This window comes from Mesocricetus auratus, unplaced genomic scaffold, assembly GCF_017639785.1.
Source record: "Mesocricetus auratus isolate SY011 unplaced genomic scaffold, BCM_Maur_2.0 Super-Scaffold_100691, whole genome shotgun sequence".
Lineage (NCBI taxonomy): Eukaryota > Metazoa > Chordata > Mammalia > Rodentia > Cricetidae > Mesocricetus > Mesocricetus auratus.
This window is the reverse complement of record NW_024429267.1, coordinates 6,839,179-6,983,357: the sequence shown is the minus strand read 5'-3', so window position 1 is coordinate 6,983,357 and position 144,179 is coordinate 6,839,179. Positions and strand designations below refer to the sequence as shown.

General features: G+C 41.9%; 4 protein-coding genes, 2 non-coding genes and 1 pseudogene across 9 annotated transcripts in view; 4 read left to right on the top strand and 3 right to left on the bottom strand.

Moving 5' to 3' along the window:
- The first annotated feature begins 8,310 nt into the window (after nt 1-8,310).
- Nucleotides 8,311-8,417, top strand: LOC121137721. Its single transcript, XR_005875028.1, has one exon. It is a non-coding gene; the product is annotated as a U6 spliceosomal RNA (small nuclear RNA).
- A 4,239-nt stretch (nt 8,418-12,656) lies between these two features.
- Nucleotides 12,657-29,632, top strand: Lactb (lactamase beta). 2 transcript variants are annotated; one of them, XM_040739917.1, is made up of 7 exons: nt 12,657-13,077; nt 13,410-13,476; nt 17,171-17,361; nt 17,824-18,175; nt 21,064-21,229; nt 26,365-26,430; nt 28,854-28,982. In XM_040739917.1, coding segments are annotated over exons 1-7 (1,191 nt in total). In that variant the 5' UTR covers nt 12,657-12,729; the 3' UTR covers nt 28,855-28,982. The 2 variants fall into 2 exon arrangements, with proteins under 2 accessions (XP_040595851.1, XP_005075564.1); XM_005075507.4 differs by lacking the exon at nt 26,365-26,430 and having other exon boundaries at nt 12,665-13,077; nt 28,854-29,632.
- Nucleotides 29,633-33,713: 4,081 nt separating this feature from the next.
- Rps27l (ribosomal protein S27 like) lies at nt 33,714-36,731 on the bottom strand. Its single transcript, XM_040740075.1, has 4 exons — nt 36,583-36,731; nt 35,827-35,935; nt 35,111-35,221; nt 33,714-33,898 (listed from the first exon to the last, which is right to left on the bottom strand). Exons 1-4 carry the CDS (start codon nt 36,586-36,588, stop codon nt 33,870-33,872), a joined length of 255 nt encoding a protein of 84 aa, XP_040596009.1. The 5' UTR covers nt 36,589-36,731; the 3' UTR covers nt 33,714-33,869.
- Nucleotides 36,732-64,394: 27,663 nt separating this feature from the next.
- On the top strand, nt 64,395-135,474 carry Rab8b (RAB8B, member RAS oncogene family). Its single transcript, XM_040739643.1, has 8 exons — nt 64,395-64,602; nt 118,575-118,635; nt 121,344-121,404; nt 125,709-125,786; nt 126,929-127,018; nt 128,075-128,140; nt 130,538-130,588; nt 131,386-135,474. Exons 1-8 carry the CDS (start codon nt 64,479-64,481, stop codon nt 131,476-131,478), a joined length of 624 nt encoding a protein of 207 aa, XP_040595577.1. The 5' UTR covers nt 64,395-64,478; the 3' UTR covers nt 131,479-135,474.
- On the bottom strand, nt 92,938-93,700 carry LOC101843296 (annotated as a pseudogene).
- Nucleotides 112,150-112,252, bottom strand: LOC121137728. Its single transcript, XR_005875034.1, has one exon. It is a non-coding gene; the product is annotated as a U6 spliceosomal RNA (small nuclear RNA).
- Nucleotides 135,475-143,080: 7,606 nt separating the features above from the next.
- Nucleotides 143,081-144,179, top strand: part of Aph1b (aph-1 homolog B, gamma-secretase subunit) — a 17,251-nt gene continuing 16,152 nt past the window's right edge. The window contains exon 1 of one of the 3 annotated variants that reach the window (XM_040739822.1): nt 143,081-143,412. In XM_040739822.1, coding sequence (XP_040595756.1) covers nt 143,300-143,412 — 113 coding nt within the window. In that variant the 5' untranslated portion in view covers nt 143,081-143,299. The remainder of the gene's footprint in view (nt 143,413-144,179) is intronic. The other 2 variants (XM_040739823.1, XM_040739821.1) reach the window with 2 other exon arrangements.

The window sequence follows — 144,179 nt, the reverse complement described above, 5'->3', positions numbered from 1 at the left end:
ACAGTGGCACACACATGTAATCCCAGCACTCAGGAGCCTAAGGCAGAAAGACTTTGAGTCTGGGGCTAACCTGAGCTGCATTGGAAGATCCTGTCTCAAAAAGTAATCGGAGCCAAATAAACAAAACAAAAAAATCATAACATGTAATGCATGAGGCAACATGTACAAAAAAATGCAGGTACTAGGAAAAAAAGAAAGAATCCAGAGGGGAAGTCCTCACAGATTATCAACAGCAGAGAGAAAGGGAGAGCATGTTTGGAACCTAGAGTGTGTGGCCAAAGGATGGAGAGCTAGGAGAGAAGGTGTGAAGGTTAGACCTTAGCTGCCATCATGCCACAGCCCAGCCTCACCTGAGAAGAGAGCCTCAACTGAGGGATTGTCTGTGTCAGGTTGGCTATGACTTGTCTGTGTACGTCGTCTTGTGCCCGCTTGTTCCTCTCCTCTCTTGGCTGTGGATATCACGTGATCGGCTGCTTGGGTTTCTGCCCTGACTTTCCACAGATGACGAACCATATCCGGAGCACTCAGTCACATGAACCCTTTTCTTCACCATGCTGCTTTTTGTCAGGATAGTTTATCACATCCATAGACATGGAACTAGGACAGAGGAACAGGGAACAGTGACATCCTATGCAAGCACCTGCGCCACATCTGCCCCAAGGACAGCTTTGTAGTATGGCCTGTCAGAGGGGCAGATGTGCATAAATCAAGGGGGGCCCAGAATGGGACCGTTTCTGTGGCTCCATCATAACAGATTACTCATATGTGAGGGAGAGTGGGAGTCAAGTGTGTGACACCCCCAAAGAAGAGAGGAAAGCCTGAGCGCCAGGAGTGTCTTGCCCCCATTGTTTGGAGGCAATTAGTACCCACTCTCTGATGGTTGGTGAATGACCATGTCCACCATGATCACAAAGGTCATCTGCATTCCTGTGCTCCAGGTTCCGTTTCCCCCAGACAGCTTTAATCATTAAAGAGTTTAGCTGTAGCCATTCATGCAGTGAGAGGGAGAGACAAAGACAGAGACAGAGACAGACAGAGGGACAGAGACAGAGAGACAGAGAGCAAAATATGGATTACCATATTTGCTTGAAGAATGACCTCAAAGTGTCCTCATCTTAGTCCACTTGGGACATGTGAAGTGAATATGCTACTTTGGGGAAGAAAACAAATTTTGCAGGTGTAACCAAGATAAGAATCTTGAAGAGATTATACTGGATCATTCAGATAACTCAATGTAGGGGGGGGAATGATTCTGTAAAGATCAAAGAACCCTCTAGGAGTACTCTATGGACTCAGAGTGTCCCCAGGTTCCGGTGAGGTCTAATCCCCAGCATGACTGTGTATAGAAAGAAACCTATAAGGAGGAAGATCAAACAAGGCTCTGATGTCACAGGCCTGATCAAAGACGGCACAAGGAGAGCATTCTAAAGAGACTACTTCTGCTGGGCGGTGGTGGCGTACGTCTTTAATCCCAGCACTTGGAAAGCAGAAGCAAGCAGATCTCTGTGAGTTCGAAACCAGCCTGGTCTACAAGAGCTAGTGCCAGGACAGCCTCCAAAGCCACAGAGTTGAAAAACAAAACAAACAAACAAAAAAAGAAAACAGCTCTATAGTTAGTAGAAAATAATCACTGTGTTCTACAATGATTTCTCCCAGGTCTAACTAAGTACCTCCAACAAATAACATATTTCATTCTGTTTACTCTAGATACAATGTAAAACAACAATCTCACTCTGTTGTTTATCCTAGACACAATGATCCTACTAAATTTCTACTACACTTTAGTATTATCTTCATAATGAACATTGAGCCCCTTGCTGGAACGTTTAGAAGGTTTGCATGGTATGACTGAAAGTGTCCTCAGAGTGTTTGCCAACTTTCAGGCATAGACTGCAATTTGGAAGGAAAATGATAACCCCAGAATGATCCACCATCTTGGTGGGAGAGCTGAGCCTCTGGCTTCTACTGTCTGCTTTCTTTACCCTTAACACTGTTATTAGAAATGCTTACTTAGAGTGGATTAGTGGGTTGGGTTTGAAGGTTACTTACCATGCACTGGGCACATGTAAATTTTCTACCAGCTACCTTTCACCCTCTCCCTTGCAGCTGGTGATCTTTGCTCCATGACCCCCCTAGATGCTCTACTGACCACTATATCAAAGCATTGTGGGAAAATCCTTGAAGATGCTTATTCTTGGTCTGTTCCCAGACCTACTGACTCAGAACCCACTCCTGGGGCTTAAGCTAAGGAAACTGCATTAAGAACAAGCCCTCTCTGCTTGGAGAATCAGCAACTACAAGCTAAAGCCCAGAGTTTTCAATGGACCTTGTATGGCCAAAGCGTCTGCTCCCTCCACTTTCCTGCCTCACATCCAGCAGCAGAACGACTCTCTGTCCTAGAAAACTCTTGGTGACAGTTGCTCTGCGCTCTGCATTTTCAGGCACCTTGTTTGTCTTTCTTGGACTAGTTTCATTGGGTGGATTTCTGTCCCCCTTCCAAAACCCTTCTGAAATGTCCCTTCTCTCTGTCACTCTTTAAGTCCTTCCTCAAGACAGACTTACTTGCCGGCTCCTCTGTTTAGTATACTAAGTCCTAAGTCTGGACATTTGTCCTGGCCAGCTGGGAGTGCACATTGTTCAGTGTGTGCTAGGAAAAGGTGTCCTTCCTCTGGAGCCAGCCCATGGCTTCGTAAATAGGAGCCTTAGAAAATTGCAGCCACTTGTGTTTGCCCAGCCCCCTTACAGGGTACACAAGGTTCAGCCATGCTCAGGGCCTCTCCCTCTGTCTACTCTGCAGACTCAGCCTTTTGATGACCTGCTGGCCTTGTGAATGAATGGGAGGCAGAGTGGCTCCTCCCAGGAGTGGTGTATCCAATGCTGTTGTTACAAAGAAGGCCCTTGAGGCTAGAGAGATGGCTCAGAGGTTAAGAGTACTGACTGCTCTTCCAGAGGTCTTGAGTTCAATTCCCAGCAACCACATGGTGGCTCACAACCATCTATAATGAGTTTTGGTGTCCTGATATGCAGGCAGAACACTGTATACATAATAAATAAGTAAAATATTAAAAAAAACAAAGAAGGCCCTTGGAGTGGTATGGACAATGTGAAGGCTCATTCACCATGGCTCCATGGGCTCTGGCTTTTCAATATCTACACTTGGAAATTCATTTATAGTTGTAATGGGTAAAATAAATATAGGCTACTTCGTGTGTGTGTATGGGTGTGTGTGTTCTTGTGCCACCACACCTGGCTCTACTGTATTTTGAGACAGGGTCTCTCACTGAACCTGGAGCTCACAGTTTTGGCTTAGCTGGCTGGACACTGAGCTCTAGAGATGCACCTGTCTTCACCTCCACAGCACTGGGGCTGCTGGTACATCCTACCATGCCCAGCTTTTTATGTGACTGAGCTTTCTCCTCAACCCCATTCTTTGTTTTTGACCCCAAACAAAAATCCTTTCCATCCTCCCAGGAGGTAAATATGTCTGAGACCATAGGAGAAATGGCCTGACTGAAAGACCACCGGTTACCCTGCTCACTTGTCACTGAAATCACGACACCCACCCGGCCTGCTGCCCAGGCAGAAAGCACAGGCAGCTGTAGAAACATTGCAGTCTCTTGGTCTATAGGGAGAGGGCCTAGAGCTTAGAGAGGTTATCAGAGTTCAGTTCAGTTTAAAGAGTTTCAAGATTCCCATGATGGCAAAGGGGCTGCTGTCACCGAACATGATTAATTTCTTTTGAAAGGTCATTATGACACTTCAAGAAGACTAGTAATTAACTTCCCACCTGCTTCTGTCCAAGAGCAGAACAAGGCTGGCTCCTCAGGTAATTGAAATTGAATTCCTAGTTGGTCTTTAACCACCGCACAGTGACCAAGCGATTAACTGAGAGGTTGGTAGAGAGAAATCCGGGGAGGAAAACAGCCTGCTTGAGCTTGTTTAGCTGGAGGACTGGTTCCTGTGTGGCAGCAAAGGAATGAAGGAATGTCAGTGCTTGTCAAACCTTTTCTTTTGTCTTGTTTCATTTTGTTTTGTCTTGAGACAGAGCTGTGCTGGTATGTTTTTTTTTTCCTGGTAGCACAAGCCTAAACATATCTGGGAAGAGGGAATCTCAGTTGAAGAATTACCTCCATTGGATTTTCCCGTAGAGAAGTCTGTGGGGGCATTTTCTCAATTGATGGGTGATGTGGAGAATGGGTGGGCGTTCTGGGTGGTATAAGAAAGCAAGATAAGCAAACATAAGGAGAAATCCAGCAAGTAGCATTCCTCTGTGATCCATGCTTCAGTTCCTGCCTCCAGATCCAGCCTTGGCTTCCCTCAATGATGTACTATAAGCCAAATAATCCCTTTCCTCCCTAAGTCATCTTTGACCAGTGGTTTTTTTTTTATCACACAGCCACAGAAACTGAATTAGTGCAGTAACCCAGGCTGCCCTTGAATTCGAAATACCCCTGCCTTATCCTCCTAAGTATACCACTTAGCATCTTGTTGCTGGTTTTTCGTGTGTGTGTGTGTGTGTGTGTGTGTGTGTGTGTATCTTGAGTGTGGGTTTATGCATGTGAGTGCAATGCCCATGGAGACCAGAAGATCCCTGGAAGTGGAGTTATAGGAGGTTGTCAGCTGACTGGGTATGTGTACTGGGAATTGAACTTGGAGCCTCTTTGAGAGCAGTTATACAGTCTTTTTCTTTTCCTTCCTTCCTTTCCTTTCCTTTTTCTTTCTTTCCCCTGAGACTGGGTTTCTTTGTGCAGCACTGGCTGTTTGGAACTTGCTCTGTAGACCAGGCTGGCCTCAATCTCACAGAGATCCGCCTGCCTCTGCCTCCTGAGCGCTGAGATTAAAGATGTGCACCACCACTGCCCAGCACATTTATACAATCTTAATTGCTGATCCATCTTTTCAGCTCATTGTTTTTATTTTCAGTAAAATAAAAAAATTGAAACAGTTCCAATCATTCCTGCTACTTAGTCTACTCATTTGTTTCTTGTTTTTGGTTTTTTTCCTGTTGAAGCACATTTTATCTTCACATCAACCCTGCAATGTAGTTATGATTAGTTTATAGATGAATAGAGAACTCAGACCCACCAAACAAAGTGATCCAGTGCTTTGTATGGGGGAAGGTGTGGAGGCAAAGCTGTGCCTTCAGTGCATTACCATCGAAATCAGAACAGCTGGCACACACAGAGGTACATAAGATCAAGGTAGAAGAGCAAGCCATGGGGCTGATACCAGTAAGTGAAGTCTATGGGAGGAGACAGGACCTGAGCTGACCTTTGAAACATGTGTATTAGTCTCATTAAGGACATCATGAGGTTGATAAGGGCTTGTTTTTTAATTACATTTTAAAACTTAACCTTATTTGGAAATAATTGTATATCCATGTGCCCTGGTAAGTAATATAACTTATTGCTTATAGATCCCATAACTCTTCTAAAAGGACAAATTCTTGCATTGGTAACATTTAATAAAACTACAGTAAAATACCATGGATAAGATAGTAACATAAATATAATCTATCAATGTAATTCAGGTTGCCCTGGTTTTCCTCCTATTCTGTGTGTATGTGTGTTTCTATGACAATTAATGACATATAAAACATGCCTCCTACTCCACAGCCAAGCTGAACAGGCCTATCACCACCAGGACCATTCAGATCAATCTTTTAAACTATACTCCATACCCTTCTGTTGGTGGGATGTTTTGGTCACACTCTGACAATAAAGTTTACATAAAAACTTAAATAATTTATCTAAGAAAATGTTTTGAGGTCTAAAAAGATAGTTTTGGGTTGGTAATTACAAGTTAGGATAGAAAGTGAAGTAAGTACAAAACTTTGGACCAAGACAGGATAGATAATGGAATATTTCCTCTGAATTTGCCAAATGCAAATGGATTGGACATTGTGAATGGAATTCTTACCTGGTAAGTGTTCTTATTGTATATAGTTTTACTGTGTTAGAGTTAAAACCTTCCCTTTTTTAGACAAAAAGGGGGAAATGTTGTAGGATATTTTGGTCACACTCTGACACTCCCAAGACTGACACTAAAGTTTGCTTTAAATCAGAGGGTAGAGCTAGCTACTAGCTGACCAAAATTAGCCATTGAAGTTTTGTAGGACTGGGTACATAAATCAAGACACGAGAAGTTCTAAGTAGGGGTTTAGAAAGGTTCTTGACCCTTTTGGATTGAGGAAGAAGAAAGAGAGAAGATCATTGGTTGCTTCTCTGACATTTCTCTGATCAATCTTCTTCTTACCCCAATATCTGACTCCCAAGTTTTTTATTGATAAAGAATAGTTTCTCTTCTTCCCTTCTCTCACCCCAGTCCCTAACCTAATTGCAACCTACTAGTTGCTTCTTTATTTTATCACTCAGGACTGTTATAGAAATGGGTAGATGGGGATGGAGAGATGGCCCAGTGGTTCACAGCACTTGCTACTCTTGCAGAGGTCCTGGGTTCAATTCCACACGGTAGCTCACAACTATCTGTAGCTCCAGTTCCAGGGGATCTGAGCCCCTCTTCTAACTAGGCACACACAAGGTTCACAAACATACATCTCCATGTTCTAGCATGCCACGCAATGGTTGGCAAATGTATTATGACTTTCTTCTGTTCTGTGACCAGAAACACTGTGTCATCTATCTGGATGGAATATGTCATTCAGGGCAACTTGAATTCTAATTTCTGGGCCATGGTCATCCTTGTTTGACTCAGCATTAAGTGTCTTCTTTAAAGTAGTCATTACTTTTGATTGACAGTTTTGGCACCCAACATGGTACCCAGCGACGACCACTGGAATTTTCTCCATTGGCTGGGGTACCACCACAGGCCTTTTCTCCTATCATCTCAGCATCACACCTTTTTGCATGAGTACCAGATCATAAAGATGCTGAAAGGCACACATTCCCTCCAACCCAACAGGTTAGGGGTGCCAGGGGGACTCCCCACAGGGAAGTTCTGAAATAACAGACTCAATTCTTGGATGAGAAGCAACTGTATTGTGGCTCTTCTGGTAAGACATGTGTGTAGGAGAGCTCTCACGTACCAGCAACCCTGACCATGCACGTTTGGGGGTAGGAAAGATAAAGGGAAGGAGGAAGGGGCGCTCGCTCTCTTGGGGCTGCGATCGAGGTGGGAGATAAGCAGAGTCCTGATCTCAGTTCTCGGCTTCTCATGTAAGTGACATCTCTCTCTCTAATAAAGTATCATTCGACTCCCCCCCCACCCCCAAAAAAGAATACTGTTCTCTCAGAGGACCCAAGTTTTGGTTCCTGATCAAGAAGAGCACAATTACCTGTAACTCCAGTTCTAGGGGATTTGAAATCCTCTTCTGGCCCCATGGTACTGCATGCATGTACCTACATACACTTAGGCATGCATATACACATAAAATCATCTTTTTTTAACAAAATAAGGTAGAAAATTTGAATGGACATTATTCCACAAAAGATGTATGTGCTACTTCAAACTCAAAAAAGTTGACTCCATAATGGTTCTTTTTTTATAACTTTTTTTTTGAGACAGAGTTTCTCTGAGTAGTTCTGTCTTGGAACTCACTCTGTAAATCAACTTGGTCTTGAACCCAAGAGATTCATCTGCCTCTGCCTCCTGACCGGTGGGCTTAGAGGCGTGTGCCAGCATCACCACTTAATATTCTTTTATAATTCTACTGACCATCAGTGCAATAAGAATTAGACAAAATTAACCACTGAATATATTTTTGCATTGACCCACTTAGAAGAAGTAACTTTTTGTTTTGGGGATGGGGCTCTCTAACCTCCTTGCCCTCCTTTTCTGTTAAAACTGTATCAAATCATTTTACTATATAGTTTTATTTCATGTGTAACTATATTGCTATACATAAAGTATGGCTTAATTTTTTAAAAGAGCTCTTATAGTTAAGGAAAAGATGTGTAAATAGCTACTGGACTCAACAGCATCAGCCCTCAAAGGAAGTGCAAAGCAGAACCACAGTGAGATCCAGTTCCTATCTGCTGGGGTGACTGTCAACAGAAAGCCAGTGTTGGCTGCTACATGGAGGAATTGAAACTGCCACGCAATGCTGATGGGCAGGAGAAATGCCGCCCTTTGGAGCACAATTAAATAAGTTATGAAATGACTCTGCAACTCCAACTTCCAGCTATAATTTCTAAGAGAAGTAAAAACCTGCATTTAGACAAGAAATTGTGAGTATAGCAGCTTCATGTGCAATGGTTGAAATTAGAATAGCTCAGTCCACTGGTAAGTGCATAAGTGAATTGTGCTTTAGACATACATGCAATACTACTGCTTGTTGAAAAGCAGCAAGCTGTGCTCACTTTGGCAGCACATTTACTAAAGTTGGAATAATACAGAGAAGATTAGCATGGCCCCTGGGCAAGTATTTCACTCAAATTCATGAAATGATCCATAGGTTTTTGAAAAGTGTGCTGATATATATCACACAGACACCCAACATGGCCTGAAGCAGATACCCATGCACCTATATTGGCAAAACACCAACATTTTGGAAAGAACATTGATTGCATACTAGTTCATTCATTTGCAGTGTATCTTCGCTCCTTTTCCTCAAGTTTGGAATCGGATCTGCTAAATTGGGGTTTAGCTGCTTGCATGCTACTCTGGGCCCTCAAACAAATCCATGTGAATGCAGTCCTTCCCCCTGTGTGAAGGAGCAGTCACACCCCTGTAACAGAATAGGAAGGAATATCTAGAACAATTTCAAGTTTTATCTTTTTGTATATGAACATAAATAAATAATAAAGAAGAGTGAGCTGCAGCATGCACTGATGCCAGAATAATTACACTGGGTAAATTTAAAAAGGACATATCTGACCCAGACTTCACAGGTGGAAATTCTTTTTTTCCCCACAGCCTCCTCCTTCCTTGTGCTGGAATTCTAGGCATGTGCCACCACACCTAGTTTATGTGGTGCGTGGGATGGAACCTAGCACACTAGGCAAGCACTCTACCAACTGATCTCCCACATCCACAAATAGTCTTTCAAAAAGAGAAGTCTGTAATATTAGCACCTGTAATCACACCACATTTCAGTTCCTCTGTGTTCCCAGTCCTCATGTGTGTTTGTGCGTTTGTCACTGCATGTTGGGGTATGCAGCCTTTTCTGCTTGCAACTCCTAAATTATCCTTCATCAGGATTTTATTTTGTTATAAGATTTTACGTTAAAGATTAAAATGCAGACAGGAAAATCACACATCCCTTAAATGCACAGCTCCACGAACCTCAAAGTGAATGCGCATAAGAAGAGCTTGCTTTGAAAGCAAGGATTCATTTCTCAGGGGTCACAGGTTGGATTGATGCGTGTGACACAGGCAGACCCAGCTGGGCATGAGTTAAAGCACCAAGGCAGACTCTTCTGTAACTGCCAAGTGCAGAGACAGAGTTAAGTGCCATAGGATGTGGGCAGAGGTGATGGAATGGGAGAAGAGAGAGGGGGTGGGCTGAGTCAGGAGTGTGGAAAATCATTAGAAGTGGAAGACTTTTGCCCCATGTGAATTCCATCCAGTTTGCTAACTGGCACTTATGCCCCCATCCGCCAAGACTAGGAGACAGGGATTCTATCTTCAGGTGGTGTCTGGAACAAACGGTAACCTTTCTCTGGAAACTGAATTTTTTCAGCCAGGTATTTTGAAGAAAAATAGGGCCAATCCAGCAATTCAGCCTTGAGCTGTGAGAAAACATGTTTGAGGGCCAAGGCTGAGGCCTAGTAACAAAGACTAAGAAGAGCTTGACTAGAGTTTGGTCAATGACAGAGCCTTTGTTGGCACAAGTAACCCACAGACTGTAAAACTTTCAGAATTGCTCCTGAAGCAGGTAGAGGTCAAAGGACAACTTGTAGAAGTAAATTCTCTCCTTTGACCATGTTGGTCTGGAGGTTGTGGTTGCCATATTGTTTAGCCTTGGTGGCAGGCATCTCCATCCTCTGAACCGTTTATTTCACCAGTCCTCCAATGTAAGTCTTAACACACAACATAGACTCGCTTGCTTGGTCATTTTGCAAGTTCTCAGGGGAGCTGAACAAGAAGACTGGCTGGATCCTGGTTCTTCCATTTAGCATTATTTTTCTGACTTGCAAGGGAGACTGATAAACCTTGATTAAACCTCTCCACTGATGCAGCAATCCAAATCAGACCAAATCAAACGGAATTAAATAAAGTCCATGTTTAATGGATATAGTGCGGCCGGATGGCCTTCCAGTCCCCCAGAGAGGAGTTGGGAAAGAACAGGAGGCAGTTTAAATACCCAGTGGGAGTGGTCTTGAGCACCTCTGGGGGGGAGGGGCATCATTTGGCGGGCTTTCTGAGATGTAGCAGGATTTGGAGGGAGATAGGGGAGGAGGGCTTGGGTGGAACTTTAACCATAACAGAGATGATGTCTGCTGTTAAATCAAGAATGAGTAGAAGTCACCCAGTGCACATTAACAGTCTAAGGATGGTGAGGTCTCACCAAAGGTATGAATAGCCCAGTGCTGCTTAAGGTCCCCTCCTGACTTAAATTCTATTATCCAGATCCCTAAAAGGATCCGTTCAAGTTAAAAGTCAAAATCTGAAAATGGAAATCTTCAGAGAATTAAACAGCAGCAGCAATTCTATAAAAAGTGCATTTATGGGGGGGCAGGGTCTCATGTATCCCAGGCTAGCCTTAAATTCACTATGTGTCTAAGAATAGCCTGGAACTTCTGATCTACCCACTCCCACTTCCCCAGTGCTAGCCTTGCAGGCTTGTGCCACCACACCCAGCTTATGTGATGCTGGACATCAAGCTTGGGTCTTCATGCATGCTACACCAGCATGCTGCCACCTGAGCTATACCCCAGTCCTTAAAAGTACATTCTAAAACTCATTCATACAGAGTTTTCTTTGTGCATGTGTATATACCTGTTTGTGTGTACATGCATGCATGTATGCATATATACATGGGGAGGCTGGAGGACAACCTCAGGTGACATCCTCAGCAACAACATCCACCTCCTTTGAAACAGCTTCTCTCATTGGCCTGCAGCAGGTCACCCAAGATAGGCTGTCCAAGGAGCCCCAGGGATCCTCCTGTCTCTGTTTTTCTTGAACTGGAATGTAATTGGGGGTTGCTGAGGTTGGAGAGATAAGTCAGCAGCTAAGAGCACTGGCTACTCTTCCAGAGGACCTGGTTTCAATTCCCATTACCCACATGATGGCTCACAACTGTCTGTAACTCTAGTTGCAGGAGATCTGATATCCTTGTTTGGCCTTTGAAGGCACTGCACACATGTAGTGAATAGCCATACATATAGGGAAAACATTCGTCCACATAAAATAAGTAAATCTTAACAAAATAATAATCTCAGTGTCACACAAAGACACACAAAGCAAAAAGTATCTTGGCTAGGCATTTCACTTTGCGAAAACGGTGTGCCTGAACCCAAGCTGGCTAGGAACACACCAGGGCCAACATGGATCCTGTCTTTTATCCCTGACATAGGTGATAACTGCATCTAATCCACACAAAGGGGGAGGGGAGGGTTTAGGAAACATGAGTCCTTGTTTGATTAATTTCCTTTGACAAACAAAACAAAACAAAACTCATTTCTCACACTAGCATACACTATCCAGCCAAGCTTATGTGAGTGCTAGGAACTGAACTTAGGTCTTCCAGCTGTGCCAAGCTATCTCCCACGACCCTCACACAGACTTTTCAATAATATTGTTGAAGTTTACCATGTGCCAGTCACTGAAACTAATCCTTAGCTGGGAAGGAACTCACAAATCATTGCCAGACAGATCTCAAAGTCAAAGCCAAAAAGTTAAGAGAAACCGTAACCGGGGCGGGGCCGAGGGCGAATGGGGCATGATATCCCACGTGAGAGGGAAAGGGGGGCGTTGTTTTGTTTTTAACTACATAGATGGGAAAGAGACATGCATTAGGACTTTACTATTTAGACTACCCCAGAAGCTGGTAAGTGCTGCAGGGAACAGGCCTGGGCATGGAATGGCAGCCGAGCCATCCCAGTGGACCCAGGTCGTGTTATACTTGCTGCAGCTGCCTCCATTGGCACTACAGGGAAACCACAGGTCTTAGCTAACACACTTCCCAGCTTCCCAAAGCCCATGCCTCTGCTAGGAGATGCCTACTTCAAATATCTCAGCGATGCCCAGAGGTTAGTATTATTAAGGTGTGCATCCGGTGGCAAGAAGGTATTGATGGGATTTTGGACAGGAAACTTGTCTAAGGATGTCACATGTGTTTAAGAAAGAAGGGAGAGTGGGAAGGAGGAGAGAAAAAGGAAAGGAAAGAGAGGCTAGAGGGAGAGAGAAGATAAAGTGGGAAGGAAGAAGAGAGAGAAGGAAATAACTAAAGTAAGTGAAGGCAATAAAGAAAAGAAAGGATAGAGGGAGGAAAGAAGGGAGAGCGAAAGCAGACAAAGAGAATAGAGGAGGGGAGAGATGAAGGAAGGAAAGAGTAGGGAGGAGAGAGAGAAGATCAAAGAAGGGACAAAGACATGAAAGGGAGGCGGCGAGAAGAAAGCGATAAAGGGAGGGGAGGAACCAGTGAGGATTAGTAGCCAGAAGGCCTAAAGAAGGCCAGGACTAGACGCTCGATACGCTCGTCGCTCACACGTAGGGACTCAACTGCACCGGACTGCAAGGCCCCGCCCCCTCCCCGCCTCTCGTCCTGCCAGCCGCAGGCCGGGCCTGCGCGAGCATTGAGGCAGTGGGCTCAGCGGCGGCGACATGTACCGGCTCCTGTCAAGTGTGACAGCTCGGGCTGCGGCCACCACGGGCCCGTCCTGGAGCAGAGGACGGCGCGGGGCGCACGGGCGACCGGGCCTGCCTGTGACGAGCCTTGGCTGGGCTGGGGGCCTGGGGCTCGGGCTGGGGCTGGCTCTCGGGGCGAAGCTGGCGGTGGGCCTGCGGGGCGCCGTCCCCACTCAGTCCCCCGCGGACCCCGAGGCTGCAAGTGCCGAGCAGCCGCAGGAGCAGACCCTGGGCCCCGGGAGCCCGCACACGCCTGCGCCGCCCGCAGCCAGGGGCTTCTCCAGAGCCATCGAGAGCAGCCGCGATTTGCTGCATCGGATCAAGGTGCGGGCCCAGCGGACGCCAGGGCGGCAGCTTCCGAGAAAGACTTCCCGTTTCCCGACCGCCGGGCCGCGGGTTGACGCTCTCGGGGTTGCTCGAGTCGCAGCTGAGGTCACCGACCGCGGAAGGGACCGCCCCTTCCCCTTTAAAGAGCGAGCCCTGGTTACCCCTCGCGGGCCATCGCTAGCTGAGCGAAACCCCTGCTCCGGTGGGCGGGGCCGGAGAGTGGGCGGGGTCTGAGAGGGCGGGGTCAGTAGGCCCAGCCTGAGAGCGCTTCCCTGTGTATAGAAACATTGCACTTTTGATACACCTAGATCTTTATTCTTTTCTCTTAGGATGAGGTTGGCGCCCCCGGCATAGTGATTGGAGTTTCTGTAGATGGAAAGGAAGTCTGGTCAGAAGGTGGGTTGCGCAAGTATTGTTTAGTGGCTCATTTTGTTTTTTGTTTTTTTTTTTTGTTTTTCGAGACTGGGCTGCACAAGTATTGTTTAGTGGCTCATTTTGTTTTTCGGTTTTTGTTTGTTTGTTTTTGTTTTTGTTTTTTCGAGACAGGGTTTCTCTGTATTGTTTTGGAGCCTGTCTTGGAACTCACTCTGTAGACCAGGCTGGTCTCGAAATCACAGAGATCCCCCTGCCTCTGCCTCCCAAGTGCTAGGATTAAAGGCATGCGCCACCAACGCCCGGCTCTAGTGGCTCATTTTGTAACTTGCTGAAATAAATACTGATATTTTATTGGTTGGAGTTGCAAAAAGTGGCACATATTGTAGAGACAATGTATCTGTAGAATAATCAGGCCGTTTTATCTTTCACTGCAAAGTTTAAAATGTAACTAACCAGGTTAGGTGTGTGGCTCACTGGAAATCACTTGGGTAACCTTACTGTGTAAAGCCTGGCTTCAAATCCAAAAGTAAGCAAATAATTAAAATGTGACTCAAGTTCAAAATGGCTTGTTTCTTCTCCCAGGTTACTCTTAAGAGTGGATTTATTGGCCTGAAAGTGTAATGTAGAACAATCCATTAAACATCCACCATCACATATAGCCCTTGTAGATAGACCTGATGAGTAAATAAAACTTCAGCTCTATATAATTTTATTCTTTAGTTCAGAAAGTTTTTTTATTCCCCATTTCTTTAAAAGGCACTATTCCAAATACTAGGGATACACAATATCACTTGCCCTTAATGAGTTACAATCTATTATTATTTTATTAGGCAGAAGTATTAATTGTTGGATTATTTTTTATCAACAGAAAGCTTGAAGTGGTTTGGAGTGTAGCACAGTTGGTAGGGAGCTCTCGGTATGATCCCTTGTACCACATAGATTAAAGTGGTGTTGCCCTGTGGTCCTATTGCTCAGGAGGTGGAAACTGGAGAATTAGAAGTTCAAGGTCACATGGTGTGTCCAGGCTAGCCTGAGTAACGTGAGACCCTAGTCCCCTCTCCTTCCCCCCAAAGTTAGAAGCTTTGAGAGAGGCATTTATATTTGTTTTATGATGTTTATCAAAGCACTGTTTTGTAATATAACTTCACTGTTGCAGACAAACTGCTCCAGTTGTCACCTCAGTTTTTATTAAATGATATTTCAGGTATTATTTAAGGAAAGTAGTAGTTTTAGAAGACGTTGCTAGCAGCAGTGGGATTTTGAAAAATTATACTTCCCCTGAGTATATGTGTATTCTAATCAATATAACTAGTTGGTGAAAAATCTTGTAGCAAAAAAATTTAATAAGACAGGCATGGTAACAGGCACCTATAACCCTAGCACTGAAGAGCTGAGACAGAAAGATCACCTTGAGTTTGAAGCCAACCTGGGGTGCAAACAGCAAGATCTTAACTCAGGGGCAGAGCTAAAGAGATGAGCTGTTGGTTTAAAAACACTTGCTGTTTCTGCAGAGCTCCTGCAGGGCTCCCAGATTAGGGTGGTGAATCATAATTGTCTGTAACTCCAGTCCCAGAGGCTCTGACATTCACTTCTACCCTCTATAAGATGTATGGGCACACATCCTACATGTATGAGTGTTTTGCCTGCATGTATGTCTGTGCACCATGTGCATGTTTGGTGCCCAAAGAGTCCAGACTTGACAATCCTCGAGTTCAATCCTAGGGACTCATATGGTGGAAGGAGAGAATCAACTCTTGCAAGTTGTCCTCTGGCTTTTATGTACACACACACACACACACACACACACACACACACACACCAGGGAGAAAGAATAAAAATAATAAATAGAATGTAATTAAGTGCCAGCTTTTAAGTGGGAGATTTATAGAAATATTTTCACTTACCACTTTATTTTTTTCAGACTTCAGTTCTTTAGATTTCTTACATCTAATTGCATACTTTCACCCTGTATATAAGATGAAATCAAACTGTTTTTCTAGAAGAAACTTTTAAAAATTAGCAGTATATTGTTTTTTCCCTGGTCAAGCTGGATTTGGTAGGTGTCTAGGGAGTTTGGCATGTTTTTACATTCATTTTGTGTCTGGCTATTTTTTTTATAAGGGTATCTGTATATTCATATATCTTCTATTTTTGTACACAAAATTAGCATACTATAAACTGTTCTGTATTTTGCATCTTCCCTTAACTATTTTTTTATTTTATTTTCCAGTTTAAATTTAGATAAGAATCAAGGTTGCTTCACAAGTCAGTTCCAGGTCCCTCTCCCATTCCCTCCCTTCCTCCCGTGCCCTCTCCCCCTGTGTCTGGCTATTTTAAAGAATTCAGTGAAGATACTCAAAAATGGAGAAGGCAATAATAATAATAAATAAGTTATTTAAAATGTGGAGTAGCAAGCATGATGATATAGATCTGGCTGCAACACTTGTCACTTCGTCTGGTACTAAAATCTGTACTAGTCAGGGTTTTCTAGAGTAACATAATCTATAGAATAAATCTCTCTCTCTCTCTCTCTATATATATATATATATATGTCTGTATGTGTGTATGTGTGTATAAAGTATGTTACACAATTTATACTGGAATTATATTTTAAATAATTGAATTATTTGGTTTCTGATTTTGTTTCATATATTTCTTTTTCAATCTATATGATATATATATATTATCTGTGTATATATGTACATATATATACCCACTGAAAGAGGGGGCGAGAGAAAGACATACACACACACACACACACACACATATATGGAATTTATTAGATTATGGTCTAACTACTCCAACAATGCCTGAGTATGAATGGAAAGTTCAAGATCCAGTGGTCTCTCAGTCCATGAGGCTATATATCTCAACTGGTCTTCAGTATATGCTGGAACCCCAAAGAAGCAGGCTTCAATGCCAGTAGTAGGAATAGACTTGCTAACAAGGTGAGGGCAAGCAGGCAGAGAGAGAAAGCTTCCTTCTGCCATGTCCTTATATAGGTTCCTAGCAGAAGGCTTGACCCAGATTAGATCTGGATTAAAGGTATATCTTCCTGCCTCAAAGATCTGGATTAGAAAGTATATCTTTCCATTTCAAATTAAGCAGAACAAGTGTGCTCTCTATTTGGGGGTTTTAGTTAATTCCAGATGTAGTCAAGTTGACAGTCAAGAATAGCTAAATTCCTGTAATCCCAGATGGAGGCAGGAGTATCTTGAGTTCAGTGCTAACCTGGGCTATGTAGCAAGATCCTGTCAGAAAAACACAAAAAAAGGGTAATCATCATATTGTTAAGATAAGAACAATTAATATCTGAGCATATCAGATGGGAAAGTGTTGGGTGCTAGGTAAAATTCCAGTTCAGCTATAAACTTAAATCATTAGGCTTCCTTTTGTTTTGTTTTTTGTTTTTTGTGGGTTTTTTTTGGTTTTTCGAGACAGGGTTCCTCTGTATTGTTTTGGAGGCTGTCCCGGAACTCGCTCTGTAGCCCAGGCTGGCCTCGAACTCACAGAGATCTGCCTGCCTCTGCCTCCGGAGTGCTGGGATTAAAGGCGTACACCACCAATGCCTGGCTGTCATTAGGCTTCCTATTGTCAGTATCAGCAAGACTCTCATCCCTCTAAGTCCAGTTTAAATATCTCATAAAATTGATACATAGCGTGTTTTAATTGATGCAGTTTCAGTGTCAGACTTACCACTTTATTTCCTTTGAAGGTCTAGGCTATGCAGATGTGGAGAACCGGGTACCCTGCAAACCTGAAACAGTCATGAGAATTGCAAGCATCAGCAAAAGTCTTACCATGGTGGCTCTGGCCAAACTGTGGGAAGCAGGGAAACTGGATCTGGACCTCCCCGTGCAGCACTATGTTCCGGAGTTCCCAGAAAAAGAATACGAGGGTGAAAAGGTAGTGACACCCCCAGTTCGTTCTCCCACTGGTATGTCACATGGTTTACACTGGAATTATAGTTTTAAATATCTAATGGAACTCTTTGGTTTCTTCTTTGGTTTCATAGATTTCATTTTCAATGTAAATGATACTTTGTTGACTACATTTCTGTAACTTAAAGCAAGGATCTGTGCATGGCATTTTCCCAACAACGTTTCTGTGTGGAGACTGTTAGTCTTCCATTCCAAGGCAGTTGGCTTGTTATTTGCAGGTTAACACTGTAATTGAATTTTTTTAAATTTTGATTTTTCGAGACAGGGGTTCTCTGTGTAACAGCCCTGGCTGTCTTGGGGAACTCACTTTGTAAAACAAGCTGGCCTCAAACTCATTGCGATTTACCAGCCTCTGCCTGCTGAGTGCTGGGATTAAAAGTGGGCACCGCCATGCCCAGCTGTAATTGAATTTTATGTTTTTTTTTAGGTTTCTGTCACAACAAGATTATTGATTTCCCACTTAAGTGGAATTCGTCATTATGAAAAGGACATGAGAAAAGTGAAAGAGGAGAAAGCTTATAAAGCCATGAAGATGATGAAAGGGTTAATGCCATCTGACCAAGAGAAAGAACTGAAAGAAAAGGGAGGCAAAGATCATGAAAAGAGCGACTCCCCTAAAGCAAAAGCCGAGCAGGAGAATGAAGCCAGGTGCCGGCACTCAAAGCCGGGCAAGAAAAAGAATGATTTTGATCAAGGCGAATTATACTTGAAAGAAAAATTTGAAAACTCAATTGAATCCCTAAGATTATTTAAAAATGATCCTTTATTCTTTAAACCTGGTGAGTGCTAACTCCTCTCCTAACAAAGTTGTTATTGAAGTCCTCTTTCTTCAGAAAACCCAAGGTGGTACCATCATAACTGCTGTCAGTAAAGTTAATGATTGTAATGGGCCAGAACAGTGCCTGCGTTGTGTGTGTGTGTGTGTGGTACACAACACATGCTTGTGGAGGCCAGAGGACAACCTTGGATATCATTCCTCAGGAAGAGTTCACCTTGGTTTGTTTTTTACATATCTATCTACCTGTCTATCTATCTATCTATCTATCTATCTATCTATCTATCTATCTATCTATCTATCTATCGCTCTGTGTGTGGAGGTTGAAGAACAACTTCCAGGATTCAGTTCTCCTTCCTCCATGTGGATCTCAGGGGTTGAACTCAGGGCATCAGTCTTGGCAACAGATACTTTTACCTCTGCAGCCATCTTGCCAACTCTGCCTTATTTTTTAAACCAGTTTTCATTGACTGGTGCCCACCAATAAGTCTAGTCTGGCTGGCTGACCCTAACCTGTCTTTGCCTTCCTAGACCTAGGATTGCAAGTGCATCATAACTTTTTTTTTTTAAAATGTGGGTTCTGGGGATTGAACTGAGATCCTCCTACTTGCTTTACAAGCTCTTTACCAACTGACTTATCTCCCCTAACAGCCAGGCAGGTAGCTGTTTAGCTTTCGTGTCATGAAAGGCTTCCCAGTCATAGAAGATGCTCAGTACCAAGATGCACAGTTCATGGGAACTGTGGTGACTGTTGAGACAAAACCTGGTCACAGGTGGAGAGGCAAAGGTGTTGCTGCTACACGTGTATGTGATTAGCAGGTAAAGGCTTAGCAGCCTGTTTTATACCTTTGTTCCTTAAGAAGCTAGTGTCCATCAACTCACCTTTACTTCCCCTAAAAACTGAACTATAAAAATAATTGTTTTTTCTTTGGGGTAGTGGCTCACTGTGAAGCTCAGGCGGCCTCAAATGTGGTCCCCCTGCCTCAGTCTCGCAAGTGCTGAGATTATAGGTGTGTAGCATCATGCTTGGCTTTATCTTTATTTTTTATATAATTTTTTTCTTAAATTCACCATAGATTGATGTACTGTTTTCAGTTTGAAAGTCATTTTATGGGACTGGAGAGATGGCTCAGTGGTTAAATGTAAGCATGTATTGCTTTCACAGAGAGTCTGAGCTCAGTTCCCAGCACCCATATAGCCACTCATAACTCCAGCTCCATCCTGGAATCTCATGCCCTCTTCAGGCCTGGGAGGTCAACTACCCTAAGTAGGTACTCAATTTCCCCATGCACTTAATTTTTTTAAAATACATAAATAAAAGAATTTACTATGAATCAACATTTTATATAAATATAACTAAGAAGATCAATGAAAATATAGTTATGGATTTTGTTTTTAAAAATAAGGTTTCTACCCATTTTTAGTATGGATCATAAAATCTTAAGAAATAAAAACCCAAAATAAACCATATGTGTATATATATTTATATTTAAACATGTATTTGAAACCAAATTTTTTATGTTTACATATATTTTATTAAAATAAGTCATAACTGGGCAGTGATGGTGCATACCTTTAATCCTAGCACTCAAGAGGCAGAGGCAGGTGGATCTAAATAAATAAATAAACTCACATGCCTACTTATACCTTAAACAGTGGGATGTGTTGAGGAGAACACGGCATTTATTTGATTAAGGGCTAGCTAATTGTGTGGTCCAATGGTTGGGCACTGGCCTACCATGCACAATGATGTTTGTGTTGCTATGCAGATGGCCTGTAAAGGTTTTTCAAGGGCAAATCTAAATTTGAGGGCAACCTGTGACTCAGTTTATCCTCCCCTTGGCATCCAAAACTTGTGGGCAATCAGATAGCCAGAAGGAAAATGCCTTCAGGTGCACATTTTGGAAAAGTAGCTCTGAGTCCTAATGACCTCTAAAGCTCTAGTTAAGGACTGACACCCTAGAGACCCAGCAACTCCACTCTTGCCCTTAAGTGTACCAAAATGTAAAATAAAGTTGTTCTGCCTTGTATCTGTAAAAAGAAAGTCGAGAGGCTGTGCATCTCTCTGTTATATCATTGCTCTTCTAGGAACTCCAGGGTTTTTTTTGTTTGTTTGTTTGTTTGGTTTGTTGGGGGTTTTTTTTGTTTTTGTTTTTGTGGTTTTGGTTTCTCTGTATTGTTTTGGAGGCTGTCCTGGAACTCACTCTGTAGACCAGTCCGGCCTTGAACTCACAGAGATCCACCTGCCTCTGCCTCCAGAGTGCTGGGATTAAAGGCATGCGCCACCAACGCCCTGCTGGAACTCAGGGTTTTAGCTTGTGCTGTGCTAGGATTCAATTCTAGCACTTGTCTGGGGTTCAATTCTAGCACTTTCTATTTGCCCCCAAAAAGACAATGGGGAAATCAAATTTGTTTTTCTTCCACCTTTCTATTTGATTGCCAGTTTGAAGGATTTTGTTTTGTTTTGAGGTGGGATATATTTGCTTATTTCATTTTCAGATAAAAGAGGAGATTCATGCAACTTTAAAGTCCCTGTATTGATCATTATGCCACTCTGTGTTCTGGAGCAGGCTCAATTAAGCGTGGACATTACAAAGTTAACTCAGGGGAGGGCACGGGAGAAGGGGAGGGAAAGGGAGAGGGACCTGGAACTGACTTGTGAAGCAACCTTGTTTCTTATCTAAATTTAAACTGAAAAATAAATAAATTAATTAAAAAAAAAACAAAGTTAACTCAGTGTGTTGGCACGTCATCCACAACCTACTTTTAGATGTTGAAGTAAAATATTACAACTTTAAAAGTATGTCTGTTTTTAATGGGAATGTATTTTGCATATATTTAAATAATAATCAAGCATTTTCTTCCCTTCTCCCCATGCAATGATGTCTCAAGGTAGTCAGTTTTTGTATTCAACATTTGGCTATTCCCTGCTGGCAGCCATAGTAGAGAGAGCATCGGGACATAAATATTTGGACTATATGCAGAAGATTTTCCATGACTTGGACATGCTGACAACTGTACAGGAGGAAAATGAGCCCGTGATTTACAACAGAGCAAGGTAAAGTACCATCTGCTGTGTCCAGCTGTGTCACATCTTAACACTGCGCCGTCAGTTTGAAACACAGGCTGCCCTTGTTTCCTTTCCAGAATCAGCTTGCCACATGCTGGGAGCCTTTCCACATGCTTGTTCTTCATGAGTAAAGTGAAAGAAATGCATATGCTTGTGGTACCCCAAGATGTTTAGTAAATCAAGCATGGTGTCTCACACCTGTAATCCCAGTACAAAGAAGATGAGGTACAGGGATTACTGTGAGTTCAAGACCAATCTAGACTTCATAGTGAGTGCCAAGCTAGAGCAAGACTAACACAAAGGGGAAGGGGGAAAATGAGAACTATAAAGAAAGTAGCAGTCAAGACTTAAGCATCTGAGTAAGTAAGCCAAAATTCTACCTATTATGTGCTTACATAATTTGGTCTTTAAACATCTTTTCTTATTTTTAATGTTGTGTTTACCTCTTATTTTTCATTACTTAAAGTTTATTTTGAAGTAATTCTACTTAGAAAAAGTTGCAATAGTATAACAAATTCATATAGACCTGTCATCCAGAGTCCCCAGATGTTATAGTTATTCCATATTTATATTATCTGATTATACAATGATGTTTCCTGAGCTATTTGGAAATAAGCTGCAGACATGGTATTCATAACTCATAAATGCTTAAATGTGTATCTTCTAAAAATGAGGACATTCATGCAGTGGTTTAATCAAATCTGCAAACTTCATTTCCAGTGATGTCCTTTGTAACATACACTCACAGATGTACATATGCACATGCGCATGGCTTCTGGTCCAAGGACTGACCTGGTAATCCGCATCTCATTTACTTGCTCTGTGTCTCAGAAGTAACAGTGTTTTAGTGGCTTTGTTAAAGTGGTACCAGGTTTCTCTTCTATTTTTTAAAGATTCTTTTTTCAAGACAGGGTTTTTCTGTATTGTTTTGGAGACTGTCCTGGAACTCACAGAGATCCACCTGCCTCTGCCTCCCAAGTGCTGGGATTAAAGGTGTGTGCCACCAATGCCCGGCTTAAAGATTAATTTTTATTTGTGTGTGAATGTGTACGTGTGTATTTGTGTGTATGAGTATGCAATTGACCTAAGATTCCAGAAGAGGGCATTGGATCCCTGGAATTGGAGTTGTGAGCTGGGTGCTGGGAATCAAACCTAAGTTTTCTAGAAGAGTAACCAGTGCTTTTAATCACTGAACCATCTTCTCCAGCCCTTCTCTGCTTCTACATTTGTTGGTTGGAATTCTATTAGAAGAAAACTATTTTCCTCCCTTATTATCTATGTGTTTATTCATACTACTATGCATTTGTGGGTTACTTTGATCAATGAGTCAGACTCTGTCATTGCTATTATATGGGCAAATGGTTATTAAGTTGCATATATTTTGTTTGCTTGTTTGTTTTTTGAGACAGTTTCTCTGTGTAACAGCCTTGGCTGTCTTGGAATTTGCTCTGTAGACCAGGCTGGCCTCAAAACTCTGCCTCTGTCTTCTAAGTGTTCACCACCCACACCACCACCCAGCATATATATGTGTGTGTGCATGTATATATCTCTATATCTAAATATCTAGATATTTAGATATATTAGTTATCTGTATGTGTTTGCATGAATTTATGTGATATGTGTTGCAGGTGCTCATGGAGGCTAAAAAAGGGGTGTCAGATCCCCTGAAACTGGAGTTTCAAGCAGCTGTGAGTCTCTTAGTTTGAGTGCTGGGAACTGAACTCATGTCTTCTGCAAGGGCAGTAAGTGCTCTTAACTGCTGAGCTATCTCTCCAACCTCCTATATGTATATATTTTTATTTTTTGAGTTTTGAGACAACTTCATTATGTAGCCCAGACTGGCCATGAACTCAAAATCCCCCTATCTCAACCTTCTGAGATCGAGGATCAGAAGCATGTAATACCGTGCCCAGTGCATATTTTTAATCAGTGTTTTATAGCTGATATTCTGTATATTAACAGTGAACATTAAGATGCTCATTTTTGTGTGTTCATTGTGTTGGAATGAGGAATGTTGTAATACGAATTAATAAATGACCCAAAGACTGATATTGGGGTTCAAACTTCAAGCTGAATATCAGAAAAGCAAAGCAGCTGGTCACTAGTTCTCACCTCTACCTCAGGCTGAAGGAGCTGATCCTGTCTCCACGAGCTCTCACCAAGCCTCAGACTGTAACCTCTCCTCAGAATGGCTGGAGAATGAATGCCTCATGCTGAATCCTTGCTCCTGTCTTTTATACCCCTCTAGTGTTGAGATTAAAGGCATGAATTATAATTCTCTTTTAGACTGATTTTTTTTATGAGACAGGGTTTCTCTGTATTGTTTTGGAGGCTGTCGGTCCAGCTTGGCCTCAAACTCACAGAGATCCGCCTGCCTCTGCCTCCCGAGTGCTGGGATTAAAGGCGTGCACCACCACGGCCCGGCTCTCTTTTAGACTGATTCAATCTTGTATAGATCTGGGTGGCTCTGGATTCAGAGATCTGTCTACCTCTTAATCCTGAGTCCTAGGATGTGTTCCCCTACCTCCTAGCTTCTGGCTGCTGGGATTAAAGGTGTGTGCCTGGCTTCTATGACTTGTGGCTGACTTTGTTTCTGAATCTTCAAGCAAGTCTTAATAAATCATAAATAATATATCACCACAGAATGTTCTCCTTACTATGAGTTCAGTTTTTAAGAATTGGAATAGTAATATGCTTCAAAGGGCCTTATTGGTACTTTCAAAAGAAACAAATGAAATGGTGGTACTTTGGGAGTTTTAAGCTTTATTTTCCCATCTCCACATTAGTTTTGTTCAGTCTTACATTGTTTTTGCTCAGTTATCATTTTAAGTTGCCACCTTATTTTAAAGAATTAAGTATGCATTACAAATCAGTCTGTGACCTAAAAGACACAGAAGAAATTAGGTTAACACAAGTAATGAATTTTAAGTTTTGAAAAGGCCTGTGGCTCTTGAGCACTTGAGACTCTCACTGTTTGGGATCACATCGTCCGGTGTTATCTGTAGGTCTAGCATCATACTCTACTGGGAATGTAAGAAGAGGACAAATGCAAATGCCAGGGTTTGTCAGTGGAATAGAAAGAAAGACTCTCTAGTGCCAACAGCATACTTATATGAGCTTATTGTGAATTAGACCTAAAATTTAAGATGAGTAAGTCTGTGTGAGAGGGGGAGAAGGACATTGTGTGTACTGGCTGAGCTTTGCTTTTATGATCTCTCTCTCTCTCTCCTGTGTGTGTGTGTGTGTGTGTGTGTGTGTGTGTGTGTGTGTGTGTGTGTAAACCCATGAGTGTACATTCAGAAGCCAGGGAGTCAGGTGTCCTTCTCCGTCTCTCTTTGCCTTACTCTCTTGAGATAAGTTCTCTTACTGAACCTTGGCTAGACTGCCAGCAAGCTCCTGGGCTCCACCTGCCTCCGGCCCCAGCACTGGAGCTCCAGACATGTGTGGGCATATTGGACTTTTATGTGGGTGGTAAGGATTCTAACTCAGGTCCTTATTCTTGCACAGCAAGCACTCTTACCCATTGACTATCTCCCTAGCCCAAGCCTGTTTCTCATCTGAAAGCCAAGGCTCTGTAATTGTGCAGATTGTTGATCAGCTATCATTTGCTATTTCATAACTTGCAAAAAATCAAAATATAGCATGTGATGGTGAGTTAGTCTTTTTTTAGCTCTCATTCTTTGAAAAGCTACAATAGATATTTAGTGGAAGGGAAGGGTCCTATCAGTTCAAATATAAAAGGTTTGCTTATTTGTTTGGTTTTTTTAAAAAAAGATTTATTTGCCGGGCCGTGGTAACACAGACTTTAATCCCAGCACTCGGGAGGCAGAGGCAGGCGGATCTCTGTGAGTTCGAGGCCAGGCTGGACTGACAGCCTGCAAAACAATACAGAGAAACCCTGTCTCGTAAAAACCAAAAATAAAAAAACAGATTTATTTATAAAAATTATGTATGTATATGATTGGGTATATGTTTGTTCATATGAGTCAGGTGCCAGTAGAGGCCAAGGAAGCTGCAGATCCCTAGATCTGGAGATATAGGAGGTTGTGAGCTTCCAGACATAAGTGCTGCAACTGAACTCTGGTCCTCTGCAAGAGCAGTGTGTGCTCTTAACTGCTGAGCCCTCTTTCCAGCCCTGATTTGCTTGGATTTTGATAGGACCTTAATGATCCCACCTGAAAGTGGTAGTTGATTCATTGTACTTATAAGTACTGCTGATATAAATAAGGCCCTAAGGCTGAGGATGTAGCTCAGTTACTAGAGCGGTTGCATAGCCTGCGGGAAGCTCTATGCATATATGCCTCCTTAGCATTTCATAAAATCAGATATGGTAGCACAGCTTACCAGAATACCTGACTACAGAGAAAGTCTGAGAACAGCCTTGGCCACTAGAGACTTTGTCTCAAACAAACAAAAAACAAACACAAAATAAGACAACTAAAAAAAATATCACCTCTACCTTATTTTGATATGATTTGATACATTATTTCTTTAGGCCTTTAAACTCAACTCTGATTCTTTTTTGTGGGTTTTCTTTTTTGTTATTTGTTTGTTTGTTTTGAGACAGAGTCTATCTCTGTGTAGCCTTGGCTATCCCAGAACTGGCTATGTAGACCAGGTTGGCCTTCTGCTCACAGAGATCCTTTACCTCCTGATTGCTGGGACCAAAGGGGTGTGTCACTATATCTGTCGTTCTTTGTAATTTTTTTTAAAGATTAAAGGCATAGTTTTTTAGAGCTGTTCGTGGAGTAAAGGTAATATTTTCAAAAATATGTATCCAGGCCAGGAGTAGTGGCACACACCTTTCATCAAAGCACTAGAGAGGCAGAGGCAGGAAGATCTCTGTGAGATCAAGGCCAGCATGATCTACAAAGTGAGACCCTGTCTCCAAAACAAACAACAATGAATCCACAAAAATATGTACCCAGAAAAACTTTAAAATTAGTAATCACATTCCTTCCAATAGTTTTCTATACTATTTTATAGAAAATGAGATGTTTACAGCTTTGTTAGTCTACTGGCTGTTGGCATAATCACACTTGTTATATCATATTTGTTGTAATACCTTGACCAATACTCTTTAGAGTTACTGAAGAATATTTGTCTCTTTTGTCACTTCTTAGTGTATGTGTACATTCGTTTAATGTATCACCATTGAGGCAGAACATGATGATACACAACTGCACTTGGTAAGCTGAAGCAAGAGGATGAAGAGAGAGAGGTCAGCTTGGGCTACAGAACAAGTTGTATACTAACCTGGGCTACAGCGAGACCCTGTCAAACAGAAAAACAACATAGTGAAACCTGAGTGCATCACTATTTCCTCCAGCGTCTTTTTTTGTTTTTGTTTTTGTTTTTGTTTTTTTCCCAGACAGGGTTTCTCTGTATTGTTTTGGAGGCTGTCCTGGAACTTGCTTTGTAGACCAGGCCTGCCTCTGCTTCCCAAGTGCTGGGATTAAAGACGTGTGCCACCAACGGTCTGCTCATCCAGCATCTTATACCTCAAAATATTCATTTATTTTTTATCAGAACTGTAGCACAAAGCCAGTTTGATATAAGGGAGGGGTGGACTTCATGCCTAGCTGATTCCATTATTGTCCTGAATAAAACTGAGGCTTTCCTAGATGCAAGAATAGGAACCGAAGATTGTTCAGCAGTTAAGAGCACTGGCTACTTTCCCAGAGGTCCTGAGTTCAATTCCACGCAACCACATAGTAGCTCACAACTATCCATAGTGATATCTGGTATCCTCTTCTGACATGCTGGAAGAACACTGTATACATTCTCAAACTAAAAGGATAGGAACAGTGATTCTGTATAGGTAATATACAATATTAAGTCTGTAGAGAAAAATACACTAATAGTAAATAAAATAAGTCTAAGCTAACATCCACAAGAGCAAATGTATGATTTTGCCTTTGAAGGGAACTTGGTTTGTTGGTGTAGAAATCCTTAAGTTGATCCATTGCTTTATTAGGTCTCACTTTCTGTTGGTGTAATACTTGCAATAAAAATCTTATTTTGAGGCTGGGTAAGCTCAGTGATAGAGTGCAGTACCGTATGAAACAAAGGAGAACCTTCTGGCTTGCTAAATTGATGGATTAAAACAAAACAAAGGAGTCCTCTGGACTGTTATACTTGATATTATAGGTATGGCTTCACCTTCTGTTTGTTTCCTGGTCTTTTAGAACTAAGCATTGTTCTTGGTTTAAGCTCTTTCATGCCTTTGGCTGACAGACTAGCAGGCTCATCTTAAATGTGGCTGTTTTGGTTTTATTTTATTTGGTTTTATTTTTCAATGAGTTTTTATTAGCAATTTCACCATGATCTAGGGCCCCCTCACTACTCAGATATAGTGACAGAGGAGATGCAGGGTAGAGCCAGGTCAGCTCTTCCCAGGAAGTATGTCTTCTGCTTGGAAGTCATCCTAGGCTGAGACCCAGGATGTAGCATGTACACATGATACTGCCACTTGCACAGAGATGTTGCCCCTTTGTGGTCATTGCCTTCTTAGCATCAGGGAAAGTCCTGGCAGTTCTTCTTGGAAAGGGGCTGTCAAGAGGGGCAGTCTTGTAGTTCCTCCTCCTCCTCTTCTTCTGAGACAGGGTTTCTCTGTGTAACAGCCCTGGCTGTCCTTGAACTCACTCTGTAGACTAGGCTGGCCTCGAACTCAGAGATCTGCCTGCGTTTGCTTTCCAAGTGCTAGGATTAAAGGCATGTGCCACCAACGCCTAGCAAGTCTTGTAGTTCTTAATTTCAGTTTCCTGCCCTCAGTCATGGTGCTGACTCTAAAAGCTGCCCATTAAGAGCTAAGTGCAACCATTAGCAACGATAGCAATGTCAGACAGGATGCTTCACTCGAAGTGTTAATGCCATGTTAAGTGAGGTTGCTATTTGTAGTTGATTCTGTGCTGTACCAGGTTGTGTTTTGCTGTACCACAGATGGAACCCAGGGCCTCACCCATGCTAGGCAAGAGCGTCACCACAGAGCTACACCCCCAGATCCTTATCATGTGCATTTTTAAATTTAGCTGGCTTCTAAGCCTCTTATACTAAAAAAAAAAAAAAAAAAGAAGAAGTAATACGTAAGTGCTTTGAAAACATTTTCAAGCCAGGAGGTGGTGGTACACGCCTTTAATCCCAACCCAGCAAATACCAGCAACTTTCAAGAATTTGTGTTCCATTTTTAAAGAAGAAAGCCCCTAAGAATAGTTCTGTTTACCATTCTACTGAACAAAATTTTCACAAAAAGCTAATTTGAGCCAGGTGTTGGTGGCACACGCCTTTAATCCCAGCACTCGGGAGGCAGAGGCAGGCGGATCTCTGTGAGTTCGAGACCAGGCTGGTCTACAAGAGCCAGTTCCAGGACATCCTCCAAAGCCACAGAGAAACCCTGTCTAGAAAAAAAAAAATTAGTAGTTCAGGTTTACAAGCTTAGAGTTATTATTATCATTTGAATCATACTGAAAGTTTATGGTTAGTTTGTACTTGTATGTGTGCTTACTACACTGAAATAGAGCCCACCTCATTTTTACACAGTCCTATTCATTGCCATATGTAAAGTTAATAATAATATACTAAAATTTTAATGACCATTCTTACTTTATTTTAGATTTTATGTTTACAATAAAAAGAAACGTCTTGTCAACACACCTTACGTGGATAACTCCTATAAATGGGCTGGTGGTGGATTTCTGTCTACAGTGGGTGACCTTCTGAAGTTTGGGAATGCAATGCTGTATGGTTACCAAGTTGGGCTATTTAAGAATTCAAATGAAAATCTCCTACCTGGATATCTCAAGCCAGAAACGATGGTGATGATGTGGACCCCGGTCCCTAACACAGAAATGTCCTGGGATAAGGAGGGCAAGTATGCAATGGCGTGGGGTGTTGTAGAAAAGAAGCAAACATACGGTTCCTGCAGGAAGCAGCGGCACTACGCCTCACACACGGGAGGAGCAGTGGGTGCCAGCAGCGTCCTGCTGGTCCTCCCTGAAGAACTGGACCCAGAAGCCATAAATAACAAGGTTCCCCCACGAGGAATAATCGTCTCAATTATATGTAACATGCAATCCGTTGGCCTCAATAGCACTGCTTTGAAGATTGCCCTGGAATTTGATAAAGACAGAGCCGAATAACCCTGAATGGTGCCGGCCCACAGTGAGCCTTTTGTTCTTTGAAATGTTGACATCCCAAAATACATAAAATTTTAAGAATGCATTTGTAATAGAGTACAGTTAAATGTGGAGAATTATGTACCTCTAATTGCTTAATTTTGTAACTGCCTTCTTATTGTACAATTAGTTCTTTACACTCAGGGAAATAACATTTGTTTCTACTTTTCGAAAAAAAAGTGTTAACTCTTGAAATAAAATATTCTGATAAAAGACAGTACTTTTTAGTCTTTAGGTTTTTTAGTTTTACTTTCTTTATAGTCTTGCTGTGTAGCATAGACTGGCTTTGAACTTCAGCCTTTCTGCTTTACCTCTCAAGTCCCTGCTAATAGGCATGAGTCACTACACTAGTTAAAACATCACTATCTGAATGTGTAATAGAGAAGATCCCATGTAACAGAAGACCTTTTAATGTAACAGTGAACACACATTCATGAGAAATACGTATGCATGATATATTCATGAGTATTCTTGAATATATACATAGCAGCTTAGAAGAAGCATGTATCCATCCTCCCACCATTCCTGCAATTGAAGACTAACGCAATTGGGTGGATCTGGGGCAGTCTGTAAAGAGGTTGCTGATAAGGTATGGTAGTTGTCCCAAGACAGCCTGCAGTCAGTCCCTCAGTTTGTCACACATGGGTTTTCCAATGTGGCTGCTCGGCTACTATGTCATGGTTGTGTGCTTAAGAGCAACTTAAGGAGAGAGGAAGAGAGGATGAGAGTGAGTGGAAATACAACATAGCAGGCACATGCAGTATATGTTACAAGCCAGCCAGAATTCACTACGTCTGTTTGTTTACATCACTGTGATCAGATACCTGTCAGAAACAACAGAGGAAAATGAAGGCTTGCATTGTCAGAGTTGCCATCCATCATGGCAAGGAAGGCACATGGTGACAGAAGCAGGTAGTACAGCAGAGACAGTTCTATACCATCACATGTGACAAATGCTATTGATCTAAGAGTCACAGGTCGACCCTGATACATTGTAGGGAAGAATACTGAAAATCATTAGGAGCCATCTTGAAGGTAGGCTCCAGACAGCTTACTGTAGTGTTGACTTTGGGATATTTTGTTGCAATAGTCCTGGATGGTATATGCTGGAGATTATCCATGTGCCAGTGGACACAGGGAGACACAAGAGTTTTTATATACCTTATGAAATAATTTTTCTGTATTTCTCAGCCCTACATCTATTTCTTCACTTTCTCTTTGAACAGTAAATCAATATCTGGGTTGAGTGAATTATGGTTAGCAGCAGTGCCTTTAAACATGTCCATATCTTCCTGGCATGTAAAAGGTGTAATCCTATGCTGTAAACTCAGTGCTAAGGGTCCCTGAAGATTGCTGGCCTGCACATTGCCTGGGTTCAGTGGGAGTTCTTGTCTCAAAAGGGGAGAACAAACATAAGAGTACATTGGACTGACTTCTGATCTCCACAAGCACACTCACTTTTCTTACCCAATGCAGTCAGAAACAGCACTGGTAAGGAAGTCTTCATATCTTAAGAAGGGATCTGTCTCTAGTGATTGACGCTTATTCAGAAAAAAGACACACTCCTGTCTTGTTTCTGTTCTTTCTCCTGAAACTTGTCAAGGGAGATCATTGGCTGCACATGATTTTTTTTATTGGTCTTGTATTAAATAGATCTTTTGTGAAAAATAGGCACAAAAGATTTACAACAAATACCCATATTCTCAATACCCAAAATTTAAAATGTGAACATGTCAAATTTTCTTCACTTCAAATCATACAGGAGAAAAACTGAAGACTGTTTTAGCTAACACCCTAAGTCCTACTCCTTTTGAACTAGCATTGCACTATCCGGATTGGTATGTATTCTCTCATTTCCTTGTTTGACACTATATATGTAATACATAATTTCCATATGTAATACATACTATTGCTTTCTATCATATTTACACAAACATACTACGTTTTCTACCTTCCTCAAAATTCAAGACTGTTACTGTAATCTGATTAAGTTTATACAAATCTAGTTTGTTGTTCACTGATATCAACTATCAAATTGTGATATATTGCATTATCCACTATCTTTTTTTTTTTTCTTTCAAAAAAGGGTTTCTGGGACTCACTCTAGACCAAGCTGGCCCTGAACTCATAGAGATCTTCCTGTCTCTGCCTCCCAAGTGCTAGGATTAAAGGCACCATCATCATCCCTATCCAGTATCCTGATAAGATGCTTTTTTAACTATTAGAAGCAACATTGTGGGTTGAACTATATGACTTTCTGTACTTACATCAAAAAGAAACCACTTGAATATAGTTTTACATAAGCCTTGTTTATATGACAACCTTATTTTTTTAGCATCTGATGATACAATTGTTTCTATTTGCTTGTACCTAATACTTAGGAAGTTAGACATTATTTTCATTTGTCCTTTGATCTTTCTAATTTTCTCCAAATTTCCCAGTCTGCCTACTCTGACCAGGGAAAATATTTAAGAATTGTCTAGGAATAGGGACATACCTTTAATCCTAGCACTCAGGGAGGCAGAGGTAGGCAGATCCTTTTGAATTTGAGGTTTGCCTGGTCTACTTAGTGAATTCCAGGACTACATAGAAACCCTGTTTCAAAACAAATAGATAATGGGCATGCTCACAGGATAGGGATTAAGTGATGAATTCTAAAATTCTTCTAACGTAATGAATTGTTTAATAGCCAGTTTCCTGCCTTTCTGTTGGGCAATAACTTGTAGAGTGATTTGCCTCTTTCCATCACAGGTAGAGTTGTTTCTCTACCCTCTTTAAGCTAGGTTGACTTTGACCTCCTCCTGACCTGTCAGATGTGGTGAAAACACTGTATAAGGCCTTGCTCTATAGCTTTAAGGGGCAGTCCAGTTTGCCTTCACTGCCTAAGACTCACTGCCCCATTTCACTCACTCTGGGCACTGCTGGTTTACTGAAGGACCAAGATGTCCTAGACACCAGCTAGCACCAGCTGTGACAGACACCAGCATGACTGAAACCACGCTGGACCCAACTCAGCTTCACTGCCAGTTAAAGCTATATAAGTGAAACTAGATGAGACCAGCAGAAGAACCAGCCAACTTACATAATCATGAGAAAAAAAATAAATCATCACTTAAGCCAAGAAATAGGGAATTTGGAGGAAAATACAACTTTGTAGTACTTTTATTTTGAATAGGCCTAATTCCCCTTTTAGTTAAAAACTAACAAACAAACAAAAAAACCAGAAACTCCACAACTATTAGGGGAGCACTCATTTTGTGAAAGGCACTATGCTAAGCACTTTGTGTATGTCATGTTATTTACTCTCCAAAACTCTAAAGTACAATCATCCTTACCTTTCCTTATGTCACAAAACAATGACCACTAGAACTTGATTCAAACCTAGCTATATCTGACTTGGGAGGTTTTTTTGGCCTTTATCATGCCTTCTCATTAAAAAAAACAAAACAAAAAAACAAAACAAAACAAAAAAAAACACACACACACAAACTAAAAGTTGGCCAGTCCCCAAAGGTCATATTTTTGTGAGACACAACTTTAACAGTTCAGTTTAGTAAACCAAGTCCCATCAAAATATAAACTGAGCCTGGAAATACAGCTTAGTGATAGAGCTAACACGTCTATTACAGCCACAAAAATAATTATAGATTTTCATTAGAAAACCTGACTGCAAACCAAGAATGTTATCACTTAAAATACAAAACGAAAAACAAAGATGGCACTATAAAGCCAGCCTCCTATATACTCATTGTTCTAAACATAAAGACATTCATGGAAACAGAACATGGGCAGGGCTGAAGCTGAGGGTCTTCCAAGCCCTGAGCCTAGACAGCAGTGAAGTACTGGGGACTGAATGAGGGTCTGGTGTACACTGGGTAAGTACTCTACCACTGAGCTACAACCCCAGTCCCAATTCTTTTCTAAGGTGAGGTTTTGGTACACAAGAAAACAGGATGTGGTACAGCAACGAACCAGATGTAAAGAAATAAATTGGGAAAATTTGTTATTCTGACAATACCTTTGAAACAAAGAACCTTTAAGCATGGAAGAACAGCAGCCCCATGGCTTGACAGAACTCTGCCTACACATGTGAAAACAGAGCTACACTTGATCCTAAAAAGATATCATTAAATTTCACCCGATGTAATTTACAATGGTCTGAAAGTCAAATGTTGACTTGAAATGGGACACAAACTAGTCAAAATACAGTTTTAAGATGTTTAAACTAAGATCAACATACACAGTACAACTAAATGCATAGCATACCCACATGTACTTTAAAAAAGAAAAGGGGCAAATTTGTCCATAATTAAAACTTTATTGAAAAACTGACACCAAAATAGGAGATCGTTGCATACTTTATAAAATCAAACATAGTTACATTGTCTTGGTAGTCACTGAACTTGATAAGGCTTTCTGTGAAAAACACAAAACTCAGGAACATGTATAGATGATTAGTGTTGCTTTCTTCTAAATGAACAGCCTGTAAAGGAATCAGGAGAGTATATTGAACATCTTACTCTACCTCTGGTGTGATTTTAGTGGTAAAAAGTACTTTTTAAGTTAAAAAAAAAGCTTTAGAAATTTTAGATTAACTAGACATAGGGATTTCAGGCAGAAAACTTAAGTTTCTGAATATGATTACTATAAATTTCTATAAATTTGCTATAACAATTGTATATGAGTTTATTCTGACACGATCACAATGGCCCCTTGTTTTCAAATTACACCATGGAATCTTTTTAAGACCATAAACCTGACTCCAAGTTTACTGTTTTGAAGACCCTCTTATTCCTCAGTCCCTTTCCTCTATTCAAAGTCTCACAAAGTTAATTTAGATTAGAGTCCTCCCATGTTAGAACTTTGCCATGGATGCACCTCTGACTTCATTTTCAGCATATGCATACAAACTTCCAACATCATGGCATGAAATAAGTTTCAGCACCCCTGCAAGTGCATATTAACAGCAGCATTACTCTTATGTGTCTTTTTTTAAAAAAAAAATATTGTATTTAGTTTTGATTTTTTTGGGATAGGGTGTGTCTATATGGCCCTGGCTGTCCTATGTAGAGCAGGCTGACCTCATAGAGATCACCTGCCTCTGCCTCCCCAGAGCCTGGATTAAAGGCGTGTACCACACCCCACCCTTACACATCTTCTGTTGACTTTGGACTTTGATCTCACCCAGTCACACCAAATAGATCTTGGATTTACTGCTAATTCATTTGTAACTCTTCTGGTGGAAATGTGGAATTCATAGCTCCCCAAAATATCACAAATTTCAAGCATTATGGGATTGTAAATTTGAATATTTTATAAAAAAACTACATACAATTTTTTATTTTATTAAGGTGAAATTAGAAAGTAAATTAGATTTTAAATTAAGCATTAAATAGTTATTCAGAAAAATAAAATGTGGGGCATTTTAATTGAAACACCCGAGATATTTGTTCCTTACCTGGCAATGACTTAAACCTGTGTTGTTGTGTAGGCAGTTACAATTGCTTCCATTTCGATTTTTAAAAACTTATTTCAAGTTAATCACACAAGGAGAATAAATATCTAAGATTTTAAAGTATGCTAAAGTTAAAAAATAATTACAGTATCGTAAGCATAAACTTGTGTGACTATTTGAAGAGTCCACAATAAAACATTTAAATCTTATTACTGGGCTAGAAAATGCCAAACGCTATACCTTCTGTGAGCCTGGCTTTCCCTCCTGTGGGCTGGCACAGCACTGTTGAACAACCTACACAAAGAACCACTGTCTGAGCATGGCTGAAAACTGTAGTAATCTTGTAGCAACCTAAAAAGGGGAGAACAATAAAAAGTAGATGAAGACATATATTACTGGCTTACCATATTTCTTGTTTATATGCTGCTTATATAAATAAGTGATTTTTTTTACACATTTCCTGTAAGCCTTGGTCCCTGCTATAATAGCAAGCCACATATGTAACTATTCTAGAAGTCACTTAAAAGTGAAATTTTATTAAACTTAGTATTTCTGAAACAGTATTATTTCAACAGGTAACAGACACGTCATCTTTTCCAAGTCAGAGCTTAGTGTTTTACACTTAAAGATTGTCTCCATTTTCATTGGTTACATTTTAAGTACTAAACAGATACAAATGGCCAATGTATCAGACAGCACAATTTGAGACTGAAGAATCAACGTACTTTATTGAACCGTGAAAAAAGAAAATTCACCATCTTAATGAACAGCTTAAAAACTTGTAAGTCAAACACACGGCTCCTACCCATATGTTTCTACTAAGGTTTGAGCAGGTTTATTTAAAATATCCCATCTGACAATTCTGGGATGCCATTTCCATTCAACTGTGAATTGTCTTCCTAAAGCCTCGATCTTTTCAGAAATATCCTTTTAGACAAGAAAATCTGAAAACTTACCTGGACATTTCACATCCATGAAGTAAGAATTTGGGCTCTGAACCAGCCGTTTCTTCTTATGTTTTTTCTTTTCCTCTTCCAAGGAAGGGTGCAACAGATCTCTAGCCAACTGAATAGGGAAGCATATTGTTACTGCTGGAGTCAAAGCACATTGCTGGCGGATTTAACCACACGACGAATGCAAAGCGGGAGCAACAGGCATACTCGGCAGAGGGAGCACTTAGGTGGGACTTTTAAAATCGGACCACTTTCACCCGCACTTCGCATTTCGCCGAGTCCTTGTCTCGGGACTTTACGGCGGTCGAGGCGCATAGGGTAGAGACCCCCTTCTTCGTTCGGCTGGAAAGCCAGCAAAGCTAAGTAAGAACGGACTCAGGCCTCGCGGGGGAAGCACCGCAGCCGAGCAGAGCAAGGCCGGGATGATCGCAGCCCCGGGGCTCCACATCGATGGCCAGCACAGGGCTGCCGCGTGCCCGCCCGGGGTGGAAGGAACGTGTCTGGAGCTTCGAGGACCGTTAGTGCGCAGAAAGCCGAAGGCCCCGTAGGCTGGGAGCTGCTCCCCACCCGCCGCCCGCTCGCGCTCCCGCCCAGGCAGGGCCCACCACGCCGCGCTGCCGGGACAAGTCCGGACAAGCCCGCCGCGCCCCAGCCCGCACCGCGAGGCAGGAGTCGCCGCGGGCTCAGACGCCTGCCGAAGAGCCGGATGGACAGAAAGTCCCAAAGAAAGAAAGCCCGAGCCCAAAGTCAAACACTCACAGGCATGGTGACGGTTCCGCCAACACCGGCGACCCAGATCTCTGAGGTGAGGCGTCCGCGGGCGAGTGCTCGGCTACAACTTCCGGGATAGAGGCGGAGGGGCGGAGTGGAGGGGGGGGGATGAGGGCGGAGGCGGCCGCTCTAGGCTCCCGTCTCTGTGGTGCAGCTCCCAGCCCCGAACGCTGGTCCAAATCTACTAAGGATCTAAATGGCTTCTCCGTCAAACTCCGACTCCGCCTTGGACAGGCGCCAGGCTTGGGAGGTCTCGGGGGCTATTGGGCTATTGGGCCTTGGACATTAGGCATTAGAGGGAAGCCAGACCCGAGGCTGCTCTCAGCCTGGCTTCCTTCCCCTGTTCATTATGCGGGGTGGAGGGACATACGGAACAACAAGAATAATCTCTGTTTTTTACTGCGTTAGAAATATGATGGGGCTGGTGGGGTAGGGTGGGGGCTGGCTCAGCGGTAAGAACAAACCAAACCCCAAAGCAACTAATAAAAGTAAATAAATTATATAAAAGAATGTTTACTGTAGGGAAAAAGGACCAGCCAAAGAAACACACCCTGAGCAGAGCAAAAGAAACACACTTTGGCTCTGCAACCAGAACCAAAGAAATGTACCCTGACCCTGAAACCAGTGCCAAAGAAACACACTTTGTCCCTAGAATCCGAGCCAGTGAAAGAAATACACCTTGGCCCTAAAACTAGAGCCAAAAGGCTAAAAAGGACCCTGAAACCAGAACCAAATCTGACCCTAACCCTGTGCAGAAAACTAACCAATCCCTGAGCAGGAGCTCTAAACTCAGGGATTGAGATCTGACCAATTTCCACCCTGGAAAACTCCGCCCCCTAAGAAGCCCTATATAAGCCCTGTATCTGTTTAGTTTGTAGGTGTTCTTGTTATCCCTCTGCCTTCTGCAACTCTGGCAGAGGACAGCCACTCTCCTTGGATTCTTCCCTCCCAGTAAACCTCTTAGATGAGCTTTGGGTGAAGACTTTCTTTTGTGGTAGAGCAGAGACAACCCTGGGCAGAGCAGAGCGAGCAGGACTGTAACACTTTTGCTGGGGAAACCTTCCCCTGGCAGAGGGGAGTTGTTTCCACTCTCTTGGGAGCAGAGCTGAACTGTAGCAACTTTGCCCGGGAAGAGGGAGCAAAACTGCTACACTCGGCAAACATCCCTAGCTGTAAGACCCTTTCCTGCTGGAACAGAGCCGATATACTGGGGAAGCCTTTCCCTGAGGCAGGGCTGTAAGCTGCTACGCTTACTGCACCTGTGGTAGTCTTGGCTCCCGAGCTCCAGAATACCTTTCCATCTGAGCTGTGTAACACTCAGTACTAGTATTCTGTGACTCCCAAGCTCCAGGATACCTTTTCCGTATGAGCTGTGTAACACTTAGTATTCTGTGACTCCTAAGAGCCAGAATACCTGACCATCTGATCTGTGGAAATGCTTACATTAACTGCTCAGCAGAGAACCTGGGTTTGATTTTTAGTGTCCACGCTAAGTGACTCACAACTGCCAAAAACTCCAGCTCCAGGGGAACACACACACACACACACACACACACACACACACACACACACACAACTAAATTTAAAAATATGATATGGGGTTGGGGATGTAGCTCAGTTAATAGAGTGCTTGCCTTGCATGCATGATTCCCAACACCACTAAATCAATCAATTATTATTAGCAGTGAAGATCCCATTGAAGGATTGTGGAACTTGCTTGTAGCCTTGTGCATGTTCTCTCAAAGGAGTGGGCCTTGAAGTTCTGCACAGGATAGGCTTTACCTCAGGTTTGCTTTGCTCTGAAATAGTTTTTAAGCAAAGCCATTTGCTCCTGTGTGTGGTGCACCAAGAGACTCCTGCCTTCCCAAGGTGGTGATGATTTCCCAGGGCCCAAGGTGAGGAAGACAAGTTTGACTGATATTTTGGACCTGTATGAGCCAAAACTAAGAAAAGCGCCAGAGAGCTGAGGAGATGGCTTAGTTTACAAAGGACTTGCCTCATAAGCATGCAAGCCTGAATCCTGGCACAGAGGAGGCAGACCCCTGGGGTTCAATGGCCAGCCAGTCTAGCCTCAGGAGTTCCAACCCAAAAAGAGACCCTGACTCGAGAAACATGGTAGATGGCACCTGAGAAAGAAACCTGAGGTTAACCTCTGGCACACACACACACACACACACACACACACACACACACACACACACACACACACGCACACACCAGAGAGAGAGAGACCGATCATAAGCTTCACCTTAAGATTGTCCTATCAACATTTCTTACCATCATTTATTTCTTTTGAAAAAGAAGATACATGTATAATGCTCAATTTGCATAAAACAGGAAAATTAAAATAACCTCATGAGGGGCTGCCTTAGTAGAGTGCCTGCCTGGTATATAACAATCCCTGGGTTTGGTTTCCAGCAGTGAATAAACTAGGAGTAATGGGGCACACTTATAATCCAGCATTTAGGGTTGGATGCAGGAAGATCAGACATTCAAGATCATCCTCAGCTATAGGAGTCCCTCTCTAGAACACCAAAAGTAATGACAAATATGAATCAATATTAAATGTCATACAGATAATTATGTACACTATTATGGGTGTATAGGCAAAACAATGACCCTAAAGGTCTCAATGTCCTAACCCCATGGCCTGTGCATGTCAGACAAGCGTAATTGAGGTTGGTACCTGTGGTTTGAATGAGATGTCCTCCATAGGCTCTGGCATTTGAGCACTTGAGCCCCAGCTGGTGCTGCTGTTTGGGTAGTTTTAGGAGGTGTGGCCTTATTGCAGGAAGTATGTCATTGGAAGCCACCTTTGAGGCGTTAAATAACTTACACCATTCTCTCTCCTGCTTGCCCTTTAAGACGTGACTCTCAGCTTGCTGCTCCAGTGGCTTGCCTGCCTGCTGCCACACATCTATTCCATGATGGTAACAGGCTCTTATTGCTCTGGAACCATTAACTCAAACCTTTCCTTCTTGTTTGAGTTAGGATTTCTATTGATGTGAAGAGACAACATGATGACAGCAACTCTTTAGTGAAAACATTTAGTTGGGGTGGCTTACGTTTTCAGAGGTTCAGTGCATTACCATCATGGTGTGACACGGTGACATGCAGGCAAGCATGGTACTAGAAAAGGAGCTGAGAGCCCTACATCTTGACCATAGGCAACAGGAAGTGGTCTGGAGCACTGGGTGTGGCTTGAGCATATATGAGACCTCAAAGCCCACTCCCACAGTGACACACTTCCTCCAACAAAGCCACACCTCCTAATACTGCCACTCCTTATGAGCTTATGGGGGCCAATTACATTCAAACTACCACACTTCTATAAGTTGCCTTACTCATGATGCTTCTTCACAATAGAAAAGTAATTAATACAGTGGCTTGGTGGTGGTGGTAATTGGCAATGGTTGTTTTGATTTTGATTTTTAGAGCTAGGATCTTGCTACATAGCCCCAGATAACCTCAAACGCCTGATCCTATTGCCTTAGCCTCCAGAATGTTGAGATGGCAGGTGTGGCAGCACCACACCAGAGGTTGCAACTGACTTTGAAGACGGAGGCTGGGGGCAGTGAGTCAAGGCATATGGGAGGCCATCACATACAGCAGACCAAGGGAGTGAGCCTCCAGAAAGAAACAGCTCTCCCAGCTCCTCAGTTTTAGCCAGGCGAGATCTGCATTAAACTTTTAAAATACGGAATGTAATGATAAGATGTTCATATTGTTTTAAACCACTATATTTATGGTGATGTCTTACAGAAATAAAACAGTAATAGAGACCTAGGAACCAATCCTAACATTCACTGTTTCCCTCTCCCCACTCCTGATTTTCACAACTAAGCAGCATACAGAGAACATTCTCACAGATAAGGTCTTGGTTCTATCAGATGTAAACCGTGAGGCCTGTGAGACGCCTCAGTGAGTAAAGGTGCTTGTCGCCAAGCTGAGTTTGATCTAAGGAACTCAGGCGGTGGATTGAGAGACCTGCCTCCCACAAGCTGCCCTCTGACTTCAGTAAACATACGTGCAATGTTGGCACACATGGTAAATAATTAAATAAACAAAGTAAAAATGTTTTGCATTTCAGACTTCGAGGTGAGAGAAAGAATTAGGATTCTCTGACAGGCAGTTGTGGCGCACGCCTTTAATCCCAGCATTTGGGAGGCAGAGGCAGGTGGATCTTTGTAAGTTTGAGGCCAACCTGGTCTACAGAGTTAGTTCTAGGACAGCCAGGGCTACAGAGAAACCCTGTCTTGAACCTCCCTCAAAAAAAAGAATTAGGGTTCTCTAAAAGGGTAGAACTGAGAGAGAGAGGGGGGTGGGGGAAGAAGGAGAAGAAGAGGAGGAGAAAAGAGGGAGAGAAGGGGAGGGAAGAGAGAAGATGGGGAGGGAAGAGGAGGGAGACAATTTAGTGGCCGAGTAGTTCAGCAATGGCTGACTGAATGCCGAGAAGCAGAGAACCTAGTGGCTTCCCAATTTGGGAAGCTGGAAGCCTCAACAGTCCCAGTCTGGAAACTGAAAGTCTGGAAGTCCCCTGGAAAGTCTAACTGTAAAGGCTAAAGACTCTAGATCTGTCAGACGATGATGGTAACATGTACATGCTCACTCAGAAGGAAAGTGGCTTACAGCCACAGTCTTCCTCTGCCTTTTCTTATACAGGCTGGGGCCTGCTGGAAGGTGCCATTAAGGGCAGAACTGGCATGCCACACCCAGTCAGTACCCCACATGGTAGTCCTCTGTGGAAATGTCCCAACAGACCCAAAGATGCATTTCTTCAGTTCTTTCCCAGTCTTAATCTAGGCAGCTAACAATGTCATCTCTGCCCCTGGAACCCCAGAGTTTGACAGGCTTAAGGCCCCTCCTGTTACATGCTTGAAATGTACATGAGGGCATTATACAGTGTTAGGGCTTAACTGTATTGGTCTTGGCCACTATGCAGACCAGCAGCATCCTATCACTTAGTAACCTTCCGGAAACAGTCTACAGCAGTTTCTGGGATCTCCAGAGCCAGAATCTGAATTGTACCATTTTTCCAGTGATGTGTGTAAGCATCCCTCTAAGAAGCACTGACCTAGACTTACTTCGGTCTTTGCTCTGTGTGTGGTGCTGGAGGTGTAACTCAGGACCCGCACATACTAAACGCATGCTCTGTGAGCCACACTGCCAGCCCTACGCTGACACCTTCTGGGGTCTTTTTTTTGTTAGTTTTACCTTTCCAGTACAAATGTCAGATTCCTGCTACTCCAGGGTCAAGAATATTTCTCTTGACTGGAGCAAGTTACCATCCATCTTCCCCAGCAAGGGGCATCCACTTCCCATGCCAGTGGGTCTAGCCTCCTCTACCATAGGACACTTGCATGAACCGAGCATTAGAAGCGTCAAAGCAGTGGCACAGGTCAATTAAGTTAGAGGGCTTGGGCTAGACCCACATGATTGTTTTAAATCACATCTCTGAGGATTTCTTTGAGCCGCTACAGGACAGCTTAGGATCTCCATAAAGAAAAGTCCAAAAGGAGATATAGTGTACCATTGTGCAAGTACGCACGCGTGCGCGCGTGCACACACACACACACACACACACACACGGTGGCAGCAGGAGTGGGGGGGACAATGACACAGCAAGCAGACCCTCATAGGAGACTAGTGCCTTGATGTTGGGCTTGCCAACCTTAAGAATGGTAAGTGGGCCTTTTTTTATATAAAAGTAAATCCAGCCAGGTATGGTGGGGTTTGGCTGTAATTCCAGCACTTGGGAAGCAGTAGCAGAATTATTGAGAAGGTTCCAGGCCAACCTAGGCCGCAAAGTGAGACCCAGTGTCAATAACCAAATGTAACCTTAGTAGCCAGATGAGATCTCCTAGAATGGGTCCTGTCAGCCTTTGAGGGTCAGGTCACTGGTCCTTTTCTCACCTTCCCTGCTATTGCTGCCTGCAAACCTTCTCACTGTCTGCCCAAACCACCCAGGGAAGAAATCGAGTTACTTGGTTTGAGCCGAATCAAAGTGCTCTTTCAAAGCTGATGGTGACCCTGCAGCCCAAGAGAAGATGTTTTGTGTAGATCTTGAGGTCAGCATTAAGGAATGGGAATTGAACCTCTCCCTTTTGGGAACTCTTACTGCCTACATTGATCACTTCTTAACCACCACTGCTGGTCCTGTGTGAACTAATCTGCACTAATTAGCGAAATGTTCCCCATATCTGTCTTCTCTCTTAAAAGTTCACATGCAGCGGGGTGCTGGTGTTGCACACCTTTAGTCCCTTTTTTTTTGATATTCTGCAGGATTCTGTTTTTAAAATTTACGTGCACTGGTGTGAAGGTGTCAGGTCCCCTGGAACTGGAGTTACAGGCAGTTGTGAGCTGCCATGTGGGTCCTGGGAATTGAACCGAAGAGGAAGAACAGCCAGTGCTCTTAACTGCTGAGCCATCTCTCCAGTCCTAGTCCCAGTACTCTTGTAGGCAGTCAGGAGGCAGAGGCCGGTGGATCTCTGAGTTCATGGTCAGCCTGGTATACGGAGTTCCAGGATAGCCAGGGCTACACAGAGAAACTGTGTTTCAAAAACAAACAAATGAACCCACCCCAAAACAAAAAAGTCTACATGCTTCTCAAAGACCAAGATTTGTCCTCTCCTCAGATGCCTAGGACTAAGCTTTCCGCAATTAGGTGTGCAAGCCTACCTTTCAATGCTACCGACTTTGTGGACTGGCCATGTGATTCATCTAGAATCCTTCTAGTTATAACTTTTCTGGATATTTCTGAGGAATGCCATTCATTATTTCTCTCTAAAGAGGGAAAAACCCAAAAAACCAAAGACTACTGAATTCTGGGTAGTCTTCAGTTAACTCATTTCTAGAATCAAGAGACTAATCTGTACTCATTTTGGGATTAATGAGACATTCCAGTAAATGTGCCTTCTTCTCTTTGGAAGTGTGCACAAGCAAAATAAATTGAATTCTTTCTTTCTTTCATTTTTTTTTAGCTAAAATCTGATTAAAGGTAGTTAAAGGGCTCAAAGTAGTAAGAAGAATGCTGCTTTCATTATTTACAGTGAAAATTTACTCAACTATTTTATGTTAATTAAATTTATTAATTTATTTTTCATTCTGATTGCATTTTCCTCTCCCTCATCTCATCCCATTTTTTTAAAGATGTACTTATTTATTATGCATATAGTGTTCTGCCTGCATGTCTGCCTGCATACCAAAAGTGGGCACCAGATTTCTTTATAGGTGGTTGTGAGCCACCATGCAGTTGCTGAGAATTGAACTCAGGACCTCTGGAAGAGCAGCCAGAGCTCCTAACCTCTGAGCCATCTTGCTATCCCCCCTCTCCTCCCATCTTACTCAACTATTAATGGAACATCTGCAATATACAGAGCAGCAGATAATATAAACCTGTCTCCCAGGAACACAGAAACTTAGCTGAAAGTCACTTACCTTTCAAGCTGTTTTCATGACTATAAAATAAAAATAGTTGTGTGTGTGTGTGTGTGTGTGTGTGTACAGGCATACATGTGTGTGGGTGCACATATGTGTGCATGTGAGTACAAGGCAGAGGTCAGCCTCTGTATACGTTCCTCAGGAGGCAGTGTCTTTTTACTGGACTAGTCTGGGCTGCCTGGCTCCAGGGCTTCAGGGATCCCCTATCTCCCCAGTTCTGGGGTTACAAGCCTGCACACCATGCCTCACTTTTTATGTGGATGCTGGGGACCAAATCCAGGTCCTTGTGCTTAACAACTTTACACACTATCACCTCACGCCTCTAAAATGAAAATGATTTCATAAAGTGTTTCATAAAATGAAACAGTGCATAGTGTAAGTGCTCAGTGTAGTAGTTTGAATATAATTGGCCCCCATAATCTCATTGGGAGTGATGCTATTAGGAGATGTGACTTTGTTGGAGTGGGTATGGCCTTGTTGGAGGAAGTGTGTCACTTCACTTTGGCCCACTTGGGTGGGCTTTGAGGTTTCCTATGCTCAGGATACTGCTCAGTGTCTCAGTCGACTTCCTGTTGCCGACAAGATGTGGGACTCTTAGCTACTCCTCCAGCACCACATCTGCCTGTGTGTTGCCATGCTCCCCGTCATGATAATAATGGACTGCACCTATGAAACTGAGCTGCCACCTTGATTAAATGTTTTTCTTTGTAAGAGCTGCCATGGTCATGGTGTCTCTTCACAACAATAGAAACCCTAACTAAAACATTCAATAAATGCCAACTACAATCTACTGTGCTTGTTCACCTTTTTTGGGGAGGGCAGACAGGGTCTCTGCCCTGTCTGTCCTAGAACTTACTATGTAGACTAAGTTAGCTTCGAACTCACAGAGATCTGATTGTCTCTGCCTACAGAGTGTTGGGATTAAAGGAACGGGCCACTATGCCCAACATGCTTGCTAACAATTTTTAAAAAATCTTTTGGGGAACTGATCAGATGACTCAACAGTAAATGTGCTTGTGATGAAAGCTTGACAACCTGAGTTTAATGTCTGGAACCCACATAAAGGTGGAAGGAGAGAAACGACTCCATAAAGTTGTCCTCTGACCTCCACCTGATTGCCATAGTATTCAGAAGTGCATGTGTGTGCATGTGTGACCATATGTACACACACATATATACACACTAATATTGATAATAACAAAATAAGTTTAAAAATCAGTTTGAACTGGACATCCCCATAAGGTCTATACTCTCAGCTACTTGGAAGACTAAAGCCTAACCTGACCTACAGAGTGAATTCAAGGCAGCCCGACTGACCAGGGGTCCTATAGTATAACATTTTTTTTTCAGTCCTTGTCTACTGTGCTTGAAGCTGTAGGACCAATCCCAGTACCAAAAAAAGGAGAAATGATGTAGGTCTATACATGTTAGGGAGTGAAAAATGCAATGTCTTTACATTAGCTCTACCTTAAGAAATGTTGTGAATGTTTTCCATCTGTACAAAGAATTCACAGAAATCCACGTTACCTTCAATCAAAAGAAAGGAGGTTGTTCTTTCAAATCCCAGTAGGTGGCGCAAAGAACTATTGGTCCTACATGTGCTGACCAGGAGAGAGGTGGGTCATCTTTGTTTCAGGAACCTTCCTGGTGCAGGCAGGCATGCTTCCTGGTCTGTGATGGTGACTCTACACATAACTATGTAAATGATTTTCTTTGTAAAATTTTTCCTATTTTGCATGTCAATCCCAGTTCCCTCTCCCTCCCATCCTCCCATGGCCTTCACTGACCCCCCAACCTGCCCTGTACCCACTCCCCAAGGATAGAGAGGCCTTCCACAGGGCATCATTAAAGTCTGTCATATCCTGTATCTGGGCTGCAATAGTATCCCTCCATAGGGAATGGGCTCCCAAAGCCCATTTGTGCACTAGGGATATGTTAGAGGTCCCATAGACTGTCCAGGCCTGCCTCCTAGCTGGCACCCACATTCAGAGGGCTTGGCTCCATCCAATGTTGGTTCCCCAGCTTTACAACTAGGGTCTCTGTGCCCTCACTAGGTCAGGTCAACTGTTTCTGTGGGTTTCTCCAGCACGGTCTTGGCTCCTTTGCTCATCCCTCCTCCCTCTCTCCAAATGGATTCCAGGAATATGGCTCAGTGTTTAGCTGTGGGTACCTGCTTCTGCTTCCATCAACTACTGGAGGAAGGCTCTAGGATGGCAACTAAGGTAGTGATAATCCCATTATAGGGGAAGGGTATCAAAGATAGCCTCTCCACTAGTGCCTAGATTCTTAGTTGGGGTCATCCCTATGGATCCCTGAGCATTTCCCTAGTGTCAGACCTCTCTCAAAGCCTCTATCAAGGCATCTCCTTTCTTGCTCTCTATTCCTCCCGTCTCAGTCTTCCTGATCCCTCTTGTTCTCCTTCCCCTCCTCTTCTCCCCTTCTCTTTTTCCTACCTTCCTCCTCTCTTTGCCCATGCTCCCAATTTGCTCAGGAGTTCTTGTCCCTTTCCTCTTCTTCAGGGGACCATGTGTTCTTCTCTTGGGGTCCTCCTTGTTTCCTAATTTCTTGGTGGTGTGTATTGTAGACTGGTAGTCCTTTGCTCTATGTCTAATATCCATATATGAGTGAGTAATACCCTGTTTGTCTTTCTGTGATTGGGTTACCTCACTTGGGATGTTTTCTTCCAGTTCCATCCGTTTGCCTGCGAATTTCAAGATTTCATTGTTTTTTTTTTCCACTAAGTAATACTCCATTGTGTAAATGTACCACATTTTCTCCATCTATTCTTTGGTTGAGGGGCATCTAGGTTGCTTCCAGGTTCTGGATATCACAAACAGTGGTGCTATGAACATAGTTGAACATATGTCCTTGTTGTATGAATGTGCATTCTTTGGGTATATACCCAAGAGTGGAATTGCTGGATCTTGAGGTAGACTGATTCCCATTTTCCTGAGAAACTGCCATACTGATTTCCAAAGTGATCGTTCAAGTTGGTACTCCCACCAGCAATGGAAGAGTGTTCATCTTTCTCCGCATCCTCTCCAGCATAGACTGTCATTGGCATTTTTGATTTTAGCCATTCTGGCCGGTTAAGATGGTATCTCAGAGTTATTTTGAGTTGCATTTGCCTGATGGCTAAAGATGTTGAGCACTTTCTTAAGTGTCTTTCAGTCATGTAAATGATTTTCTTAAGACACAGTCAATTGCTACCCTGGGTTTTCCTAAAGAAAGTTATACAGTGTAAAAGACAATTGATCATGAATCTAATTTGCCCCTAGTATTTTCTCCTAAATATTTCATCCATCTGAAACAACTGAATTAAAAGTACTTAAATTCCAAATTCCTCTTGCATAAAAATGTCTCTACATGAAGCATGGGGCCTAAATGTGTCAAATTATGGAGATGTCTGGTTAAAACATCTAGAAGAGGCCTGTTTTTATGAATGAGGCCAGCTGCATTATCTTTGTATAATGTCTAGTCTCAAGCAATGGAGTTTAGTAAATGAGTTTGTGGCATAAAAGCTATACATGTGCCGACCCATAGTCTTGCTAATTTCTGTTGATTATGATAATTTTGATATCATTTCTGCTAGTATCAAAATATTGAAGGCCAGAAGAGGGCACCAGATCTCCTGGAGCAGGAATTACAGTGGTTGTGAGCCACCTGACACGGATGCTGGGAAACCAAACTCTGGTCTGCAAGGGCAGCAAGTGCTCTTAACTGCTAAGGCCATCTCTCCAGCCCTCGAGTACTGATTTTGAAGGGTTCAGGACCCTGGTTGTGCTGCACAAGCAGGGGGTGAAGACAAAAGACTCAGACTCTAAGACAGGGAATTGGAATCGAGATTCACTTTCATCATGAAAGCAGAAGCCCAGAGGTCAAAACCCACATTTTTAACAGAGCAGGACAATTTATGGGAGAGCCTATGACCCCTGGACTCCTGTAATAGGGTTCCCCGGAGCCTTTAGCTAGATACAGGATTATTTGTCTTTGATCTGGAATAGGGTCATACCTACAAATCAAAGGCAGAGTCCCTGAACTTGGGCCTTTGCATTGTTGGAGAAGCTGGAGAGGATTTGAATTACCCTGTTGACTGTTTTTTGTTTGTTTGTTTGTTTGTTTCGGAAACATACTTGACTGGTGTCAGCTAGAGTTACAGATCACCCTGTAGAAAAAAATTTCAGGCTAGACAAAACCCTGGGTGTAGCTTCACAAGGCCACCCACTTCCCTACTGCACATGAGAATGTACTAGAAAATGGCTAGATGGAGAGAGAACATTGTTCAGGATAACCATGAACTTGCTACCCTTAATTTTACCAGTAGGAACTGCCCCATGTGACTGTCACTAACAGGCCAGCGTGATAAAAACACCAGGGTAGGCATCAAACAGCATATCCCTAGCTGGTCCCTCTCCTTGCCTGCCTACTGGTTTAACCCTGGTTGTTGAGTTCCAAGTCAAAGAGAGTGCTCACACTGGTCTGAGCTGAAACGAGCTGAGCGCTGGGCATGTGCCAGGGCCAAGCCCCACGGGAGGAGGAACAAAGTCCTAAGGGGCCACAGGGAATGGAGACGGCTGTACTCTTGCCACATCCTTTTCCCTCTCAGGGCAACCTAGTTTCTCATCCCGTCTCCCTGACACTTCTTTGGTCTCTTCTCTCCATAGCCCACTTTCCTCCGTTTTGTATACATGCTGAATAAAGCCTCACCTGCTCCCTTTTATATGCTTGTCTGTCCTACTTCTGAGGCCAACTGTGACTGACCAGAACTCTCTGTCCCAGTTCCAAATGTGCTGGAGAGAGAATCATTGTCTCTGTGGGTCCAGAGTGTCTGCCCCAACCATCTGTGGCAGGGTAGCAGGGCATTGGATGTGGTGGTAGCCTGGGTGGAGGGGCTTTGGGAAAGGAGGCATAGACCAAATGGAGCCCCATGGAGTACTGATCCTTCCTAGTCATTCTCACTGCTGCCTGGGGACAGAAGCTGGTCCTCTTCAGGCTGTCTCATTGCTGCCCTGCCTTCTCCACAAAACACAGAACCTTGATTGAATATAGTTTATTTCGTGCACTTGCTTGCTTATTTTGAGACAGTGTCTCACTGTGCAGCTTTGACAGGCTTGGAACCCACTATGTAGACTGGAACTCATAAAGATCCACCTGCCTCTGCCTGGGGTTAAAGGCCTATGCCATCAATGCCCAGTGGTTATAGTTTCTTATAGAAAACATTTTCTCCATAACCTCAGTCCACTGGTAATAAATGTTTACAAAAAAGTTGTATTACTATAGGATAATCAAATCTAGAGGTCAAGTATGGAGGGAAGAAACTATTTAAATGGAAAGAACTCAGTTGGCAAGATCTACATGTGTCCAACTGTATGTTTTACAACCAACAAAATGACTATGCATAACACACAAGTAATTTATTTGCAAAAAGCATTTTAACACAGAGCTATAATGTATAAATGAGAATTGGATTAATCATACGTCGTGTGGTCAAATAATAAAGTCTAAAATTAGGAGTGAGAAGTAGAAAACTCAGAGGTCCTGATCCAAGTAGATTTCTGCTCCAGGTTTACAAGGCAGCATTAAAGGAACTATGGGGTAGGCAAGTTGTTAGGTCTGCTTCTAGGCTCCAAGAGCAACCTTGACTCTTTTCCCTATAATCTGTAACTAATGGATGATGATGGTGGAGGGGTAAGAGGAAGAGGAAATATTTCCTATGCAATTGTTTTGTGCTAGGTACTTTGGTAAGTATTCCACATGGACTCTCTCCTCTCTCTCTCTCTCTCTCTCTCTCTCTCTCTCTCTCTCTCTCTCTCTCTCTCTCTCTCTCTCTCTCTCAATATATATTAAGAAAAGGTCTTATGTAGCCCAAGTTGACCTTAAATTTACTATATGGCTGAGGATGACTTTGAACTCCTGATTCTCGTGTCCACATCTCCCAAGCGCTTGGATTACAGGTATGCACCACAACACCTGGTTTATCTAGTGCAGAGAAACAAACCCATGACTTCATGCATGTGAGACAGGCCCTCAACCAACTGAGCTACATATATAGCTCATTAAATCTTTACAACATCCCTAAGACAAATAGTATTTATCTCCATTTTAAATCTGAGGAAACTGAGGCACAAAGATAGTTAAGTACCACCAGGCATTGGTGGTGCAACACACCTTTAATCCCAGCACTCGACAGACAGAGGCAGTCGGATCTCTGTGAGTTTGAGACCAGCCTGGTCTACAGAGTGAGTTCTGGGACAGCCTTGAAAACAATATAGAGAAACCCTGTCTTGAAAAACAAAACAAAACAAAACAAAAAGATAGTTAAGTACCATTTCTGAAGTCTCCTAAATGACAACTTGCAGAACCAATAAACCCAAGTCTGGATGAAGCTGAAGACTCTTGATCTCAACCAATGTAATATCATATTGAAATCATCCAACAGAATGTAGCTTCTTAGTTGACATCAGGCTTTTCTCCCATTCTCTTCTCTGGCTAAGTCTCCTCCATGTACCTTTGTGTGTGTGTGTGTGTGTGTGTGTGTGTGTGTGTGTGTGTGTGTGTGTCTGTCTGTCTGTCTGTCTGTCTGTCTCTGTGTCTGTGTGTGTCCTATAAAGAAGGTATTGGGGCTAGTGTTGGAGATAGTATAAAAATGATTTGAACTGTAGTGGTACATGCCTTTAATTCTGGCACTCGGGGAGGCAGAGGCAGGCAGATCTTTGTGAGTTCGAGGCCAGCCTGGTCTACAGAGTGAGTTCCAGGATAGTCAATGCTGTTACACAGAGAAACCCTGTCTCTTTAAAACCATTAAAAAAAGGATCAAGATCCTCTTGAGGTTTTGAAGGAGCTCCAGATCATCCTCTAAGAAGGAAGAGGCTGTAAGCATAGTTAGAGCACAACACTGAATATGCTTTGCTCTCCTAAAAATACTAGAGAGGTTAATGGAAGGGGCGCTGTGTTAAGGCAGATTTTTTACCACTGGCAGAATACCCAGGAGAAACATTCTTTTTTTTAATGATTTATTTTTTTAACTTTATTTGCATTGATGTTTTGTCTGCAAACATGTCTGTGTGAGGGTGTCAGATCTTGGAGTTACAGACAGTTGTTAACTGCCATGTGGATGCTGGGAATTGAACCCAGGTTCTCTGGAAGAACAGTTAGTGCTTATAACCGCTGAGTCACCTCTCCAGCCCTGGAGAAACATCCTTGGAGGAGAAAGGGTTTATCTGGCTCCGGACTTCAGAGGTATAGGTCCACGGCTGGTTGGCTTCATTGCTTTTTGTTGGTGCTGAGACAGACATCATGGTGGTAGAATATGACAGAGAAGGCTGCTCACCTCATGGCAGCCAAGAAGCAGAGAAGGGCCAAAGGGACTGGGGACAAGATTTGCCTTCTGAGGGCATGCTCGGTGTATCATTTACTTTTCAGTTGCTGTGATAAAACACCATGACCAAAAAGCAACTTATGGAAGAAAGCATTTATTTGGCTTGTGGTTCCAAAGGCTTAAGAATCCGTCATGGCAGTCAGACATGGCAGCAGGAGCTGAGAGTGCACATCCTCATACAAGTGTGAGGCTGGAAGCGCACTGGAAGCAGAGTGAGGCTTTTAACTCTGTAAGCTCTCCAGTGATGTGCATCCTCCAGCAAGGCTGCACCTCCTAAACCTTACCAAACTGTGCCACCAACGACTGACCAAATGTTCAAGTCCTTGATCCTATGGGGAACATTTCTTGTTTAAACTACTACACTCAGTGGCCCACTTACTCCAATAAGGTCCCACCACCTATCAAATCATTTAGCTATGAACTCATCAATGGATGGGTTCATTGATAGAGTTGGTGCTCTCATGATTCTTCACCTCTCAGCTGCATCTCCAACTGGCACCCAACCCACAGCACATGAGCCTCTGAAGATACTTAATATCCCAACCAGGAAATCCAATAAATATGTGGAAGTCACAGTTTACTGCAAATGCTTATTGTTAGGTGAATTTACGTGAAAGAGGTAGCATTCCTATCGTGTTCAAAGGAATGTGCAATTGAACAGCATGTGACTCAACTAGAACAGCATGACTTCTGGTAAACCAGATAGCTCTGTCCTTATGTTCTCCTGAATGAGATCCCTAAGAGTACACACAGGCTTTAAAGGAGTAGATACCAGAAAGAAGGCCCTGATCTTTGTTGCATGTTCTCAGTACATAATTGTCCCTGACGAGAATACTGTCAATGTGAGCTGTCAGTCAGAAAAACAAGCCAGGGAGGAAGGAACTACTGCAAGGGAGATCTTTGGAGATCACTTTCTCCACCAGTTTGATACTTTAGATCTCCAGGGTCTTTCTAGAATAGCTCGGGTATAAAGGGATGCACACTATTCTTTTTGGCTGCAGGAAAACAGGCTGTTACCTGCCACCAGCTGGACCCATTAGATCTTGGTGCTGTCTGCCAACCAGACATCTGAGACGTGCACTGGTTTCGTGTTTGTGCCTCTCTGTTACGAAGCCCTGCTTTCTATCTGGGAAATGCACCCCTATGAACAGGATTTGAAGGCTTAGCTGTGGCAGACAGAAGCAGGCTGCACTCCAAATGTAGCAGACTTGGGGGTGAAATAGTGCTAGTGCCCCTTTTCATTTACGGACAACTTTACATTACAAAGCCCACCCCAATCATCATTAATTAAACCTGCCACTCACTGCTCTCTGAAGCAGGGCTGAATTAGTCTGCTCATTTCACAGCTGACAAAGCAGATAGAAAGGCTTAGGGATTTGCTGAAGTGAAGTGGGGTTCAATCCAGGAAGCCTGGCCCCATTCCTTCTCTCATTCATTCTTGTTTGCCTTGAAGAGGCCTTCAGAATGCTAGGTGCTTAACTCCAAGCAGCTTAAGGAAGTCGGCTGGGAAGAGGAGCTTGGCAGGGTAGCAGCAGCAGCACAGCCCAGCCCAGGGCACCAGTGTGGACCTTGAACAGCTTGAAAACAGCCATGGCATATTTCTGTAGTCTCAGTGAATTATAAATACATACTCCTCCAAGTTTCTCCTGTTGGAACAGGAGTAGGATGTTAGGACCTGATGACAAAGTGCTCTGCCAATTACCCACACGTTAATATCATTACGGGATCCTTTATAGTTGTCTTGCTGTGTCTGTGGGCTTCACATCTGCAGATTCAACTAACCACATATATAAATATATAACCACTAGGGAAAAAAACTGTGTCTATACTGAACATGTACAGACTTCTTTCTTGTCATTGTTCTTTTTTTTATTTAAAAAAGTATTTTTCATTTTGTAGACCAATCCCAGTCCCCCCTCCAACTTTTCACCCCCATCCACTTCTCAGAGGGGGTAAGGCCTTCCTTGGGGAGTCAACAAAGTCTGGTATATGAAGTTGAGGCAGGACCACACCCCTCTCCTATGTATCAAAGCTGAGCAAGGTATCCTACCATAGGGAATGGGCTCCAAAAAGCCAGTTTATGCACCTGGGATACGTGCCACTGTCAGACACCCCCCCTGCACTCCCCCTCCCCCGCAACAGATCAAGTCACATAATTCATCTCTAATAATATTTCACCAGGTATATAATTTTACAGTATTTTAAATGCAGTATATGAAATTAACCCGGGTATGACGGGACCCTCTGATATACCTTTTAACTCATTCAAAAGACAGAGTAACAGGGAAGAGAGAAAAAAAGCAGACTATCTTAGTTACTTGACATTAGTCTATTTCTCTAAAGCATGGCATACACAATGCTCATTGAAGAGCCAAGGTTAGAGATGGCTCCCCCTCGTCGTGAGGACTGGAATTTGGCTCCCCAACACCACGTAAATCTCAAGTGGGTGTAGTGGTCTGCCAATAACATAGAGACCAGAAAGTGGAAATGGGATTGTCATGACAAGCTGAGAGCTAGCATAGCCCATAGGTGAGCTCTGTAGTCAAGTGGGAGATTCAGTCTCAGTATGTAAGGTGGAGAGTGATTCAGGAAGATAGATGATGCCAGTCTCTAGCTTTGACGTGATTGAAAACACATGGGCATGCACACCACATGCATATGTACATTCGTAACATATATATATATGCAAAAAAGGGTCGAGTTTTATTTGCACTGTTTCAATTTTGGGTAAAAATGCTTCTAGGTATGGCTATTTTTATTTTAGTTTAGTAGCTGGGGACCTCAGACCTCAACTGACCTCTGTGTGGGAGTGCTGGTGGTAGAGGTTCCAGCAGGCAGCACCACCCTGGGACCCAGCAGAACCCAGGAGGCAGGGGCAGGTGTTCTGAGTCTTTAGTCAGGACTTCTGAGCATCGTCCTGACAGTTTCCTGTAAACATCATGACTCTTACCTTTGACATTCCGATTTTACAGTCTGGTATCTTGGTATCTCAAATGAAGGGTTTAGATGGAACCAGTTTCTCAACCTATATCCTGGAGAGCACAGATCCCAGATGCGACACCCTGCTGTGGACAGTCTCCATGAACCTCAGAGTAGCAAAGGCTCTGAGGGTCTGGTCTGACAGCACTATCATAGCACTGTTTCTAGAAAGGCTTTAACCATGAAACCCTTTCTCCTATCACGGACTAACATCTGCTGATTCACTCAGTGACTTAGGTCCACACTTGGAGCAACGCTGCAATAAACAACTGCGATCATATCTGAAGCAGGAGACTGGCTGAGAGATCAGCGGTCCCCTGAGGACAGGCGGCCCGCCAGGAGTCTCAGTCAATGACCACACCTGGCCACTTCTACTTGTCAGTTTCTTACATTCTGTAGTATGACAACTGCGTGAGGGAAAACACTAATCAGGAAAGAGAAAAGGCAGCAGGAATTGAAACCTGAAGATGAACCCTAAGCTCGGGAATTTCTGCTTGTGGTTAAAGTATTAGTTACTTTTCTTGTTGCTGCGGTGACAAAACACCTGACAATTGCACCTTGAAGAAGGGTTTGCTTTGATTCCCATACTGAGGGTCCAGTCTACCACACCAGGGAAGGGGTGGTAGCAGGGCTGGAGGTAGCCGTCACATAGTATCCATAGTGAGGAAGCAGAGAGATGAATGCTTTTAAATCTGGAGCCCTGGACCATGAAACAGTGTTGCCCAAAGTAAGGGTGTACTTGTTCACAATTTATCCAGTCTGGAAACTCCCTTACAGACATGCACAGAGGTTTGCCCTTGCCGATAGTCAAGTTGACTATCACAATTAACCATCATCACTAAACACTGTTGGTGGAAGCGATTAATGAATAGAAAACAGAGTAAATATATAATTTTTCCCAGTACTAGGAATTGAACCCAGGACTTCACATGATCGAGGCAAGTTCTCTACCACTGAGCTACATCCCTAGCCCAGGAAGTATATTTTCTAATAGTGTCTAGCTTTTGACAAACAGCAGTATTACTAAACAATTTCCCACAATCCAAGAAGCTAATGAGAGGAAGAAAAGGCAGACCAGAGCAACGGCCCCGTGGGTAAGGTGCTTACCACAGAGCCTGATGCTCAAGTTCAACTCACTTGTCTCCAGGCCTCCATGCCAACTAGCCCCTGCCCCAAACTAAGGTCCTTCTTCTCTCATGCTGTGCCACAGGCATTCAATCTCTGAAGCAGCTCTCCAACCCCCAGATAGCATCTTTTTTATACCAGCTTGAAAATGCCTTGCACATCATTTCATGTGATCTCTGCCTCAACTGAAAAGGACACAGGGCCTGGGGAGATACCTCAATCCACAAAGTGCTTGCTGCCCAAGTATGAGGATAAGGGTTCCATTCCCCAGCACCCATATAAAACACCAGGCACAACAGCCAGCAGATCCCTGGGACTTACTACCCAGCTTACTTAGCCTGATAGATGAGTTCCAAGCCAATGGGACCCCCTGTCTCAAAAAATAAAATGTCATCCACCTCTGGCCTCCACATTCATATATACATAGCCCACACATGAACATGTACACACACACACACACACACACACACACACACACACACACACAATTTTAGGCTTCTATATCATTTCCTGTTGTTTTCTTGTAACAAAAATTCTTGGGGGCTGGCGACTAAGGAAATAACAGTGTTCTCTCCAGAGTCCCAACTATAGTGTAGCTTGCCCCCAAAGTAATTAAAGAACTAAGCAATTTGCATTCTTTTTCTCCAAAACCGCTCTTGAGTAGCAGATGGCACACACAAATGTTTTGCTCTAGAGACATATGGAAACCTCTCTGTTTCATAAAAGTCTCAATGAATATTAAGCTAGTCATCACAGAACTAAGATGTGATAATCCCCTAAACAAGCCTCATTAGGCCATATAGCTACCTGGGTTACAGAATATAATAGGTGGAAAATCATGGTGTGATTGGGATTTCTTTAGCAGTTTTTCTACATCTGAGTGTTCCTGAGGGCTCCAAAGGACTATCTATTCCCCTTTATTTCTTGTGAAGTCTATTCTGCTGCTGCTATCATTTGGCTTGATTTTCACATTAACTCTTCTGTCTGAACAGCGAGGAAAGGAATTTCAGAAAAAGAGAGGACATTTTATCATAGGTTCTGGAATAATCCAATAATTTGATTACAAATCCTTGCTGTTATTTAATTAGTGGGATAAAAGCTTATTTTTTTCTTTTCAGGAAATCATTATCCATACTAAGCCAAATGGGAGGCAGGACTCTGATTAGATTTGACTCAAAATACAAAATAGAATTGGGGAGGGACTGTGTGTCTGCCATGTGTGTGTAGGTACCCACAGACACCGGAAGAAGATGTTGGATTCCCTAGAGGTGAAGTTTCAGGCAGTTGTGAGCACCCCAGCACGGGTCAGGTACTGAATTGGGATCCTCTGGAAGAGTAGCAACTGCTCTGGATGGCTGAGCCATATCTCCAGCACCAGAATTTGATTGTAATCTTTAACTCCATAGTTCATAATCCAATAAATCATAAGTAACCTAATTAGCCTTTGCCATCTCAGAAAGTACTGGAACTCTGCATTCCTTGTAAAGAGAGAAGTACTGATCACTGAGTCATAGAGCAAATAGAACATTACTTAGAACAAGGAACTAGGTGTGATGGGCTACTTTCCTGGCACCACAGTCTGTAATGGATGAAGACCTCTGAGGCCACTTGATTCAATCAGGGTGTTTGGGTGACTCAGGAGACCAATGTCTTCATTCCTAAGGTTACCTGTTATAAGAACTTTAATTTAAGAGCAGAAAGAATGAGGAGATGGAAATGGATAATGCAATTTCTCCATCCATCTCCTCTCAGATGAGGCTGTTGTGCTTGTTAAGGTCACAGAGGCAGTGACAGAGCTGTGATCACAAGCCACGACACTTGATGACTAAGACTCAGGGCAGCCTTGTCAGAGCCTGGCAGATAGCTTTGAGACTGTAAAGTATTTAATGTAATCTTAATCTTAGCTGCCTGCTGCAGTAGAATAGGAAAGGGTCTGGCTGTCCAACTGTTTGTTTAATCCTGGCTTTAGACCATCCACCCTCTCCTCAGGGAGGCCATGTTTCCGTCTTTGAAGTTAAACATTAGTTCTTCTGCTTAAGAGAATGACAAGTGGGGTGTTCATAAATTCAGCTCTGTGCTACCTCTGTTTGGCAGAACTAGACACAAAGTCCCCGTGTCCAACTTAAACATACGTTAATAATGTTCTCTTGTGGCTTCTTTGACTTCCTCTTCCTTCCTTCCTTCCTTCCTTCCTTCCTTCCTTCCTTCCTTCCTTCCTTCCTTCCTTCCTTCCTTCCTTTTTAGTTTTTTGATCAGGGTTTCTCTGTGTAGCTTTGGAACCTGTCCTGGAACTCAATTTCAGAGTACAAAAGAGGATTGTTAACATTCTTCTTTGTTTCAATATGGAAGCTGGGAGACCCGAAGTTTCTGGAAGATATGTTGTAACCATACTATATGCGACTGGCCTGTTGAAGAAAGTGGTACTTTGAAAAAGCATATGAAACTGGGATGGAGGAGCTAGGGCCCAGGCATGTCATCTGAGCTGCTGGATTAAGCCTCCGTTGTCACTAGATCTCTATCTGATTCAAGGCCTAAAAATGTTCTTTTATGTACTATTTGGCATCTCAATACCTGTTATGGTATACAGCTATGCTTTGCTATTGGATCAAAGTCTATTTAAAGTTGGCCCAAATGACTTTCTTAGGCTGAGGTAGAACAAGGCTCAGTGGTAGAACACTTGCATGATACGCATGAAGTCCCGGATTTAATATATACTACTGCAAGAAAAAATATAAAAAAATTTACAAGGGACCAGAGGGATGGCTCCATAGAGAAAAGTGCTTATCATGTAAGTGTGACAGCCTGAGTTTGATTCCTGAAAGGTAAAGTAAACTTGGAGGACAGACTCCTGAAAGTTGTTTTCTGACATTCACCTTCTTTGACATAAAATCCTATATGGTAGCTATCAATACTTAGGCTAATTAAAGGAATGAAACCCCCAAAATTTTATTGTTGGAAACTTTGTTATTATAGAACGAAAGAATTTAACAGGAATTAGAACAGATTTCTTCCAAGTTGCTCTTAGAGTAGAGAATTGAGCCCTATACTTTAGACTTGATAAGCCATACCTACCCTTTCTGAGACCTAGATCCTTTATTCCCCCCGAGACAGGGTTTCTCTGTGTAGCTTTGCAGGCTGTCCTGGAACTTGCTCTGTAGACCAGGATGACCTCAAACTCACAGAGATCTGCCTGCCTCTGCCTCCCAAGTGCTGGAATTAAAGGCATGCACCACCACCACCTGGTGAGACCTAGATTCTATTCAGAAAGAGTCATCAGAATATTGTAACTCGGATGCCTTCTTTATTGTAGGTGACTAAGGTTCTGTCATTAGCCGGCAAGAAAAGTTTTGACTTCAACTGGACATTGGCTTTGGTCCTTGTCAATATTATAGGTGCCTTTTCCATAGAAAGCCTCCCTCAGTATGGTCATCTATTCCCTGGATTCTGGCTTTGTTACAGGAGGCTAGCTTTGCAGAGACTTGTTAGACAAGCACATACAATAGTTTTAAGTGTCAGTTCTTAAAATAGTATCTGATTTTTACTTAGCATTTGCATCAAGTGGAATTATTGAAAATATGCCATGGGTTGGCATTAATACTTGGCCAATTAGTGGAGAAGACTGGATGCTCAAATGGTAAAGCAGACACCAGTCAATGAGAATGGGTACATTTGATGGAAATTAAAAACAAACCAATCAACCAGAGTGGTCCCTTGACTCACCCAGCATGTACCAACAAAATGTCTGCTCACAGTTGTCGCTCAACTTTTCACTTGTTTGCTCACTCCTCAGCTAGTTGAGAACAAACTGAGGCCAGACACCCCAGGACAGGTTTTTGTGTGACCTCCAGGTGGCCTTGCTGAGCTAGCTTTATAATGTAAGCTTAATGAGTATTTGTTTGAGTAGACATCATTAACCTGGTGATTGCTCAGGAAATATCAGTGGGTGGAAGAGTACAGCTTGTCCCTCTCTGAAGAGGATAATTACAGAATTATACCAGCAGAATATCACTAACAAATGGAATGTTTTTCAGATGACACACAGGTGATAAGGGAATTGGTATTTTTAAGGGTTTATCTTTCAGTGTGATCTTGACAAACTAGAAAAAGAATATATAATCAAACTGATTTCTTAAACACAACAATGAATAGTGTAATTACAGAACAAATAACAAATACAAAGTAGAGTATAAATAGAAAGATACTGGTGAGGCTCAAAGGATGTAGGCCTCTTAGCCAATAAAAACCCAAGTTCTCCCTAAAGTTTTTTTTTTTTTGTTAGCTGTGCTGTTTGGCATGATTGACTGATGGTTCATTCATTCATTTCATTTATTCATTCATTCACTTACCTATTGGGTATAAAGAGTCCAGCAGGATACAAGAAGTTAGTGAGGTCTCTTTCCTAGAAGAGTTCTAACATTGAAGTGAGAAGACAAAGAAGTGTACAAATTATTCCATTACACATAGGGGACTTATGCCACAGCTGAGTCATCAGTCAGTGAGGATAGTGACCATGAAGGACATCTTCGTAGCCCACCAGGACAACTGTGTTCAACCAGTGGCAGAGGGCCAGTGCTGGGTAGAAGCATCAACATGGAGGGTGCAATCTCATGGCCCAGAGACTACTCACCCCTAGTATACCAGGCTCATGTAAGCACCTGGGTTCTTCTAGAATACAATCAAGGGAAGGAAGAAACTCTCACAGTGGTCAGTTTCTACTTTCCAAGTAGAGGTCTCACCCACATTTAGTTTCCTTTAAGATAATATTTCTCATACTAAGTGTCGTAGATCAACAAATCAAAATTCTTGGGCTGGGGAAATGGCTGAGTGGATAAAGTACATGTCATGCAAGTATGAAGACTAGAGTTTGGATCCCCAGAACCCTCTTAGAGTTGGATGTAGCATTGGTAGCATGCATCTGTAATGACAAGTGGAGATGTGAGAATTCCTATAAGCTTATGTGTCAGTTAGCCTGGTATGCAGAAATGAACAAGAGACCTGCCACAAACAAGATGGAAGACAAGGACTGACCCCTGAGGTTGTCCTCTGACCTCCACGTGCACGCTGTAGCATGTACTGCCCCCCAGTGTACACACAAATGTGCATACACACACAAAATATACATACACACATTTTTGTTTTTGATTTTTTTCAAGACAAGGTTTGTCCTGGAACTCGTTCTGTAGACCAGGCTGGTCTCTAACTCAGAGATCCACCTGCCTCTGCCTCCTGAGTACTGGGATCAAAGGTGTGCACCATCACTTCCAGGCTCAAAACAATTTCTTAATTTATATTGAAATTTTTGCATAGAGAATGCAGTGTCTCTCAAGAATGTCATAGTTGTTTTTTTGTGGGGAGGCCTTACCATCCAAAGAATAACTACTACAGGAGATAATAATACCCTTGAATGTGTACAACATGGCAGTCTTATTTACTGTCATGAGCAAAGCCAGCTGGCCAGGAATAAGAGCATGCAAAAAACAAAGTCAAGCTCTCATCAAAATCAGACACACACTCACACCAGACCCCGTTTCAGTATCATTATCTGTTTCATCAGAAAGTCCACAAGGAAGAACTCAGACTTACCAGGTCTGGATCAGGTGCCTTCTTTGTGGCTAAAAGAGTTAGTATCAGAATTCAGTCACCAGTGGGGAAAGAGGAACTTTCTAGAGTCAGGAGGAGAGACTGTTTAGGTCATGAAATAAATGCACACCAGGCAAACTCCTGAGATATCTGTATTCAGTTTTCATCTACAATATTTATAGTACGGAAGGCTTTAGTCAACATTTTCTTAAGTTGAATGTGGTAATGCTCTCTACAACGATGATGGGTTTGAGCAAATGGCAAAAAGAATGGATATAGCTGTTTTCCTTGGATCACTATGATGTGACATTTTAGAAAATATCATCAAATTGAAAAATAATATCAACAAGGAATCTGTTGCCTGTTACACCCTAACTATAAATACTTAGGGTGAGATGGTTGAGCAAACTGCTTAGAATCAATGGTACCCAGTTCTATCACCATGAATCTAGTCTCTAGTATACAAAATCTGAGGATTAATAATGCATAATGAAAGGGAAATCTTATATTTAAAAAATGCTAATATACCAGAATGCCTCAATAGTTCACCACTGGTGTACAAATGTAGGTCTAGAAAGTCCCAATATTATACATAGTTGGTAGTAGAAAAAATCTGAATAACTGAAAATATGACAGAATTGTAAAAATTCCCATTAATTAACAAAATTCCCCTAAGGAAATTTAGGGACTTTAAATTTCTTAACTCTCACTTCTCTTCTGAGATTAGTTATTTGCTATATAAGTACATCCCTTCCCACAGAAAGAGAGTGATAATAGCTGACATAGCCCACTATGTCAAAAGATATTGGAATCAAAAGTTATTTCCTTAAAAATTTTTATATGTGTATTTTGGCTACATGTATGTCTGTGCATGTTGCTACATGTGTGCAGTGCCCACAGAGGACAAAAGAGGGCATTGGGTCCCTGGGACTGGAGTTATGAATGGCTGTGAGTCATCACATGGGTGCTGAGAGCTAGGGCAGGGTCCTCTTACAGCAGCTAGTGTTTTTAACTACTGAGTCATCTTTCCAGTATTTCCATAGATAGGAATTCTTAAAAAGAAAGAAGAGGGCCAGTAAGGTGGCACAGCATGCAAGTCTGATGACCTGAGTTTGATCCCACAAGCCTAAGTAAATGTGGAAGGAAAGATTCCAGCTACACATTTTTTCCTCTGATCTCTATACAAAGGCCATGACACAAGCCCCACCCCCGCATGCACATACATACATAAATATGAACATAAAATTTTAAATTAAAAATAGAGAAATTAAGAAGATTCCAGTGGTCTTTGAGGACTTCCTTCCTTTTATTCTATGATTGAGGACCAAGAAATGGAACTGAGCTATCCACAATTGTTCAGACCCTGGATGAAGCCAAGTTCAGAGGCATGCTTCAGAATTTAGCTTGGGCAAGAAGCTCAGTCTTTGCAAGAGAAGGGATTCCTTTCCCAAAGGAAATTCAGTTCTTCCTCAGAACCATGACTGTGGGGGCAGTTTTGACCTAAGGCATACTCTAGACACTAGATATTAAGTTAGCAGAAGCAGCCGCTGCCCTCTGGGTACTGTGTGATCAATAAGTGTGAGTTAATGATGTCTTTCATCATCTCTCCACATAGAAAGCGAAGGTCAATATTAGGATCAACTCAATTTTCTGCTACAATAGGACCAGACATGCAACATCATTGATACATGCAGTGACAGGCATCCAACTTACATCTTAGAAAAGTTTAGTGACTTGTTCAATTAACTGTCCAAGTTTTTTGCACTTCCTTTTTCTTGCACTAATGATTAAGTCCACTGATCCCTGTAACAACTTCTGCTTAGAAGGCATTTCCTTGCCCCTAAGGTAAGTTCTTGTCCTAGTGGTTCTCAGATATTTTGGTGTCCAGCAGGGCTCCCTTAATTCTCTTAAAAATTATCGAGGAATCCAAAGAACTTTTGCTGTGTGTGTGTGTGTGTGTGTGTGTGTGTGTGTGTGTGTGTTTGTTTGTTGGGGCTGTGTTAGCTGTCAGTATTTAACATTTTAAATTAAAACTGAAAATGAAGCAGTGATGAGACAGAGATTTAGGACAAGATGAAGTTCCTGGTTCCCTTACCTACTCCTTCCACATGATCTGGACAATACACCCTTCTCCCACAGTAGCTTCACCTGGCTGGATTTCTGCCACCTGCAGATAAAAGAGCTCTGAACAATAAAGAATTAGTCTAGAGTAATAAATAATGAAGGTTTGAATTGAATACCTCAAAGTGCTGTTTCCTCCACTCCTTTTGCCATCATTAATTGAGAGCCTCCTGAGGAGTGATACATTTAAACACAGCCAGCACCTACACTTCACAGCACCTTACGAGTTTCCAAGTGCTTTCACGTCCAGTATTTAATTTTCACTACAACCCTACGAAGTAGTTTGTTTTATATCCATTTTGTAGATGAGAAAACTGAGATGTGCCAAGCCTGTGAGACTTCACACAGTGGTGAAATGGCTTAGCCAAGACTAAATCCAAATCTTATTCTCTACATCTCCATGGCCAAAGTGCCTGTCTCAGGTGTTGCTATTTTACAAGAGCAGTATAGCACAAGCCTTCCCACATACTCTTTCTTGTTCTTAAAAAAAAAAAAACAAAACCAAAACAAAACAAAAACAAAAAAGCCAAACCAAAAAACCCCATCCTCCTGCGGGTAGCTGGGCGCTGTCTGTGAAGCAGATCTTCTAAAAGGATCATCGTATTTTAGCTGTTGTCTGTAGTTCAGGGACACAAGTGGGGATGGATGGAGCTATTCGGGTAATATCACTCTTTGGGCTCTATGACTGAATGGCTGTAGAAGGGGACCTAGGAACAGGGCAGATGCTGGAGACGTTGGATAATACTACACAGATAACCCGCAGACTTCGAGGACCACTGCATCTCTCTAAGAAAGCCTCCCTGCTCCAGGTACAGGCGAATAGATTCACGAACTGCGGGACTCAGATTTCGAAGACTTGGATTTGAAAGATGATCACAAACAAAGAAATAACAAAGTCAAGTTCCCATGGCGAGAGGAGTTCGAAACGAAGTGTTTTTCCCAGTATGGGTGGAAACTACTAGAGCACCGTCCCACATCACTCAGATTTGCTAACCACCGGGTGTCCGGGCCGGACACGCCCGAGGCTCTCCCGAAGTACTACAAATCCCATAAGGCCTCGCGGCACGGAAGGGGATGACAAAACGCCGGCGGATTGGCCGGGGCAGGGCGGGGCGCGCTGGGCGCATCCAGCGGGGGCGGGGCTAGAGTTGAGGCGGGGCGCGGGCGGCTCGGTGGACACGCCCCCTCGCCCGCGGCCCCCTCCGCGCCTCTTTCCACCGCCTCTTTGCTCTCCGCGGTCAGAGAGGGCCGGAGCGAGAAGATGGCGAAGACGTACGATTATCTGTTCAAGCTGCTGCTCATCGGCGACTCCGGCGTCGGCAAGACCTGTCTCCTGTTCCGCTTCTCAGAGGACGCCTTCAACACCACCTTCATCTCCACCATCGGTAAGGGAGCGGCCACGGCCCGGGACGGGTTTCTGAGACGCGGGGGGCGGATGCCCAGGGGCCTGGGAGAGGGCACGCGAGGGCTTGGCGCCCCGGGAGGGAGACCCTGGGGGCCGGGGAGAGGGCAGGGATAGGGCGAGAGCGGCGAACGGGGACGCTGGGCTGCGGACGGAGGAAGTGGAACCGGAGCAATCGGGAATCAGAGGTGTTGGAGACCCGAGGGGGCTCCCGGGCGGCGGCAGAGGGGGTCCCAGAGGGACAGAGTCCAGGGGAACACAGGAAATTGTACGGAAAGAGAGAAGGAGGGGAGAGTGGGTACGAACATGGGTTAGAAAGACAGGAAAGAGGAAGGAAATGTGAAGGGGGGCATGAAGGGTTGAGGACTTCAGAGGGGCTTCAAATGAAGTAAAGTGGACAGAGGACACCAGAAACAAGACAAGTGAGACTAGGCGGTCAGAAGGAAATTGAGGGTAATGAATGAGGCGAGGGATGAAGCGACATGGGCTATAAAGGCGTGCACAGAGATGCCAAGAGAAAATGCAGAAGGAAATTGTTGATGGGAGAAGGGCTCAGAGGGACCAGAGGGCAGCATCAGGCTACTTGGTGGAGAAAGTAACGGAGAGCTGGTGTCAGCTGGAAAGCAGAAGGGGAAGCAGCGGATGCAGTGCAGGGGGTGAGCAGAGAAGAGAGGAAATGGAAAACGTGGGGTGCAGGACTTTCCCCAGGAACTGGGAACTCTGGTTTCCATTTTCTCTTGACTTTGAATCAAGATTTTAAAAGTGACTAATGAAGGGGTAATGTCTATGGAGTGTCAAAATTTTCTGTGTGTTAAAATGTATTAAGGGGGGGTGGTGACTTTTGGGGAATGATGTGGTCAGAAATATACTGTTCACCCCTTTACTCCGTGCCTTGGGAAGCAGTGTGTTTCAACTTTTTAAATTCTTGAGCTTGAATATTTAGTAACGTCTAAGACATGTGATTGATTTTTTTTTACCTGCCTCCTGTATTGTTTCCTTTGAATCTAGTTACTTTTCAGATGAATCACAACATACTATATATTTACCAATTACTTCTAATTTATTCAAGAAAAAACAATCCCCCTCTCCCCTGGAAGCTGCCTTTACATTTGTAGTAAAAGACATTGTGCGCAGGTAACAGGATCTTTAACTCATAAACTGGTTTTAAACTTTCAGTAGCATAACCTTAACACCATTTTCCTTGTTAAATAGCTGAAGTCAATTAAATACCCTAAGGATCAGCTTTTTGATTGTCTGGGTGATCTTTCCAGCCTCTAATACTAGCTTATTTAGGCATTTTTCAAATGGTTTTCAGAGTGATCCACACGCAATGGGAAACTAGTGTGTTGGTAATAAGTATGTTTAAGTGGCTGGAAAGTTGTCTCTTATTTTCTGCTCTTACAGAAGACCCAGGTTTTGTTCACAGCACCCACCTGGCACCCCACACTACTGCCTGTAACTCCAGTTCCATGGGATCCAATACCCTCTTCTGGCCTCTTTGGGGACCAGACACTTACATGGTGCATATATGTTTGTGCAGGAAAAAACACTGATACTTGAATTAAAAAAAAACAAAACAACCGCTGGGCGGTGGTGGCACACACCTTTAATCCCAACACTCGGGAGGCAGAGGCAGGCGGATCTCTGTGAGTTCAAGGCCAGGCTGGACCGACAGCCTCCAAAACAATACAGAGAAACTCTGACTCATAAAACCAAAAAAACAAACAAACAAACAAACAAACAAAAAACAATCTATGTTCATATATTTGTATGTTCTTTTAAGTAGGTATATTCTTGGTTTCCTTTGATTTCTTTCACACAGACTGAATGGAAATCTGGGTGTTGTGATGTCTGGGCTTAAGGAAGTTTGAGTTGCAAGTTCTTGGCAGTTAGTCTTGAGTGGGACTTCTCTTTTCTGAGGAAGCAGATTTTAAATGTCATCTTGCATCTCGCAAGTGTATTTGTCCTTTAGTAGCTGTACAGGACATTCGTTTTTGGTATCAATTTCAAAATCCCAAATAACTCTTGTTCAGTGCTGAATGCATACTGTAATACAGACAATAAAGGACAATTTCTAATGAGTCGAGTGGGGAGGCCTTTGTCTATTCTGAGTGGGGAAGCCTTTGTCTATTCTATATGTGACTCTCTCAGAACTTTCCTCCTGCCTACAAAGTGAGTAAATCCAGGGCAAGAGAGGTGGATCAACAGTGATCAACTTCTAGAGGACCCAAGTTCAGTTCCCAGCATCCACATCAGATGGTTCACAAATACCTGTAGGCAACTGTTGTCTTCTGACCTCCCTGAGCAGCTGCACTCAGGTGTATAAATCTCAAACACAGGTTTGCACACATATATGTAAATATTTTTAAAGGAAAAAAATAAAAAGAAAGTGAATAAATCTCACTGATACAGTTTTTAAACTTCTTGGATTTACTAGTCAGTCCATACCCCGCCCCACACACACATACAGGCACTTTGTTCAACATTTCCCATAAGGATGTTTACTACCTTTTAATATAGTATTTTTTAAACTTTTCTGGTTTAGGGGTTTAACTCAACGGTATAGTATATGCTTAATATGGATGAGGCCCATATTAATCCCTAGCCCTCCCCCTAGTGTGTGTGCGCGCGCGCGCGCGCGCGCGTGTGTGTGTGTGTGTGTGTGTGTGTGTAAGAGAGAGACAGAGAGACAGAGACGGACAGAGAGGAGAGACAGAGAGAGAAGTGTATTACATTTTACAGTGAAGAATTAGAGTCTTTTTGAGTGGATTATTTTTAATGATTGAAATGAACATATTTGGAGGATTGCAGTTATTAAAACATTAAAGCCAGTGTCCTTTGATGGCTTAGATTAGGAGATGGATATTGCATGGTGAATCTCATGGGAACTCTTGGTCTTTGTACTTTCTGTGTGGTGAATGTGCTGAAAAAGAAGCTTCAAGCTGCCCTTCAGTTGATAAGGAGGAGGGAAAATCTTATGCCTCTTACTTAGCCCCAGAGCTCCAGCAGGTAGTGGGAGTAGACAGCCAGAGAACTTATATACTTGAAACTAAAATGCTTCACAATTATGCTTGAACAGTAAGGTGAAGTTCGCACCACTCTAGGGAAAAGTTCTACAGACTCCTCACTGACTGCAAACACAGATTTGGAGTATTCACATTTCTAGCAGTCTTGTCACTCTCCACCAAGCCCCAAACTGCATCCCCAGGGGATCTGAGGTTGTTGAGGTGACAGTTGGTAACTCATCTTTTCCCACCATAATTTAAGTGTCCACCTGTGTAAACTCCTGGGCTTTTCTATGGCTGGGCTTGACAAGGTCTTCTTGCAACACTGCTGACAGCCTGGATAAGGACCACGCCCCAGGAAAGATCCCTTCTGAAGGCCTGAGGTTTGTGTGTGTGTGTGTGTGGCAGATATGTCTGTCCTGTGCTTGCTTTTTACTATGAAAATATACTTTCATTTTAATTGTGTCTGCCAGTGCTTAAGTTTTTTTTTTTTTAAACAGGGGTTCTGTCATCTTTAAATTGTGTGGATGGGGTTATGTCATCATGAAAGAGGAGACAATCATTTTAATTCTAGGTACAATTGGCCCTTATACTTTCTTTTCATTTCTCTAAGGTTTAGCACTTTGAGTCCTACTTTGAGTAGATTTTCTTTCACGTGACTTACTGGGAATCTTCTAGTCTGTCAGTCAGATAATACCTGCTAACCATGAGTAAGGATGGGTTAGTCACTTGAAATTACAGGTATAATGCCTTAGACCAACTAACTACCTTTTTATTTTATATGTTGGAAAATTGAAAAAAATTGATTTGCTCCAACCCCCATTTCTTATATAATCATAATTAATATTTAGGCAAAATACTTCTAAATATATTAAGACAAGCCGGGCGGTGGTGGTATATGCCTTTATTCCCAGCACTCAGGAAGCAGAGGCAGGCGGATCTCTGTGAATTTGAGATCAGCCTGGTCTACAAGAGTTAGTTCCAGGAAAGCCTCCAAAGCTACAGAGAAACCCTGTCTCGACATACATACATACATATGTTTATCTACTGCTATATATTTTATTTCCTGTGGGATATGGGTGATTTTAATATTGATAAGAAGGCACTGTGACATCTTGAAATGGCCTTGTATTGAACAAGGTGCTGATAGAACAGAGAGAGAACAAGACTCTGCCCTTAATGGGGCCTTCTAAGCCTATCCCTTGGCTGTCTCTCCTCCTCCCTGCCCCCTTCTTCCTGTTAGGTATTTCCTGAGTGGTTTCATTTAGTATAGTCATTGTTTGACATCAGAGAGAGTTGTAGAAATTATCTACTTTATGCCCTGTCCCAGCTTTACAAATGCAAATCCTCACTTTCAGCAGAACTGCTGGTGAAGCTCCAAATCAAGTCTTTGTCCTTTTCATCACTGCAGATGAGTGCTATCCTCTCTGTAAAGCTACACTTTCCAGACAGTAATTAGATTTTGTGTCTGTGGGAAGGTAAGGTGTTTCCACTTTGAGTAGCATTCTGCTAAGGGAAATAGTCCTGAGAGAGACTCTATATGGGGATAACTTGGCACACAGACTTTGCCCTTTCTTCCAGGCATGGAGTTTCAGGTCAAGAGATCATAGTGCACCCTGCCATTAACATTCCTTCCACGTGTGAAATAACTCATGAAATCATTTTTCTAGCCGCACACTGGTAATTGATGATGGCAAATGCCAGCAGAACACTTTTAAGCATTGTTTTCTGTAACATTGTATTCTTGTCTTGGGTTCATTTGCCTTTGAGTCAGTTAATGCAGTGGAACCCATGGGCCAAATGGGGTTCTTGTTTTTGTTTTTATATTTTATATTTTAAAAGAAGTTGTTAAAGATGAAAACAACAAAGAATATGCAACAAAGAGTATATGTGACCCGCAAAGGTATTTACTAACTGGCTCTTTGTAGAACAAATTTGTTGACCCTTGCTTAAAATGTAAAACTGCTTTTGGTTGATCTCATTTCAAAACTTTTATCAAGACTTACCCACTGAAAAACAAACTGTCATATTTACATTTTTATACAAGATGATGTCAACATCTGACTGAGCATAAGCCAGATTCATAGAGGAAGTCGGCTTTCATTTTCATAGTTGTTTTCCTTTGTTTTAACTTCTCAGGTTAAAATATCAAAGAACATGTAAGTTCAAATTGAACATTTTATGCATAAAGCCTTATTTTAATGTCATGGTGCTCTTCCAGAGCTCTTGGGTAGGCTTCCCATTTCAGTGGTGATAGCCGTGTTAGGCCAAGGTAGTGGTGGATGATAAAGGGTTACACTCCCTCTGTGACGAGTGTCCTAGTCCATGAGAAAACGTGTCTTGAAATGCAGGCATGGGGAAACTGAGTGTTGGGTATGAATGTGGATCTGTCCTAAGTGTTCTTTTCTAAAGAGCTTCAGCCACCCTTCTGCAGGCAGCAAGTAGGGGGCGGGTTCACTTGGCAACAACAGCAACATTGTATCTACTGAAAAAAGCCAAAGGGGAATCAGTTTGGATATTGTTTTAGAGAAAAATAAGTTTAGTCTTTGAAGACCAGGAACAACTTAGTAGTTGATTTTTGAACAGAATCCAAAAGGAAGGATGGAGCTGGAATGAGGATGGTTGGAGCTGCCGGTCTGGCCTGGGGCTGCCTCGGGGTCTTATTCGGCTCACCGCTGGCAGTCCTGTGTTGCAGATCAGCACTCCTGTGTGTTGTAACCGGCCCCTGGAACAATTTTCATGCAAGGGTTCTCCTGGCAGGATGAGAAGAGGGTTCCAGATGGGGGAGTAGATGCTAGGTAGTGAGTCAGATTGTGGAGTAGGAGATATATGTCTCTGTAGAAAGATGAAGCGAGAAATGCAGAGTAAGATTATTAACTGTTCCTGCCTTGGTCAGGGTGCAAGCCCGAATAGGTCAGGTAGGAGCCCAGATAAAGGCGTGAGTGGGAGGTTGTAGAGGGTGGTGTGGACCTTGGCCTCCTGGGCCAAGGGAATGTGTGCGGCTCAGCTGCATTGTTATCATTGCCATGTTGGAAAAATCTTGCCCTCAAGATAGGCTGACCTTTTCTTAGAAAAACACAAATGTATGTATGGGCAGTTAAAAGGTAACTGAACAGTGTCGTGGTGCATGTAACATAGACAAGCCTGTGACTGCTTGAGGCTTGTGAACTGCCCACTTATAAACCAGGCCTGGTGGCCAATGATGTATGGTGGTCACATTTGAAAATGGATCCTTCATCAGGACTGTGTTTTCATGAATAGACCCTCAGTCATTTTCATTTCCTAGGTAGGTGAGCAGAATGGTTCATCTGTGGTGGTAGGGAGATGGCGTGATGAGTTCAGAGGTGCAGCAGGTCCCAAGTCAGTCCCAAGACAGTTTGTGTCCTCTTCCTAGATTTGTGGCCTGGGATGAATAGGTTGTTCTAGGACCTTAGTTGATTCATCATTGATAGAGTGTGATCATTTGTATGTAGTTTTTAGTGTCTGTGCGTTTCTCAAGACAAGAATCAAGTCAGAGTCACTTAGTAAATCTCCAAGGCCTGTTTTATAGGGTTGTGCAGTGCATGAATGGATAGATGGATGAATTGTGAAAGCAGTTACAGACTGTAAAGAAAGCATTGGGTGAATTTGTTGTTCTTTCATCGTGTTAGACATGACTAGATTATATTTGAATTAAGATGAAAATGTTTAATTTGACTTGTTAATATAGAAATGCTATCTTCTCTAGTGTAAAATACTGTTTACTTTCCTGCAATCAATTTTAGAATATGAAAGCGATTTCACTTATCTCTTGGTGTGCATAATAAGCCATTTTAACACCCTGCTTCCAACCCCCCACTTTTATAAATACCAAACAGAAAATGAGTGAAATCACTGGGTTCGCATTAGAAGAGCCATTTCAGCTTTGTCTCTGCCCATTAGCTTCAAACAATGCAACAGATGCCTGTTAACAGTTTCATGCCCATTTTTAATTAGCAGATGGAGCTGTGTTTGTGTCTGTGTTCTGCACAGCACTTGTTTGAGTCACAGGGTATTGAGTGGATTAGGAATGTGTTGGGCTTTTGGCTGAATACAACCAAATTCTATTTTAAAACATTTATTTTATATATGCTTATTATAGAGAACCCATTATATACTACCGAGATAGCCTTTAATCTAGAGGGAAACTAATGTGTGCAGTTATGTTTTCTGTCATTATTAAAGGAAGGAAATTACTATTTTATGGTTTCAGTAAAATTGCCATTTGTGGCATTTCTTGAAATGAAATTATCATGAGGTAACTTTCTTTAAAGCCTCAGTGCAGTCCTTTGTGATAGTGTTGAGGGGTACTCAGCTGGGTGGGAGACTTTAGCAGAACAGAGTGAGGAGTACGGGACACTGGACGGGAAAACGGCAGTGTCGGTGGGCTGGTGTGCTCTGCTGGCCTACTGCTGTCTGTGGAGGTCTGAAGTGCTGCCTGGGCCCAGGAAGATGGAGGATGATGATGGGTTCCTACCATCTGTCATGGGGAAGTGGGGGCGGCACCTTCCTATACATATGCTGTTTTCTAGTATGAGCAGGTAGCTATGGGCTGTGCAACATGTTATGACTAAATTTCAGTATTAACAAACATTGAACAGTAATTATTAGATTTATTGTATGAATGATCTGTCCTTTTTCTTTAAAAAGATTTCTTTCTTTCTTATTCTGAGTCTGAGTATATATTCACATGTGAGTGGTGGTGCCTGTAGAGGGTATTGTACCTTTGGAATTGGAGTTACAGGTGGTTTCGAGGCTCAGTTTTTTTTAAGTTAGGAGATGTTTCTTATTTTGGTTGAATAGATAAGAACCTGAAAGGCATGGCTTCTTTGAGAAAGAAGCGAATACATTTTTTTGATGCTTAGTTGCTCAGGGCATCCTTTGGGAAGCCACATAGCGTAGTAGAAGCTTTTTTTTCCAGCAGCTCTGCAAGCTGCTTTCTTGCTGCCTTACCTGTATGCTTAGCACAGCTAATTAGACGCTTTGGTATTTACCTGTTGCTGAACCTTTGGATGTTTCCCAGGGAGCTCTTATCCTCCTCAGTTCAAAATTAAATGCTAAAGGTCTTCATGACATCATGCTCATCAAATTTAGGTGTGTGGTTACTAACAAAGACCACAGTGGCATTTGGTAGCGGGTGGCAGCATGGCACAATTTCAAGGTACTTTGCAGAAGCAGAGTTAGGTGTGGAATCCCACCTCATACTGATAAAAACCAACCACAGTGAGGTTAGGCAATTTGTAAAGTTCCAAAGCTTTTGGCTGCCAGAGTTTGGGCGGACTTCTCATATCATATTTAATTTGCTCTTTTGTTGAAGAACTAGGCAGTACTTATTTAATAGATCACGTATATTTTTCTTGATATATAAAGTAGAAGGACAATCTTAGGTATTGATCAAGTTCTGTTTTGAAATATAGAGTAAACTAATTCAAAGCTGAATTACACGTTTGTTTTTATGACATGATGCAATGTCTATCTGGAATAGGTGTTATGAAATAGTCATTATCTCCCTAAACACTTGGAGATACATAAAAGCCATTAGAAAGTTGAAAAGCTTGCACTGTGAGATACCAGTGGCCAGCTGTACCCCGTTTTCTTGTTGTTTATGAATCTGAATGGGGGTGGGGTGCTTTGTATGGTTTTCAACAATGAAGTCTTTACCTTTTTCTAAAGTACTGTACTCTATGATACAGCTTAGAAAACAGATCTTCATCAAGAGTTCTCTATTCCATTTTTGAAGTGACTTAGGTTACTTTCTCATTTTACTGACCATTGTCAGCACCTCACTCCTGCTGTATTTGGGGAGAAGGGTGTGGCTTGGAAGAGGGAAGGGCTGAAAACCATGCCCTGTCCCTCCTACCAGTTCTTTGGTTCCTTCTTCAGTGTCTTGTCTCATGTGGGCAGCTAAAGTTAGCCATTGGGTGAGGGATTAGAAATTCCTGCCTAGCAGTCTGAGAGTTGATAATGCTTTGCTTCTTATTACCCTTCCGTATTGTTTAGAGCGGGATGGTAGAAAAATGATGTCTGTCTTAGTCCCAGTGGCAATGAGCAACAACACAGGAATGAGGCTGTTACCCAGAGTATTTGAGTTGATGTATTTCCTATTTTGTTTACTTACATTGTTTTAAAATATTCTAGTCCTACAGTATGAAAAATTTCAAATAGTTAACTTCATATATATAAAATTCCACTGTAAATTAAAATATAAAACATATATATATATCCATCAAATATGTTTCCATGTCATGGTCTTTCAGTCTTCAACCTTAATAAATACCATTACATTGTAAATTTAGGTTGTGCACTCCTTTAATTTACCACATTTTTTTGTTTAAGTGGTCTCTTAGTTACTGTGAATACAGTCTGTAGTATTGTGCAATACAATGGCTACTTGCTTCCTCCTAGTTACAGGCATTTCCCTAAGTGTAAAATGGAAGGGCAATCTTCCAAAATGATGGTCAAGTTCTGTTATGAAATACAAGTGAACTTCTTAAAAATTTATTTTATTTTTTGTTTATGTGTGCCTGTGTGACTTTTTTTTTTTTTTTTTTTTTTTTGGTTTTTATGAGACAGGGTTTCTCTGTATTGTTTTGGAGGCTGTCGGTCCAGCCCAGCCTCGAACTCACAGAGATCTGCCTGCCTCTGCCTCCCGAGTGCTGGGATTAAAGGCGTGCGCCACCACCGCCCGGCCTGCCTGTGTGACTTTTATATGCACACGTGTTCAGGTGCCTGAGGAGCTCAGAGATTGTCCAATGCCCTGGAACTGGAATTGCAAGCTGGGATCTTGCTGGGAACTGAAACTAGGTCCTGTGCAAGACTTAATCACTGAACCATCTCTCTCATCCCCTTAACTGCTTAAAAATGGAATTGTTTATTTCTTGTGTTTATCTGGAAGAGATATTACAAAATACTCATCTCCTTAAACACAGACACACACAGTCCATTAGGAAAGAGTGATGACTGACTGTGCTGTTATTTGTGGATTGCTTATAATTCAGTCCTCAGCCGTTATTGCACAAGCTCCTCTCAAGGACCTTAGGCTGGCTGCTTCCTCAGCACTGAAGATTGCTAGCTTCCCTGTCTTCAGAGTCCCCCTGGCAGCATCCTTTTGCCAGTCTATTAAATCAGTGTCTATAAAGAAAAGTAGATTTTCCTTTTCATTCTCCAGCTAATGATTATGCTTTCTTCTCACCAGTGGGCACTAGTGTTTGACATGTCAGAAGGTACAATGAAGAAGCAGTAGCCTTGTGTTGTTACTGTATGTAAATGGAGCACTGAAGGTATCGTCTGGTGTTTTTAATCCTGTCATGACATGTCAGAAGGTACAATGAAGACGCAGTAGCCTTGTGTTGTTACTGTATGTAAATGGAGCACTGAAGGTATCGTCTGGTGTTTTTTAATCCTGTCATGAGCATTGGCTTTCTGATTTCATGTCTCCTTTCTCTCACGCCTCATTTGCCTTCGGTTGTCTTACTTTAAAAAGAAAGTGATAGTTGAGTATACAATCTGGATATGGTTACCATTCTGTGGAAGGAAAGAGCAGGGGTTAAATTCAGAGATATGGACTCCACGGACATATGACTGTCTATTTACTTTTGAGTTTTAAAGAGGAGCAGCTGGAATTGGAGGTCAGAGTTGAACTAGGCTTCATTGCTTATGGAGTTTACAGGAAATTTAGTAGCTAGCCAGCTACTCAGGTCAGGCACAGCGTTTTATCTATATTTGTTCCATCAACCACATTTGTGTGTGTGTAGGTGTGTGTACTCCTTTGTAGAGGTCAGGGGTCAACTCGGTTGTTGTTCATCAGTTTCTGTGAACCTTGATTTTGAGACAGAGTCTCTCATTAAACCTGAAACTTGCTGATTCAGCTAAGTTGGCTAGCCATCAGGTACCAGGGATCTTCCTGTCTCTGCCTCTGGCCCTGCCTGCCCAGTTCTGGGATTACAAGTACTTGCCACCATGCCCAGGTTTTATGTGGACTCTGGGGTCAAACTCAGGTACTTGCACAGCAAATACTTTGCTGACTGAGCCGTCTTGCCAGCCACAGGAAAAGCTGCAGCAGGATAGATAAGTGGAGTTATGAAAGCACCAAAGCAAGCTTGAGGAGAGCGTGTAGGAGAAAATCACGTGCACACTCATCAGAGTCTGAGGAGGGGTGAATTAGTGCAACAGGAGGGGGAAGAGGAGGGAGGACTCTTTGGGCAAGGGCTAACTACTTCCTGCGTGGCCAGCATAGCTTCCTGAGGGAACTCTGGCACCTGAGTCAATGGAAGAGGATGTGGGCTGAGGCAAAGGTAGAGGGTAATAGAGGGCAATTAGTAAAAACTTTTTAGTCAAGAGTCTGGGCCTCAGCCTGAGGGCAGTGGGAAGCTGTGGAAGGATATCACCCAGGGAAGCCAGTTAAGGTTAGCCATCCCAGTTGCCTCTTCCTCCACTTGGACTTTCACTATTGGCCGTGTTTCCACTCCTATTCCTGTATATACCCCTCTGCATTACCACAGAAGATGTGAAGAGATGATGACTGCCATGTCCTAGGTAGGGAATGTAAAGCTGTTGGAGGAGAAGGAACTCTGTCAGTCCTGTAAGTAGATAATGGAACCCAAACCTGAGGCTCACACCAGTTCTGGGCCTTTTGTCCATAGCAAGTTGGATCTCTTAAAGTGGCTGCTGGAATTTTCTATGGGTGTCAGTGTATTGGGCATCTAGGCCTAGGAACAACCCCTTTCAGTGATCTGGAAGAACTGTGTAAATGAACCCATAAACCACTAAGTATACTAAGTGGGGCATGAACATGCCCCTTTTAACGGGGCCCCGCAGCAGCTATGTGCATATGTTGCTTGTTGACTTGGGAGGTCAGTAGACTTGTGGTTTTAAATTGTCTCTTAGCCACTAATCTAGTCCTTTAGGAAGCAATCAAATATGTGTCCAGCAGAATTAGGGCTAGGAGGGACCAGAGTTTAATTATGAACCCTACTCTGGCAAAAAGGGAACTAATTATATCAGAAATCTCTGCATTGTCTCTCCACATGGTGCCATTAGTTTTAGTTATGTGTGCTTATATAGGCTGTAATTTGCTAGGAACAGCTACCTTAATTGTGAGTTTCCTTCCTTCCTCAAGTTAGGTTTAATCTTCCTGTTAGCCTGTCCTGATTTTGAGGGTTAAATTCTGTCTAACTCTGGCTTTGTTTAGAAAACCCTGTTTGGCAAAGTATTCCTTAGTGGTATTGTAAAGTAGATCTACATCTGGCTTGTTTGCTAACTTTGAGCCTCCAGCATGCTGCCGTGAGCCAGGACGAAGAAAAGTCTGAGCAGCTAAACTGGATGTGACAAGTCCACTTACTCTGTCACATGAGCTTGCACCTGGGCGCTCAGCCTCCACAGTCTCAGTTTATATGGCTTCTGTGAGGCTGGAAGCAGAGCTGAAGGCCTCCTAGAGGCAGGTTACTGATGTCTGAGAGTGCACAGTGGCATTATGATGTTGCTCGAAAGATGTTCATCACACAGCTTCAGGCAAATGAGTAGTGAACCTTCTGAATACTTGCTCTTCATGTGCAGAAGGGGATCTTGTGCTAGAAGAGTCTAAAGTCTTTTTCAGAGCTCTGATCTAAGTTATAACCAATGGACAAAGTGGGAGAGTAGACAGAAAAACCCAAAGAGTTTATGTAAAAGTACTTGGGCTTTTGACCTGGAAACCCCCAAGTTCAGCTTCTGATTTTGACACTTCCTGTTTGAGATCCTATGGTAAATTATTTTTAACATTTTCTTAATTCATAAAGGAAGCAGTAAACTAAGGACTTTTGTTTTGATAAAAGATGCATTGTTGTGTGTAGTATAGCTTTAAAACTACACACACACTCTCTCTCTCTCTCTCTCTCTCTCTCTCTCTCTCTCTCTCTCTCTCTCTCTCTCTCTCTCTCTCTCTCTCTCTCTCTCTCTCTCTCAGAACTGTATAGATCAAGTCAGTTCCAGTTAACCATGTGTAAGTAAGTTCAGACAGCTAAATGAACCTTGGAAATCCCTGGGGACTTAAATAACATTCTCTTTTCATAAGAACTAACATTTATAGAGTGCTTTACTGTATATGAAGTCCTATTTTGGACATGCACATTTTTTATGGACTGGCCTATTGAATCATTATAGTATCTTCTTTGTGTTCTGTTATTGTCTCCACTTTCCAAATGACATAATTGAGGTAAATTAGTTGAGTAACTTCTCAGGTCATGTAGGCTAAGAAGTGGTAGAACCAAGGTGGATTTAAATTCAGACCATCAGGACCTGGGGTTTTTATTTTTGAGTTGTCTTTAAAGCTGCCCCAGCAGATTTTTTAAAAGTGGCCGTACTTAAAGGAGGCAGTGCAGCATAAAATAGACTGTGTGGTGCTCTTTTTCCTACTGTGTGTCCTCTCCAAGCTCTTTAACCTGCTTGGTTTCCGTCCCCTCTTCTCAGCGGAGGCCCTCTCATGACATAATCCAGTAAAGTGGTTTTCATGGCCTGACTTACAGTAGGTTTGGATATGCTGAGGTCTTTTTGACTTATCAAGGAATTTAAGTCCTACCTATTGGGATGAATTCTATAAAAATATGAACAGGAAGATTTTGCTTATTTTAATGAGGTGTACATCAGTGTTCTAAGAAATTAGTCTAGAAAAAGTTTAGGGCTCTGTATATTTTTTACAAAGATATTATTAGAAGTATTGTCTAAACTCATGTCTAGAGTGAAGGTGATAGGTCCCAACTTCAGGTGGCATAAAGAGACCCAAGTGCAGCTCCTGGGCTCTGTACAGCATGCCAGTGTGAGGTGTAATTTCTTGGCCTTCCAGCTGCTGTATACACTCAGGGGAGTGTGAATTTGACTGAAAACAAACAAACAAAAACAGTGTAGAATACTCTGTCCAGAAAGGACAAATATCTCAGTTTAAATATTCTAGCTCTATGGCCTCTGTTAGGGCTCTGGATTTTAAGGGCAGTGAGTTTTATAGTGAAATCTCCTGAACTGTAATGAATTTGTTTACATACATGAATGTGAAAAATGCATTAACTCTTGAAACAGTGTAGCTGATTTTAATGGAGTAAATTACCCAACTTGAACGCTAGTTAATAGGTTTTTCTTTATTTAATAATCAAGATGATAATACTTTAATCTTAGAAAAGTCATTAAACATCGATTAATACTGCATCAATACATACTATTAATTTCTTTTAATCATTAAGCTGTCTTCTTAGGGAAATTAAGGAAATAAATGTGTCAGCATAAGCATAAAGTATGATTCTCTCTGAATGTTTTTTCTCTTAGGGTATTTAGTAGATGGTGATTATATGGACAGGGCAGACTTAAAGCCATAATTGGTTTTCAGTTCTATATAGAACTTGTTTTGGACCAAGAAGCTAACGTGAGAACTTAAAAGTGTTTTGTTTGTGTGGTTTTTTTTTTTTTTTTGCTTGCTTGTTTTTGTTTTGATTTTTTTTTTAGAGACAGGGTTTCTCTGTGTAACAGCCCTGGCTGTTCTGGAACTCACTCCATAGACCAGGCTGGCCTAGAACTCACAGAAATGTGTCTGCTTCTGCCTCTCAAGTGCTGAGACTAAAGACATGTGCTACCACCGTCCAGCCTTAAAAGTTTTTTTAGGCATTAAAGCTAGCTGGTAGGGAGGATCTGGGAGGATTTGGAGGAAGGGAACAGATAGGTTAAAAATACACTATGTTAAATTCTCAAAGAGTTAATGAGAACATTTTTTATGTTCTTTAATCCTTTAATCCCAGTAGCCTATAATCGTGGTATTCAGGAGGGTGAGGCAGGAGAATCTTCTGTTGGAGGCCAGTCTGAATTACATAGTGAGTTCCAGGCCAGCCCAGGCTTGATGGGTGGATGGATGGATAGATGGAGATAGATAGATAGATAGATAGATAGATAGATAGATAGATAGATAGATAGATGGTAGGGATGGGTTATGAGGAACCCAGAGACAATATAAGAGGATAGGTTTTATTTTGACTATAGTTGAAAGGATTATACTCAAATTTGTATTACATTTGACTTACAATTTTAAAGGCTGTGTTGGTTTTAAGAGTTCATTTTTGGGGTTCACAAGCACTAAATGACAAAAAACCATGCCAGGGACCTCTTTGTTTCCCAAAACTGTGATGCATCTAGAAGAGTGTTTTGTTAAATTTTTTAAGGTGTTTGGGCTGGAGAGATGACCCAGTCTTGTTGTATGTGGGTCCAGATTTCAGATTCTCAGCACCCATATAAAAGCTGAAGGGGCATGGAACCTGCCTGTAACCCCTGTGCTCTGGAGGCAGAGCTGGGCCTCTTCAGGGCAAGCTGGATAGCCTAGCTTCTATAAGAGACCTGCCTTTGTAAGTAAAGTGGCGAGCAATTGAGAAAGACACCAGATGTCCACATCTGGCCTCTGCACACATACACACTACTCATAGATTCATGTGTAGGAAAATGTCCAGATAGTCAGAGTTTTGTTTTTGAACAAAGTGTGAAAGTTTGCCATGGTATGTTTGGCTACTGCTCAGTCCTGAACAATGAAATATGTTTCAAAGGGTGAGAACAGTGGCTCTCAGGAGGACAGGAACCATGACCTGCATCTTCAGGACCTTTTGTCTAGTGCTCAGGCACACAGAACTCTTCGTGGACTAAATATACCAGCACTGTGTATAGTTTCCTTCCCAGGAATGACTCTTTGGTTTAGTAGTGGTGCTTCTCCTTTGTTGGCAGTGCATAAACTTTCAAGGCTTGTGTATTGCTCAGAACCATTCTCTAGATACAACCAACCTGTTTCTGTCTTTTCACTCAGTGTTGCTGTCCAGTAAAGTAGTAAATGTCTGCTAACTGCAGTGGTGCTCCTGCACACATGCACAGTTCTCAGTGTATAGAAAGTCTCCAGTAATGTTTGTTGAATGACTGTCCAGTTGACATCAATTGCATCTTCTGCATCCTTACCACTGCTTTCCCCTTCCTTGTCTCCTCCACCTCTCTCTCAGGAGCCTTTGCTAACTCAGTTAGTATGCTTGGTCCAATACCTCCCACTCTGCTTCCATCTCATCTGGTTCTTTTGGTTCTGCTTTCAGCCCCATTGAAATCATCTCCATTCCTTCATTGTTTATCTTCTTGAAAGACTTCTTGTCATCTCACTCCATTCATTGTCTCTCTCCATTTTCTTCGGAACTCAGGTCATCGTGGCCTGTCATAGCCAGTGGCTCGTTCAGTACTTGTGCCCAGAGTCATCTCATCAGTGGTTGGCACCCTTTGTTACCCACACCACCAGCTTCCAGAATTGTCAGTTCCAGCAGGCTTCCCCTCTCCTAACTGTGCCTTCTGTTGCCATTGGTAGTTGCATTTTGCTGTGTAATTAAATCTAATTTCTAAATGATTTTTCTCTTTTGGAAATTAGACACACTTTAATACAATTTGTAATCATGCTCATGTGTATGACTCTTGCATTAATGTCTGTCCCTCCTGCTAGCTTGCCAACCAAATGAGTGCAGGAAGCAGATGTATTGCTATTGTTTGTTGGATCTCTAACTGTATGTCCAGTGGCAGGTTATAAATGTTCAGAAACCCTTTATTGGGGTGGCAAGATAGCTTGGCAGGTAGAAGAACTCCAAACCTCTTGACCTGAGTTTGATCTCTAGAACACCCAAGGTGGAAGGAAAGAACCAACTCCCATGTGCTATGGTCCGTGTGCATGTGTGCATACACATGCAAATGAATGAATAAATAAAATATAACAAATTTAAAAAGTCCCCTGGGGTTGAGGCACCTTTTTCTCATTACTTGTGATTCCCCAACTTTCTACCTTAAATTCCTGTCCTCTTCCAAGTTCCTCCTTGTTCAGCCTCTGACCTAAGAACTCATTGCCCTTTCATGACTTGTTACCTATCTAATAACACTGCCATTTATTCTTTTCTGTGTACAGGCTCAAAATCTGGACATCATCGTTGTCCCTTTCGAGTCTTCTACCTACCCTGGTTTAGGTCTTCAATAGGGCTTATCTAGACATTACAGTGTTCTCTTAAGTGCCCTGAGCATTTTCAGTTTCATTTAGGCTACATCTGTCTGTCCCTAGTTCTGTCCAACACTAAGGAGTTTAACTTTAGAACATAGCTCTAGTTGGCCATTAATTTCTTATTTTTTAAAAAAAATCACTTTTTTTACTCTGCTTGATCAGACACCTCATCCTTGGTCTGTCATTGTGAACTCCCCACAGTGTGGTGTTTTTAATAGGAATCCCAAATCCCAGGGTCTTGAGGCTTGCTGGGTGGAGCTGTAGCTCCATTTCACCTGGCAAGTGTAAGATTATTAATGGCCCTATAATGGTTTGGATGAAACTGGCCCTCATAGGCTCACATGTTTGAATATTTGGTCTTCAATTGGTAGAAATGTTTGGGAAGGATTTGGAGGTGTGGCTTTATTAGAGGAGGTGTGTCACTTGGGGTGGGCTTTGAGGCTTTAAAAGCCCACACCATTCTCAGCTCTCAAGCCTTCTACATGCAGGTCAAGATGTGAGCTCTCAAGTGTTCCTGCCACCATGCCTTTGCTCTCCCATCATAAACACTTCTGAAACCATGAGCCCAATGAATTGATTTACTTTATAAGTTACCTTGGTCTGGTATTTTGTCACAGCGATAGAAAGTTAACTAAGACAGAAATGCCATTTTCAAGTTTTTAGAATTAAAAATGCTTCTTACAAAATGATGATAATACACAGTCATTATTTATTTGCCTGTCATTTGAAAACTAAACAATCAAGCAAAAATATCACAATGGAATTCTTAATGTTTTATTTGAGAGAGGAGACCAGTTTCCAGATCACTTATTTTCTTCCAAGCCAATATTATGGAGTAGAGTTGCTAGTTTTCAGTCTCTCTCCTCTGTCTGTCTGTCTGTCTCTCTCCCTCCCTCCCCCCTCTTTGTCTGTCTGTCTCTCCCTCTCTGTCTGTCTCTCTGTCTCTGTCTGTCTCTATCTCTTTCTCCGTCAGGATCTCATAGCCATTGCTGTACTGAACTCACTAGGTAGGCCAGTCTGAGCTACTTTCAACTTCCTTCTTTCCATAATCACTTTTTGGGGGGGGGCTTGTCAATTGAATAATTTAAAAGTCTGGATATCACTGTTACACTTAGAAGGGGGTAGCTCCAAGAAAAAAATTCATTTATTTATTTATCATGTATATGGTATCCTGCCTGTGTGTATCCCTGCAGGCTATAAGAGGGCACCAGATCTCATTACAGATGGTAGTGAGCCACCATGTGGTTGCTGGGAATTGAACTCAGGACCTCTGGAAGAGCAGCTAGTGCTCTTAACCACTGAGTCATCTCTCCAGTCCTCATTTTTATTTTTTAACTGATACAATGAGAGAAAGCACAACATACTATTTTGAAGCAGGTAACTTGTTCAATAACTAAATCCAGCTAATTCATAGGGTGTTTCCTCACAGTTACAACTTTTGTGATAAGAATACTTTGTAATTTAGAGAAGTTTTCAGACTACAGTACATTATTAACTATAGTTACTGTGTTACAGATAGGTCCCTTGGACTTAACTTCTGCTGTCTAACTGAAATTATGTATCCTTTCATCAGTATCTTCCGGAGCTTGTTTAGTTCCCAACCATGAGCCCTCCCTGTTCACCTGTGTTGTGCCAAAGAGAATTCTTACACACACACGTGCACATGAACAGGCATATCCAAGCTTCCTTTATCCATTCATTCTTTCATGGACATTTAGATTCATGGCAACTACATGAGAGAACATGTGTTACTTAGCTAGATTTAGTCAATATACAGTGTATATACTTCTAAATATATTGTACAAGGTAAATAAATAAATAAATATAATTTTATCTTTGAAAAATACTGCAGTAGGGGGCTGGAGAGATGGCTCAGGGGTTAAGAGCACTGGTTGTTCTATTAGAGGTCCTGAGTTCAATTCCCAATGCCCACAAACATCTACATGCCAGAACACTGTATACATAATAAATAAAACTTAAAAAAAAACAACTTTAGGGCTGAAGAGATGACTCAGAGGTTAAGAGCAATGGTTGCTCTTTCAAAGGTCCTGAGTTCAATTACCAGCAACCATATGGTGGCTCACAACTGTCTATAATAAGATCTGGTGCCCTCTTCTGACATGCAAGCATACATGTAGGCGGAACACTGTATACATAGTAAATGAATCTTTAAAAATATTAAAAAAAGAAAAATATTGCAGTAATATGCCAATGTTGACATACTGAGATTGGTGGGTCATATGATATATATATAGTCTTTCTTGATGCTCCTTATCTGTCATATTCATTAGGACAGTGTTAGAGTCTTCTTTACCCTATCTAACCTTCCCCATCCCTGCCAACCTGAGAATGTTTTCTCCTTCCTCAGTGGTATGTTGTACCCTGTAGCACTTTGGGCTTTTGTCTAGTGCATACTGTGTTAGTTCTGTGTTATAAGGAGATCTCCTCCCTAGCATCCCCATTCTTGTGGGAAAAGTCTTTGGGACAGAAATTTGTTTCATCCTTAGGTTTTGGTGTTGCCAACTGCTGAGCTTGATTATAGCTTTGGTGCTCAACAAATTTCATTCAACTGAAATTTCAGAGTAATTGTGATGAAATAATTTGATGAAGTGAAATTTTCATCTTCGTAGGGGGACGTTTGCAGTGTTGGGAATCAAACCCAGGGTTTCCTGTGTACTAGGTGAGCGCTCTACCACTAAACCACATCCCCAGCTACCTTAGAACCTTTTTCTAATGATTCTAATTTCAGTTGCTTTCTGAAGTAAATTAGGTGTGAGTCTCCACTTATGAAAATAAATAGTGCTAGATTTAGGCCTATTGTGGTTTGGGTGGTTTAACTGAGAAATTACTTATTTCATCTGGCAGACTTCTGTGAAACTTTTGCTGAAGCTGATTTTAAGTTTAGTTTACAGAAGAGGCCCTGAAAGAATCTTTTTCAAGTGATAGGTTATACTGTCTTTGCCTCCAGCCTTCTCTTGAGCTGTCAGTACTCTTAACTTTGGCTGATCTGGATTTTTTTCTTTTAAGATAAGAAAGACCGTTTTCACAGGCCTGTTGCTCTGTGTGTGTGTGTGTGTGTGTGTGTGTGTGTGTGTGTGTGTGTGTGACATGCACACTTGTGCATGTATGTATATGCACACTAGTCACAAGTCTGTTGCTTATATTCTTTAATTCATTATTTTCTGCCTGCTTTATCCTCTCTGCTCCATATGTTTGTTTGTTTGCATTACTGGGGAACCTCAGGTCTTGCACATGCTAGACAAACATTCTGCCATTGAGCTCCATCCCTGGACCTTTAAATTTTTTTTAAACATGTTTTTCTAAGTTGTGTAGGCTAACATGGAACTTTTGATCCACCTGCCTCAGCCTCCAGTGATGGAGTGGTATGTGTGTACCTCGTGATTTTCTTGGTGTGCTGAAATCCTGTGTTACATATTTGAATTGTGTAAAAACAAACCTGGATATAAGGCAGGTAGCGCCACAGCGAGGCTGGCCCTCAAGGCAACATTGGATGTCCAACTCTTTCTGTAGAGGCACTTTCAAGTTTTTTGTTTTGTTTGTTTGTTTTCCTACTGAGGCACAGATTATATTTTTTTCCCAGTGCTTGGGATCAAATTCAGGCCTCACACCTGATAGGCAGGTGTTCTGCCACTCAGCCACATCCTCCAGCCCTTGTGTTTTGAGACAAGATCTCATGTGGCCCAGGCTGTCCTTGAATTTCTGATCCTCTTGCCTCAACCTTCCAAATGCTGGAATTGTAGGTCTGTGGTTTTTTGGCGTGGGTAGGTGGAGTGTTCACTAAACAGCATTGGGCTAAGACTCTAGCCCTGAGAGATTATTTTAGGTTTGGGGAAAAAATGTCAGGATTTCTGTCACGGAAGATACCAAGAGGAGTAGGGAGATCATCATGTTACTGCCTCTTCTGAAAGGGTGGGATGTGGGCATTGTGGGGCTTGGGCAGTGAGCATGGATGGCTCAGGTGATGGCTGCATCTGTGGACAGTGACTATCGGGCTGCTTTTTGGTCTTCTTTTACTAAGTTGTGGGCTGGTTTTGTGTTGAGTGACAGGCAAATAAAAGATGAGAGATTGAAGAGGATTAAGGCTTACCCTCACATCTCCAGTGTTTTCAAGCAACATGCTCACCCTTTTGTGTGGGAGGCTTTAATAGCTTTGAAGAGTCAGTACTCAACTAGACCTGAGGTGACATCTTCTGCCACCAGGTACCACCATACATGTGACCCAGTACAGCCTTTTTGATATCAAAAGAGAAAAAAAAAAAAAAAAGACAAGGAGACGATTCCATGGTTAGTTTGAGATATGTGTTTTTGCTGCAAAAGCCCAAATCAAGAAGAAAGCTCATGTGCTTTCTGTTAGCTTAAGTGAGTGTTTTGTGTTAAGCTTTCCTTTTGACTTCTCTGGCCCAAGAGATTATCCTCTGCAGATCAGAAAGGTAGAAATTTTGGAGATGAACCTGAGGCCACAGCCAGATTGGGTGTTTGGGAGGTAGGGAGATTACAGGTGTCCCCCACCCCAGGGTACACACCCAGCAGATCCCTGAATGGCAAGCTTATTTTACCATCTGTCTTTAGTCTGAGCATTTGGACAGAGAAGAATGCTGAAGCAAGACTTTAGCAAGAGCCATAGTTTGAAATTGTCCTAACAAAGGCTCTTGGTACTGTATTTACTGAACACTTCCTTCTAAATATAAAAATGCTGAAAGTAAGAGTGTGTGTCTAGAGTTCAAAATGAACCTCCTGTTAAGTTCATAGATAGTTTGGTGGGTGTTTTTCCCCCTTGCATGACATTTTCCTTGATAGTGCCATACTGACCGGCCGTCTGAAAGCTCTTGGTTGGTCATTCTGCCTCCTTCAGAAGTGACCTTCCTGCATAGTGTTGACAATCACTTTGGTATGCTGGTGTAGCAGTGTCCTTGGTGTGTAGCTAGCAATGCATGCTAAACCATCCATAGTGGAGAATAAATAGTAACAGTGGGCACCCAGGCTGCCCTTGGCTACCTGTTTAAGATTTGAAAATTGGGTTGTAAGATAGAGCTGTCAAGGAAGTGCTTTCTGTTTCAGTTTGTGTTTAACTGTGACTCAGCTATTTTTTTTCTAGTTTGATGTCCCCTCCTTTTTTTTTTATTTTTTATTTTGAGACAGGGTTTCTCTGTGTAGCCCTAGCCTGTCCTGGCACTCTCTTTGTAGATCAGGCTAGTCTTGAACTTGCACAGATCTGCCTCCAAAGCATTGGGATTAAAGGCATGCGCCAACAGGCCCAGCTAGTTCATCCCAGTTTTGAGTGGATTTAAAATAAGTTATTTTATATTTTGTATTAGAAAAATGTCACTTTTCAGGTAGAGTAGGGGGATTCTGATTGAGAATCAGAAAAGATAGTAGTGATGAGCGGATGCCACTTTTGACTCAGAAAAAAAAATAATAGTTCTCATAGAGTGTTGTAGATACAAAGTGTTTTTATAATGAGACAAAGGAAAGGAAAACTATCTCTGAGATTTACTGTAGGAAAAACAGAAGGGGGGGGAAGGGAATTCTAGAATTTCCGTATATGGTCGGGGAGGGTAGCTTCTAGATTTCCCCAAATGTTTCCCTTTTCACTAAAACAGCCCCAGAGAACTGACTCATGATTGATGTCAGAATAGAAAGACACTGGGACACCTAGCCCTGATTGTGAAAGGCGGTCTTCACATACAGTCCTCTCCAGATGCCTCTGCTCGTCCATTCCCTGGTGAAGGAATAACATGCAAATGAAAGCCATTATGTGATTTTTTTCCTGGCTTGCTCACACAGTTCCAGAATATAATTAAAAGCACATGCGATTATCAGTAAACACCGAGATTTGTGTTAGGTTTGTACAAGACTCTGGCAGAAACCTAAAGCATGTTCTAGTGTCTTAGGCTGTCCCCCCCCCCTCCCTTTCTCTCTTCCTTATTCCCTCCTTTTTAAAAAAATATTTCCTTCACTCCTTTTTTTCTTTTCTCCCTCCTCTTTGGAATGAAAAGCAACTGTCTATATGGTGTGTGTGTGTGTGTGTGTACATGAGTGTTTGTGCATGTGAACACAGGCACATGCATGGGGGTCAGTCCTTGTCTTCGACCTTGTTAAGGCAGGATCTCTTGTTCATGCTGTATGTCAGACTAGCTGGCCCACGGGCTTCTGGGGACTCTTCTGCCTTCCCTGTCCATGTTGTGAAGGTATGCTGGAATGAAAACTACTAAGTATATCCGGCTTATGTGGATTCTAGGGTTCTAAACTCCAGTCTTCACACTTGCACACTTTGTCTCCTGAACTACCTCCCAAGCCCTATTCTTCTTTCAAATTGGCTCTTTCTATCCTGTACATAGATTGATTTTCATTTATGTAAAATGATTGTACTACATGATTCTTTATTTCTTCCTTCAAATAAGTTCTTATAAGTGTAAATGTCTGTGTGTGTGAGTCTGTGTGCATCTCCATACTACAAGTTAAATTTACAATTTCCCTTTTATCATTTTTTTTAAATAAAAGCTATATGTCTATAGCCAAAAACAGTCTAATAAATTTAAAAGAGGCACGAATTCCAGTTTAGAGATATGGACTCGATTTGAACAAGAAATACTTTAGGCAGCACAGTGGACTGTTTGAGCATTTAGCCCTATATTGAGAATGATAAAGTATTAATCAGCAACCAAATGACCTAAGGCACTGGCAGATCTGTCCCCAGTCACCATCCACGCAGTCTCCATCTGTTTGGGGTAATGAAATGGCCTTGTTCTTGAGATAACTTGTAGATTGCAGCAGTTCCTGCTATTAAAATTGAGTCTGCTCATTCCTTCCCACATACCGTGGTTGGAAGGCAGAGTATCATGCAGTTATGAGAACTTGATTTCAGTTGGAAAAGATTTTGGCAGCAGAACTTTCTTGATGATGGCTGAGCTCAGTGCCAGGGCCTGCAAAGTCTCTGCTTCAGTGGTGGGCGTGGCCAGGGGCGTGGCCAGGGCGGTTCTCCTGCCTCTAGGCTGAGGTGTTCTATTTCTCTTCTATTATATAACGTTAAGATGTGAGTTTCTGCTTTTGAGAGTTTGTGTTTCTTTTTCCTTCTAACTTAAAACAAACAAACAAGATAAGGTATTATTTTTCTTTTTCTTTCTTTCTTTCTTTTTTTTTTTTTTTTACGAGACAGGGTTTCTCTGTATTGTTTTGGAGGCTGTTGGACCAGCCCGGCCTCGAACTCACAGAGATCCGCCTGCCTCTGCCTCCCGAGTGCTGGGATTAAAGGCGTGCGCCACCACCGCCCGGCAAGAAAAGGTATTTTCTATGGATTATGTGTATGGTATTTCTTTTTATTTCTATTGTTTATTAGATAGGCATTCAAAATTGAATTGGGTACATAGAGCTCTTCTGTTCTCATGCCTCCTATCTCATTATCACTAGGTAAGGAGTACATAATCATTCTGATGACCTTCCCCACTCCAGACAAAGAGATACCTGCTATTCTGCTGAGACTTACCGTATTTACCTCAACTCATCAGCTGTGACCCTGGGAATCTAGGTGTTGAAAACATTACTTGTGGTGACTTCTAGAGTACTGCTGAGTTCATGCCCACCCCTCTTCCACTCTCAGATTTAAACTCAGATGTACCTCATTATGCGATATGCTTTATGGGAAATCTAATTCACTGATGTACAGATTTTATTTTAAAATAGATTTTTGTACTTCATTTCTGTTTTAAGGTATTCTAGAAGTTGTCTTAGAATTCTCACCAAATGACTTCAGTTTCAGAGATACTAAAATCTGCCTCTGGTTAACAGGGTTCTTACTTTCATAACTCTGCGTCCTTACTGAAAACAGAAGTGGGAATTGGCAGAAGATGCTGAGGAAAAAGGAGCCATATTATACTTACTCTTACAGATTTGTAATACCCAAGAGTCCACACAAAAGGCAGCACCATGTGTTTTTCTTCTCTTTGATTTCTCATGCATGCTATCTGTGTGGCTTCTCCCTTCTTGAATGTATATGGATATGTTTCAATGTGGCTCTTAAATATTGATCTTGACTGAGATTTTTTTGCTTCTCAAGTATGCATCCTTCTTTAGCCAAAAGATGGCATCAGAACAGTTAGCTGCCTCAATGGAGCATTTTCCCCCCAGGAAAAGTAGGGCTCTCACTGGTTGCATGGGGATTGATTACATCTGTGTTTCTCTTGGTGTCACCGAGCCTGGTTTTCCATTATTTGTGCTTACAGTACCTCCTCTCATTTAAAGAAGGAATAATAAAATACTTTATCAAGGTGGGTATCTATAATTAGGTTAAAGGAATACACATGTGCTGCCAAGAGACTACAAAGAGATGGTAGGAGTGGGGCCACTGATGGGAGGTCTTAGCATGATGAGAGTGAGGTAGCTCTAGGTGATAATTTTCCTGCTAACAAAACAGGTTCTTTATGTTTAAAAACACTGAATAGAGTATAGAGGTTTCCTATCAGAAATTTCTTTTGTTTCTTTCCCCCTCCTTTTCTGCTTTCCTCCCTTTCTCCCTTCCTACCCACAGTCTTGATACATAGCTCCAAACTCTCAGACTTGCTAGTGCTGGCATATGGGTACTCATCACTACATCTAGTCTTCTCTGGAACTTTTTAATCTTTCCTGATATTTATTTTAATAGCTGTTGGGGTGTTTAAGATAACTTTTAGTTTCCTGTGTATTGTATTGTGCTTATAGACCACCGAGGCAACCTCATCTGAATGTATTGTATGGAAGCACTGGGCATAGCGATTCTAGATCCTTAGCCTGGTTTTGAGAGTCATGGGTGGCTGTTCAAAAGCAGGGGTGAGAAAAAGGACTGTAGTTTTTGGATACTTCTGTATGAACCCCAAAAACTGGAGAAGACTTTAATCATGAAGGTGCTCCTTGTATGAGTAACTGTTTTCTCCAGTGGACAATTAAGTTATTGATTACAGTAGTGTGCTTTCCTTTACTTCAGTTTTTTAATTGAAAAGTAACGTAAAGTAAAATCTGATAAAGACAGGTTTTTTTCTCTCCTTCAGAAGTGGGAGGGTTATATTATTGTATTTGTGCAACTTTGTATCAATGACCAACATTCATATCAAAAGCTAACTCTCATTTTGAAATTCATCTTAATGTCAGCATTCTTTTCTCTAGATCAGTGGTTCTCAACCTTCTTAATGCTGTGACCCTTTAGTACAGTTCCTCAAGTTGTGGTGACTCCAACCATAAAATTATTTTTTTTGCTGCTTCATAACTGTAACTTTTCTACTGTTATGAATTGCAATGTAAGTATCAGATATGCAGCATATCTGATATATGACCTCAGTGAAAGGGTCTTTCGACCCCCAAAGGGGCTATGACCCCCAGGTTGACAACCACTGCCCTAGATAGACAGTTCAGAGCTCACATAGTAATAACTGCTGCCAAAATGGACATGAGAATTCAAATTGACATAGTTGAATTTGTTATGCCAGCCAGCCCTCTCACTTTTTGTATGTGGTTTTAAGCAAGATACTTACTTGAGTTCTCCTTTCCTCTTGTCCTAAATGGAGATAGCATCCCTGGTACAGGTTGGTTGGTTGGTTGGTTGTTTTGAGAAGTGGTAAGGTGGTTAAGCATTTAATACACTGACTTTCTGGCACTAAGAACTACTAAGATGTGCTAGTGATTTTTATACATTAAATTTTTTCTTTGAGAGTTCCATACACAAATATAGTGTATTTTGATCATATCTATGGCCCTCCTCTCTATCTCATCTCATTCTCCCTTCCCATCCTGCTCTTCTCCCAACTTTATGACCTTTAAATTTTTTTTATAAACATAGTGCTGTTCATTTTCACATGGGTTCACTAGAGCATGGGCAACCTGCCAGGGGTTCTACCCCTGAGGAAAACTGTCTCTCCCTTCCCCAGAAGCCATCAATTGCCAGGAGTTCCTCAGGAGTGGGACTCATGAGGCCCTTTCCCATCCAAGCTGAATTCTTGAGTGGCTTGGTTTGTGCCATAACTGCTGTGAGTTTGAGTGCAATGGCACTGTTATATCAAAGGATGCTTTCTTAGCAGTCGTTCCCAACCTCTGACTCTAAAATATTTATGTCTACTCTTCTGCTGACCCTTGGGGGAAGAGGGTATGGTATAGATGCCTCATTTAGGGCTAAATACTCCATAGCCACTTATTCTCTGAACTTGACCAGTTGTCTTTGTATTAACCATTGTTCACAGCAAAAAGAAGCTTCTCTGATTAAGACTGAGAGTTGCTCTAATATATGGTTTGGTTTTATGTTAACTTCACACAAGCTAGAGTCACTGGAGTAGAGGGAGTCTCTATTGGGAAAATGTCTCATAAGATCCAGATGTAGGGCATTTTGGCTTTTTCTTATTTAGTGATCAGTGGAGAAGGGCCTACCTCATTGTGAGTGGTACGATCCTTGGGCTGGTGGTCCCGGGTTCTAAAGAAAGCAGGCTGAGCAAGTCATGATGAGCAAGCCAGTAAGCAACACCCCTCCATGGCCTCCGCATCAAGTCCTGCCTCCAGGTTCCTGTCCTTTCTAAGTTCCCATCTTGGCTTCTTTAAATGATGGACTACAGTGTGGGGATATAAACCAAATAAACTCTTTCCTTCCCAACTTGCTTTTGGGTCATAGTATTTCATCCCAGCAATAGAAACTCTAAGACATATGGATATAAAGATAAGTACTTAGAAGGCAGTTGGATACTAAACTATATTATTAGCAAAATCATAGTAGAAGTTTCTCTTTTAGGGTCTATAACCGATAGATATCCATGGCTTCTTGGCCAGGTTTACAGTACCAGACAGAAGTTCTCTCCTGTGGAGTAGGCCATAAATCCAATCAGAAGTAGGTTGGTTACGTCACAACACTCATGCCACTATTGTACCAATGGGCATATCTTTCCAAGACAGTTATTATGGTAGCTCAATGTCCACAGCTGGATAAGACTGTTTATGACCCCCCCACAACAAGCACTAGTGAGTTTTAATAATGATAGCCTGTTCTACAACTGTCAACATCTTTATCTAATGAGCTGGGGAAGTCCCAGAAGACAGTCAAGGGATATTATTTGATTCCATTATGAAGGGTGATCTAATCTGAGGCTCATTCTGTTCTTTGTACAGTATGTGCTCTAACCATTCTAAGTTGATTTAACTGGAGCTTGTGATTTTGCAGGCAATTGTTCCCTCATTTAAAGGATGTGTTTCATTTACAGTAAGGTCAGTTACCAAGTTCTGTCAAACTCTTTCACATTTTTGTGATGGCTCTTATTCCTCTAGTGAAGCTGGTAGATGGTAGCATCTCAGGTGGAGGCGGAGAACTTGGGCAGACACCTTTGCCTTTCCAGCTTGGCAATTGAAGCCACAGATTTAGGACCCGGGACATTGCCTCCCCAGTGGTGGTGGATCTCATCATATCTGTCGTTGTAATTGGTCCTAATAGCTTCCACCAGCTTAGCCAGAGCACCCTTGTCTTCTAAGTTAACCTGTATGAAGGCAGCAGAGGTACATGTCTTCTTGTGGACCAGCTGTTCCAGCCTGGCTTTTCCCCTGATGATAAAGGGCATGCAGGAAGACTACCAGCTCAATAGGGTCTACATCGTGGGCGATTATCACCAGCTGAGCCTTCTTGTTCTCCACCAAGGTGGTGACTGTATTGATTCCTGCTCGAAGGACAGGTGACCTCTTAGTTGGGACATCCCCTTTGCCAGCAGCCTTCTTCTCAGCACAAGCCAACAGCCTTTGCTTCTTCTCCCGCTTTGTCTCTGGCCTGTACTTGTAGGCAAGCTTAAGCAGCTGGGTAGCTGTTTGCTGGTCCAGGGCCTGGATGAATTGGATAATGGCAGGAAGTACTTTGAGCTACTTATAGAGGATGGCCCTTTGCCGCTGCAGCCGAATGTACTGGGGCCATTTGATGAAGGATTCACCACCTTTTTGGCCTCCTGTTTCTTCATGATGGCCGGGGCTGGGGCCACCTTCTTCCTCTTGGCCTTCTTTCCCTTGGGCATCTTGCTCTGCTGGAGAAGAGAGCTCAGCTCATTTTTAAACTAAGTCCTTTCTACAGAGGCTGCATTTGGCTGGAGATTCCCTTTTTCCATGAAAGAAACTGGCCCTTTTCACTGTCAAGGCTCTATTGATGGAGCTTTGGCTGCTGGCTTGACTAGCTGTGGTTTTTTGTTGTTGTTGTTAAGGTCTCTTGGGTAATAAGCCTATTGTCTCTTTTGGTTTTGGACTTCCTGCTTTTTGGTCTTTCTCTGTGGACCTTGGAAGCCCTTCTGGTTGTTAGAGCGATGGCAGACATTCTCCCACAGCACACAGACTTACTTCTGCAGCCTACAGTTCCATGACTGTTTTCCAAGTTTTCAGAAAAGGTGATTTCTGAGGAAAGTGAGACTTTCCCAGCCAACAGGGAATCGGCCGTTCTTTTTACTTTGCTGGTGTAGTGCTTGTGTGCTAGTCTACCTAATATAATTACACAGTTTGGTTTATCTCAATGTGGGCTTTTGTTTTGTTGTATGTGGATTTAAAAATAAAAGTAAAAGCCTCCAAGCCTGTTTAAATGATGATTTTAAAGATTAGAATGAGGGGAATGGTAGCGGAACTCTCCATTCATTTCTGTTTTGTTCAGACCTGCACTGCTGTCTCTTCTCTGTTCTTGAATGAAGACATCTATTTTATGTGTACTAAATACTGTGCTTTTGTTTGTACTTTTCCTAATAATTTAAATGTCTCAAATGGCTTTTGTGCCTGTTCACTTTTGTATGTTTATACACTAAAGCTATCCAAATATGTAACTTCAGTTCAGAGCATCATTAAGATGCATCCCGGTAGGATCAATTTAGAGCTGTGTGAACCTGATCGTATTCCAAAGTAATTAATCAATGTCAGGAAGTATTTACTGAGTGTCTGGTACTCACTTGGCAAACAGAACTGAGATTGCAAATGAAGAGCTGTAAGTAAGTTTTAAAGGCTTTCCTTTCCCCGTTCATTCACACAGCTATCAGGAACCTTCTCAGCCAGCTGCTTCCAGTGCTGGGTCTCCTGCTCAAGTCAAATCGGGAAAGTAAAACTTTGCCATGTAAAGCAAAGGAAGTAACTGAATGCAGTTGAACCATATCCATTTTAGACCCTGTGGGGATTTAGATTAGAGGGTAGCCTGTGGGATACCTGGAGATCAGAGGGTGGAGTTGCTGAGAGTTGAGGCCCTGTCAGGATTCAGCAGTCTCACACAGTGGAGACTCTTGCCCCTTAGAGACAGGAAATGTCACATGCCAGAGGATAAAGGAGGCATTTCTGAGGTGGTTGTCCTAAGGAATTGTGAAAAATAGGGTTGCCTATGTTGGGTGGGGTTTTGTATTTTAAGGTGTGTAATTACATGAGCTAAAAAGGCTGCTCACATTCAACGGTGCTTCTTTCTACTTTGGGAGAAGGAAGTGTAAATTACTAACAAGACTGTACTGTATTTGGATAGAAGTGCTATAGCAAAAAGCTTGGAGTCACCAGCCATGTCATTGGCTGCCCATGAGCTATATTAGTACTGCTTGACCACAGCGCTGACTCAGGGGCAGACTTCCTTTTTAGAAGGTCTGATTCCTGACTTGACAGCATATGACACTCTCAGGTCATTGGGTCAGCCTGTCCCAAACTGCCCAGTAGATTGTGAAGCTTTGATAGTCATGATCTGACCTGCTTTTTGCTTTTAGCTGGGGTCCCACCACTTCTTAGTCAGTTGCTGGCCATGCCTGATCTTTGCACCAGGCCACGGGTGAGGGACGGTCTGTGTACTTGCTCTCCACCTTTGGCTCGCAGATGAATAGTGGAAATGTTTTCCTCAAAGAAATTATGGGAGGTAATTGTTGCCACTATTTCACTTTTGAGTCTCTTTCATTTTTCTCCCTGCTTATTTATTTTACCAACTCATAATTGTGGAGATCTGTCTCCATCAGCCTCTGCTGGGGCTTGATAACCCCAAATCTCGGTGGCTTCTACAGGGCCAAGCATTTGATTCTGAAGTTGCACATTGACTGTGGTTCAGTTTCCCCTCAGATCTCTCTGTCCCTCCTCTGCTGTCCCTGCTCCTGGGTGACTGTGCCTCAGATGGGGCTCAGCTGCATAGAGACTGATGAGAGATTATGTGCAAGGAGAAAGAGAAGCCAGAGAGTTCTCCTCTCTTTTTCCCCTGGGTGGTTTCTTCTGCAGAGATGGTTTCTGTGGTCCTGTTTCCCACTGGGCAGATCCACCATGCTTCCACATTTCTTTAAGAGATCCTAGGCCTTAAGCTCTAGTAACACATACTCGTCCTCTGGTCTCTGACTTAGGGTTGTATGTTCCTTGTTAATGCTAAACCTTCTACCAGTTTGGCTCTCAGGAACTTCATGGCTTATATAAACAATTTCAATTCTTAAATTCTTTCTGCTGTGGCCTGAGGATAGGAGCTTGTCAAATGCAAATTGCCTGGACATTGTTAATGTAATTCTTACCTGTATAAATTTGTATATAGTTATTGTACTTATTGTATATAGTTTTACTATATTAGTTAAAACTTTTGCTTTTTATTTAGACAAAAAAGGGGAAAATGTTGTATGATATTTTGATTGTATTTTGAGAGGGCAGAGCTAGCCACTGACTGACCTAAATTAACCATAGAGGTTTGGAGGACTGGAGACAGAGTAGTAAGGCAGGTCAGAGAGAGGATCTCATTCCTTTTGGACAGAGAAACAGTAGAGGTAGGAAGGACTGTAGCAGCTCCCTGCTTTTCTGGTCTTTCAGGTTCTGACTCCAATATCTGACTACTGATTTTTTTATTGATAAAGATTAATTAGATTAACACTTCAGGAGCTCAGTGGGAAAGGAGTCGTCTAGCATTTGCAAAGATCTGGGTTCTATTGCTAGCACCACAAAAAAAAAAACAGGCTTATTTTAATAAAGTCTACATGCCATTACCTTTTTAGAATACAATAAATTTCTTCTATGAGAAGTTCTTGAAATGATTTGTTAGACCCTGACTGAGAGGCATTTAAATAAGAAAATTTTCTTTTGTCTGCCATCTTTTTTTCCTTAAAGTACAGCCTTAGAAACAGGTATAGAAATAACTCTTCTTATTCTTCCACACAAATGTCTCCTAATGAAGCAGCACGATATATGGGGAGAGTACATGGTTTGGAGTCCCTGGACCAGGTTAGGATCTAGCCCCATCACTTACTCCACAATGGTTTTGGCCTCACTGTCTCTGATTGAAATAAATCTCCATTATCCTTCCTCCATCTGCAGGTTGTCTGTGATGATCAAATCAAAGAAATGCATTATAAACTCTCAGTTCATTCAGGTGGTACACAGAACTTCAGCAACGTCACAGAACTAGGTTGCAGGCTGCTGTTTTTGTTTTTGTTTTTGTTTTTAATTCTTATGGACACCTGTTGTTTGCAGTTTAGTTTCTTTCTCATTGTAAACTCAGAAGATAAAAAGTTATACAAAATTATACCAAGCAACTGTCTCATTTTAGGAGATTATGTATGTATGTATGTATGTATGTATGTATGTATGTATGTATGAGATAGCTCTAAATGCCAAGAACAATTTGACCACAGCTAACACCCCAGTTTCTGATTCTTCCTAGCCTCACTGTAGAAGTAGGCTCTCTCCCTACAGACAACAGGTCACAACTCCAGTAGGCTTGCATGAGATACTTCAGTCAAAAGAGCAGAAAATTGCCTCTGCCATCTCCCAACCTTTCATTTTAGTCTTGCTATGCAAGAGAGATTCACTCTTAACTCAAAGTCAATCTTTTTTGTTTGTTTGTTTGTTTTGTTTTTTTGTTTTTCGAGACAGGGGTTTCTCTATATTGCTTTGGATGACTCCTGGAACTCGCTCTGTAGACCAGGCTGGCCTCGAACTCACAGAGATCCGCCTGCCTCTGCCTCCCGAGTGCTGAGATTAAAGGCATGCGCCACCAACGCCTGGCAAAGTCGATCTTTATTGACAGAATCCTTTCTAGTTCAAAGGATGCCATAGTCAGGCTGGGCACGTAGCTCAATTAGAGCCAATATCGCCACAAAAAAAAAGTCAGGATGATCAGGTCATTTGGGGTTTATCTAGAAATGTTCAAAATACATCTGTCAACCAATTGTGTGTGTCTGTGTATGTGTGCATATATATGCACACACGTGCATGTAAGTGGAGATCAGAGGACAACTAGGGAAATTGGTTCTCTTTTCACTATGTAGGTCTGAGAATTGAACTCAAGTTGTTAGGCTTAGCAGCACATGTCTTTATCCATGGAGCCATCTCGCCAGCCCTAGAAATAAGACTTTTAAAAATTAAATTAAATTAAATTGACTATACTAAGCTACTCTAGTAATACCTAGTGTTCCAGTCAACTAAGAGTTGGCCCATTCTGCTTTTGTGACCAGAAGTGACCTAGAGCTAGCTAGGGTCAACTGTTCTTTCCAAATTCTTTATGGTTTGAGTTAGTACCTCCCAGATGGAGTCTGAGGGAATTCTGGGAGTTTGTGCAAGGGAGGGTGTTCAGGTGTGGAGCTCGGCAGATACGAACTGAAGTCCCAGCTCCATTCTTGAAAGCCGTCAAACCCGTTACCAAGCTTTTACTTGCCCTGGTCTCACCCACGTAAAGTTTTAGACACTGCAATTAACCATTGCTCAAAAGTTAGAGAAATGAGCAATCTGTCGTTGTCGTCGTCGTCATGTGTCCATGTTCCCCCACCTTATTTTGAGACAGGGTTTCTTTGTGTAGCCTTGACTGTCCTAGAGCTAGCTCTAGCCTCCAGTTCACAGATCTGCCTGCCTCTGCCTCCTGATTGTTGAGATTAAAGGTGTGTACCACCACCACCTGGCTTAAATTAGTTTTATTATAGTATAGTTTATTAATTAATATGTTACTATGCCCAATTCATAAGTGAAATTGTATCATGTTTATGTATTGGAAAACACAGATGTTTCTGGACTTGTAGAGGTCCTTCCTGATGAGCCCATTATGAGGAGGTAGATATAGTTTTTAATATCAGCTGACCCGGCAAGTATTGTGGTTTAGTTCAGCATCTCATTTTGTTGTTTAATGTAGCAGAGTTGAAGTTTATTAAGAAAACATTTTAGTAGGGATTTGAGCAACAGACAGGGGAGAAGGAGGTGCTTAGGAAAGGACTGTACATGCCCAAGCATGGGTACAAGCGTCTCAAGAGTCACATGGCCTAGCCTGTTTAAAATGTGGGCATAGTCCGATGAAACACATGCCTGCATCATAGTAAGAGTTGACTGTATTCTGTAATTTTGCATGTCTCAATCTAAAGCCATCAGCAACACAGTGTACTGGGAGTGTTAGCTGTTCATTTTCACAGTAACCCAACTGACAGGGAGCTGTATCTTGTTACCATGTGTTGCTGTTGCCAGGAATCAAAAAGGGAGAGGGTGGCATCATTCTGAATATAAGACAGGAAAAGATCGAAATTCAAAATTCCACTTCTGCTGGGTGCACATTTCTCTCACACTGTTGATGATCAGGAAGAGTTTTCAGGCATCCACTGAATGTATTCCTCATTTGTCAAGCCTGTACTACTATGCCATCTTAGTCAAGCTACTTAACCTCTAGTCCTTTATTGCTAAGATAGGGAAAAGGATGGCTCTTGAGGGCACACAGTAAGTGTAGTCACATCATTTATGTTACCATGCTTATCAAATGAGGGAGCTTGGAGTCAGGAGTTCAGTAGTCTCTTTACGCCCATCTACTGTAAATCAAACCAGTAGGGTTCTTTTTGTTTTGTTTTTAATACTATATGTTTCTTTTTCTTCTTCTGAATTTTTGAGAGGGAGGGGAATCACTGTGTATCCCAGGCTAACCTCAAACTCAGTTCCTCTGGCTTCAGTCTCCTGAATGCTAGGGATTACAGGCATGCCCCATCATGCCCGGAATATTATCATTGTATATAATTATGTTTGATAATTTACAATTTCATCTAGTCATCAAAACCCTTAGGATTTAGTGAGAATTTCAAACTTGACCCAGAATGTAGTTGATTTACTGGGCTGCTAAGAGGCCACATGAAAGGGATAGTATAATGAATACTACATTGTCTTAAATTTTAAGTTAAATTTGCTTATAAACAAGAAGAAAGGTTTTCCCTTGTTATATTTTCCATTTGTGATAGGCAGGCGACACTTGTTTATTCCCTCCTTGGAGTAAATAGCCATGTGCTATCTCGGCTCATAGGAACAGCATTAAAGCAGGCAGTTTGACCTCTTAGGTTCATCATCTGTGTTAGCTCTGCTTCTGAAGAGACACTAAGTGGAGCAGGCTTTACACATGATGACATTCTGGTGCTATCCCTGGACGTCCTGAGAACCCACCACTCTTCTTTGAGTATGCAGTGCCTGGTCATCCTTGGACTGCTGGAGGTACCCCAGTCTCTGTAAAATGAAATACTGACATTTGTCCTTTCATTAGTCACAAAAGTGTGACTTTATATTTACATCAGCAATACCTTCCTGTCTGTGTCTGATCTCAGTACATTTCCTGTTCTGTGTGCTAAAACTAGGCTGAGACTGTTTCCCGCCAAGGCTCTGAAAAGGGTCATGCCTGCCACTGCTCAGCTTTGGTCTCAGCCTCTGAAAATCTACTTCAGCCTTTGGCCTGGAGACCAGGAAATGTCTATCACTTACCTAAAGTAGATTAAATATCAGCTTTTCAAAATGGTGTATGTGTTCCACACTTTTCTGTCACCCTCAGAAATTCCTGCAAGACCCTGCTGACTGTGGTTGTGATCTCTTCTGTTTTCTACATGGCCAGCAGTATTTTCCTTCACTTTCTCATTCTCCTTGCAGACTGTTTGGAGTTAAAACCACACAGTCACTGTGCTGTGTTTCTCAATTTCTTTGCATCACTGTCATGTGCATTTCTTGATTTAATGACTACCCTGGGCCAAACTGGGAGGGTGAAAATTGTGGCCACCAGATATGGAAATTCTGCTCAAGGCTTGCCTGAGGACATCTTGAAATGACAGTGTGTCTGTGAAATGGTCATGTTTAGTGCATAGTTCTGTTTTTGTTTTCTGTGTTAGTAACTTAGGGTTACAATACTGCCAAAAACAGTTTGGATCAGTCACAAACTAGGAAAACAAGCTTAACTTTGAAAATCAGCTTTTTGATTGCAGGGGTAACATTCAAATGATGTCTTTCTTTTTTGCTTTGAAACAAAGAAACAAAAGCCCTCAACTGTTTATATATGAAATCATTTTGGGTTTCTTCCCAGACATGTAAAAACTTAGAATTCTCCATCTTCTGTACCAACGAATTTACTTTAAAATAATATATGTGCCTGCTTTTTTTTTTGTTCTGTTTTATTTTGTTCTTAGGTTTAACATCCCACTGTTATATGAGATCTTATGAATAGAAAGATGAACTAAAAATATACAAAGCCAGGCGTGGTTGCAAATGACTGTAATTCCAACATTCAAGAGGCTGAGGTCTTAGGATCATGAGTTTAAAACTGTCCAACCTTCACTCCTTGTTGCCATCTCACAAGAAGGCAGAGTATGCGCCAAAGTTACTTTTGATCTTTCTGTGGACGTTAACTGTGATCTCAGTCGAGCAGCTTTTAAAATCTGGTGAACTCACTTTATCAAAGATTGCACTGTTGCCTTTTCTGTTTCATAGCTGATTAGTTTAATTGGATAAATTATAGTGTGGCAAACTTGGAATTATCTGAACTAATTAGAGATAGGGACATAATGGACAAATGACATCTACAGAGGATGCCTGCTCGCCTGGGTCTGTTTGTACAGATATCACAAAACACATAACATAAATGGAAGCTGGTGTTTTTCTTTTCTTTATCTTCACACATTCTCTTGGAGGTGGTAGCAAATAAACTGGAAATGTAGGATTAGGGATGGGGAACAAATTTGCTCAATTTGGTAGCTAGAGATTATAGCCTCCCAGTCGGAATACCTCCTGGGGAGTGGCTACTACCCTCTTACTTCTCAATATTAGTGTAACTTCTGAAGGTGAAACAGGCATGAACTTTCATTAGCTGTGCTTTTGGCCAGCTCACTTCCCGAAGGAATCTTAATAACAACAAAAATGCTAATAAATAAAGAACTAACAACTCTCCCCAGATAGCAGTGTTTTTTTCACAGAGCGAGCGAGCTAGTTGTGCAGGGTCAGCCATCTAGATCTGCTCTAATCCAGAATTTGAAGAATAGTCATACTGAGTGCTGTCTCAGATACAGTGAATGAAATATTTTCCTCAAGATTACTTAATGCAAGGATAATGTAAGAGTAAGCACCAATTTCACCTTCCTGATTTTGAAAGTCCTCCCTTGTAGACACCCTGTCCTGATGTAAACTACTCTACTGCAGTGCATGATACTTGCATAGCTCCTGTCTTCACATAGCTATAGACATAATAAATTCTAAATTTTGCTGATTTTATAATGTTATAGCAAATACTTAGAAAGTTTCCATGTAATCTTGATAATGTTCAAAGATCACTTTTTTAGAGATGAGGTGTCTCTCTGTAGCTTTGGAGCCTGTCCTAGAACTGAATTTGTAGACCAGGCTGACCTTGCACTCATAGAGATCCACCTCCTGAGTGCTGGGATTAAAGGCATGCCCACCACTGCCCAGCCCAAGATAATTTTTTATTTAAATTAGAAACATGAATGCTTCACATGTCAATCCCTGCTCCCTCTCCCACCCCTCCTCCCTTATTCCTCCATCAGCCCCCCTCAACCCCCCACCAATCCCCACATCATTCCCCAGGGAGGGTGAGGCCCTTCTTGGGGGGGATCTCCAAAGTTTGTCATTTCATTCAGGGCAGGACCTAGGCCCTTCCCCATGTGTCCAGGCTGAGAGAGCATCCCTTTATTTGGAATGGGTTCCCAAAGATCATTCATAAACCATGATAAACACTGATCTACTACCCAAGGCCGCAGTGATTTCTGTGGCCTCCTCACTGAGACTACATTCATGGAGTCTGGATCAGTCCCCTGTTGGCCTCTCAGGCATCAGTCTGGGATTCAAGAGTTCCCCCTTACCTGGTCAGTTGTCTTTGTGGGTTTCACCATCATGGTCTTGACCCCTTTGCTCATCACTCCTCCATCTCTGTCACTAGGTTCCAGTAGTACAGTTCAGTGTTTAGCTGTGGGTATCTGTCTCTGCTTCCATCAGTCACCGGATGAAAGTTCTAGGATGGCATATAAGGTAGTCATCAACCTTACCATCAAGGAGGGGCTATTAGTGTAGTCTCTCCACTATTGCTTAGTTTACCAGTTGGTGTTATCCTGGTAGATCTCTGGAGATCTCACTAGTGTCAGCTCTCTCCTCAAGCCTATAATGACTCCATCTATTATGGAATCTCTCATCCTGCTCTCCTCTATTCTTACCTCGACTCAACCTTCCTGGTCCCCCATGCCTTCTTCTCACGTCCTCTTATCCCCCTCTCTTTTTCCTGGCTCCCTCTCGCCTCCCCTGATGTTCCCAATCTGCTCAGGAGATCTTGTCTCATTCCGCTTCTCTGGGGTATCATGCATCTCTCTACCCAAGATCATTTTTAACAGCTTCAAAGCTTTGCTCCATGGTGGATAAGGCACAAAGTCTTCAGTAGCTACTCTGACAAGGAGAAGTAAGGGGTGGGGTGGGACAGACACAGAAAGCTATTTTCAAGAAACTTGCTTACTTCCAGCTATGATAAGAGTTAAGGCCATCTCTTTCTGTACCTGAGAGATCTCAGATTAGAGATCTCCAAATGAGTCTGTTGTATTTCACATGCCTGTCAGTTGGAGCAGCTAATGGCCTGGGGATGACAGGTGCTGATGGACATTGGGTGATCGTTTACATCTCCAAGATCTAGAAAGAACTGTCAGTTTTGAAAGAATAAGAAAAGGCAACATAAATTGAATAATTTTCCTACCCATGGCTAGGAGTGAGTTGATGGAAATACCCATACATTTAAAATTTATATATACATATATTATACATATAAAGTTTTAGTACAAAATGTATGTGGAACTTATTCTATCTTCTCATCTCTTCCCCTCCTCCTGCTGTCAGTCCCCTCCTTCCCCCTCAGTAGCTTTCCTTGTGCTTTCATGTCACACACACACATGATTTTACAGATCTCTAAAGTCTAGGAGCCACAACAGAGAAAGCATGGGATAGCTATCTTTCTGAGACTGCCTTAGTTGACCTAATGTGATTATTTCCAGTTTCATCCATTTTTCTGCAAGCAGCATAACTTCCTTCTTCTTTATGACAGAAGGAAAATTCCATTGTGTGAGTATTACACACTTCCTTTGCCCTTTGCCCCATTGAAAGATACTTAGGTTTGTTACAATAGTTCAGCTGTTGTGAATACTGTCACAGTAAACATCAATGTCTGGGTAGGACTGTGTGTGGCCCCTTCTTAGCTACTGGAGGGATGGAAGGGCCTTTATTGCAATCTCCTAGTTTAAATTTGGTTGGTTTTTTTAATCTTTTCTTTTTTCTCTTTTTTTGTTTTATGTATTTATTTTTGTTTTTTGTTTTTTTTCCCTTTGGTTTTATTTTTTTAAAGCTGAAAAATATTTGAAATATATCCGTCATCCCTTAAGAAAATATATCAAGTGTGGTACTGAATGATTCTCCAAAACATTATAGTGTCAGGTTTACTTTGTGAAATATCTCATGAATGTGCTGCAAGATTTCTCCTTTATCTCTCTCATCTTGTTTGCATACTGGAATCTTGCAGCAGCGAAACACGGAAATATGGATTAAGCTTGAAATCTGCTGTAGCATGTGTCAACAACTCCCACATTTTATACTTTAAATATAGTTGTTCCTCATTCTTTGTGTTCTTAAAACTTAAGGAGGCAATTATCTGGGTGAACAAAAGAGACTAAAGAAAATATATGTGTTTATCTCCATCACTGGGCCAAGCCAGAATGTATCTCTAGGTCTGGAACTTAGATGATAGATCTTAAATTTATCAAGCTGATTACTTGATACAAACCCTTTTTTCCTCCTCCTCCTCCTCCTCCTCCTCCTCCTCTTCCTCCTCCTCCTCCTCCTTTTAGTCCTCCTCCTTCTTTCGCTTTAAAGGCTAAAGCAGGGAAGAAATTTTTACAGAATCCTTCAGCACCTATAAAGTTATAAGAAATTGTTAGTCAGCTTAAGGTAGGAACTGACTAGACACACAGACAGGCATCATTGGGACCATGGAGGTTATAAAGTATGTTAATTACTTTTGCATTGTTGTGACCAGATACTTGACAGCTTAAAAGATTTATTTTGGCTCATGGTTGCGGAGGATTTCAGTCTGTCATGACAGCAAAGTCATGGTTGTTTTCCTGAGCCTCCTATACCTCACATTGTGGCCAACCAAGGATTCCAAGTGAATATGACCTTCCTAGTGAACTACTTCCACTAGTTGGGTCCCACCTTCTAATGGCTCCATGGCCTTCAACGTTCTACCCACAGTCCTGGGACTGAGTGTTCAGAACATGAACCTGGGAGGGACAGTGCAAATTCAAAACATGACCTTCACTGCTGTGAGCTTTAAATTTTTGTATCACAGGGGAATGAGCTTACAAATCAAAATGATGTAATCATTAGTAGTTTTCCATTTTTTATTAGAAAAATAGTGTTCTGTTTGTTCCATTTCTGGTGATTTTGTCTTATTTACTGTCACATACTCTATCCTTTTGTTTTAATATTAGTTGGTATCAGTGGCTTGTCCTAATTATCCACCTGTTGTTTGAGCTGCAGTGATCGACAGAGCTGCTTAATTTTATTATATGTTTGCAGTGTTGGCATTGGCTTGATGAACAAAAGGCTTTGCTGCTAGACTCAGAGTGCTGAGTTTTCTCTTGGGTTGATTTCACAACCTCTAGTTACTGTGTGCTTCTCCAGAGAAGGCAGCTGGGGAGAAGCTGAGTGGGCTTGCTGGAGGAGCTATGCCTTTAGACTGCTCTTCTGCCTCCAGTAATCTGGTGCAGGTCTTCCTCCCCTGCTCCCCACCCCCAACTTGTTGATTTGTATTAACTGGATGAGGTGAATTTCTAAGTTTTACATTTTGCACTTTATAACCTAAATTCTTCTTTAAAAAAAGTGACTTTGAATTTACCTAGAAAATAGTCAAAGTATTGCTAAGGTTATCTCAACCCTGTGACATAGATGATACTGTTTCTTTTTAAAGAACTAAAACTGAGAGGGAATTAGACTATCCTTAGTTTTCAGTTTTTATACTGTCAAATTGTGACTTATTTCTCATCTTCCTTCCCTTCCCATCCCCCTCTTCTGTTGTTTTTTCAAGAGATGACCTCACTATGTAGCTTTGGCTGTCCTGGAACTTGCTCCATAGACTAGGCTGGCCTGGAACTCACAGAGATCTGCCTCTGTCTCCCGAGTGCTGGGATTAAAGGGGTTCGCCACTACACCTGACTGGCTTCTAGTCTTTCTTTTCAGCTTCTCACTTCTAAATGAATGAATTGTATGATAATGTTCAGTAATTGGCAGATCCAAGAGATCCACTCCATGTCTTGATGCATGTTTTTTCCCCAGCATCATTGGAATGCAGTTGTCACTTTTCCCAGAATTAACTCCAGTGATTTGGCAATCTGTTTTTCCCCCATTGCAGTAGTGTGTAAAGTGAAGAATTTGCTGTTTGCTTTTAAGATTTTGTTTTTCAGTGACTGCAGTTTTCCCTTCACCTCTGAGTAAAAAAATCCCTACTGAGTTGTTAAAGTCCAGACAAGGCAGTTCCAGAATTAAAGAGTCTGGTGACTCATACTACAGGGGTTTTCCTCCTGCAGAAATGGCTTTCTTGGCAACAGTGGATAGAACAGAGAAGATGCAACTGGTTTCATTTCTGAGCAGTTTGGTTCTTGAGGTGATCATGAGTTAATCATGGGTAGAAAATGGAAATCACAGATCTTTCTGAACTTGGAGTTTTCAGAAAGAGTAGTTCACATATAAGACTCTTTGTGAACAGAAATTTGATTGAAAACAAAACACCTGTTCATAGAGAATCTTAAAATCCCCTCTTGGTAAATGTCAAACTCATTGTTACTTCCATACTAACACTTGAGACACATTTTGTGTGTGTATAAGTACTAGTGAGCATATATCTGTGTGTGTGTGTGCACACGCGCACATGCGTGTGCGTGTATAAGGTTTCAAAATCCCATTCCCAAATGGCTCTCTCTGCGTTGTGCTCATGAATCAGGATTATGCTCTGAGCTACTGCCCCAAAGTCATGGCTGCCTGCTGCCATGTTCTCCTACATGATGATCATCTACATACCCTCTGAATTGTGAGCCCCCAATAAATGCTTTCATCTCTTCAGTTGTCTTGGCCATGGTGTTTCTTCACAGCAATAGAAATGTAACTAAGACACAAGTTGCTACAAGGAGTGGTGCCTTGAGTGAACCTCTCCCTTTATTTTATTTAACATCAGGCCTTTCTTTAAACTTCCACTTTTTGAGCATAAGACTTGGTTCCAACATTAAATTTCCAGATGTACTTTTTCTCCTCAAAGTGTACATTATTTTATTTCTTTTTGCCCTGCTTATTCTTTTTCATTGTAGATCTACATAAGAGTGATCACTAATAACCACATGACAGAGTCACTGTCACGCTGTCTTGAAATCATCTTTGCCAGTGAAGTTAGTTCACTTGAGCCTTAGGCAGGTTCTTAGGGCAGGGGCAGAAAGCAGCCACATTCTTTGCCAGAGTATCACAAAAATTGTCTCTAGCCTGGTTATTAACATCGTTCTCTGAAACCTCTTGAGCCAGGTCTCCATAACCTACATAGCTCTCAACTTTCCTGTCAGAAAGCCCAGCTGGGATGGTCTCTTAACCCTACTTACAGCATTTAATTGCTTTTCTAGTCTTCCACATTCCTCCAGAACACCCCAGGGTGGTCAGGCTTGTCACAGCAATGCTAAGACACAAGCACATACACATAAATTAAAATAAAAGTACACATACAGGTTCAGGACATAGTTCAGTGACACAGTACTTGCTTAGCATTTCCATGGCTTGAGTTTCTCTCTCCAGCACTACCAAACAAATTAATCTGTGCTTAACTGTAGTATTTTCATTCTGCCAAGTATGTTTGTGGTCTACAGAAAAATTGAGAATTCTTCCCCAGTTTGTAGAACTAACTCCTGATTTGCCATCTCTTGTTAGTCCAATCAGCTCTAATTACTGGGTACAGGTATCTTATGCAGAGGGCCACATTTAATTGGTATAAGTAGAAAATTATAAAATAGTGCAAAGCTGTGTAGCTTTTTCAAGCAGGAAGTTGTGATTTGTATCATGGTTAATTTCTACCATAAATGAGACTTAGTTTGCCACTTCCTGTTCATAGAGAAGAAGAACTGAAGAAATGAGAAGCTCTGCAGCATTCTTAGTGTGCTAGGTGTCTTTGTAAATGACAACTTGTGTTTTTCTGACCACTTACTAATAATTCACCTTAAAAAAATCTACTTCCCAGATGGATGTAACTGAGATAATATAAATATACATGGCTGCCAGTGGTCATCTAAAGTCTTATCTAAATATTTGCTTCTTAAATATTAGACTTAAAAATTTTCAAGCTTGAAGGCAAATAGTAAATTTTAATATAAGGATACAAAAGTAAGTATCCCTGACTATATGATGACAATAGATTTAAAACTCACAGAATGTTTATTTATAAACGAATAATGCCTTAATCCTTCCTTTAAGATATAAGTAGCATTTTTGATTATAATTCTACTTTTATGTTTTCTTCAGGTTTTTTTTCTTTGTAAAAAATATTTTAAAGCTTTAGTCTGTGACTCCCTTTTACCTATTTCACTAATTAGAGATTTTAAGTAATCACCTAGAGGCCAGCTCTAAACTTTTATTATTCTCCCTGTTCAGAAGTATATACAAGTATAGGCCAGATGCGGCTGGCAGAGGGTTTCGAAACTGGCATAAACTGCCTGATTATATACCCGAGTTGCTAATAATAAAAACCTTTGTAGCCCCACCACTTGGGAGGCTGAGTTGGAAGAGTCTGAGTTTGAAGCCAGCCTAGGCTATATAGTGGGACTCTTGGCTCATAAACCAAAAACAAGGGGGCTGGAGAGATGGTTCATCAGGAAAGAGCACTTGCTGCTGTTCCAGAGGACCTTGTTTGATTCCCAGCACTCATATGGTGGCTCACAACCATCTGTAACTACAATTTCAGGGGATCTGACTGGCCTCTGAGGGTACCCATTTATGTAAAATAAAAGAAAATTATATGTAGATTTCTACAAATAGATTTCAATGTTTGGGACCTTCCCTTCATTCCTGGAATAGCTCAGAAATGTAAATAGACAAACCACATAACTTTATGCAGACAGCCTGGGGTTCCAGCTGTTTTTCAAGTGTGCTTTTAAACCGAAGTAAATTTTTCCCCTTTTAATTATAAAAACATGATGTTAAATTTTTGCCTCTTAGAGTGTATCAAATGGATTGGACAGTCCATGTAGAAAATGTTCAGTACTTTGAGTAAACCTAGCCTTGAAATTGTGCTTTTTTTTGCTCTGGTTTTAGTGATCCGAATAATGTACTTTCCCACCATGGTTCTGGTGCCTGCCCCCACTGTTTTAAGATCAGATCCTAAACAAAACAACATGCAACAACAGCAAGCCCCTAAACTTCAGAGGGGAGGCTGGGGAAATCAGGCTGAAGATCTCTCTTCTTTGTGCACTCCTCATTTTCACGAATCAGGCAGCAGCCCTTCACCCTCCACTCCACAAGTGTTCCAGGAGTCTTTAGAACGGAGAGGACTGAGTGTAGTTCTGAGCTGTAGCACCCACAGGACAGAATGCATCAAGTCACAGCTCATGCTGCAGGTCAGGAGGGCTGGCCTGCTGCCCCCCAGAGAGAGTTCCCAAGGCCAGCCCAAAAGCAGTCTTTCCCACACTCAGTGGCTAACCCAGGGCAGCCTTCTCCTGGGGGAAGTGGCTAGTGTATTTAAGTAGTCCTTCTCTGTGTTAAATTATTTCTAACTTGCAGGATGAAAGGGGGCCCGCTCCTGTTCACCCAAGCATCTTTGCCCTGTGAAGTCTGTCTGCCATAGGTTGGGCTAGGCTCCTTGTTTCCTCCCCAGTTCTGGGGAGACTCATCTTCCCAGCTGGTTTCAGCTGCCCCACTGGTTTCTGAGAATTGTATTGTAAGCAGCACTGTGAATGAGTACGCATTCCACAGCACACCTCCCTTGTGCCTTGAAGCCCTGTGTCCTATGGGAATCCCCAGAAAATACTTTCTTCTCAGAGATGCTACCTGAGCCCTGTTCTCTTATCCCATGGGGTCTCCTTCCCTCTCTCACTGAATGGAAAATCAGGATTCTTTTATGTGATCCAGCCCCCCACCCACCCACAGTGTCTTCCTAATATGGTAACACTATGAGGCACACAGACCTTCTATTTTGAACAAGGGTGGGCGGGGTCTGTTTTGTCTGTGGCTAGATATTTGTTTGTTTGTTTGTTTTTCAAGACAGGGTTTCTCTGTGTAGCTTTTGTAGACCAGGCTGGCTTCAAACTCACAGGCATCCGCCTGCTTCTGCCTCCTGGGTGCTGGGATTAAAGGTGTGTGTGCCGCCGCCACCACCGCCCAGCTTAGTGGCTAGATCTTTTTAAGTCCCTTTCATTACTAAGAATTGGCATGGCTTTCCTATGTGTTGTGAATGGATACCTGCCTTCATGTGTGTTTTCCAAATAACTAATATTTGCTTTTTTTAAAATTTTCTTTTACCTTTTTTGTTTGTTTGTTTGTATGTATGTGGGAGACTCAGGTGTTTTCCTCTGACACTTTTGGTATTGTTTTTTGAGACAGATGTCCCCACAAACCTGGAGTTTGTTCTCTTGATTAGGCTGGTTGTTTATGAAAGGGTCGGAGGGATGGCTTAGGGGTTAAGAGCATTTGCTGCTCTTCCAGAGGACCCCACTGCAGTTCCCAGCACTCTCATTGGGCAGCTCACAACTGTCTGTAACTGCAGCTCCTGACGTCCTCTTCTAGCCTTTGCAAGTATAGGCAACACACATGTACACATAAATAAAAAGGTTTACAATCTTATGTGTATATGAAAGTACTGCTAATATAAAACATCCATATTCACTTACTGATTGCTTAATTTAAAAAGAATAATAAAATTATAGGCTGGAACGATGGTTCAGGAGTTAAGGGCACATACTGCTCTTTTAGAGGATGTGAATTCAATTCCTAGCACCCATGTCAGGTTGTTCACAAGGTCTAACTCCAGCTCCAGGGGAACCCAACACCTCTGGTCTCCATAAGCACCTGCACTCATTGTAGGTATGTGTGCACACCCGTGAGCACACACACAATTTAGAATAAAGATAAATCTTTTTTTAAAAATTAGTTAAAATAGAATTAATCGCATGTGAATCCTCAACTTTATCCTCTTTTTATTTCTTTCCAGAAGTAATAGATATCCTTAATTTGTTACTGACCATTTTCATGCATGTTTTATGCTTTTTTAAATATTTAGTTTTATGTGTATGGTGTTTTCCCTGCATGAGTGTCTGTACATCTTTTGTGTGCAATGCCCATGGAGGCCAGAAGAGTGTGTTGGATCCAGAGTCTAGCATTATAGACATTTGTGAGCTGCCATATGGGTGCTGGGATTTGAATGCCCTGGTCCTCTGGAAAAGCTACCATTGCTCTCAACTGCTGAACCATCTCTCTAACCCCATGTTTTATGTTTTAATTATCAATTGATGTAAGTATAAATGATACTCCTTTACACATGGATGTATGTGCTAAGGGAATATTTATTTTTAGCAGTTTAAATATTTTCAGTAATATTTTGACTATATTTCTGTAACTTTTTTTCCCCAGTTAATGTTATGTTGTGTTAGGTTCAGCCATGTTGATAGGTGTGGCATTGTTAGTGCCTCAGAGCAGTCACTCTTCAAATGCCAAGAGTGTATTCTTGGTATTGCTTTCCTAGTGGTAGACATCTCAGGTGTTGCCTGTATTTTCCCATGACATTTAAAGAACAGGCTTTACATCTTGTTCATGTCTCGTGGGGGGCAGTCATAATCATAAAATAACAAAATTTAGTTTTTTTCATTTGCAAATAGAATTTATTATTCATATTGTCCTGCTCTCCTCCATCCTTAGATGACAAAATGTTTACAATCTGAGAGAAAGACAATAGTTTATTGGTATAATGTATCAACTAATCTTACTTGAGCATCAGTGAGATGCCTGGTGGAAATGCCTGGTGTGTAAGGCTGGTAACCTGACCTTGATCACTATATAAAGATGGGCGAAAGTAGATTCCACAGAGTTGTCTCCCAGTCTCCACATATCTGTCATGGCCTAAAAACCCATAATCACATTACACACACAACAGGAATTTTTAAAAAATAAATCTCATTACTGTTATGTTACTTGGTATCTTTAAATTCCCGTAGAAGGCAGTGCTTCAAGGTGAAGTGCCAAATGGATGAAAAATCTGGAACACTTCACAAATGTGTGTGTCTTCCCTGCACAGGGGCCATGCTAATCTCTGTATCTTTCCAGTGTGATGAAGCAAGCACATGAAATTAATTTTTAATCCATCATCTGTATTGGTCTTTATGACTGATCAATTTCCTGCATCTATCTGGGTCTGTTTTCTTAGCCATAAAAGCAAACCTGTGCTATTAAATTGCCAAGGTTCTTTCCAGGCTTGTGATTTCTGTGGTCCTATCCCCTCTTTTGCCTCCTTATAAGTGGATAACATGAATCAATTGTAAGCAGCCATTTAGCATAAGAATCAATTCAGAAAAGTCATCAAAATGAAAATGACCTTGAATCCCTTGGAATGTTTTCTTACAATATGTTTCCTGTGTTATTTGAATAGGTAAATAATCGGCAAGCTAAGTCTATTTTAAAACCATCAAAAAATTCCTATTGGGTGTATTTGAGTATCATGGACTCAACTCTGGAACCTGGTCTTCTGAGGTAGACGTTGGTTTGGATTGCCAGCTGGGTGAGCAACACATAGCCTGTGGGTGGGTCATGGAGTGCTCCTGAGTCAGGGTGACACAGAGCTGTCATTTTGAACACAAATTATTGTATTATTTGCTGCCAAAAACTGATGCTCTTTAAAAGTCTATTGAAACAGGAAGAGGATTTTGACCCTAAATATAGTGCTTCAGAAAGCTGTGTTTTAGAGATATAATTATTCTCTTCAATTTTATTTTTATAGAAATTTTTATTTTATCCATGTATGAGGGTGTTTTGCCTGGATGTATGTCCATGCACCTCACAGAGGCCTACACTGTGGTTGTTGGTGCTGGCTTTGTGACAGTTCCTCCTCCTTTCAGCTTCTAGTCATTTGGGGACTTGGAATAAGCCAGGAGGACTGGAGGACTGTCCTATCTGTAACCATCACAGTTTAGCAGAGGATGTGTCAGATCTTGCATTGCTCACCATCTTACCTTTTTGTTTTCTGTGTGGAGATTAAACACTAGGTGAAGTTACCATTAGAGAACACAACAGGTAATCACTAAATGGAGGAATGGTCATGACAGGGAGAAGTGACACAGGTTATAGTTTGCTGATTTCACATAGATGCAAATAAGACATTTTAATAATGAAATATATTTGAATATTATAAAAAGATTTGATTCATACCAAATAGGCTTTCCACTCTTTGAGCTATTTTTAGTAGCCCTGTGTACTGGGGAAGTACTCAATTTCAGTAACTCAAGGATGGGCCTTAACCTAAATCTTGGGATGAATTTAGATTAATTCAGTCTTGATAAATCCCATGACAGAGATTACTGCAGACATTTGGCCTTAGCCCACCAGAACATGACATTACTATGACAAGCCATTGAGAAATGAGAAACCGGGGCCTGGGGAGGAAGCTTAGTTGGGAAGTTCCAAGCCCAAGACCTGAGTTCAGTCTTATGGGGAAAAAAAGTTGTGTGTTGAACTCCCCATGCTCAGAAGGTGAAAGTTTGGGGCTTCCTGGCCAGCCAGCCTCACCTTTCATCACAAGTTCCAGGCCAGTAAGAGATTCATTCTCAAAAAAAGGAAGGAAGGAAGGAAGGAAGGAAGGAAGGAAGGAAGGAAGGAAGGAAGAAGGGAAGGAAGGAAGGGGTGGGGGAGCATTGTGAGATGGTAAGATGGTAAAACTGTAAAACCCGTCCACCTGGGTCCAGCCTCTGGGTCTCACTCAGTGGACAGAAAGACCAGATCCCCCCACGTTTTTTTCTGACCCCCACTGCAACACACCGTGAATAGATACATGGGATGTGCCAGGGGATCTACACTTTAGGCTGGATTCTGATCTTTTCACATATGTGTGCATACATACACACGTGAACCCACTCCATACATGAGTACGCATCCTCAAAAAAGAAAAGGAGAGAAGATGGAAGGAAAAGAAGGAAAAAGAAAGGAGGAAAAATGAGTCGTGAAGGCCAGTGCATTGGAAGAGACACTCGGTCTGTTTTCTTCTTGCTTTTGTTGTTAGGAGCTGTTATCAGTCCAGGTATAAACCCAGTCCTCTCAGAAAGACAGAGCCCAGGGAGGTACAGAGAAATGAGTCAGAAGAAACCCCTAGACTGAGCCTTTCTTTAACCTCAGCTACCACTGGGCTTTCTGTATGAGTTAACAGATTATATTAAACCAGATTGAAGGCTGTACTTTCCTTTGAAAGTAACCTAACTGATACAATTTTATTGGTAATTATTCTTATTCTTTTTACTCCTGGATTAGTCTCAGAAAAGTATCTTTTCTTTAAATGTTAAAGAGAATGTTGATCCACTATATTTCTATTGGTATTATTGTCGATCTAATTATAAATATCTTCATTTCTTTAAGAGAGAGGTTTCTCATGATTGTAATTATTTTGAATACATGCATTCGTGGGGGGGGGCACACACACGTGGGGAGGCACTTGAATGTGGAGGCCAGAGGTCTCCTGTGGATGTTGTTCGTCAGATGTCATCAATATAGTTATGAAGACAGCATGTTTCACTGGCCTGGATGTGTCAAGTAAGGCTAGACCTGCTACTCTGAGCCCAGGGACCTGCATGTGGGTCTCCACCCCCAGCACTAGGAACTCAAGTACCAGCCACCCAGCCTGGCTGGAAGTCAGGTCTTCATGCTCCCAAGACAAGCAACTGACCCACTGGGCAGACTTGCCCACCCTCCATCCTAGCCCTTAAAAAACAAACAAAGAAACAGCAACAACAACAACAACAAAAAACCCAAAATGTATTTTATTTATTTTTAAATATTATGTGTATGTGTGTAGGTATGTGCACCAGAGGGCAGGTGCCCACAGGGTCTTGAGGAGGGTGTCAGACTCCCTAGAGCTGGGGTTTCAGGCAGTTTTGAACCACCCAGCATGAATGCTGAGGACTGAGAGAGTCCTCTGGAAGAGCAGTACAAACTCTTAAGCTGTGAACCATCTCTCCAGCATTCTCCTCTCCAGCATCCCCCTTCCCAGGTTTTGTTTGTTTCTTTGTTTTTTGGATAGTTGAGGGTACAGCCGTCTTGAACAGTTAATTCTCCTATCTAGGTCTTTCACTTCCCAGTTCAGTTCTATCAGTGATATTAATACCCTCCATTTCTAGTAAAAGGCCCTGATTACTTTTCCATGTTAGCTAATCCACTAAACTCTGCAGCTGAGCCAATGCCAAATGACACCATTCACAAGGAAGTTGTTTTCTGACCTCCACACTCTGCTGTGGTGCACACTAGAGCTTCCACTCACATGTATGCTAATAATAAGGAAAGAAAGAAAAACAAGCCTTATACAAATTACATTTAATGGCATTGTATGAGCCCAGAGTGGTTCTTGAATCAGGTGGCCACTAGAACAGGGCAGGTTCAATGATACTCTAGGACTGCCTGCCACATGGCTGGATAACAATACGGAAAGGGGGAGTGAGGTACAGAGAGAGATAGCTTATTGACTAGAACTTGGCATTTGCTTTACTTTGAACCTGGTTTGACTGAAGCTTGGCTAATGGGATTAACTGAGACCATTATTCCTTATAAAGCAAATAACCAAGTTAGCTTAGTGTTGAGTTAGGTTGAGTTTTCTCCATCTATTGGAACACCTGAGAATGAAGACTTTCTCAAGCCAAGTTTGGTTTGAGTTAATGTGGTGAAATGCACTTCCCAATCCACTGTTGTCTTGTTTTGAAGGGCACAGCTCAGTGGTGAGTACTATCTTCATGGTTGTGTGAGGTTCTCTCCAGAGCTTACAGATCTGCAGCCCCTTCTTATCCTCTAGTCCTCTCTGCCCCTCCTCCTGGCTTTATTTTTCTGCTCTGGAAAGGCTCACCAGTTAAGTGCACATACTCTTCCAGAGGATCCAGACTGTTGTTTTGTTTTTGTTTTTGTTTTGAGACAGGATCTCTACATAGCCCTGCTTCTCCTAGAACTCACTCTGTAGACCAGGCAGACCTTAAACTCACAGAGATTCATCTGCCTCTGCCTCCCAAGTGCTGGGATTAAAGTCATCTGACACCAGATTCAAGTCCCTGTATCCATATAACCACCTGTAACTTCAGCTCCAGGGATTCAACCCCTCTGGCCTCTGCACACACATACAACCACACACATATATGCACATAATTAAAAGTAATTAAAATCTTTTAATGTTAATTTCAAGAAGCATTTATTGAATGCCTATTTTGGGTGTTAGGCATTGTTTTTGATGTGGGGGCCAAAAAGAGATGAATGGTAGAAGAAATTTTTTTGTTGTAATTTATTTTGCATTCAAGGTTTATATGTGTGTGTAGGGGTGGGGCTGGGCGCACACCTGCCACATCCCTGTATGGAAGACAAAGGGCAGCTTAAAGGAATTAATTAGTTCTCTCCTTCCACTGTGGGATACAGCATTGAACTCAGGTTGACAAGTGCTTTTACCCATTAGCCATCTTGCCTGTTCCAAAGAGGATTTCTACAGGGTCATTGTTACACTATATTTGAAGATATCTTTAAAAATCAGATCACAATAAAAACTAGTGTCTACATCTGAAACAAGCGAGGGCACACATAGGTGCTGTGGGATGCTAGCACTAATAGTCATGCTACTGTACTAAGTTCTGGGTACATTACCAGCTGCCCCTGCAATGCTGACGACTGAAGGAAGAAATGTGATCTGCATAACCTGGGAACACTGGGATCAGACTGTATTTGCCCACAGTCCAGGGCCATTAGTGAGAGAAAAGAATGGTTAAGAGACTAGCTTGATGGACAGCTTGGGTGGCATTTTTGTCTGTCTCGACATGCAGAAAGCTACAAAGACTCCCCCATGGAAAAGTACCACCCAGAGGGGAGGGTGAAATCCAGTTGGTTTATGCATATGCATTACCAAAAGCTGGAGCTGGGAAGCAGTCTTTTTGGGTGCTTTCCACCTCCCTGTGAAGTATTATACATGGCTGCATGATACCCCTTCACACTCCAAATGCTGCAGTTACTGTTCAAGACCATTTATAGGACATCCAGCTTATATGTGTTCTTAAAGAGTATTGGAGACGGAGTTCAGTGGGTTTTTTTTAAAGGTTTATTTATTATGTATACAGTGTTCTATCTGCATGTATCCCTGCAGGTCAGAAGAGGGCATCAGATCTCATTACAGATGGTTGTGAGCCACCATATGGTTGCTGGGAATTGAACTCAGGACCTCTGGAAGAACGTCGGTGTTCTTAACCACTGAGCCATCTCTCCAGCCCTAGTTCAATGTTTTAAAAGGTGAAAGAATGGGAAAAAACTAAGTACAGCTGAGTGGCATATGAGGGGGATTTAGCAAATTGCTGCCCAGCTGTATTCATCTGTGATCCCCACAGAAGCCCTTATTCCTGGGGTTGAAGCTATAGCTCAGTTGGGAGAGTGCTTACCCAGCATGTCTAAAGCCCTAGGTTCCCCAGCATCACTTCCTAAGTTGGGGCAATGGAATGGTGTGCATATAGGCAGTTCCACGACTTGCAAGAAAGAGAAGCAGAAAGATCAATCCAGGGCCATCCTCAGTTATATAGTGCTTTAAGGCCAGGGATTCTGTGCTCCTTTCTAGTAGAAGTCCTCAGTAAGTTTTGAAGTTTTGAGCTGCCTTGGGTTGGGGATAGGTGAGAAGATGTAGACCTTTTGAAGTGCCAGAGTCACAAAAGACTTTCCTGTGTCACCCTGCAGGCCTGTTGAGCTTTGGCTTCAGGTTCAAATTACACTGGAAGCTTTGAGAATTGCTTGTGACTGTCTAAATGGGTGTCAGAAGTTTGGGAGGAGGCAGGCCTAGTCAAGTAAGTTCTTCGTTGTTCTCTCTGTAATTCTGAAGTGTGGCCAGGGCTAAAAACCATGCTGGCTATTCCAATTATAGGCAGTAACCCTTGAGACATGTATTAAGATGTACATGAAGCCCCTACTAATTGTATAAAATAGAATAAGCCTTCTTCCCTTGCCACCAAATGGGCAGAGTCTCAGTTCTTTTTTTTTTTTCCTTAAGTTTGCAGGTTCTGACTAAACAAATGAGAGGGGAAGAAAATTATTTTAAAGAGGCTCCATGGCCTTCTGTAGGGAAAGGCTGGGGCATGAGGACTGAGAGCATTGTGTATATGTATTTCAGGAAGGAGAAAATATGTTCTCAGTCCTTCTGAATTATGTAACTTTGCAGGATGTGGGCCATTTTTGCCCAAATAATGAGGCCTGTAATCCTGCATTTCACATGTGTGGGAATGCTTTGCAGAGTGATTAGCATTCCTTTCTCCAGCCTGTATTCAGAGGAAACATGCATTCACACCCTCTGTGCGCTCACATTTTCCAGTGCGTTGGAGAGCTTTTTTTTTCAATAGAAATCTTTGTTCCCTCCTTAATAAGACTTGGATTGAATTTGAGGAACTTAGCATACCCTTCTTTGTTTTCTGGCAGGAATTGATTTTAAAATCAGAACGATAGAACTCGATGGAAAGAAAATTAAACTTCAGATATGGTAAGTAAAAAAAGTGAAGACACATGGAGTTTCTATTTGAATTGGGAATTGAAAGTGAGGTTAAAATGTGAATCATGTTGTTAGAGACATCGTGCAATTCCTCAGACCTTTACTTTGTAAAAATCAAAGAGAATAAGTGCTGCACATCATTCTGTGGCAGAGTGGGAGGTAAGAAGCAGAAACTGATCCAGAAGAGGTCCAGAGTCCATTCTTCCAAAGCTCTATACAAGAAGAAACAAATTCTCAAAAGCATAGAATACTTCTCTATTGTAGTTGCAGCTGTGACTCAGACGCAGTAAAATGGCTAAGTGTCACAGACCACAGTCTTCTAGCCACAGTATTCTAAATTGAGGACTTCAGAGAAATTTCTTGCCTTCTGTCCATCACTAAGCCAGAATTCTTGCTGGGCAGTGTTGGCCCACCTTTAATCCCAGCACTCAAGAGGCAGAGGCAAGTGGATGTCTGAGTTTGAGTCCAGCCTGGTCTACAAAATGAGTTTCAGGACAGCCAGGGCTATACAGAGAAACTCTGTCCCGAAAAACAAAACAAAACAAAAAGACAGAATATTTGAAACACTGGGTTTATAAAGAGAAATGGTTTGCTTTGGTTCAGTTAGTCCTAGACTAGATGGAACCATTGATTTGGGTCTCTGATGAGATGCTAGACAGAAGTGGCAGGGAATGCATGGATGGCAGAACAAACTGCTTGTTTTGTGGGCTAGGAAGAAAGCAAGGAGGGAAGGCCAGGACCCTACAATCCACTTGGGCCCTGCTTTTTCTTGCATGTAAATGAGTTGGATTGATAAGAGCAGAGGTCCTCTATAACCCTAATAGTTTATAATTCATTAAGTAGAGTCTATTTAACTGAGGAATGAGAAAGAAAATAAGTAATGCCTTGTCTTTCAGGCTACTGTGAATTTAAAAAAACAAATTAAAAATTTTAAATACTTGATACCAAATGTATATGGGGTTCGCCTCCACACACTCCTCCAAGCAGTTCTCCAAAGGATACCACATGGGTGTTCCTTAACTTAACTCAATTCTAGCATAGTCTATCTAGAGAGAGCATCAGATATAGTTTGAGGGCACAATCCCACAGCCTACCCCATACTCCGGATGCCATTCATAAGTAGTAAGTTGTTGCCTATTATTTGAACACACACATACCTCTTGTTCCATCACAGAACTTGGAGAAACACTTTAACCCTTAAAAGTGTGTGTGTGTGTGAGTGTGTGTATAAGCATATGAGCAGGTGTGTGTATGCTAGTTCCAAATCAATAGTGTATTTGAGTCAAGGAGATGTGATTAATCCACGCATAGGTACTTGGCTTCTGTGTTCCTCCTCCTTTGCTAAGTTCCTCGTATCTCTAGTGCTGGTGAGGAAGAGTGTAATTAGATAGTATCATCCTGGTGCTCAACAACTGAGAGACCTGCAACCCTTGAGTTGCCTTTAAGGCTGTGAGTTTTTGAGTGGCAGAGATGGAACCATAGCTCTCCTGAGCCTATTGTATCTTTTGCAGAGTAAAGATAATAGTATCACCCCATCTCATACCGGGCTATGGTGGGCATCACATAAGCACTGAATGAAAGTAATTTGTAAAGTAGATATAAATATCAAAACATTTACTGCTTTAATTGACTATATTTCTTTTGAACCTTCATCCCTTGTAGGGTTTCATGTGTGTTAAATTTTCAATATATTTTCACAAATACTTCTCTCTTCTTTGCAATTAGTTAGTTTTAGTATCACAGGAAGTGACTAGTTCTGGCTATAAATGGCAAATTTAAAAATAGTGATTTTCCCCCTAAATATCAAGAAAATTTGGCTTCTTTTGTAGGATTTAGTCTATAAATGTAATTAGAAATGTCCATATTTCTTAGAGAGGGGGGAGGGAGGGGAGGGAAAAAGAAAGAGACAGAGAGAGAGAGAGAGAGAGAGAGAGAGAGAGAGAGAGAGAGAGAGAGAGAGAGAGAGAGAGAGAGAGTGTGTGTTATGTATTACCCCTTGCACAGCCCTGATTTGCTGCAAGAGATTGAACCTGGGATCTTGGTAGGCTACATTCCCACCCTGTAATACATATTTTAGTGGTACATGATCGGCTCAAAAGGAAAAATAGGTGAGAGATTATATAACTTTGATATGTTTATGTTTAGTTTTTGGCAACTTGGAGAATGACGTTGGACTCCAGGTTGGTGTGTAATTAACTGCAGGCTCTGCTCTGAAAGCGCTCTGGAGGAGACATGTTTTGTTCTGCTCCGCTGAGCAGAATGTACACAGTAGTAAGTCCGGTTGAGCAGTTTGCTTTGTACAGAAATGACACATGCAGTGAAGAAAGTAAATGCCTTAGTCATGTAACACTTAGAGAAAGGACTGGCGTTGCCTCTGGGAGCCCAAGAGTTTAGAACTATTCTGTTTCCTCCCACATGCCAGTTCCTAGCAGGACCTGCGTATTTATTTTGCTGTTGCTGCTGTTACCACCAAGTCCCGGTTTTTCACCCAAGTCCTTGTGCGTGCTGACAGACTCCCGTGGCCAGCTCCTCCAGCTCCGCGGGTACAATGTGCTGTCTTTGTGCCTCGCTGTTCTTTTCCTTGCCACACTGCACTGGCTGACAGCAGATCAGATTTTATCTCCTGTAACCTGGGGTCCTCACCTATGTTGCTGGTGAATTTTAAAATCACTCTTTCCTTTCTTTGTTTCAAATTTTAGGGACACAGCAGGCCAGGAAAGATTCCGAACAATTACAACAGCATACTATAGAGGCGCCATGGTGAGTGTGTTTCTGGCTTTCTAACCCTTCAGGTGAAAATAAAATAAAATTGGGGTATTCATTGCCTATATGTAGTTATGAAGCTAGAGTCTAGAAATACTGCATTCAGCAAGACCAGCTTGGTCGTGGAAACCTGACTGGAGCAAATGAGGGAATGAGGAAAGGACAGACACATAGATTCACATACAGAAAAGCGAGGATCTGGAGGCCTGTGCGCTCTTTGATGGAGCAGCATGGATACATCTCAAAGTGTTAATGGTGTACAGAAGAGGAAGAGGGGCTAGTTTGTCTCCAAAGGAGGTCTCATTTGGGAAGCAGTTCAGGCACTAGACATCCAGGAGGAGGACACTGCAGTCTCCATAGATGCTTCCTGTACACTGTCAACATTCATACACAGACCAGAAGAAGGCTTTCCCAGTTCCTTGAGCCTGATCCAGGGTAGCCTTTGCTAATTCCCATGTGTCCAAGGCATTGGAGTCCTTATCAATGTTAACCATTCAGGCAGGACTCATTCACTAAGGACTTCCTCTCCTCCCTACATAGTAAAGTGAAGGAAAATAAGATTTTAAATTTGAAAATAAGAGATTTTAAGGATTTTGAAAATTGTGTTTTATTTTTAGTAGCTATATTTTGTTACTAGTCTTTATAATAAGTAATGAAGCCATTAGCTCTTAGATATTCTAGAACTCCTCTGCATTCTACTGAGGTATTTTTGCTTTTTTCTTTTTATTACTTGGTGCAGTCTTAGTAAACCACAAAACCTGTGACTTAAGTGTTCCTTTCTTGTACTCTTTTATCCCTCAGCCCTATAGCCATATCACCCTTTATCTCTTTCCACCTCCGCAACCTGGCCTTGGTTATGGCTTCTTGCCTGGCTAGGAAGTGGCTGAATGATTCCATAGCTCTATAGGACCTTGGCTGCCAGGACCTTCTTGGCTGCTCCTAGCCATGTCCTTACTGTCATAGCTCTATCACCTAGTTGTTTTCTGCCCTCACATGCTTCTCTATTTCATGTATTTATAGTGCCTGTTGACTCTGGGCAGGTCCTGTGTGGTGCTGGGAATACAATGGTGGATAAGTACTTGGAATCATAGGTTTGTGGACTGTGCTGGGATGTCAGGTGCAGGATAGAGCTTCATCACCAGCTTTTAGGCCTGAGTCTGGGGATGTGACTCAGTGGTAGAGCATGGGTTTAACATACCTGATGCTAACTCTGTAACATCGAAAATAAAATAAATTAAGTAGACATAAGCCAAGCCCAATTTTGAGTCTTGAATTTTGATGGTATGCTCAGATAGTCTTGAAAGTTAAGCCACTAAGCTCATAGAGTCCACCTGGTAGGTTGTAGAATACAGCTACTGAGATTCCTGTACTCCTGGGAATGACAGAAGGTAACAGAACTGAAGGTGTGATGACTGTCCTTTGCATTCAGGAAGATATGACCTGGATCCCCATGTCTTTGTCCTGCAGTCTGTCATCCCTTCCTCCGCTACTTCCCCTTGCCCACTATCATTTGGGTACTAATAACTCATCTCTACCACAAGATAGAAGGTTCCTTTTAATGCTGTAGCATAACTAGCCGTTTAATGTGTTCTCCATACTTGACCCTGTGATATTGTCTTAGTTAGGGTTTCTATTGTTATGATAAGACACTGTGACCAAAATCACCTTGGAAAAAAGGGTTTACTTCATAGGACCTTGTAGTCCTATCAACTGGGAAAGCTGGGGCAGGAACTGATGCCGAGGCCATGAAGAAGTGCTGGTTACTGACTTGTTCCTTATGGCATACTCAGTTTGCTTTCTTATTCAGCTCAGGACTGCCCAGTGGGCTGAACCTTCCCATATCAGTCTTCAGTAAAAACAGTACAATAGTTCTCCCTCGCTATTAAAAGTGGATATTAGTGGTATAAAGAAGCTTTAAGAATTCCAAGAAATCATCCCAAATCCTACCTCCCTGAGAGAGAACTATTTTTTTTTTCTTCGAGACAGGGTTTCTCTGGTCTTGAACTCACAGAGATCTGCCTGCCTCTGTCTCCCCTGTGCTGGAATTAAAGGCATGTACCACCACTGCTTGACCAGAGAACTCTTAATATTTTTTATTTCCTGGCTTTTTGTCTAGTGTGTTTTATGTAATTTGTATATGTTTACATTTAAATTTACCAACAAAGTTGGACACTAGCCTGTACAGGACTTTGAGCGTTGAGTGGATCATGGGTGCCCTTCCAGAAAAGAGACTAAAAGAGGTCAGAGTGAAAGCAGGAAGACAACTAAAGGGTGGGTCAGCAGCTCCAGGAGAGCTAACTGAGGAGAATCTAATAATCCAGTATATGAGTAAAGGAGGTCAGGCTCTGAAAATATTGAATCATAGGATCTCCAGGACCTAGAGACTCACTATGAGGGAAACACCCAGGCATTTACATAGCTGCTGGGGTTTTATTGTCTTTTACCATGTGATTGTACAGGGAGAACAGAGGATTTGGGAGGGACCCTCAATCTTCTGTTTTACTTACGAGAATTTGTGGTGACTATTGGAGATGTATAACAGCTAGTGTCTAGACAGTATTCCCTAAAGGACATCTTGCCTTGTCTACCTTCTTGGACCCATCTTTCTCTTTTCCCAATAGATGTGTACATCTTACTAAGCTTTCTTTGAGTCATTTGAGTGTACCCTGGACCTTCAGTGACAAAATGCTATTGATTTGCTGCTGTTGTTGCTGCAGCTGTGTGGCCGGCACCATGGGCTTCCCTCTTCATCAGTCCCAGCCCTTTTGTCAAGTTCACTCTACTTGGTCTTCATGCCTTGACTTATCATTTTCTCAGAGAAACTGTCTGTACCCCTTGAACCACTTTACCAGAGAAGACTATGACTCTGTTGTTTTAGTTCAAATCTCCCCATGCTTCTATGACGCAATTGTCAGAATTCTAGTTAATTGTATGTTGGTCTGTTTTCTTTATTATCCATTCATGAAAAGAAGGGACCTTGGTTATCCTATTCACTGCTCAGAGTACCTAATATAAGTAGAGAATTGGCACATAGTAGGTACTTAGCAAATTCTTGAGAGTTGGAAAACCTTTTTTGTGGTGTGTGTGTGTGTGTGTGTGTGTGTGTGTGTGTTAGATAAAGTTTTACTGCGTAGTTCAGCTGGCCTGAAATTCTCTGCCTCCTGAGTATTAGGATTTCAGACTGTGCATGGTTAGCCATAGAATCAGTATCTCTGTCTCTCTTTTCTACTCTCTGACAGTGCTAGACATCAAACCTACAGTGTTTACCCATGCTTACAAGCACTCTACCACTGAACTACCAACCTACTCCATATTGTTGAATGGATTGATACTTAAGTGTGTGTAGCACATAGTATTCACAGTACTGCAGAATGGCCCCAGAGATCCATGACTCAGTATTTTCAGAACCTGTCCTCCTCTTCTTGTACCAGCTTCTTATTCTCCTCTTTTAGCCTCTCCTGGGGCTGCTGATCCATTCTTTAGTTGTCTTCCTGCTTTCATGCTTAATCTCTCCCAGTCTCTTTTCTGTAAGAGCACCCGAGACCAGCTCACAAGTTCTCACAGTACTGACTGTAAGGCACCCGAGACCAGCTCACAAGTTCTCACAGAACTGACTGTAAGGCACCCGAGACCAGCTCACAAGTTCTCACAGAACTGAACAGTGGTCTGGGCACTTAACATAGAGGTGCTACTTGAATTATTTGGAAATTTTAGATTTTACAGGCAGGAGAATCTTTAAAAACATGATGACAGTGCCTTAACTAACCCATGTAATAAATGCATTATGTTTTCATATGAGTTATTAATGTTAGGACAAATGACAACATTGTGAGCCTGTATTGAAACCCTGTATTCAATACAGTAAACCTGTAGAGAAATTTAGGACAGTATGGTCTTGGTCTCAGGAGAGGAATGAGAAGAATAATCATTTCTGTTTGTAATAAGCAAGTGTGCCCTGGAAATGTCCCTCTTCCTCTGAGCGTTCACTGTCCCTGTCTTACTTAGCCAGGCCTGAAGCTCCAGTTGGGGCCGATCATTATCACCTGAGGTCAGGTAAAATGAGCAGCTCACCTTTCCCACAATCACTAATTCATTAAAGCTAACAGTGAAGATGTTAACTGTTCATTGAGACAGTGAGACAATAGCAGCATTCATTTGTTTTTGCCTCTGTATTTTTCAAATTTATTATGAATCCCTCTTTAAAGGCCAAAAAAAGACAGAAGAGAGGCAGGTAGGCACACCCTGCATTGTGAGCTGTGAGTATATGAAGTATGACGTAAACTTTTTGTTTCCTACCATAGGGAATTATGCTGGTCTATGATATCACCAATGAGAAATCCTTTGACAATATTAAGAATTGGATAAGAAACATTGAAGAGGTATGTATGGAAGGAGAGTGCCAATGCTGGACAGAAGCTTACTGGGAATATGTGGTGGGATATTGCCTTCTCCTAGAGATGGCTGCTACTGAGGAACAGAATGGGCAGGACAGGCCCACCTGCCCACTGGAAAAAAACTAGATCCTCAATGGTGCCAGGTCAGCAACTGTATATAGATAGTAGACAGAGGAGCATTTCATGTATAAACTCAGGTTAGAGCTTAGACACAGTATAATCTGGGTCCCCATTTTATACCTAAGGAAACAGGTGAGGAAGGAGTGACTTGCCAGTGTTCGTAGAGCCTTGAAGACAGAACCATCGCTAAGATACCTGATTCTCAGCTGTGTCACTAGCAGAAATATATTTCTGCAACTTTTTTGCCTTTCTAGCATTTTTTCCTCCATAGATATTTGAAATTTGGGTTAGTTACAGGATAGTTGGTACTAAGTTTTCCTTGAAATATCTGTGGCATTTCAGAAAGAAACCAACTAAGAAATAGTTTAGTACTTTTGAATGAACCCACATAGTTCATCTTTTTAAATAGTTCAAAACCCTACAGGTTACTTTCTGTAGGCAGAGTTTTCCTGTCCCAACTGCTTGGTCCCAAATACCCAGCAGCCGCTTCTGAAATAACTAACTCAGAGACAATATAAATTGTAAATGCTCAGCCAGTAGCTCAGTCTTATTACTAACTACCTCTTACATTTTAAGTTAACCCATATTCCTTATTTATGCTCTACCACATGGAAGTACTTTTATTAGCATGGCATGTTGTATGTTTATTTTTTTATTCTTTACTCTTCTGGCTTTTTGAGAGGTCCACCACCCAGCTCCCAAATAAATCACACATGGAGGCTTATTCTGTTTTTGACCAGAGTAATTGTTTGAAGGTTTGGCTGTTATATATGAGTTATGAATGCGAGCCTTTGGGAGGAAATGTTTGCATAGGCTCTGTGAAGGCTTTAAGCTGAAGTAATTCTCCCTTCTATCTTTAAACATTTCTCTGAGTCAGGCTTGTATTGAATGAAAGGTCATCTTGTTGCTGAATAAGCTGCCATTTTTCTTACAGGTTGGGGTTTTCCCATTGAAGCTCTGTGGTTATTCTCAGGCTATTTTTATAATTCACTGTTTTCCTCCTGCAGCATGCCTCTTCAGATGTTGAAAGGATGATCCTGGGTAACAAATGTGATATGAATGACAAAAGACAAGTGTCAAAAGAAAGAGGGGAGAAGGTAAGTTTGAACCGAATGAATAAAGAATGGAATCCTACTCCCATTCAGTATTCATTTTCTTCGTATTGATTTACATTTTTAAAATGTCTGCGTTAGTCCTTTAAGAACTATCAAACAACAGTGAGATGTAGTCTGTACTTGGATAGTGGGAATTAGTATTCAAATCCAACCCCGTTTATATCATCTGGTCATGACTCAGCTCTAGAGGGTGCTGGGAGATAGACTGGCCTTTCTTAAGATCCAGCAACTCTTGTTCAGGCTCTTTCAGATTTGTGTGACAAGCCCAGCTCTGAAGTTACAATAACTCAGTTTCTGAAAAACTCTACTAGGGTAGGTGAAATTTCAACCATCATCACTTCCCAGTTCATTGTTTCCCTAAGAGTTTCATACAGCTTAGCTTCAGCTCACGAGCAGCAAGCTCCTGGTAACTGCCAGGCTACAGAAGTAACATTTACAGATGCCTGGCTGTACAGCAAATGGGCATTTTTTGTGCATGTTTACTTAAGGAATTTTCTCAAGCCTTGAGAGACTGTCTCTGGTGACAGGTGCAGATACATTTTGTTCAGTCTGACTACCAACTTGCTCTTGAAAACCTTCACTTAATTTGAGTAGTGTTATGTGGGTTAGGGCCCTGAAGATAGATGGATATATGAAAAGAATTTGCATTTGCCATTCTGCTTCACAAAGTAGTTCATTCAGAAAGGAAAGTCAGGGTACACTTGGAGAGTTGTGTTCCTGGAGACAAGATAAAGGGGTAAATGATCCCAGGCAGGTGGTAAGGCTGAGACTCCATCTTAGGGTTTTTCTTGTGTGTTTATTAGAGACCCACAGGTACAACAGAATAAATTTCTAACATGATATTTTAAGTAGAAGCTGTGTTATTTTTAGACTAAGTTAGATTATAAAGTTTAAAGCACAATACAAGAAAACAAACAAAATTGAAAACATAGGAGTTCTGGCATAGACTTTTGTGGGCTTTGAAGAATGTACAATCTATTAAGTGCTTTGTATATCCATGGTACTTTCACTAAATTTGATTTTCTGTTTGTCTTTCAGTTAGCAATTGACTATGGGATTAAATTTTTGGAGACGAGTGCAAAATCCAGTACAAATGTAGAGGAGGTAAGAAATGTATGGCGACTTGCTATGTAGCAGCTCAGCCTAGTGAAAGCCTCTTGTGCACTTCTATGCCTTGGGCTTTTACATCGACTCTACTCGCTGGATTTCTAGCATGCAGCTTCCACATGGGTTAAGATTGCTCAATTAAGATTCTTGGAAGAGAGGAGATACAAGTTCACTTTAAGTTTAGTGCAGCTGTTTGTTTAGGAAGTTAGCAATCGCAGACTCAGTGTTCCCGGCTTATTTGTCTTCACACTCTACTAGCCTGTAGCAGACAAGCTGAATCACTTGAATTAAGCCATTGTCTCTTGAATGGATTCCCTTTGTATACGCATTTGAAATAGTTAAGCATGGCACTATTATGCTATGGCATTTAGTAGATATAAGACAGTGTTTTTCATAGGTTAGTTTTAATACATTTCCATTCAGTTAGCCATTAAAACAAGGTTATCGGGGTGGGGGGGACTGGCAAGATGGCTCAGAGAGTAAAGGAGTTTGCCAGGGGACCTGAGTTTGAGCTCTGGGATCCATGTACTCTGACAACTGTGCTTACCCTGTGGCAAACATACCCATATACACAAACACAATAAGAAAATAAAATACTGAAAATGTTTGAAAAGTTCATCTAAGGTCTTAAAAGAACAGATGAAAATTACAATTTTATGGTCAATTTAAAAAATTAACAAAGAAAATATCATCAGTATTTCTATACTTTGTGAACAAAACCTGCTCTAGAAAACTTTAGATCATCTGTTTAGCTGCTATGTAATGGAGCTACTAACTGTGCTTAATAACCCTGCAGTTCTAAGCTTTAGTGTCTTAGATTTTTCACTCCTTCCTTACACAATGGCTAAAATATCAAGACTTTAATGGCCTTGGTAGTCAAAATAACCAGCACTCATTTTTCAGGTTAGCTACTGAGTGTTTTGTTGAGAAACAGGAAATTGCTACTAATTTATTTTCATAAGCATAGATTAAAAACAAAACCAAAAAAAAAAAAAAAGAAAGAAAGAAAAGAAAAACAAGCTGCCTTTTTCTATGAAAGGAATCCTTCCAATAAAGCAGAGGGAAAGGGATGTCTTATGTCAGCTCCTGTGGGGTACTCCTCGATCTCAATCTTGGCCACACAATTAATTTTATACCACGGTAGAAAAAAAGTAAAAGTGATGACAGATTTTTTTTAAAGAGCTAGTGAGAGAAGTGGGTTTTCCAGGCTTCCTTTTAATCTGATTTCCAAAGCCCTCCCCCTCTCTGTCTCTCTCTCTCTCTCTCACTGTGTGTGTCTGTGTGTACGCACGTGGATAAGCCTGCGGTTTAGCATGGAAGGTTCTGCATACTTAGATATGCTCTCAGAAGAGGTCAGAAAGAAAAGGTATAGGTTTTTGTGAAGATGAACTTTTAGAGTTATAGTTTAATTCATAATTGTTCTTAAATCACTTCTTAAACAGAATTTAGAATTCTGCTGGGTAGTTTTATGTCATGTTAAAGTCAACTGAGAGGAAAGGACCTCAATTAAGAAAATGGCTCCATAAGATCAGGTTATAGGCATGCCTGCAGGGCATTTTCTTAATTCGTAGTGATTGATGGAGGAGGGCTGAGCTTATGGTGGATGGTGCTATCCCTGGATTGGTGGTTCTGGTTTCTACCAGAAAGCAGGTTGAGCAAGCCTTGTGAAGCAAACCAGTAAGCAACACCTTCTATGGCCTCTGCTTGAGGTTCTGTCTCCTGGTTCCTGCTGTGCTAAATTGCCTATCCTGACTTTCTTTGATGATGAACTGTGATGTGGAAGCTTAATGATCTGAATAACCCTTTCTTTCCCAAGTTGCTTTGGTCATGGTGTTTGATCACAGCAATAGTAACCTAAGACAAGCATCATCTGGGCCAGAGGTTGAAACCTTTCCCTAGGGAAGTAGTGTGGTGTAAACAGAGCCTCTCTCCTGTTCTTAGTGTATTGAGGAAGCCACTCATAACTGTATTGCCATGTTAGGAACTTGTGGCAGGCATTACATGCATAAAATATTTGATGAATGAATGACAATGTGACAACATTGGAAAATATGATGTAACTGAAAAAAAAAGTAAAATGTACATGCTAGGATTTTTGTTTTTGTTTTGTTTTTGTTTTTCAAGACAGAGTTTCTCTGTGTAGCCCTGGCTGTCCTGGAACTCACTTTGTAGACCAGGCTGGCCTCAAACTCACAGAGATCCGCTTGCCTCTGCCTCCCAAGTACTAGGATTAAAGATATGTGCCACCACCACCCAGCTCATGCTAAGATTTTAATTATACTATTTTTCCAGTTAGAAACTCTGAAGTGGTATATTCATAAATAAATAATAAAATCTATGTTTCTGTTTTTAAATATAACTATTTAATAATAATTTTGTTTGTTTTACCTTTAGGCATTTTTTACACTTGCACGGGATATAATGACAAAACTCAACAGAAAAATGGTTTGTATCACTTTAGTTTTTATTTCCATGATACAGTCTTTTAGTTTGACACTCAACAGAATGGACAGCATGATTATAATATGTTCACATTAAACTTATTTGTTCCTGATGCTTTCATATGATTGTACCATGGTTCTAATTTCTATTGCTTTAGGGTTGTTTCTGCATTACAGCTGTCTCAGCTCTTTCCTCTGACTCCTTAAGTGGTAGTCAGTTAAATTTCTATCAGAATAGTGAAAATAATGATGGCAGAAATTGCTTTTTTCATAAAATTATCTAATTCAATTTTTATATAATACATAATTTATATCTATATAATGATGATCTTTGAGTTGCTGAAGTTGGCTTCAATTTGAACTGTCAGTGGTGAATCTTTAGGACACCCTAAAGTTCATTTTAATGTGGGTCCTCATGAAAACTATCTCCCTTCTGTTACCAGCTCTTCTTGCCTCTAACCCGATTGTCTACTACCTTAGTCCTGTTTCTATCATTATCCTTGACACCCTACAGGCCTTGGCTGAAATTGCTTTAAACTAGATATATAAGTGTCCTACCTAACACATGGTTAAAACAGAAGTGCTGTCTATCCTAAGAATAGTTTCTTTTTAATTCATCACTTGCAAAGAAGGCAATGCTGAGACTTAACTAATTCCTTCTCTGATAGAACTTTTCAGTGAGCACCAGTGCGAGTGTACTAGAGTGTATTCCCCACACCAGGTGTGCTTGTACTTTGTAGGTAATTGGGGTCAAACCATGAAATTTTGGTTTCCTTAGAAACTTCATGTCCTGTTTTTCAGAATGACAGCAATTCATCAGGAGCAGGCGGGCCAGTGAAAATAACAGAAAACCGGTCCAAGAAAACCAGTTTCTTCCGCTGTTCATTGCTTTGATGAACTCGTCTTTTCTGAGAGACTGCAGTATACCTAGAGGGCCCTTCCCTGCTTCTCTGAAAGCACAGGTTACCCAGCCTCAGAGTCACCTCACCCGGCTGCTGCGGAGAGTACCATGGAACTCTAGACCTCTCAACACAGAATGCCAAGTGGATTCCAGCTTTATGGCCTAGCAAAAGAACAGGCTCCTTTCTTCAAATGTGGAAGCAAATGATGTGGAGACCCACGCAGGACTTAACTGGTTTTTCCTTGTTTTACTGCCTGTCCTGGAAGCTGCTATCTTTCTTTGCACATGAGTGTCAGCCCTTTCTCTGGTATAGCATAATCTTAGACTCCTAGCTAAGCACTTTAGTGGCATGAAGTTCTAGACTTATATATTTGGGGATGTTAAAAGACAGCAGAACATTAAACAGAGGTTGATCTACTAAAATTAAAGGATGATTGGCCTGGGTCATATGGCCAGAAGTTTTATTGGTAGCATTTACTGAAGGGCTTTGATTTACAGTGTTCTTAAAAAAATCATTAAATACTGGCAAACTTTTAAAATTCATATGCCCATCTGTTCACTAGATGCCACCTGATCTTCATCTTTTCAGGTGGTTATCAGCTCTGCCCATCCCTGAGTAGCTGTATCCTTTTTAAGTTGGGTGCCACTACCTTCTCTCTGGAAACAGCATGTAGAAAGCACTCCAGTCTCATTGTTTCTGAGGGTCATATTTGCTGTCCCTTTTCCTGCCTACCTTCTTGTCATTATTTACGTATCTAAAACCAATAATATATGCAAGCTCTGCTATGTCCATCTGAACTTCATGAGTGGAGATTTCACACAGGGAGAGAAATGGTCATTAGGGCTTTATTTTCACATCCAGCTATGGGCTTGTTACATCAGAATGTGTAATATATTCTTTCTTAGTTTTACCCATTAGCTTGTATTACCCAATTCTTAACCATAATACTGTCTGTGAGAGAGTTAACACAGGTTAGATTTAGATTTCAGTTTGCAGAAAACATACCTATATGGAGGGAAATTAAACATGTTGGTATAAGATAGCTGAAAATAATGACTTTTGGTTCTATTTAGGGTTTAAAAAATACATAAAAGTAATTAGACCTAGAACATCCTCCAGAAATCTTGTCTTTTTATTAGAGCACATATGATCCAGGTTCTGACTTTCAAACAGCCATTACTTAATGTATAGGACCCAGCCCTTTTTGTTTCAGTTTGTAGTTAAAGTGGTGTGGCTATACAGGCCAAAGCCAACCAAGAGCTTTGCTGCCTTTCTCATCAAATGCTGGTTCTGATGTTTCTTTGTGAATAAACCATCACACTAGGGGTGGGTGGGAGGTGTTTAGTGTTAACTTATGTGCCAAATACAGATCATAATGTCACTGCTATTGTTCCAGTCTGCAGTGTCCTAACACAGAGGGCATTGAAACAGATAACAAGGGAAATGAACTGGTAGCAATTACTCCTGCTCTTGTGCTGTATATTAAGAACTGGACATGAAAATGGACATGGATAGTTGGTTACACAGGGAATTCCACTTCAGTGCTTGGACTAGCAGGCCTTCCTGTCTGTGGGAAAACTCAAAGCATTCCAGTGGCTGCCAAGTATACCAGAGTTATTTTTGGTGGATATGCTGACTTTACTGTTGACAAACTTTAGCCTTTTCTTCCTTTTCTCTAGTTACCTACCAGCTTAAAGTCACACATTACTGTCCAGGTGTAAGTAGTTCTCTCAATGAGAATTGATTGTAAGTCTAACATCTTCAAATTAAATACTTTTTTTTGAAAAGAAATGGTATTTTCTTAGAAATGTTTTATCACTACTTTTCTGGAAAAAAGTTCAAGCAGTTATGATGGTAACAAAGTACTTTGCAAAAAGCATGAGCTGTGACACCATACACGAATGTAATTCTTCTAGTATTTACCTCTGACTGTTTGGTGTCTTAACACTTTGGTTTCTATCTCAGGGGTTGTCTGCAAACCAAAACTGACATGTTCTGTGGTCAGCATCTTTTTTTTTTAAACCAGAATGCTTTGCTTTTGATTTCTTCACTCTTCTTGTGTCTTTTGTGGGTTAATAACTAGTCTCCATGAACTTCTCTTTGAATGAGCCTGTAAATGTTTAGGTGAGTCTAAAAGTGCTCTTTGAAGTAGCAGCAAACTGGGAGTATATTCTCTGTTATATAGAAATAAATGTCCTTGCTATTTTCTTACATTTAGCTTTGCTAAATTGTATATAATTTGAGCTCAGACCATAGGAAATTCACTTTCTGCATGGAAAAAACAACCCAACAAATAGTCTACTTTGCTTAATAATGTACATATGGTGCATTATTTTTTTTCTATTTGTAGTTGAATTTAGTGACAGATAATTGTCTGTTCCCTGCTGAAACTGAAGAAATCTAGTGTGTGTGTGTGTGTGTGTGTGTGTGTGTGTGTGTGTGTGTGTGTGTGTGTGTGTGTGTGTGTTGTGGTCTTACAGATAAGATAGGGTACATAGAGATGTTTGCAGCAGTATTAGTGGTTCAGTGGCTGCACTTTATTATTATTGTGCTAATTTTTTGACAACAGTTGGACTCAAAATTTTGAAATTGAGTCTGAGAGTATCAAACAGTGAAGTATGCTGTAACTAAGTAGCATGTGAATCAGTTGATTGTGAAATGTTTCACTGGGAACATATTCTAGCCTCTTTTACTTCAGATGATGATGAAGCGATCTCCCTGCGTATCAGTCAGGTGCTGCAGGGCTTCTTACTGTTCATGTGGACATTTTATGCAGTCTTCGTTATAAATTTCCTGAATTTCTCTTTACTTTGAAAGACTATTTTTTAATTATACCTCATTTATCTAACTAATATTCTAATACCTGGTAGAAAAACAGTGAGCCAGCCTGTAAGCATTCAATGAAATTTAGACAGTCTGTTTTGTTTTGTCTTGTTTTGAACTGAAGGTATCCTTGGAAAAGGGAAATGTGATACCTTAGTTTTGAATAAAGCATGCATGTAAATATCCAGTAGCATACAAAAAATGTTACTGCCCTATCCATTAATGAATTTAGTTGTGCAATATATGGGATTATTCCAAGGTTTGTGAGTAAGAAATTACCAGCATTTTTACAGGCTCCAAATATTGAGAATCTCTATTAGGGCTTAAAGTGTCTTCCTATGAGCACTAATACACAGATTAAGTAGATTTTCTCTTCAAGTTTGTGACTTAGATGCTTTTATAAATATAGTTCTTAATCTTTAAAGATGAGATTCTAAGCCTAGAATTTTAATACCACATTTCAGTTGGTTTACTGATCTCAAAATTTCTTCAATTCATTTTTTTAGACTTAAACACAACTAAACAAAGACACCTTCCTTTATCTTTCTCATTACATCCAAGACTATCTGGAAATGAAATCCCTGGATTCAGAAGGACATAGGTCAGGATATACTAATAAAATTTATGAATGTCATGTTCATTAGAAAGAAACTTAATGACTGAATACAGAAATGAAAATCAACAAGCATTTGTCTTAAGAATTTTCCACATTTTAACTTTGTATCTTGAAATATGTGCCATATGCCAGGAACTAACAGAACTTCGTATTTCATCTTTGTATCTTTTTTTAAAAAAGTGAACTTATGATTGTTCATTCCAATGGCCTTACAGATGGGTTTGTCTTGACTGTTTGCAGCTGATAGATGCTGCAGTTCCCTAAATGCAAAATGCCATGAACTGTCTGGTTAAAATCATGCCCCTGTGGGAGCTATGGAGTTTTTACATAGGCTTCTACTTGTGTGCTTAAACATATTTTATTTTGCTCCAGTGGCTTACCGTGGAAGCTCCTGTGGATAGTATAGACCTGTCAGGTGGTTGGACTGTTAAAGCCAGTTCTTTAACTGTACTGATACTGATGCTGTGGTTTTTAAAAAAATGGATTTTATTCCAGGTGAACTTTTTTTTACAATAATGTTCATCTAAAATAAAAACTACATAATGAAAATGTTCATGACTCTTAAGTGAATTGTATGTTTTAGAATATATATAGATTTTAAACTGTATTTTAATTGATCTGTGTTCATTTTACATGGTACTGAGTTTCATAAGGACATTTTAATGCAAGTACATAAGGTACATTGAGTATGTTACCTTCCTGTACCCGTTGGCCTTCCCATTTCTTCCTTCTCTTTCCCAGTAGTCTCTGTCATTCTCTTAGACAGATGATATAGAGTCCTTCAGGTAGTTGGATCATTTGGAAGATCTACTTACCACCAATAGTATATGAGTTCATCCCTGCCAGCATTTCTTTTTTTCTTTTCTTTTTTTTTTTTTCTTTTAAGATGGTCTCACTGTATAGGCCTGACTGGCTTTGTATAGTACTTCAGACTTACAGAAGTCCCCTTGCCTTCTACCTCAGGTATGCTGGAACTAAAGGTGTGAACCCTGATTTTGTCTTATTAATGAAGTCTTGCCATTAAGACTGGGGTAAAATGATATCTCAATGTAGTTTATTTTCTCCCAGAGATTCAGGTTTATTTAAGGGCATGAAGAGTTAGTGAGAGCCCCTGGTGTCTAGTGGTAAGGCCTAGCATGTGGCTAGGTAAATAGGGAGGGTTTCCACAACCTGGGACTACTTGAAAGTGTGGCTTTCAGCTCCTGCATGCCCAGTTTGGATGTTAACATGCCTGAGGAATAGGAACAGTTGCAATAGGGCTTGCCTTCACTCGACACGGCCCCCACAGGTCAGTGTCTTTCCACATTTCTCATACTTCAGACACAGCTGTCCCTGTCCTTATCTAGTGATGTCATTCTGTCAGTGAAGTACACCTCTGTATTAGTCAGAGTTCTCTAGAGTAATAGAACTTATAGAATGAATCAGTTTCCATATATAAATATTAATATAATTTAGTAATATGTAATAATTTATAAAGAGGATTTATTGGAGTGACTTACTGAGCTGCAGCCAATCCAACAATGGCTGGCTGTGAATGAAAAGTTCAAGAATTCAGTAGTTGCTCAGTCCACAATCCTCATGTCTCAGCTGGTCTTCAGTATATGCTAGAATCCCAAAGAAGTAGGTGCCCATGCCAGTGAAGGAATGGATGTGCTAGCAAGATGAGGGCAAATGGGCAAAGAGCAAAAGCTTCCTTCTTCCATATCTTTATACAGGCTTCCAGCAGGAGTGGCCCACATTAAAGTTGTGTCTTTGCACCTCAAGATCGGGATCAAAGCTGTGTATCTTCTTACTTCAAAAGTCCAGACTAGACGTGTATTCAGCCGAACAAAAAGAATCTCTCACAGGTGTGCCCTAAATTTTTGCATTGTAGTTCATTCCAAATGTAGTCAAGTTGACAACCAAGAATAGCCATCACAACCTGCTTATTGCACTTGGATCCTCTACAGTCAGAGTATTTTCTCTGGTAATGAACTATTGAAATGACACCATGAAAGTTTAGTCTTCTCAGTGTAGTTTTCTGTGGTGATAATGTTGTTTGTACAAATAAAGCTTGTCTTAATATCAGAGGGTGGAGCTTACTACTAGCTCACAGACGGAAGTGAGATGACTGGGTGGAAACAGGAAATGAGATGTCTGGGCAGAGAAAGGATTATATGCAGGAGGAAACAGGAAGTCACTCATTTAAGCTGGGAAGTTGATGAGGTAAGGTGTGGCTGTGGCTTGTTCCTTCATCTCTCTGATCTTTCGGCTTTTACCCCTATATCTGACTCCAGGCTTTTATTATTAAGACCCATTAGAACTTGTGATACAGTTTTCATTGGCATTTCTTTGGTGTCTAGTGAGATTGGACACTTTTTCAAATGTTCATGGGCCATTTGTACCTCATCTTTTGAGAAGATTTCATTAGCTCATTTATTGACTGGGTTGTTATGAGTTCCTATTTGGCTTTTTGTATGCTAAATTTTATCTTTGTATATTCTAGATGTTGTCTTCCATGAATATGGCTACCAAAGAATTTTCCCTTTCTCTAGCCTTTATCTTCCTCAATTAATTGTTTCCTTTGATGGAGTTTAAAACTGTTCCTTCAATTTTTTTTAAAGATTTTATTTATTATGTATACAGTGTTCTACCTACATGTTTACCTGCATGCCATAAGAGGGCACCAGATCTTATTACAGATGGTTGTGAGCTACCATGTGGTTGCTGGGAATTGAACTCGTGACCTCTGGAAGACCAGTCAGTGCTCTTAACCTATGAGCCATCTCTCCAGCCCTTCTTCTGATTTTCTAACTATGCAGTTTAAACCATGGTGAATTTTAAATTTTAGCAAACTTCATATCTCAGCCTGATGTGTTTAAAGACAAAATGGCCAGACCCTCTGCTTATTCTTAGTTCAGACTACACCAAGGTTGTCCTGTTATAGAATCTACAGCCTGCCATTGCTTATTCTGCCTCCCTTGGTCCTTGCAAACGTGGTTTCTTGTTTCGTTCTCACTGATAAATAACACTTGGATGGTACCAGGCCTGTTGTTATCCTGCTGTTGTATTTGTTCCTCTTTCAGGTTTCTGTCTTCCACAGTCTTCTCAAAATCATTCCATGGTTGGTTTTATTAACTTGTTTGCTCTAAGGTCTCCCAGGGAGAAGTAGTAGCAGTGTCGAAGCATTAGCTCCTCTCTCTGATGTATAGCTTCCTTCATCCGTCTGTGCTCTTGGTGGCAGAGGCATTTTCCTACCCAAGTTCTTCCCTTGCCTTCAGATTCATCTTCCTACCGTCTTGCTTTCAGGGGTTTCATGTCTTCAAACCCATCCTGCTCCATCCCTTTCTCTCCACATAAGTAGCCTTGGCTCTCTTGCCATTGTCTTGTGACTTCCACATTATTCCCTTTATAGTCTTTGTACTGGAATTAACCTTTTAAAAAAGACTTCCCAGTAGTCATTGTGGTAGTGGATATCTGTACAGTCCTAACAGTCATAGACAAGAGAATCTCGAGTTTGAGGCCAGGCAGTTCTACATAATAAGGCCTGTCACAGGAGGAAGCACAACACACGAAACTTGTGTATATTCTTTTCAAAGTTGTTTCATTTTTATACATTTATTTATTTGTGTGTGTGTGTAGTGGGGGAGATCAGACAACTTGTGGAAATCAGTTCTCTCATGTGGGTTCCAGTATCTAACTCAGGTCATCATGCTTGGTGGCAAGTGCCCTTACTTAGTGAACCATCTTGCCAACCCCATAGTTATCACCCTCACTCATTATTTTCCATTTTTTTCCTTAACCAGATTCTGCCCCACCAGTTCATTGATACTGTGTTTGTAACAGCTTAGTTGGCAAAGTAGTGACCATTTTTAGCCCTTGTCTTTACTAACTTTTCTGTTAAATCTCTCTATCCAAGACATGTTCTTTCTCTCAACTTCAGACAGCATTTTGATTCCTGCTCTCCCAGAGTAATTCTATCTTCTTTCATGCCTTTTTAAATGACTTCTGTGGTAAGGCCAAATAATGCTACTGTCTATGTCAAAGTCCTAATCCCTGAAACCTGAGTTACTATATGTGGCAAAAGAGACTTTGTAGATGTGGTCAAGGTGAGAATCATGAGATGAAGATTCCTGGTTTTCTTTTCCACCAATGGGACCACCAATGGGACCAGGGGACCAGGTAAACCAGGCCCTGTATCCGGGCCTGCCTTCCAGTGCCTGGGGACTGCCAGAGAGCCTCTCCTCCAGCGGGAGCCACGTACCCCAGATTCCTGGTCTTTCTTCCACCAACGGACCAGGAGACCAGGACCAGTGCCTGCAGACCGTCAGTGAGAGTCTATGCACCCCAGATTCCTGGTCTTCTTCTCCACCCACAGGACCAGGACTAGGACGAAGAGGAGAACCACCAGAGTATTGGACTTGCTTGTACCCGCTGAAAGGGAACTCTGGTCCCCAAACCACCAGACTAGTAAGGGGCTCTTTCTGCACCCACTAGAAGAAGGGATGGGAAAAAGACAATACAAAAACACACTCAGCAACAGAAAAACAAATATGACACCACCAGATTCTAGAGACTCCATATCAGCAAGACTCCAACATTGCAATGCAAATGAAGCAGAAGAGAATGACCTTAAAAACAACTTCATGAAAATGATAGAGGCCCTAAAAGAAGATACAGGAAAATCCCTCAAAAAAATGGAAGAAAAAACAAACCAAAAAAATGCAAGAAATGGAAGAAAAAGCAAATCAAAAAATGCAAGAAGTGGAAGAAAAAACAAACCAGAAAATTTGAGAAATGAAAGAAAAAACAAACCAAAAAATGCAACAAATGGACGAAAAGACAAAGCAAAAATTGCAAGAAACAATTCAAACAGTGCAAGGGTTGAAAACTGAAATAGAGACAATTAAAAAAACACAATCTGAAGGAAAGCTGGAAATAGAAAAGCTGGGCAAACGGTCAGATACTACAGATGCAAGCATAACCAACAGAATACAAGATAAGGAAGAGAGAATCTCAGGTGTTGAAGATACACTAGGAGAAATTGATTCATCGACCAAAGAAAATCTTAAGTCCAACAAATCCCTAACACAAAACATCCAGGAAATATGGGACACCGTGAAAACACCAAACCTAAGAATAATAGGTGTAGAAGAAGGTGAAGAAAACCACCTCAAAGGGGCAGAAAATATATTCAACAAAATCATAGAAGAAAACTTCCCCAACCTAAAGAAAGACATGCCAATGAAGGTACAAGAGCTTACAGAACACCAAATAGAGTGGACCACAAAAAAAAGTCCCCTCACCGCATAATAATCAAGACTCCAAATATACAGAATAAAGAAAGAATATTAAGAGAATCATCAGATGAGAGACTAACCTGGGTGATCCAGATGTATCCAATGGAGTCCCAATAACGCTTCCTGTGAGAGGGACATGGCATTTATCAGAATTAGAAGAAAGTTATAAGACCATGGAGCAAAGCAAGAAAAGGTGATATGGTACAGGGCTGTGAACCAAGGAATGAAAGCAGCCTCAGATCTGGAAAGGGATTCCTATCACAAAGCTGCCTGTAGGAGCCAGCCTCCCCCAACACCTTGGTCTTACCTTCCAAGACACTTTGTGTACTTAGAACCTCAAGATCTCTAAGAGTATCTGCTTGCACTGCTCCAACCAGAGCATTTGTGGACATTTGGTGTAGCAGCAACAGGCCTCTAATACGTCTTTGAAATGTATCTCTGCCCCCAGCCTGTTTAAGATGGCAAAGATGATGGATGGTTTCTATAAGAAAGTTATTTTATTTAAAGACTTATTTTCTTAGGTGATGAGCAAAATGCCTTCAATCAGTTTCCAACCTTTTCTACCAGTCTTTTTATTGATGCTTTCCAAGAACTATCTGTGATGGATGTGTTATTTTTCTCATTGCTGTGACAAAACACCTGACCAGAAGCAATTTCAGGGAGGGAGGGTTTGTTTTGGCTACAGTGGAGGGCCTAACATTTCATCAGGATGGGGAAGGCACTGCTGCAGAAGGGGAAGCAGCTGGTCATATTACATCCACATATTACATCAAATGATGAACAGGAAATGGGACTGGGTTACAAAACCTCACAGCCCACCCCTAACAAAACACTTCCTCCATCAGTGCTCCACCTCCAGAATTTTCCACAACCTCAACAAACAGTGCCACCAGTTGGGGACCAAGTGTTCAAACACATGTGCCTGAAGGAGACAGTTCATATTCTAATTATGGCAGTATATAAAGAATGTATAGGTATGCTAGGTTTGGTCCTCAGGGTAACTCATGAGGGTCTATTCTCATTTAACATGAATGAAGCCTTATCTTAAATATGAATGAATGCTTCTAAGTTTCATTTCTAAAATTATTCTATCCCTTGAAAAAGTAGTTTAGTGAGTTTCTTCTAGGTTCTGGGAAATAAAGTCTCTGCCCTCTGAAAATTTACATTTAAATAAGAAGACAGATGAGCTAGTGAAATGAACTTGTGTTAGAGCACATGGCAAGGTGATGTTACTCTTGCTGTAGGGATGTCCAAGCAAAACAGCTCTCATTTCAAAGGGTTTAGACAACTGTTTATTCTGGAGCCAAATTTGAGTGATCTTTGCCTGGAATGATAGCCCCAAATACTGTGTTCCAATATGGAAATGGGCACATGAAGTTTTTATAGTTACAAAATAAAAGTAACAAATCAAGTACCTCTTCAGGTACACTGCAAAGCAGGGAAATCTCTGCTACAGGTCTCAGATGACATCTGATGACATTCTTAGCTTTTGGGTTTGTGGAGGCTAGTAGTTAATATAAAAAATGTCATGTGATAGTCACAAGGATTTTAGGGCAGACACAAAGGTGGGCAATGGATAGCTATTAAAGGGGCTAGATAGTCCAAGATAATTTGGCTCCGTATCTACAATTTTTACAATCCCCACAATCATGTAGTTGTAATTAGCCAATATCAACTTTGTAGAATCTTTACATAGCTGTGGCTGTTTGTCCTGAAATTTAAATCAGACATAGTTAGAGAATGCCTTCAAAAACTTTATTTTTCGAATATATGGGTTTAGTGGCAAGGAAATCAGCTTGACAGAACGATTCATCACTAATCTTTTTTCCATAGGGAACAATTCATTGATCACCTGGATCATACCAATCCAGTCTGGATTTTTTTTACATATGATGACTCATGATGTTCCTGCAACTATGCATATGGAAAAATGTACTCTTTTTTGTTTGTTTGTTTGGTTTGTTCTGTTTTTCGAGACAGGGTTTCTCTGTAGCTTTGGGGACTGCCCTGGAACTCACTCTGTGGCCAGGCTGGCCTCGAACTCACAGAGACCTGCCTGCCTCTGCCTCCCAAGTGCTGGGATTAAAGGCATGAGCCACCAACACCCAACCGGAAAAAATATTTTTAAGGAACCTTGCCTCTGTCCTAGGCCACCTCGCAGCCAGCCGGCACCGGTGACAATGTGCATCTATGGGGAAGGTGGCTCTGAGAGCATCTCTAAGTCTCCAGTGAGCCATGCTTTGGAATAAGGATCTGCAACACTGCCAGGTACGAGGCTTGGTGCAGCTCATCGTCCCTCGGAGGTCCAGGCTCTGAATCTCTCCACACCCAAAAGCGCGCTCAGCGGGTCCATAACTTTCTTTGCTCCAGAAAACCTTGAGGGAGCCCTCCCTATCTTCGCACCCCTAACCCTGCTCGCCCAGAGGTCAGTCAGCCCCTCAAGGCCCCGCCCCCTGACCTGACAGCTCGTGGAGCCCCGGAAGGCTGCCCCTGCCCTTGCCTGCTGGCACTCTAAGCCCATCCCCTCGAGGCCGGGTCCCCTGTGCTGATCCCGGAACGCAGATCCCCCTAGACGGCCCGACCCGTTTCCGACTGCGGAGCCCCCCGAGGATTCGCCTCACTGACAGCGTATGAAGCCCCAGCACACAGTCTGACGCCACTCTGAGCCTCTCAAGAAACCGCCTCCCGAGCCCGCACCGCTCTTCACTCTCGTGACGCCCGGAGCACCTGCCTGGACTGCCTCTGCAGCTCCGCCTCCGCCCCATCTACCATCAAGAGCAGAGCATCTCCAGCCTTCTTCTCCTGAGCTCAGCCCGGCCTCCGGCTCCGCCTTGTGGAACAGCTCGAGGCCCCGCCTTCCGAGCCCCGCCCCGCCCACGGCTATGCTCTGCTATGAAACAACCTCGAGGCCCCGCCTCCCAAGCTCCGCCCCGCCCACGGCTCTGCCTGGTGGTAGAGCTTCTCGAGGCCCCGCCTCCTGCTCTGACTGAGCTCAGAGCACCTGGCAGGCCTGCCCCGCCCGGCAACCCGCTAAGACAGCGCCCTTCGCACCTGGGGTCCCCCCCAGACTCCCTGGACTGGCTTCTGCGGTCGCCATGACCGCGGCCGTGTTCTTCGGTTGCGCCTTCATCGCCTTCGGGCCCGCGCTCGCTCTCTACATTTTCACCATCGCCACCGATCCTTTGCGCGTCATCTTCCTCATCGCCGGGTGAGACTGCCCCAAGTCCTTGACACAGCGGGTCTCCTCCCGCGCCGGGGCTCCCATGACCTCGGGGATCACCACCCCCAGTATCTCCAGCCTGTGGGACAGCGAGGGCTGAAAGGAGGGGAGGAGCCTGCCCCCCTGAGAGGGTCTGAGGAGAAGGGCAGGCTGAGCAGGCGCCCCTGCGGATCTAGGCTTCTGTGGGCTAAGTGTGGCAACACTGAGATACATTCGTGTGTGGAGCCTTCGTCTTCCCGTAGGAGACCCCATCTCCCCAGGTGCTCTGTGGCATCGAAGAGTCGTTCTCGTCTGTCATTAAAGTCACCTGGGGATCAGTGGCCCACTCAACCCCCATCCTGGGACTCAGAATGCCTGTGAGGGGTTTGGGCTCAGATTTTTCTTGTAGACCCTCGGGGTAATGGTTGGGGTGCAGCCGAGGGTGGAAGCCTGAGAAAACGCAGCAACACCTGAGCAGGCATGTCCTCCTGAGAGCTTGGTAAATACCGAACTCTGCTGGTGCATGTGGTCCTGGTCTCTGCACTTGCTGAGACAGTTTCTGGAACTTGGCATCAGACCAGGGACTCCTGCCTTTCTGGGCTGCTTTTTGTCTACTGAATCATGCTCCTTGCTATTATAATTTTAAAAACAATAGAGTCTGTTGACACAAAGGCTTATGAAGCTTGCTGTCAAACTAAAATCTACAGGGGGGTTGTAAGAACCGGGCCTGGAAAACACCAGAGCACTAGTTTGCAACTTCAGAATTTTACATGACG

Coding starts and splice junctions, on each gene's coding strand:
- Lactb (XM_005075507.4), top strand. CDS start 12,730: ATGTACCGGCTCCTGTCAAGTGTGACAGCTCGGGCTGCGGCCACCACG. Junction 13,477..17,170: donor AAAGGAAGTCTGGTCAGAAG/GTGGGTTGCGCA, acceptor TTTCCTTTGAAG/GTCTAGGCTATGCAGATGTG. Junction 18,176..21,063: donor TCCTTTATTCTTTAAACCTG/GTGAGTGCTAAC, acceptor TGATGTCTCAAG/GTAGTCAGTTTTTGTATTCA.
- Rps27l (XM_040740075.1), bottom strand. Junction 35,222..35,826: donor CATGGATGTGAAATGTCCAG/GTAAGTTTTCAG, acceptor TCCCCTTTTTAG/GTTGCTACAAGATTACTACA. Junction 33,899..35,110: donor GAAAGCCAGGCTCACAGAAG/GTATAGCGTTTG, acceptor ATTCCTTTACAG/GCTGTTCATTTAGAAGAAAG.
- Rab8b (XM_040739643.1), top strand. CDS start 64,479: ATGGCGAAGACGTACGATTATCTGTTCAAGCTGCTGCTCATCGGCGAC. Junction 125,787..126,928: donor GGATAAGAAACATTGAAGAG/GTATGTATGGAA, acceptor TTCCTCCTGCAG/CATGCCTCTTCAGATGTTGA. Junction 127,019..128,074: donor CAAAAGAAAGAGGGGAGAAG/GTAAGTTTGAAC, acceptor TTTGTCTTTCAG/TTAGCAATTGACTATGGGAT.